The sequence below is a fragment of the Paramormyrops kingsleyae genome, chromosome 19 (assembly GCF_048594095.1).
Source record: "Paramormyrops kingsleyae isolate MSU_618 chromosome 19, PKINGS_0.4, whole genome shotgun sequence".
Taxonomy (NCBI): Eukaryota; Metazoa; Chordata; class Actinopteri; order Osteoglossiformes; family Mormyridae; genus Paramormyrops; species Paramormyrops kingsleyae.
The window spans coordinates 12810368-12922306 of record NC_132815.1 but is presented as its reverse complement, the minus strand read 5'-3'; the positions used below and the strand labels follow the sequence as shown (position 1 = coordinate 12922306).

General features: G+C 44.3%; 5 protein-coding genes, 1 long non-coding RNA gene and 1 pseudogene across 11 annotated transcripts; 2 read left to right on the top strand and 5 right to left on the bottom strand.

Moving 5' to 3' along the window:
- Window positions 1-2272: 2272 nt before the first annotated feature.
- On the top strand, window positions 2273-4440 carry mrpl19 (mitochondrial ribosomal protein L19). The gene is made up of 6 exons (XM_023806971.2): window positions 2273-2406; window positions 2613-2736; window positions 2937-3055; window positions 3154-3288; window positions 3442-3623; window positions 3948-4440. Exons 1-6 carry the CDS (start codon window positions 2328-2330, stop codon window positions 4167-4169), a joined length of 861 nt encoding a protein of 286 aa, XP_023662739.1. The 5' UTR covers window positions 2273-2327; the 3' UTR covers window positions 4170-4440.
- Window positions 4441-6707: 2267 nt separating this feature from the next.
- Window positions 6708-52250, top strand: LOC111841283 (intersectin-2-like). Of its 2 annotated transcripts, none has more exons than XM_072702490.1 (39): window positions 6708-6971; window positions 18494-18574; window positions 21487-21579; window positions 23380-23443; window positions 24793-24956; window positions 25842-26087; window positions 26353-26449; window positions 26959-27101; window positions 28382-28445; window positions 29301-29438; window positions 30069-30160; window positions 30459-30721; window positions 31383-31532; window positions 31729-31869; window positions 32225-32312; window positions 33184-33338; window positions 35149-35288; window positions 35975-36819; window positions 37101-37225; window positions 37606-37775; window positions 37901-38021; window positions 38461-38645; window positions 39077-39132; window positions 39517-39683; window positions 39813-39858; window positions 40093-40214; window positions 40420-40516; window positions 40622-40813; window positions 45618-45739; window positions 45986-46092; window positions 46428-46611; window positions 47033-47131; window positions 47601-47768; window positions 48002-48214; window positions 48473-48594; window positions 48714-48796; window positions 49887-49970; window positions 50091-50264; window positions 50736-52250. In XM_072702490.1, exons 2-39 carry the CDS (start codon window positions 18568-18570, stop codon window positions 50891-50893), a joined length of 5685 nt encoding a protein of 1894 aa, XP_072558591.1. In that variant the 5' UTR covers window positions 6708-6971; window positions 18494-18567; the 3' UTR covers window positions 50894-52250. The 2 variants fall into 2 exon arrangements, with proteins under 2 accessions (XP_072558591.1, XP_023662682.2); XM_023806914.2 differs by having other exon boundaries at window positions 6709-6971; window positions 33199-33338.
- LOC140581192 (uncharacterized) lies at window positions 42414-45041 on the bottom strand (annotated as a pseudogene).
- Window positions 52251-52496: 246 nt separating the features above from the next.
- LOC140580852 (uncharacterized) lies at window positions 52497-55466 on the bottom strand. The gene is made up of 3 exons (XR_011984035.1): window positions 54217-55466; window positions 53330-53392; window positions 52497-53171 (listed from the first exon to the last, which is right to left on the bottom strand). It is a non-coding gene; the product is annotated as an uncharacterized lncRNA (long non-coding RNA).
- Window positions 55467-55808: 342 nt separating this feature from the next.
- On the bottom strand, window positions 55809-65937 carry gnpat2 (glyceronephosphate O-acyltransferase 2). Of its 2 annotated transcripts, XM_023806919.2 has the most exons (16): window positions 65786-65937; window positions 64762-64953; window positions 64449-64625; window positions 62325-62454; window positions 61949-62076; window positions 61493-61568; window positions 60922-61073; window positions 60422-60552; window positions 60044-60267; window positions 59125-59373; window positions 58950-59029; window positions 58177-58317; window positions 57926-58025; window positions 57745-57838; window positions 57283-57344; window positions 55809-56327 (listed from the first exon to the last, which is right to left on the bottom strand). In XM_023806919.2, exons 1-16 carry the CDS (start codon window positions 65795-65797, stop codon window positions 56284-56286), a joined length of 1992 nt encoding a protein of 663 aa, XP_023662687.2. In that variant the 5' UTR covers window positions 65798-65937; the 3' UTR covers window positions 55809-56283. The 2 variants fall into 2 exon arrangements, with proteins under 2 accessions (XP_023662687.2, XP_072558594.1); XM_072702493.1 differs by lacking the exon at window positions 65786-65937 and having other exon boundaries at window positions 64537-64625; window positions 64762-64776.
- A 1553-nt stretch (window positions 65938-67490) lies between these two features.
- On the bottom strand, window positions 67491-96571 carry LOC111841284 (phosphatidate phosphatase LPIN1). Of its 3 annotated transcripts, none has more exons than XM_072702491.1 (21): window positions 96243-96571; window positions 85528-85728; window positions 85313-85408; window positions 81979-82268; window positions 80094-80210; window positions 78818-78944; window positions 78238-78520; window positions 77727-77820; window positions 77420-77607; window positions 76990-77083; window positions 76558-76627; window positions 74058-74150; window positions 73534-73598; window positions 73289-73427; window positions 73055-73203; window positions 71907-71993; window positions 71416-71568; window positions 70923-71037; window positions 70191-70294; window positions 69649-69772; window positions 67491-68552 (listed from the first exon to the last, which is right to left on the bottom strand). In XM_072702491.1, exons 1-21 carry the CDS (start codon window positions 96309-96311, stop codon window positions 68466-68468), a joined length of 2745 nt encoding a protein of 914 aa, XP_072558592.1. In that variant the 5' UTR covers window positions 96312-96571; the 3' UTR covers window positions 67491-68465. The 3 variants fall into 3 exon arrangements, with proteins under 3 accessions (XP_072558592.1, XP_072558593.1, XP_023662683.2); XM_072702492.1 differs by lacking the exon at window positions 96243-96571 and adding an exon at window positions 88991-89332; XM_023806915.2 differs by having other exon boundaries at window positions 67491-69772.
- A 2354-nt stretch (window positions 96572-98925) lies between these two features.
- On the bottom strand, window positions 98926-111161 carry LOC111841261 (protein GREB1-like). 2 transcript variants are annotated; one of them, XM_023806873.2, is made up of 9 exons: window positions 110993-111161; window positions 107735-107864; window positions 106942-107098; window positions 105823-105930; window positions 105354-105530; window positions 100706-100900; window positions 100340-100429; window positions 99389-99488; window positions 98926-99305 (listed from the first exon to the last, which is right to left on the bottom strand). In XM_023806873.2, exons 3-8 carry the CDS (start codon window positions 107096-107098, stop codon window positions 99424-99426), a joined length of 792 nt encoding a protein of 263 aa, XP_023662641.1. In that variant the 5' UTR covers window positions 107735-107864; window positions 110993-111161; the 3' UTR covers window positions 98926-99305; window positions 99389-99423. The 2 variants fall into 2 exon arrangements, with proteins under 2 accessions (XP_023662641.1, XP_023662640.1); XM_023806872.2 differs by lacking the exon at window positions 107735-107864.
- Between the last annotated feature and the right edge of the window lie 778 nt (window positions 111162-111939).

The window sequence follows — 111939 nt, the reverse complement described above, 5'->3', positions numbered from 1 at the left end:
GATCTGACACCTTTCGATCTTGTCCAGCTTAATCTTTTTCAGCATTTTGTGCTACAGTAGCTCCCCTGTGGGACTGGAACAGTCAGGTTGGCCTTTGCTCCCCCTGTGCATCAATGAGCCTTGGGTGCCCATGACCCTATCGCTGATTCTCCTTCCATGGACCACTTTTTGTAGGTACTAACCACTGCAACACCCCACAAGACCTGCCACTTTGGGAATGATCTGACCCAGTCGTCTAGTCATCGCAATTTGGCTGCTCAGATCCTTACGTATACCTCTTCTTCCGACTTCTTAACATCAACTTCAAGACGTGACTGTTCACTTGCCTAATATATAACGGCACCTTCACAGGTGCCTCTGTAGCAAGATAATCAATGTTCACCTATCAGTGGTTTTAATGCTATGGCTGATCAGTGTTTAGCAGCTGATCCCTACCATTAATGGATCTATCCATCTCTAAATCACTTAGCCTGGACAGAATTGCAGGGGGGCTGGGAGCCAGCTCGCTTGTGGACTTGCACACTTTGCACACTTCATGGATAATTAAGAAATGACAACTAACCCTAGCAGAGAGAGGGAACTGTGCAATTAACATTTATACTATAGGAGGAACATTTAGGTTTTTCTTAGTGACATAGATGGATTTTTCACAACACTGCAGATGGAGTATGTGGATCAGCAGGCCGAGGGGTCCTGCTGTTTTAACGTGGAGGGAAGGATTTTTATACTGAGATCAGAATTTACCTATAAGGGCTCACAACTCTACCGATTCAATTACACACCATTGCGTTCTTTTGGCCACAACATTACTTAATCAAAGACCAGCCAATCTCTGAGGTTAACAAATCCTCATCTAATAGGATGAAATAACTGATTATTTTTATTCACATTACACCAGTTAAGATCCTAGATGTCTATGCTGGAGCAATATTAGTCAAACAGCTCACTTAAGGGACTTCCGCTGGCTCTGTCCTGTCACCATGCCACACTACCTACTGTTTCTTTTATGAAAACGTCATATTTAATTTATATTTGATTGACATTTAATCGACATTTAAATGCGAAAGGGTAATTTTCTCATTTTTATTTAGTTTTCTCAAACTTCCTGTTATGTGATCTTTTCCCGTATTCTTTTCCCTGCCTCTAGATTTATGTTGTGACTTGCTTAACAATTTGATTGTTTTTTTCCCTTTTATTTCCCCTCCATCACATTTTCTTTTTCATGCTACATTTTTATGAATGAGATTACATTTAGTGTGAGGTACATATACAAAGCGCCCTGCTTCTGTCACACTGACTTTGGTCTTTATGCCGCCTAATTAATATCTTATTCGACTTACTTATTGCTTTTTCAGCTGCAGTCCTGTTGACAGTAAAAATATTTTTTCTTCTTTTTTCCCCCCATTTTCAGTCATACAGACATTCTCTGTAGTTTTTGTTCCTTTCAGCGCTTACATTTGGGGGGGGGAATCTAATCCTTCTAAACCTGTCCTCCCACGCACAGCCCTCGCTCTACTTCAGGAAGAGACACCCTGCCAGACCTCCGGGAATCTGTAGGTTACTTTTGATACCAACCAGGTCAAAGCGTTGATCTGGCAAATTCACTTGTTACCTACTTGATTCAACTAGTCCAGAAGCTTCTCTTCTGATTCATCTGCTCAAAAGCCCTCTGCTTCTGCTTCTTTCTTCTCCACCTAATTTAGAACAACGCTGCTATTTGCATTTTTTTTATTCTGTTTTTGCCACCTTAGAAGCCACATTATATTTGCTTTTGAGGAAAATAGCGTATTTGTCTCCGGAAATAATGAAAAGTAAGATTTTCAAAATCTGAAATGTTTTGTTTGCTATACTTGGGGATCCATGACGTAGAGACCTTGTGCAATAGAGATGATGGCATAATCTTTTACAACAGTTGTCTTGACCTAAATTTACTTTTATATTATGGTGCTTTACCTGGTTTTGAAATAAAGCTTTCAATGAAGGCATCGTTTTATTATGTTTATATGTGCTTTAACACTGACACCTAGTGGTCTCATTTTTAATGGCATCGCAGAGGTTTAAATTCAAAAGATCAAAAGAGATTTCTATGGGGGGGATGGCAGGACTGATAGTTATAATAATTACAAAATACACGTTTTGTGGACAATTTGATAAAGCAAAACGTCAACAGTCAAACCTAACAAAACCTCATTATTTGGCGGTTGGTTGTGCTTTTCTTATTGAGATTGCAGAGAATCGCGTATATGTTGGTGTATATTGTCCCTCGCAGGCTTCCATGTGGCACGTGTTGACGGAGACGTCACTGTGTAAGGTCATACGCTGTAGACATGGCTGCGTGCTCGGGTAGAACAAGCCTGGCATTTTGTGCATTACGAGCCTTTCGGAACGCACAGCACTGGAATGAGCGTAAGTTTGGGGGATCTGTGCAATATAATTGCTGAAACTGGCGTGTTGTTCACGTTACGTCATTTCATTTATGTTAAACCATAACATGAATCATAATCGCTGCGTGATCGTTAAGGCTCATTGGCCAGAAATGATTGTCAACCCTTACGAGCAAAACAGTGTTGGAATGCATTTATAACATGGACTTATGGATTTGTGTTCCCTAGGTTTCTTCTCCACATCGTTGTTGCGGCATGCGTCTGGAGGAAACACATTTCAGACCCCCGAATTCATCCCTCCAACGAAACCGGTTGTTGTGGATAAAACTAAACCCCCAGAACCACCCCGAAAGTGAGACTTATACAGAATGTAATAGACATAGTTAGTTGTTCCACGTAACGCGATCTCGCACTAGAATTGTTTGTGAGGACCTTATCTATCGCCAAACAATGATGTTCAGCTGACTAGCGCTAGTTTTCGACCTTGTATTTAACTTGTGTTTAAGTCAGCTTGAATGATGACTAACTGTATTTTTTTTTTTTTCCATTTAGGTTTCTCAGTCCGGAATTCATTCCTCCACGGCAGAGAACGAATCCTCTCAAGTTTGCCATTGAGAGAAAAGATATGACTAAAAGACGCAAAATGTTGAACATCCCCGAATTCTATGTTGGTGAGAACTTGTATGTTCTTATAGTTCTGGGGATTCACTATGGTGGTAAGAATGATCTGATTGTTACAAACTATGATTGCTGTAATCTCAAATTACAGGTAGCGTCTTGGCAGTAACTATGCACGACCCATATGCCAGTGGAAAAAGCAACCGTTTTGTGGGTATCTGTATCCAAAGGTCTGGATCGGGACTGGGAGCCACTTTTATCCTAAGGAACATTATTGACGGTCAAGGTAGAGTTTTATTAATATGCATTGCTAAGTGAGAGTAGCTGGTGAGCTTTGTTGCCAACTATATATGTTTTAACATCTCCATGGAGAATTCCATGTGTTGTTTGGCTTCATTCTCGCTCATGTGGGGGGTGGGTCCCCTTTGCTGCCTATTAGGTGTGGAGATGTGCTACGAGCTGTACAGTCCCCGCATACAGCAGGTGGAGGTGCTGAAGTTGGAGAAGCGGCTGGACGACAATCTCATGTACCTCCGAGACGCCTTGCCTGCGTACAGCACAGTCGATGTCGACATGAAGCCTGTGCCGTATTCTTTCAGTGGCGAGGTGCCGGTCAATACGGTTAGTGGTCAGCACTCAAACTGAAGATCGTGGTCACAACAGACAAACACACAAAGGTTCCGCATTTGCTGCATTCGTTGGGTACATTTGCCTACCGAGCTGAAAAACCTGTGCCGAAAATTTTAGTTGCGTATATGTGTGCCCCTTACACTCCTATTCTCTATGATATGTCCCCCCAGCCCCCACTTTTAATGTCATGGGTTGCCCACTTTGCCCGTTGACTTGTTGACTTAAACTGAGCAGGTTTAGCCATGGCCTGGTCTAATATGAGCCGGCGTTGCAGAAAAGTGTTTTCGTTTGGTGTTCAAACGGTGTCTCCTTCAGGTGAAGGTGAGAATGAAGCCCAAGCCGTGGTCGAAGCGGTGGGAGCATCCAAAGTTCAACGTCCAAGGCATCCGCTTTGAGATGAGCCTCACCAGCGTGCAGCGTAAGGAGGCCAAGAGGCAGGGCCAGCCCTGGCACAAGTACGACATGCTGAAGGAGTACGACACGGCCGAGCTCCAGGAGAGCATCTGGAAGGAGGTCCAGAAGGAAATGAGCCAATGAGAGGAAAGAAATGCGAAGGGGGGCGGGGCTCCCTTCTGCAGCACATGGAAGTAAATGGGGGACCTGACCAATGGAAGATTGGATACGAAGGTTTAACTGTCCAGACCCGTATCTGGCCCTGAGAGTGGGATGGCACTTTCAGAAAGGGCAAATATAATACCAGTGTGGTACCAGTGGACCTGGTGGTATGTACAGGACCAGTCAGAACAAATGTGTGATTCTTTTGTTGGGTTTCATATTTAATAAAGTACAGCAGACATCATGGCCGTCATCCCTGGTCTAGTTGGTGTTTATTTCTACTATTCACTGCATAATAATTACTTGATATTCATTTATGTATTTTTCCTTTCCCTGGCTATTTGGTAAATGTGCGATGATGTGAGCTCCCACAGACCCCCTGTTCCACACACCCCCCCCCACCCATACACACACACAGTCATACCACAGATATTTATACAAGATAGGATACATTCCAATAGCAGCTAACTCAAATAATAGTGCTGTGAAAGGCGCTGCTGCGGCCGCATGACAACTTGCCAAATGCTGATCCACTTGAGCGGAGTTTGAATTTGAGGTATGATAACAGTAACTGGTTTGGAAGGTTCTGCTATTGTGTAAGAGGAATCATAGCTTATTTGGGAATGTCATGCTAGCATTTTATCTGCATCCGTGCTTCAGTAGTTGCCTAACACCGTACTCGATTACATGCTTTCAGCATTGCATGTGGCTACACCCCACCACTGTGGCCCTGGTCTGTACAAATGGCCCATGCTGTTTTCATTGCGTAAACTCCGACAATGCTTCCTCAGACCACTTAGGTAATCCGTCTCACCAGGAAAGCGTTCAGAGCTGAAAGGGCGTTGACCACAGTGATCTGAGACGCCTTTATGCTGTTCCAAAAGTGTCTCACTCCTATTTTGCTTGAGGAACACCGATATTAAATGTCATTATTTGCCACAATGGAAACTGTCCAGAAATAATCAGGGAGGAAGAGATCATTTGTGGGCTAGACTCTGATTCCTTTTTAAATAGCTGTTCTGTTTGGGGCCTTTTAAAAATGCATTCCCTTCAGCTAGTCTCGGATCTATCTCTAGAGATGACTTATTGTAAGACATGAGTGTAATATCTCACAAATTGTAAAATGTTACTTCATCACTGTAAATGTCAGTAAATATCAATGCTACCCAGGGCTACAGTGTGATTACAGTGATAAATATCCAAATAAAGGAGAGTCTGTCCTTTTTAGACACTACATTTAATTCTGACCTTGCAGACATAACTTTACATACCTATCCCTAGTAAACCAAGTTACTGCAGCCACACAACTAGTGAAGTTTCTCATTAATAAATTGAAATTCTTCTTAGTCTCATTAAAATGATTCTGTACATATCTCCTTTAAATTTTTCCTCATTACTTTTACTGGTAGAATAATATGACTGGTGAATATGACTGGTTATGTTGTGAAAAATAACCACTTAAGGGGTTCTTACTGCAGGACTCCTGTTCAGGGGCTCCATACACTTAAATGTAGGTGACAAGACACAGCAGTAGTTTTTATATCACTAGTAATTACTGATATCTTCATGTAATTATTTCGAGAAGGTCAGAATGGGCTTCAGCAGACTATCAAAGGGCTCCATGGTACATAAAACGTTAAGAACCACTAATCTAGATGAAAGTATGATAGAAAAGCCCAAATACTGAATCTGAATATAGTGATTTAGACATACTTGATACAGTCCATTCATAAGAACCAGTAGTTATGTCCTAAATTGCACACATTAATTTGTGATAGGGCCTGATCTATGGGTGGGCTTGGCAGATTAATGAAATTAAATATTTTTTATAATGCCATCTTATAACTTTCTGGTCTTGGTTTCTGAATCTTAAAATTGTTATTTATATACCGACAGGGTTTATCTCTAAAAAGGACAAACTACATGCTTAGTCAGGAGCAGTAGTTTATTCTGTGAAATCAATAACCATTAACAGGCAGTGTTTAACAAACTCGTTGTTTCTTGAATTTATCCAGTTGTACCAAGAATTTTCTCTGGCATTATCTGCTGTTCTGCTGTGTAATTCTGTGTATATCTGTGTATTTCAATCCATCCATCCTACAACGACTCGGGTGTACCTAGAAATTCTGCCCCCCCCCCCATTTTACGTACAGTTTTACGTATTCAGAGGCCTCTGTCAAGTGTTGCCCTGGATCCCGCCAGTCTATGTATGTTCTAACTTAAACATATACAACTGTTTCATTTACACAAGAAAAAAAACGTGTTTTTAATCGGATCATGTTCCTGAGACGGAGCTAAACCAGTGTGAAAAGTTAAGTGCACGAATTGAAACAAGAGCAACACTAATAGGGTTCGAGATTAAATGCTGTGTTTCTGCATCTCAGCCGACAGAGGGCGGTGCAGAGCGCAGTGCGGGAAGCGGGGCGCTAAAAGAGTTCGAGATTAACTGCAGTGATTCCGCAGCTCCGACGGCAGAGGGCAGTGCGGGGCGCAGCGCAGTGCGGGGAGCCGAGCACCGGAGCGCCGCTGTCTCCTCCCACCAGAGCCGCGGCTGAATGGCATCCAGCGCTGCGCCGTCGTCAGCCATGTTGTTGGTGTGATTCTACGGGCGGCTCTTTAGCAGCAACAGGTTCGGCAACATAATAAAGGCGTTTTCCGTGGTTTGTCAAGGTTACACGCTGTTAGGAAGAGGGGGAGCTTTCTTCGTGGTGGGAATGCCCATCATCTGCTGCCAGGATTAAAGGAGGGGAGCCCAAATGACTGCTTTTTCTCTTTCTACAAACAGTAAGTGTATTTCATATTTAGCGCTAATTCGCATTAAACGCCGGCGTATCGCTCGTATACGTCTTACCTGTTCGCTGTTTGTCAGACAAATACCGATTCCGCATGCACAACTACAGCTGGGGGCTACTCAGTTCAATAACTGGGAGGAAAAGGGGAAATGTAAACACTTTTGTCTCTCTTTTAAAACAAAACCGACACGAATCCATATATTTTATACTTCTGATAGTTTCATTAAAGGTTCTCGCGTGCAGTTAAAACCTAACTCGTCCGGCCGGTTGCAAAGTCATAGTTTGGAAAAGGTTAGGGATCGTGCTGCTGCTTTTTCGCATCCAGATCGGTGCATTTATTTTAATTGCTCTTAAATCGCGCTGTCCCTGCCACTTTGGAGGAGGATTGGTGACTTTTTAAACGCGAGCTGTAATAAGCTTATTATAATGGTTCGAGTGAGGTTACGCGCCGCGGCGCGTGATCAGCGCGTCCCGAAATTGATAGGGGTCATACTTTAGAAATACGCGTAAATCTTTTTTGGTGTCCTGAGTGGGATGATCTGTCGTACCCAACTTTGGCTTAACTTTCATTTTTATGGCAGCACTCCTCTCTCCACACAGGGCTAGTGACGATATAGCTTTGTTTATTTTAATGTTTTATTTTTTCGTTTACTTTTTATAATGGCATATTTATGGCATGTAGTGAAATCGTTTCGTGCCTCTGCGTCTTTTTTTTAACAGCCATCATAGGAAATTGTCGGATTTATTACTCACGTCTGACAGGATTGACAAAAGATTTTTTAATAAGGTGTTTACATGGTGTAATTAAGCGATTATCTTGGAAGGGCAAACACGTGAAGTTTCAATGTAGCCTCTTCACGTGCTTTTTCCATTTCTTATTATCTGAAAATGGCAACTGAGAGAGACAGCCCGTGGAAATGAATGAAGGGCCTTCAGATCTAAGCCAGACTGTCCGCTCTGCTTACCACTGACCCAGCTTTCCTTGCATGTTGACAGCAGGGATGTCAGTGTGTAATACTATGTGATCATTTTTCAAAGGCTGATGTCACCTCGTGTCTATTATAATAAGCATTCGTCTTTTACCAGGACAGTTTGGCTAGTTGGTCGGTGTTAGAGGTTGCTAGTGTTTATTAGTCATTGGACAGTTGTAATGTTTTTTTTATAAAAATGCTAATCCCAAGATCTTCCTTTGTGCGTCTCTCAGTAATGACCCATTAGTGTGCTTGCTATTAAATCTCACTCGTGTGAGGGTAGCCTTGAGTTCTGAATAGCCTCTGAACAAACAGCTTTGTGTCATCAGGGTGCCTGTATTTTGTAAGACAGCCCTGGCTTCGCTCCTGTCCTCCCTGCGCTGTGGCCTTGTGTCAGAATGACACCCTCGCTCAGTTTCACTGTAATTAGCCTCTCGGTAGCCTATAAAGCAAAATGTGAAGGCTAGTACTTGTATGACAGTTTCAATGATCAGTCGGCATCACTGCCTTCTCACAGCTCAGTGTGGTTCCTTTATAGGGTTCAGATCAGTTCACTTGGGTGCAAAATGTTTATTGTCAGACCCAAGTTTGAACAGTGGTGTTTTTTCTGTCATTTGTTTAGTTGACTCATATTTACATATTAGTTGCGTTAGAGTACCTCAGCCACTGTCCTGTTGTCTTTGTGCTACGTTATTGTGTGATTATTTAATAAGCAAAGTCACATCAACTGTAGTTCCGTCAAAGGTCAGATTGAGGTCACATTCTCATCTGACAGTACGGTGATGCTTCACTTAATGCTGTTGTGTCTCTCTTCCTACTAGGTTTAGTGTGTGTATAATTTCCAAACCCATCCAGCTCTTAACTTCTGAGAAAGACCCTCATGAAAACAAAACTAACACGTGTGGTGATTCCTTGCTACCCCAGGTGTTGTGTGCTGTCCTGTGGCCTTTAATCTTAGTTGGCTGCACGTGATGTCAGTATTACCAAAGGGGTGATTTGCTTATATGATGATGTCTAGACGGAACAGAACCTCATGTTCCCGATTCCCCGAGCTGGAGCTGTTTGCGACTCCGGCTGGGTTGTACTGTAGATGTTCTACTTCACTACTGGATTTTCTTTTTGTGTTACATTCCATATGGTGCACAGACATCCCACCCTTAACAAACCGGGATATTTACCCCGTTACCTGGATCCTGTGCCCTTGAATCCCAAAAGGATGCGTCTCCGATACAACTATGAGACTCGGGTGAGGAGGATCTGGGGACCGATGACTCTCCTTAAAGCAGAACGTGGCAGATGCCACTCTAGGGGGGTGGCCTCAAGGCAAACATAGAAGGAATGCTGGTAATGTCTCTAACAAAGACTGTCAAGTGCGCGTGATCACACCCGACGTAAGTGGCAGACGTAAGGCTTTCTGTATGGCCGGCATCAGAGCGTAGCAAGGAGGACGACCGACAAACCGACAGGCCGACTGGGTCACAGGTCACCGGTGCTCAGTGCGCAGTACAGGTGAGTGCTGTGGTGATCTGGATGGATGGACTCGCCCGTGGGGGCAGGGGGCAGACCTCCTGCTCCCTCATACTCCATTATGTTTGACTGGTAAAATGTTTTTTTATAACCTTCGAACCCATTTTCTGTAATAAGAATAATTGTATTATTAACAATATTATTTTGTTATTAATAACAACACCTCAGTAATAATAATAATAATATTGGAGAAGGCCGGTGTTCTGTCCCTCGTGCCTCGGCACTGTAGTTGGAATACAGGATTACCATGCAGGTCAGTGGGTAGCAGTGTCGCCTCATGTCTCCAAGCTTGGGGGGGTCGAATCCTGCCCCCTCTCTGTTTGCAGATTTAGCATGTTCCTGTCACGTTGTGTAGCGTCCTGCAGGCAGCATTCTGTCACTTTCCATATTTAGAGGAGTTTAAACATTTAATCACTGTGTCACCTTTCCTCTGGCTTCCGAGAACTAGATGATTTGTGGAATTTAAATTAGCTGTTGTGTGCGTGCGTGCGTGCGCGTGTGTGTGTGTGTGCGTGCGCGTGCGCGCGTGATGGATGAAATGCCGACACAGGGTGTCTCCGGTCCTGTAGCCCCCCCCAGGCTCACCACGGTCCTGTTCCTCATGAGCGACTGGAAGATAGATAGATGGATGGTGTCCTGTAGTTATGTAGAACTTGCTTTACGTGTTGGTCTGCGGACCTGGAATATACCTGTTAGTAGCCTCAGGTGGATGCTGCGGCATTTTTACTATCTAATAGTTCACCTTTGAGGGCAAAATATCTTAAATTCTTGTAAGTTAGTCCAGGCACATTTTTTTGCGGTAGACTGCTAAGCTTTAGGGAGACTTCTGAGTTTGAAAACCAAAATGAAGACGCTTCCGATCGATAGACCTCCCTGCTATGCATTTAGTGTGCTGGCCTTTATCTGGCGGTCACTTCTGGTCTCTTGTGTAATCTTGGCTGTCGCTTGGCTCATATAGAGCTTCCCTTTCTGGGGGCGCAGTGCATGCTGGGATAGCACAGTCTCCCACGCCGTGGAGCGGCACAGCTGGGGAGGTCTTGGGAACTGCAGTCTCTGAAGCCCTGCGCGAGGGTGTCTGAGTTTTCCAAAAGTATTGGTGGTAATTGGAATTGATTTTTTTTAATACGAAATGCCGCCAAGGTGCAGATGTTCGACATCCTGAACACCTGGCAACAGCCAGCTAGCCGTGCCTTAAAGGTTCAGGCAGGATTTGGACTGCTGACTGTGCTCAGCATTCCGGTTTGTTTGTGAAAGGGCGTGTTTCGCCACGCTGCAACCCAAGGCCCATTCCTCTCCAGAGAGGCGCACAAACAGGCCTGGTGTGGGCGGCTCGCTCGCGCTACCTTGCCAGGGTGTGTCTGAGCAGCTTTCACTGGCTCTGACCCCCGCCCTGCTGGGGAAGAAGGCTGCAGCAGCAGCATGGGCATGGAGGGCGTGGGAGGCCCGCAGTGGGCGGGTCAGGGTCCTGGAAGCCTGATGTTCACGGCCTGGAGCAAGCGCCTGTCACCTCCGAGGACCTCTTAGCTGTCCTCTTAGATGCCTGAACACAATGGTGATGACACTAGATGAGTGTTAATCTTGTGTCTCTAGGAGCAGCTTGGGCCCACAGTGTCAGCTGCTGGTGTTTTGCTGGGAATACGGAGGTGCGTTTGTGTCGTGATCATGACATGGCGAGCAGGCAAGTCTTAGTCAGCCTGCCTTGTCGCTCAGTTGCACAGCCCACGGGTACGCGCATGACCTCGTGCCGCTGCTGTCGCTGAGCCCAGGTGCGTCTCTCCCCACCTCCCTCCTTGGCCCTGCGCCTCCTGACCCCATGGGGCGTGGTCCCTCCCAGCCTGAAACCCGAACAGCGTGGATTCCTGAGTACTGACCTGCACAGGGCCTCCTATGTCACGCTGCTGAGGTGGAAAAAGCCACAGTGGAAAATCCAGAATTACGTTGTGCTCTTCCCGGCAAAAAAGGAGTAAACGTTTCTGAAATCCCTGCAGTAACTATAAGCATTAATGGTAAAAATATTTATTGAAGTATTAGCTGTTATTGTAAATCCAGCTCTTGGGTGTAATACTAGAACTGTTACACTATCCTGGTAAATGAGTTTCCTTATTAACTGTCCAAGTTGTGCTGTGTAGGCTGAGTGAGCTGTCCCCCTCAACTAGGGGGCGCCGGAGAGCATGGTGGTGATGGGTGGGTGGGGGTAAGTGGGGAAAGCTGCTCTAAGCTGCCTTCTGACCTTCATGGATGACATCACTTCCTGCCTGTAGGGGGCTCTCCGAAAACAAAACCATCACCTGTCACAGATAGCCGCTTGGAAACGTGCATCTTCCAGGTTTCGCCGCGGCTCCTGTGAAAAGTGATACGTCCGGCGTTTTCAGGACACCGGGAACTGCTTGAGAGCTGAGAAAGCAGAGCTAGCTAGACGATAACGAATAATCACAGCTGGTAAGCTAAGTGCAGTTTATGGTTAAATTCAGGCTGCAGCAGTAATGCTCCAGAAATAAAAAGAACATGCCTGGCTCCTCCACAGCGTGCACCTCTCGGAACCTTCCAGAAGCTGGAAGCAGGGATGGTCACCTCTTCTTCCGTGTCCATGGCGATCGCCGGGGGGACAGAGGCAGGCCCCAGATTGTTCCCCATGTCGTCGTCGTCGTCTTTTTGCACCTCATCCTTCTGTCAGCGCTGAACAACCTGGAAGAAATGCGCAGTGTTTCTCTTGACTTTTCCGCAGACGTCACCCAGCGCTAACGAACCGCTCCAGAGCAGAAGGTTTAGTTCAGTACGACGCTGCAGAAAGGGCAGCATCTTTTTCGACAATTTATGCAATTACATTCTTAAAATTCTGTTTTAGTTTTCATCCCCAGAAGTTACATGAATGTAACAGTTGTATTTTTGACTGCATAAAATGTAATTTGTCTATATATTTAAGAATATAATGCAGGAATAAGATAATATCTATGCATCAGTCATCCATCTGCTCTACCCTGGGTCAGGTTACTGGGGTCAGGCATTTCTCCCCGGGCAGCATACAGCACATGGCAAGGGGGCACCCCAGATGGGATGCCAGTCCGTCACAGGGTGCCTGTACACACGCGACAGGCAATGCATAGACACCTTTCTCGCCTCACTGCATGTCTCTGAACCGCGGGGGGAAGCCCAAGGTGAGCCCTGTTTACCATCACTCGGGTCTGGGCTACGAACAGTCACTGCACTAAATACGGTTCCTTATTTAGGAGATGCTGAAGCGCCATGTTCTGCTAACCAGCTAGCTACCCGTGGTCTTCTGACTCCGCTCATTAGCTATTTATTTAGTTTTTGAAATATCGAGGGGAGTCAGCTCTCTGAAATGACACCTGTAAGCCAACGTGCTGCTCTTTATGTGTTTCAGTAATAATGGTTTAGCAGTTGGACAGCTAATTAACATGTAATAACGGAGTGAGCGAGCGTCTGACCTCCGGCCAGTCGGAGCCCAGTGCATTGATGATGTGGTGCTCAGCTAGTTATCGTGCACTGGGAATAACAACTTATTCCAAACTGGTATATTGTGTAAAATCTGAGGTAAGAATCTTTGTTAAATATATTTAGCTAAAAAAACTGAAAGGCTACGAAACAGGCAAAATCAACATCTGGATCTGGTACCCAACTTGGTGTGTTTGAATTACCTGTGTGTTGGTCGTGTGTATAATGTATTGTGGGGACCCAATGTCCCCACAATGAGATAAAAATTTTGACATTTTGGGAACCATTTTTTTTTTTATTCCCACAAGGGGAAACGCAATCTTATAAAAATCTATGACTGCAAAGAAAAAACTAAAACTGCCAAAAGTCTTGTGTTTTTTTATGGTTAGGGCTGGGTAGTGGTTAAGGTTGTCATTGTTGGGATTAGGGATTTTCTCATAGAAATGAATTGAGTGTTTCCACAAAGGTATGAATAAATGTGTGAGTGAGTGAGTGAGTGAATGATTGAGCGAGCTCTCCAGAGTGTTCTTGTCTTGCCCCTAATGCTTCCTGTGACTGGCTTCAGGTCAGTCCAGCCATAAATAGACTTTTTATTTATGTTTTTGATGGAAGGATGATTGCATAGATAGATGTGATTCACCTCTGGCCCAGATTGTCACTTCAGCATTCACGTTCTTGGTCTTCCTTAATGTTCCAAGAAAGTTGGCTTAAGTGTCATTTATGTTGCAGCTGATATATTTGGGCGATTGTTCCAGAAGGATCTTTCATGCACACTTTCCTGTGGTCTGAGCTCTGGCTGTCCTGCTGCTCTCCTCGTCCCCTGCACGGTGGGACCACCAGATGAGTTTGTGCCCATTTATCTCCGTTCACCCATTACCAGCACTACTGGGTGCTGTCAAGCCACTACTGGCAGATATAAGCAGCACTTGCTGCCTGTTGATGCCTTATTTCTCACAGAATATAACTGTTGCAGTTAAGCGAGTTTCTTTAGAGGAATGAGAGTCTTCAGATTCATGTTTGCTTCTTCTTCCCAGTGTCTGCCTTACAGTTGGCCATCACTGCCTGTAGTTGTATGAAGCCCCAGAGTCGCCATGGCGATTTAGGCAGGCTTCCAGAAGTTTCTGGCCGAAGTGACAGATGATTCTGAGATTTTGACTAGACAATGGTGACTGTGTGAGGTGGGAACTGGGATTTGAACCCAAACCAGTCATTGGGATTCAAGGGAGGCAGGAAACTGATGCAGATCCAGAGTTCCAGCTAGTATGATGCGTGTCAGCATTGTGAATCCCGGGACCAGTAGCGGCTTCTACCCCAAGGCTGTCAGGGCACTGAATACTCTGCTGTCTGTCGTCTGTCTCACCCCCTACCCATGTGTAGCCCCATTGCTGAGAACCCCCCCCCCCCCCACAGCCACAGTTAGAATAACATTTTGTTATTGTGTTGAGAATCTACTTAAGAACTTAGGTTGTGCCCGTGTCAAGACATATTCATTCGTATCATTGTGCGCACCGAAGCGAAAATGATGTAACCGAACAGCTCATGATGAATACATGTACCGATACAGCTCTGATATAAACCCGTGTCCAGCCCCCCAGGTCCTCACTGTCCTGTGGTTTGCAGTGTAAACCCTGTGTCCAGCCCCCCAGGTCCTCATTATCCTGTGGTTTGCACTGTAAACCCCATGTCCAGACCCCCAGGTCCTCACTATCCTGTGGTTTGCACTGTAAACCCTGTGTCCAGCCCCCCAGGTCCTCATTATCCTGTGGTTTGCACTGTAAACCCCGTGTCCAGACCCCCAGGTCCTCACTATCCTGTGGTTTGCACTGTAAACCCCGTGTCCAGCCCCCCAGGTCCTCATTATCCTGTGGTTTGCACTGTAAACCCCGTGTCCAGACCCCCAGGTCCTCACTATCCTGTGGTTTGCACTGTAAACCCCGTGTCCAGCCCCCCATGCCCTCACTATCCTGTGGTTTGCACTGTAAACCCCGTGTCCAGCCCCCCAGGTCTTCACTGTCCCGTGGTTTGCACTGTAAAACCTTGTGAATCCCGCCCCCTGTCACACTCTGTCTGTACACTGCACAGTGGTCCTGGGGGAATGTTATTTCCTGCCACTGTATACTGTATATGGATGGTATGAAAATAAGGCCCAGTTGAGTTGACTTGACTTGACTCTTTCGTTTGTTTGTCTGTTTCGTGCTAGATGCTGCCCCTGCTGACTGGGAGCAGGTGTTTCACAGTTAGGTCTGTTTGGTGAGGTGAAGCCACCCCCCTCCCCCAGGTCACGGATGGCTGGTTAGCGACTGCCGTAGATGTGATGATGTTTGCGTCATGGCAGGGGGCGTGTTTTTCTATAACACACTTAGCTGTTCAGTGCAAACGATACTTTTCCACATGTGCTTGGTGGAGCGCAGTCAGTAAGCAGCCCTGCTTAACGTGGGAGTATAGTCCTCTGATGTGTCTAGGAAAATGGTTTCTAATGGAACGAGAGTGAAAGTTGTGTCATCTCTGTTCCTGTTTCGTTTCGCTGTTTGTCCACTGGTTTCCATCTCTGTTTCTCCGTTTTGCCGTAAGCAGCCCCTCCCATGTGGCTGGGGGGATAACCCAGAGGACTAAATCTGCAGAGATTTGGTTGTTGGTTTCAACTCGCTTGCATGACCACCTGTGAGGTGTTTGCGGCTTTCTTTGGGAAACCAAGATGGTTTGGTTATGAAATGATTTCAGGGTTAGCTGGGACTTAATCTTGCTCCTTTAATTCTTTAGCTCAAGTCGTAACTGTCCCAGCTCATTCATTCAAGGGAGTGTTTTCCGAACCTGTCTACCTGAGATGCATTACACAACTACAGTGCCACAGACAGTACCGCCCCATGCTCTGCTGATACTGCCAGAGAGCCTTTTCTGTTCAGGCTAAGCTGAAATATTTATTCAGGGACAGCAATGATTACTTCTCTGTTTTGTAAACACAGGAGTCCTTGAAAAGACATGGCCTGCTTGGGTTTAGCTATGGTGGACAGGTTTTACATGAGATTTGAATTGAGGTTGTCGCTTAGCCAGTCTCCCAGTATTCTTCTTGCGACAAATAACTTGCTTTATGTTCAATTTTTTTTGTTTGTGGGTCCGACTTAACACTCCGTGGGCTAAACTAAACACTTACTGATTCCCAGACAAATATTTGCTGTGGTCACGGGATGGTGCCATGAGGAACAAATACGCCGTTATAAGCCACGGTTTGAGGCTACCATACGTTCTGGTTAAAAGTAGACTTGCCAACTGTTGTCTGACTGATTCTGAGCATGGGTGTATGCTCCATTTTTTTCCTGGAGAGGAAATGATGTCATTGCTTCATGATGAGTTTCTATTCCCAGTGATGAGTTTTATTCCAGTCTACACTTTATATCAGAGGTGACCAGTCTTATCCGCAAAGGGTTGGTGTATATTCAAGTTTTTGGGATAAACTTTAGGTCAGCTGTTCTAACCCGGGTGTGAGGACTCTTCAGCCAAACAGTTCTTTAATTAGTAATCTAATTAGGAAGTTGCACCAAAAATCTGCATACACAACGGCACTTTCTGGATAGAATTGGCCACCCCTGCTTTATTTGATGAAGACTGAAGAATATCAGTCTGAAAAACAGTAGGACAGTGAGGTGCGAGGTGGGGTTAACAAAAGCAGCGGTGGGGGGGGGGGGGCTGATACATGAAAATGTAGGATTTAAGAAGTAGGGTCTGGCATCAGGGTCGGGTGATTTTACTGGGGGTCGGGTGATTTTATTTTTTATTTTTAAAAAAGAGAAAACGTAAGTACAGGTGTACTCCACTGCAGAGTTTAATGGCAAATAACAGCAATTCCCATAGATCAGCTATCTGCCAGCTTGTCTTGGTTTAAGAGCTCATGTTAAATGGGTGCAACCCTTGCATCCTTAAGTCAATTTAAGTGCCATAGAGCTGATGTATGGGTGTAGTTCTGGCTTTACGGCAGAAACTGTAACACTGCCCTAACATTCCCCTCCTTATCTCCTTGGCTCCATCCTCTTCTCAACTGAGACGCCCAAGGAATAGTGTAAGGAACCTGTAATTTTGTTTTTTTTTCCTGTTCCACAGAGGAGTGTTAAGAGCAGGATTACATTGAGTTGTTTTTAAGATGTTACCCTGAAGGATTCTGGGAAGGAACATGGAGGAGCACAATGGCTGGCTTTGAGCAAGCCGAGAGCAGTGCTGGGTGTGGCTGGGAGGCAGGTCTTGGGTAACCCTGTGTGGGCGGGACATAATGCCGCCCCTGTGTGCCTGGAGGAGCGTTGTCCTTGATCTGTGGGCCGAGAGTCCGGGCGAGTTGGCAGTGCGCTGAAAGGTCACCGCGTAGCGACATAGCATAGACCACTAACCCGGAGCTGATGAGTACCACTGAAATCTGCACGCTAAGGAAATAGCTAACACGATATTCCTGCAGCAAGGCGAGCTCTTTGACACTTTCTGCTGGCTGATGCCAGTTCATTACGTGTAAATGGCGCTGTGTGGCTGAACAGGTTAGGACTCTGTGACCACGATCAGAAGGTCACCGGTTCAAGTCCCCTCGTCGGCCGAGTGATGTCACCAGTAGGTCCTAGAGCAAGACCCTATTTACTCCAGGAACCCGCTTTTGCGAGTGTAAGTCACTTTGGAAAAATGCTTCTGCTAAATAATTGTGATTAACGTAACGGCAAAGCCGGCACTCGATGGCTTAATGGCAGAGCCTGGCTGAGTTTGCTGAGCTTTCAGGAGCTCGGGATGGCAGAGGCGGGCAGTGTCACATGACTGTAGCGGGCGTCGATGTTACCTGAGCCAGGCTCCGGTCGCGGAGGCTGCTGAGCTCGGCATTTAGCTGCTGCCGCCCCGCGTCTGTCCCGGATGTGGCGTGACCCGATCAGCATCTGGAGCAGCCTCTCATTGGGCCCCAGCCCACCCTCTCCCGAGCGGTGTGGTGGCAACGGCGGTTATATAATTTGCGATGATGTGCACTCAGCGTGGGGGGGGTCGCTGTCTCCCCCCACGCTCCTTAATGCCCTGACTTGTCCATGTTTGATGTTGGCAAAGCCTTAAATCTCAGCGCCTTACATTTCTAAAAACTGCGTAAGTGCCTTTTCCTGTTTTCTTAAAGCACAAAGAAACACCTTTTGATTCCTTTGATTTGCTCTTCCTTCAATTTTCACCTTATTCCCTTAAGTAAAATTAATGAACCGCTCTGTTTATTGTGCAGTGTCCCGGGTACTTGGGCGGGTTTTTAAGGAAAAGGCGTCATTATCGGCCCCGCTCTGAAGTGGGGGGGGTGGGTGCGGGACAAACAAAACATGCACCTTGGCATGAAGTCGCGCTTGAGCTTCTGTACGCCCCCCCCCCGGGCCCCTATTACGCCTGTAACATTCCCTTTAACTAAGACTGCTGATTCTGATTTTGGGGGAAGTTTATTAAAATGTGATAGACAGGGGGAGTGTGGGGGAGAGAGCACCATATCTGTGTGTGGTTCACTCTGCCTTTTCCCTCTAGATCACTAATGGGAAGATGTCTCCCCCCCCCCCTCCCATTTGTGTTGCAGATGACCACAAGTTAGCCAGCTGAGAAGATTGGGACAGCCCACCCAGGCCACCCCACCCCTCCCCACTTGTAACCATGAGTGGTAAGATCTCTGCTGCTTCAGCACATGAGCTTTGTCTGAATGAGCCACGTGTATTTGCTCAGCGATGGGCAGTATTTGTGATGTATGTATTTAAAATATGTATTTAAATACAAAATAGTATTTTGTAATTTGTATTTTATTTCATAAAGGTAATTGTGTAATTTGTATCAAAATACTTTGATGTTAAATATTTTGAACAACCGGACATAATTTCCCCATAATTTGTGTGTGGTGACACCATGTGTGCAGATCCTTTGTGCTACACAAGGAGGAAGTTTAGATTTTTCAGACATTTTATTTTATGGTCCTTAGAGCCAATCGCTGATCACTTGTGTTTAGCCAAAAGACTTAAAAGGTTTGTAAGATGTTGCAGAGTGAAGCGCTTAACTTGTTGGCCATTCTTCATTTTAAATTTTGCCGTTTCGAGTTATTTGGATCTGTGTTGCAAAAAAGGAAGCAGTTTTGTCAATTAAATTAGAAAAAAAAATCTTTGAATTTATTATTACTTTTTTGTTTGATTTGCCATTATCTGAGTTCATTTGATTTGATCTTATGTTCGGTTTCACATTTATATTGTGTCTCATTTAGCAGTGGAAAAATGTTACCCTTATGCTTGGCCATTTGAGTTGGCATGCTTGTGAAAGAACATGCTGAAATAGGACAGTATGTGAAATATTTTTTAGTACTTTTAAAATGCAAAATACTGTTTATATTGATATTTTGCTTGTTTGGGTGTATTTCGTAGCTTATTTTGACATACGAATTGGGTATTTTATATGAAAATACATTTTGATGCATTTTTGCCCATCTCTGCGTGCGCGTGCGGCGTGCGTTTGTGTTCCCGAGCTCCGTACACCCCTGGGCAGAGAGCTGAATGCAGTCGGAGCGGAGCACTAGCCGGAGCCATCCGTCTGATCCTGAAAAGACTTAGTCGCATCGATCGCTGGCAGGAATTCCTCCGTGTGTCTCTGCTGACGTATCGATCTGGCAGCGGGTGAAGGCTTATTACTGCATCAGGCGGCCAGAGGAGAGGGCGTCCGTTCTGCTCACAGCCAGCGTGAAGTTCATGGGCTGGCTAAAGAAGCAGAAATACAGCAGGACGTCACCTAATCTTTTGGATTCAAGATTGCTTCTGTCGTACACCTATATGACGATAAACATCGGTCATGATGTTTGTACAAGGTCACATTCGGGTTGGGGGGGGGGGGTGGTTTGGATGAATGTGCTTATGTTTGTTTGCATTTAAAAGCCTTGGGCCCTAATCTTGGGATCGATGTCTTTCAAAGCCCATTACAGAGAGACTCTGAAAAGGGCATCTTGCCTTCTGGGTTTCCAAATGTAATCCTTGTTTATTGGGTGTCAGAGTTCTGAGTCTCATTACTCTGTCGTTGGTAAATATAGGTGTTTAATGTTGGGTAGTGTAGTTTTACATAGTTTTACATATATAGCAATCTTCATATGCAATCTTGAATATATTACAGTCTGGAATCACATGTCAGCATTGTGTTCAGAACTGTAATTTTCTGGGGGAAAAGGACCGCACTCGCTGGGTCTGTGGGCCATGGCTGCAGGAAGCCAGCGGGCCGTCACTGTTGTGGTTGATGTCTTTGAGCGCCAGTGTCTGCCTGTGTTTCGATGCACTGCAGTTTTCGCTCACTGCATGCTGCATCATGACGGCCTGTCTCCGTCGGTTTTATACAGCCAGTTAGTCAGCATAACGTAACTACATTGACCGTTAAGGAGTGCTTTAAATTACCGATTATCTCCCAGTAGTGTAGCATATTAACGTGTGCGCGTGTGTTTAGAAACTCAGCAGTTGTTTCCTTGACCTAAAGTTTCATCCTTGATGTTTATCCTCTCAGTTGAGCGCCAAAAGTAGCCCTTTATGGCATCACTGGGGACATGACTGTCACCACCTAGGGGGGGCATCACTAGTCTGGTTTCATATGCATGTATGTGCTGCAGATCCTGACTTGTAAAATTCCAAATGAAACAATGACTTGAGACATAAGTCAGCTTTGTTTAAAAAGTAGCTCATTAGCATTGGTGCGTTATTCATAATACATGCATCACCGAAATGAATCTGCCCCTTTAAGCCGGCTGCGTGATTTTTGACGTGCTGTTTTCCATAGGAGTTGGTGGTGGGCGGCACTTCGGCGCGTTCCTGTTCTCGATTTGCTTTGTAAATAATGAATGTGGCTTTGGAACGACCCGGGTGTGGATGTGCATTAAGCGATAAGACTCGCCCTGAAAAGTCACGTGCTTCAGTCTACATGTGGTTAAACAAAAGCATGACTTTCCTCTCCTGTGTTGCAGTTAAAAAGTCAAAGTATTGAATCGGTCGACCTTTTTTTTTTGCAAATTTTTCCTTGAGTAAGAATTGCCAGTCATCCATAGTCATATGTTATCTGTACTCATTACTCAATAATCATCATTTATACTATGTATACCATCTATACCTGACAATTTGCTTAACACACTTATTTATTGTAGACTAGATAAACTGAACTTTTATTGGTCTGAGGGAAATTCTTGTTCCAGCTGGAGGAAGTGCATAGAGTACAGACGGCCGTACAGTGCGAGAGGAGCAGGGTGCAGAGACGGCACACATGGTGCAAACAAATGCACTTAGTGCAAACAAATGAGAAAGTACACAGTACACAAATAGAATTGTGATTAAAAAAAACAGAAATTAATGTATTTAAAAAAACAGAATGTTATAAAGTTTTAATGAAACGTCAGGTGGAAAAAAACGGCAAAACTCATACCGCTGTTTCTAGTATTTTTGCAGTAGATGCCAAACTGCATTTCATCGTCAGATTTCTTGTCCACTGTGCACTGACAGTGAAAAGAGTCTTTTTATATATGTCTTTTGTTTATATTCGCCCCCAAACCCTTGTCTCTTCCCACAGGTGGCCAGAGCATTTGGGCTATCACTAAGGAAGAGAGGGACAATCATGACAAGCAGTTTGACTCGCTCTCCCCCACCATGGGCTATGTATCAGGTAGGGCTCTGCCTCGCCGTGTCGATACTGTGCTCTCTGCGGGATGGGGGGGGTGGCCCTTTAGCGGCCTGGAGCTGGATCTGTGATGGGTGGGGGGGGGGGGACCTTTGTGAGCTGACGACGGCTGAGCGGGTCGCTTTTCAGACAGGAAGTTGGCCAGCTGACGGCACTGATGAAGATGGAGTGGATTGATCGCCCCCCCCATGGGCACTAACACATTTTGGGGGCGATTGGTGGCTCAGCAGGTTAGGAAACTGCCAACGCTGGGATTTGACCCAACAAACTGATCACAGGCACAGAGATTGCACCACTGGGCCCTAAAGAAAGGCCCTGAACCCCATTTGTTCCAGGGACGGCCCTCTGCCCTTATCACAAAAAAATGTACTTTGATAAAAGCATCTGGCAAATCAAACATAAATAGCTAAATGTAAATCCTGTCTAGTGCCACTCCGCTGTGTGTGTGCGCACCGCGGTCCTCATCAGTACGTGTTAGATTGTTCTCGTGCAAATGCCCCTCCCTCTTCCTCCTGAGGTGACTGCGTAGTGTTCCTCAGGGAGCCCTCCCAGTGTGAGCCGTTGGTGAGGGGGTGGGTTTGCTGAGCACCGGATCTGAGTCCCTCCCCTCCATTTCCTCCCTGAGTCGGAGGGCCGCCGTTGCTGTGGCAACCCTTCTCTGTACGTCAGGAGGTGTTTAAACATCCGGCACGCTCAGGCCGATTAATAACCGGCTGTGGCGCCGACACCCCCCACCCTCAGCCATACCTCGGTGCTGGCCTGTGTGGGGGTGTCAAGTCTGCAGTCCTGGCTTAAACCCACACACCACTGTCTCACACCTCCGCTGATCTTGGCATCATTTCTTCACGTTAATATATTGTTTCGTCAGTGTTTCTTGTGGTTTCCTGTTTCAGTCTCTGTCATGCCCCATCATAGGCACTGTGTGTATATAGACTTAAGCTGAATCCCCCCCCCCCCCATCTTGCACTATCACATGTTTTTCTTTAATTACTGTGAGCCCCTCTTTTCTTGTCTGCCTGTAGGTGGCACTGTGCTCCAAGGTGCATGTTCCCTTGTGTTCCCTTACGTTTTCATCCTGTCCCTTGTGGCTTGATCCCCTTGTGGCCTCCAGCATGCAGCATGGCAGTATATCTGCAATGTACTGCTGCTCTCCTGGCTGTGCAGTGTACGCGGCTTGACCGGAGAACTGCGAACATCTCCATGTACACATTCAGAGTGGATACTCAAGTGTGTCGTCTTCCTGACAGCAGAAATGTGCAGAGCCCATGCTGCGGGTGTGTGCTGCCCTTAATGGTGCGGGCCCTCCTGATCACCTTAGTGGGGTAAATGTCCTAAAGTGATGGAAGGCTGCTCCAGAGATGATCTGTGCAGTTTTTATCACTTCCTGTCCTGAGCAGAGCAGCTTCCATGCCACTGTGTGATCTGTAGGGGGCGTCTGCGGCCGTTTGAACCGGCAGGTGTGTGATGTGTAGGGATCTTTAGGGGGCGTCTGCGGCTGTTTGAGTCTGCGTAATGTGTGATGTGTAGGGATCTGTAGGGGGTGTCTGCGGCTTTTTGAGTCTGCGTAATGTGTGATGTGAAGGGATCTGTAGGGGGGCGTCTGCGGCTGTTTGAGTCTGCGTAATGTGTGATGTGTAGGGATCTGTAGGGGGTGTCTGCGGCTGTTTGAGTCTGCGTAATGTATGATGTGTAGGGATCTGTAGGGGGCATCTGTGGCTGTTTGAGTCTGCGTAATGTGTGATGTGTATCCCCCTGTAGGGCTCTGATATGTTTCTATCCCCACAGGAGACCAGGCACGCAAATTCTTCCTGCAGTCGGGCCTCCCGTCCTCCATCCTGGCCGAAATATGGTGAGGATGTTCAGCGATTTTCTGTTGTCTCTCTGCACAACCAGAAACACGATGTATTGCTGAGCACTGTGGTGTTCAGTTCAGATAACAGGTCGAAAGTTATGATGTTTACAGACACATCCTTCCCCATTCACACACTCAAATTTTAGTGTATAATCTTGTAAATGTATTTTTTTCAGCAACTCATATCATTTAATTTTTTTGCCATTTGTCACTTTGTATGCTTTCATCAGTATGAATTTTGTATAAATAATAATAAAAAAGCAGACACAGAAATTGGTTTGGAAATATTAAATAGAGTATTAACATATAAGCATGAATATATTGAATTAAAGTTTTTATTTCGCATTCTTGCTAGTAAATGTCTGTATTTGTTGGTTGGTTTTTCAGTCATAGCTTATACTTGCGTCCTTGTAATTTTGTTGAATGGTTGCTGATATCTCTTTTAATGTAAATTCAGCTGGGGAATAAAAGTGCCCCTCGCCCAATCACTTGCCCAGGACAGGGTCACATGGGTCATCCAGGGTCCTCATAAGCCAGTGCATCAAGTAATCAGTGTTATTCTGCAGCTGGATACCTGTGTGTATTCCTGCTCATTTTCATTTCCTGATTTGTGCCAACATGATTAAAGAGGCCAACACTGCCCCCTTTTTTTTAATGAGACCTGCAAGTTTTCCCTTACATCACTTCAAAGGTAATTTTGAAATTAAATGTAAACATTTAAAGAAGTAAAAGGCACGTGAATCAGTTATACTAGTGAAGGGTGTGGATGGGAACGCCAAAGCAGTAGGTATTACTGGCATGTGATAAAACGGAACCTTTATTAACTACCTGTGAGTTGAGAAGCAGTATCGCACTGAGCACCGCTGTTACTCATTTACTTGTAATGAGAGTATTGTGACCCTCAATTGCCTAACCCGCCTATCCTTTTGCTATGGATGATCAGGCCACCTTACTGAGATTGTTTTAAGTGCATTATGTGCATCTGAAGTCACAGGAAGGAGTCTTCCTCGTAAAGAAGCACGTCTGATCTTGGATGTGGATAGCAGAGTCATGCTTCCTGCCCCGGCCTCAACTTCCTGTTAGAAATCTCCGCCTTTCCTTTAGTAGTATAAAGTTTCAGTAGTGAGATCAGAGCGGGACAGGAAGTCCAGCCTGATTAAGTTAAGTCTGGAATCCCTGCCACCGACCCCCCCCTCCTCCCCAGAGACCATGTGGCTGAATTTTGTGGTGTTGACATATAGGCCTTGAAATAGCTACTCTCCGTGGATTTTTTTTGTTTTTCATTTTTTTGGCGGGAAAGCGACTCCGCAGCAGCTAACCCTCTCCCCTTTGCCGCCGTGCTGAAGGTCGCTGGCCGACTTCGGCAAGGATGGGAAGATGGACCGCCTGGAATTCTCCATCGCCATGAAGCTGATCAAGATGAAGCTGCAGGGGCAGTGCCTTCCCTCGGCGCTGCCCATTATCATGAAGACTTCAGTGCCCTCCCCTGCCATGCCCACCACGTGCTACGGTCTGCCCGCCCCCCACCCCCACATAACCACACACCCTCCACATAAGTGTACTTCAATCATGGTCACGCTGGCACATTGACTCCCATCCAGCTTTCTGTCCCTGAATCCTTTCAGACAACGTCTAGCCTAAATGGTACCATAATGAGGTCTTTATGTACGACGAAAAAACAGTCGCCAGCTAATTCTTTTTTTAAATTGGGTTCTTGCAAATAATAGGATTGGATAAGGGCCAGTTACCAGAAGTATCTGGCTCCCAAACACGGAAGGAACCAGAAAAGGGCTCGCAATGTGCCTTTGTGTCATGTTGGGTGTTAAAATGGTGCAAATGAGATGGCGCCCTCTGTTGGCTTGTTGCTGAATTAAAGTGGGAATATCTGGTAGCTGGTTAGAAAGAACCTCACAGATGTCACATTTCCCAGAACAGAAGTGTGTCCTCGTTCTGTCTCAGGGTAGACGATTTTAAACCACACTCTGGTTATTTAAATTGAACTAATAATTCTGTAAAAGAGAAATTTTGAATTTATTTTGTTAAGCTTATGCTACCATTGGGTCTTTGGTAGCGCCACATAAAATGGGGGGCTTTTGTTATTTTGTATGCCCTTCTCAGCTTATGCTAAAGTTATGCACGATAATTAATCATTAGCTACTTGATATGTTTTGTTTACTTTGAGTGTGAATGTGCTGGTGGTGTAATGTGGTGTTTCACAATCCGGGCCCCGGGGACCCACAGTCGGTCCATGTTTTTGCTCCCTCCGAGCTCCCGACCAGACGGACCACATTTTTGCTCCCTGCTGGGAGGGAGCAAAAACGTGGACTGTCTGTAGGTCCTTGAGGAACGGATTGGGAAGCACTGGTCTAATACATGTAATGTCTGTTTAATTCAGGAACAGGCTCCATGCCAAACCTGACCATCATGCCCGCCATGCCCATGATGACACCCATGCCCATGGCCTCCATGAGCCCGATGCCGCCGCTGATGCCCTTAGCCCTGACGTCTGGCTTCGCCCCCAGACCGCCCTCCATATTGTCCATGCCTCTGATTCCCACAGTTGGCACACCGACTCTGGCTAATGGCACCAGCGGCTTCCTTCAGCCCATCCCTGCCAACGGCCAGATTGCGCCGCTAGCGAGTAGGTGCCCTTCCATTTCCATTCCTTTTATAAACACTTGGGCACACGGGAACCTCCCAGCCATCCTTCAGAAACGAGGGCAGGATTAAAAACGCCTGTACCGGCCGCTTCACCTACAGACTACTAAAGCATTGAGGTCCTCTCTTCACCATGGTCCTTGTCTGCCTTACACTGACCATCTATTGAGCCTTGAAGGCCCTTCATCCTTCCCAGTGTGGCGCCACATCTCCGTCGAAGTCAAGCCAGAATGTCTTTGTCCCCGCAGCTCTTCCCCTTTCCAGCTCTTTCACGTCGAGCCCGTTGAGTTTTGCCAACCCCCCAGTGGCCAAGTCGAACTCCCTTCTGGAACTCGGGTCAAGCAGGTAGGCTCTCAAAGAAGCCGGCGGCCATCGAGGCACGGAATGAAGAGTGTCCATCTTATTCATACAATGAGAACCTCAGTACACAGTTGATGGTTTTCCTCCTGTGTTCTCCTCTGTATGTTTATAGAAATGATCATTAATAGCCAAAAAATACAGCCAAAATACAGTCTTGATACTAGACTCACTGTTAGATGGTTCTGAATTAATTCATTTTAATTAGTCTCATTGTTAACGGATACTTTCATCGGCCAGTTGAAAATGCCAAGATAAATGTTACCATCTATCAGAACTCATTCTTCTGTGGTTTGATGCACAATGAGCTTTAGCTGTTTCTCCAAGCCAGAAGATGACTTGTTATTTTAAATATGCTCTTATGACTCACCAAGTCCCACGCAGCAGCTGCTGAGTGCTACGTAAAATGGACTGCTACCATTCTGACGTTCTGAAGCAGGCAGCTCGACATGGATTTATCTGAAGGGCTTGACCTTTTGCCCGGTCTCTTCGTCTAGCTCCAACTCCTCCTCCACCACCTCCCTAGTAAGCAACTCCCCCAAGACAGGTGCCTCTGACTGGGCGGTACCACAGGCCTCGCGGCTGAAATACCGGCAGCAGTTCAACAGCTTGGACAAGCAGATGACTAACTACCTCTCGGGTGGGTGATCCTTGCGCTGCCTGCCACGTATCTGGCCGCTTGCTGGGGGCCCCCAAATTTGCACAAACTGAGTTCTACACATTCATGTGTCGGAGCTACATCTTAAAAGATAATGTTAACCCTAACCCCACACAAGACACAATCACATCTAGTATAACCGAAAGCTGTACTTTATTTCGTGATGATGAGAAAATTATACTAAGAGCCAGATTTAATTGAATTCCTTGAGTATTTGTTGAATTATCATTTGAAATAAGACAATACAAAAAGCTTTTTTTTTTTTTTTTTTTTTTTTTTGAAAATTGAGATAATCAGGCTTTATCACTGAATTGGGCCTCTCCTTCATAGATACTCTGACTTATCAGGCACTACACAGTGAATAGCATGTACAGAATGTTATTCAATTGATTAGACGCTGGACAAGAACAACACAGATCAATGTCTTTTGCTTGAGTATTGGCTATGGTACTCTTTGTATTTGTGCTAGTACTGGATATTCAGTAATTTCTTAGTGTTCCTCATTTTAGTCTGATACTGTAAAAGTAAACTAAAATCTAAGTAAATGAGAGAAATATAATGAACCATTTTTTTCCTGGAATGTGGTTAATGGTCTGCAGTTGGGACTATTGCCTTCTTTCTTTGGACCTTTGAACAGATGTAAAAAGATTTTTGTAAGATAATGATCATGTAGATATTAGTGTTTTTAACATGTCGGTAATAGGTGCTGAACAGAAATGACCTTTGGAAGGAATTCTTCCATTGCAATGTAAGACTACTGACTAGCCATAAACGCACAAATGAGTCAGACTAATCACTGTGCTTTTCCTTTAACAATCTGAATGGTGCTGCGGTCATAACATTTGAATGGTAAGTAATTTATAGAGTTGTGTAGGGAGAAGATTACTCTGCACCTGACAGGTTCCCCAGCGAACCCAGTTAGCACCTTCTAATGACAATTAACACAGCATGTTGTTTGAAATAAGCTTGCTCAGGGATTCGTCAGGCATGTTCGTAATAATAGGAAAGCAGTTCACGTTAATTACAGATGGCAGAATTTAGCATCACGGGTAAAAGGCTCTGAGCTCTGGCTGTTGATTTAATTGCTCCAGTAATTAAATGAGTCACAGCTCGCGAGTAACATTGCAGGCTGTGTTCGACGGGATTATGAAACATTTTGTACGTTAATGGTGGTTTCTTGGTGGGGAACCCCCCCCCCCCCCCAATTTTCTGGTCGTTCAGCTTGAAGCTCATGTTCCACTCGCCGTTTTTCTGCCTTGCAGGTGTGCAGGTCCGGAATGTTCTGGCCTCATCTCAGCTCACTCAGACTCAGCTGGCTGCCGTTTGGTGAGTGTCCACTGAGTGCGTCACGGCTGCAGTGGTGCGCTTTGGTTTGTTTGTCCCTCTTAAATTTCATAGCTCTATCCTTTCACCGTCCATTCTATGTGTGGCTCTACTGGTTAGGGCGTTATGTCTGTAACCGCAAGGTCGACGGTTCAAATCCCTGGATTGGCAGAGTGATTTCTCTGCTGGGCCCCTGAACAGCAACCCTTAGCCTCTAACTGCTCCAGTTGACCCTGTGCCCACAGTTGTACGTCACTTTGGGTAACAGCATCTGCAGAATGTATAAAATGACAGTTTATGATTGGCTGAGTTCCAGGGCCAGACCGATCAGGCAGGTTGAATGGAGAACAGAAAAGCTCCCCGCTAACGTGGTTTCTGAAGCCGTCATGATATTTCTGGTGCTGTTTTCTTTTCTTAAATGGTCTGTTCCCGTTAGCATGTGTCAGGCGGCTGCTGCGACGGGTCGAGGCGGGTGGTCTGTACTTCTGAGTTATGACTCATGGGACCCTACTGATAATCAACCAATAAGAAGCGTGTCGCAGGTCTTTAATGTGCCGCAATAATCACTGCATTTTTTTTTTATAGAAAAAAAGGCATTTTATTTTTTATACATCTGTCTATCAAAATACTATTTTCACAATGTTTAAAGAAAGATACTGAGCTAAAACTTACCAAAACCAAGCACAGCCTCTCCCTGGGTGAAAATACATTTTATTACACCTAACCTAACAAACATCATAGCCTAGCCTAGCCTACCTTAAACATGCTTGGACCCCTCATGATCTGGGTGAGGTTATGCTGGTTGTCACCATCTGTGGACCTGGATCAGTTGCTGACCTTCCCACATGTTCTCCCAAGGAACCTGGCAGATGTGGACAAGGACGGTCAGCTGACGGCGGAGGAGTTCATCCTGGCCATGCACCTGGTGGACATGGCGAAGGCCGGACAGCCGCTGCCCCTCGTGCTTCCCGGGGACCTGGTGCCCCCCTCCGTCAGGTAGACGGCCGTCGCCGGGGGCCAATCGGTGAACCTGACAGAGCAGTAAATAGAGCTCTGGAAAAAATAGAGACCACTCTATATGGAAAAAAAATCAGCATTTTTAAACGCTGGTTCTGCTGGCAGAAGGTTACGCTGAGCGGCACGTTCCTTCCAGGTTCTAAATTCCTAAGACCGCAAATACATAAGAATAAGGTGAAACAGGAGACGCTGGGAAAGACCAGAGACCAGCCAGGTAAAGGGCGGAAGCGACTTCCTAATGCTCGAGATGACCGTTCATTTATCCTCATGAATCGTAGGATGACATCAATGACCTGCAAAAGAAATGGAAACATTAAGTGCAGGCGTGAAATACAGTGCTAGGACAGTTCATAACAGGCTGTTAGAAGCAGGACTGAAGTCCCATAGAGCAAGGAAGAAGCCCTTCATCATTGAGAAGCAGGGAAGAGCCAGGCTGCATTTTGCAAAAAAAAAAACCCCCGTACGCTGAGATACTTCGATGGAGCCCAGCCATGGGACTCCTGATGAGTAAGCACGGCAAGCTGTATGGCGGTTGTTCCTGTGTAGCCTAACTCCGAGTCCCAGGTTCTAGCATGTTCTACCTACACGGAGGCATGTTGTATTTTGCAGAACGGGGAAGCAGGGGGAATTGCTTCCTTTGAGTCGCACCATCGTCCCTGAGGAAATTCAAGTTGACCCACCTCAGAAGACAAAGAGTAATGGTAACACTAGTAGGACGGGCGCGTGCATACATGCACGCACACACACACACATGCACACACACACATGCACATGCACACACACACACATGCACACACACACACACACACAGGCACTTTCAGCTAGTGAATGTTTTTGGTGACACAAGTGTGTATTAGTGATATGCCGTTCTTGGTATCTTCACAAAGAATCACCTAATTCACATTCAATTGCTGGAGGTCAAAGGACACTGGCCGTATCGCCATGGTTACCACAAGTGTGTGTGTGTGTGTGTGTGTGTGTGTATGACCCTCCTTGCAGTTTCATTCGAGGACAAGCTAAAGGAGAACTTCCAGCGGGGAAACGCTGAGCTGGAGAGGCGGCGGCAGGTCCTGCAGGAGCAGGACCGGCGTGAGCAAGAGAGGCGGGCCCAGAAGGCCCGGGAGGAGCAGGAGCGGCGTGAGCAGGAGGCGCGGGAGCTGGAGAGGAAGCGGCAACAGGAACAGGAGCGGAGACTGGAGAGGCAACGTGAACTGGAACGGCAGAAGGAGGAGGAGCGCTTAAAGGAGCTAGAGCGCAAGGAGGTCAGTCTTTCTGCTGTGGAATGCTACCATTGTACTTGGGGTTAGGCAGCCGCTCTTTGGTCATTGGTCCAGTCCCAGCCAATCACGTTTGGGTTACCAAATATATATTGTTGGTGATTCGCTGGCACTGTTGCCTCATACCTTTCAGAGCTGGGGGTTGGAATCCCACCTCCACTCTTTGAGGGGAATTTCCATGTTCTCTCCATGTTCTGTGGCCTTCCTCCAAAAACATGCAGTTAGCTGGACTGGTGCCTCCAAATTCCCCGCAGTGTGAGGTTCTTGTGTAAGTGTGTGCGTGTTTTGTGCCCTGTGATGGGCTGGCATCCCGTCCAGGGTGTCCCCCCCCCAGCCTGGTGCCCTGTGATGGGCTGGCATCCCTTCCAGGGTGTACCCCCCCAGCCTGGTGTCCTGTGCTGCCCTGGATAGACTTCCGGCTGGAAGATGATAAAACTTCATTATTGCAACCCTGTGTTGGGCAAGCAAATATGGAATTAGTGTTACTTTATTCAAACTAGTTTACTTTACCGGTGAAACTTTGTTTATGTATGTCTCTGAATGGCTGGGAAGCTTGTATTTGGTTATTGGTTTAGCTTGTGTATGAAAGTGTGCAGCCTATGATTAGCGTGTGTGTGTTTGGTCGTGATCGTGTGTGTCCCTGCAGGCTGCTAAGCAGGAGTTGGAGCGTCAGAGGAAGATGGAGTGGGAGCGGAGGAGGCGGCAGGAGCTGCTGAATCAGAGGAACCAGGAACAAGAGGACATCGTCAAGCTTAAAGCCAAGAAGAGGAGCTTGGAGCTGGAGCTGGAGGCTGTGGTGAGGACCGGGCCGTCCTGCACCTGTCTGGCCCGACCGACTACATTCCCCTTCAGGAATAAGGATCGGCCAGCTGTTGAATACGGACCATCGGAGACACACGTTTTCCTTTCAGATGTTAATGGTACACATGCTTGGGTCCACAGTGACAATATTCCATGCCCTCGGGACTCTTAAGACCTTTGTTTAATTTCAGAGAGACAAGCACAAGCAGATCTCTGACCGACTCAGGGACGTGCAGAGCAAGAGAAGCATCCAGAAGGGAGAGCTGGAACTGATCAACCAGAAGCAGGACAGCTGCCTGCTGGAGGTCAACGCCCTGCAGCGGCAGCTTGAGGTCTGTGGCCTTCCTCCGCTGCCGTCCAAGATCCCAGCAGCTATGGGACGAGCACCAGCTGCAACACTGATAAATAGATTCAACACTGTTTTTTTCCCATGTGATCCGGCACCATGTCTGCTGTGCGTTATACAACAGCTGTGCCGCTTCTGTCTGATTAGCGGTCTTCAGGTCTTGGCAGCCAAGGGGAGAGACTGATCTTCGCACTTTTCCCGGAGAATGTGCCAATGATTGTTTTTTGGGGGTATTTACTATAAAAGCGATAACTTCTAGATAGGGTGAAGTTTCCAGAGGGGGTTTATTTCAGCATTCTCCCGTTTTCTGAGGAAGTTTAACGCATGGCCTGTTTGTGCAGGAGGGGCAGAGGAAACATTCTCAGCTGATTGTGGAGCAGCAGAGGTTGAAGGAGATCCTATGCAACATGGGGCTGAACAGCACATCTGGTGAGTCTGATCTCCCTGCTACCCTCCATGTTAACTGGCGCCCCCTGCAGTCATTCTTGAAGTACTTAAATGTCAGTGTGACACGTGGGTGGTCCATGCTTCTTATGCTCCTAAAATGTAGGTGTACACAACCAGACAAAAGTCTGGATACACCTGCTTGTAATACATTGGTCTGCATTTTAGCTACATTATTCACAGAGTAAAAGGCTTAGAGGCAGTCAACAGCTTTGCTTCGATGACAGCAATGCAGTCTCTTGGCATTCTTTCAGCCAGCTTCCAGATGTAACCCCCTGGAAAGCTTTTCCAGCAGTACAGGAGTTTCCACAAGTTCTGGGCATAAGTTAGCTACCTTAGTTTTACTCTTTGATCCAACTCATCCCAAACCAGCTCTATTGGATTTGGGTGGAGGGGGGATTGTGGGTGCCAGGTCATCTGTCACAGTACTCCATCTCACAAGAAAATACTTACCATATAACCCCGAGGTGCGCTTAGGGTTGTTAACGTAATGAGCGCATGCTAATACAGCGCCTTGCCGCACCCACCACACAAACCACCTCAGGGATGAGAACCTGACTGTAGTCGTCCAGCGGGTGATGCCTCAGCACCACACTAGTTCTAATGGAATGGAACAGTGTACATCTTTTTCCGGTGGCTGGAGTGCCAATCCTGGCATTCACAGGATTCGAACCAGCGACCTTCCAATTGCCGACACATCCCTAGCCTCAGAGCCACCACTGCACCCTCCTAGGTTTGTTAGCTTGTTGGGGGAAAAAATGATTTTCAGTAGGTGTGCCTACACTTTTAACTGGTACAGGACATAACTCTAGGTGTGGGTAAAGAAATAGATATTGTTTGGTGATATTAGAGGTAGTGTTTCTGTATACAGGTCCGACACACTCCTCCGTAAAGAGGGGTGTGACTGAGAAGGACATTGTCTGTCGGAAACTCAAGGAGCAGCTGGACACACTGGAGAAGGAGACCTCGGCAAAACTGTCGGAGATGGACCAGTACAACGTGGACATCAAGGTGAGGAGGCATTACTGGTGGTAGAAAGGCATCCATGTTGTGGCTTACCTCTAGATAGCCCAGTGTGCTATACAGGGGGCATTAGCATGCGTAAATAGAATAAAGTGAAGCCTCAAAATTGGCAGGAGATGGGACTTATCAATTGACCAGTTTACCAAACTACTAGTGATGGACAAAAATGATGCCCCATGAACCATTTGCTGTATTTTTTTGACTGCACTCTGTTCATAAATGGGCTCAAAGCATGCCCCAAAGCAAACCAAGAGCACCATCTGGTGGGGTAAAAAATTACAGCAAATGGTTCATGAGGCGTCATTTTGTCCATCAATGCCAACTACTCATTATTATTATTTTTTTTGTCTTTGATTTCTTTTGGGTTAAAGGCAGAGATTGACAGTCCACCGTGATTTCACACACTTTGATTTGTGAAGCCTTTTAGTGCCCATCCCTGCAGTGCCGTAACCAATGACCTTTTGCAGACATTAGTATAGATGACATTCCAAAGTTTGTCAGCAAATGACAACACAGGCTTCATCCTCTAATAGGAAACCCAAACATAATTAAAATATATTCTTGTGATGTTGGACAATGCATAGCTCAGTGAGGTATGCATCTGTATTTTACCCCCCTCTGGAAGGTTGTGGGTTCAAATCCCAAGGCAGGTAGAGTAAACAGGGCCCTTAACCACAGTTGTCCCAGAGACACAAGCTGCCTCTGCTCTCTGATCCTCGCTTGTACGTCACTTTGGACAAAAGCATCTGCTAAATAAATAAATGCAAATATCCATCATGCCGTAGCCCCTCACGTGCTGTTTAGTGTTTACTCTAACAAGGCCGTAGCGATGCATCGGCATGACAACGCGTCCTGTCGGCATCTGTTTGGGGCCGGGAGCGATGTCACCCAACCTGTAATTCTGCTTTTGGCTGTGGAGATGCCACTGGCTTTTGTGACTGACGACATCTCAGGGGAGGGGGGCGGATCTGACACACAGTGGGCCTAAACGGCACAGTAAGAGCTGCTCTCCACGCCATTCTCCCTTCGATACCAGTACTTAGCAGGCCAGCCTCCTCCCATTAATTTTCCCCGTTAACTCTTTCATTTTTCACTCTATCTTTCTCTCTCCCCTCCATTTCTCTCCTCTTCGCGTCCTGCCGAGTTTGAGGATATGGACGACTGTCTTCTTCAGGGTCTCCTTTCTTTGCTGGGCTGTCTTAGCAGTCTCTTCCTTCTGATTAAGGTTGTTTCACTGCTTTCTTCCCCCCCCCCCTCTGTCTCCCTACATTCGTGCCCATCTCCCTCATCCTCCATCCCGTCTTCCCAGCCCCGTGGGTTATGGATCCCGTGAAAGGCCATGCCACTTTCATGACCGTCACTTGTGACGTGGTTCTGGCCACCTGTCGCTGTTAGAGCATGCTGCCCGCCGCTACATCCAAAGCTCTTGTTGTGTTTAACTTATTTTTTCCTTTACTTTGACGTCTTTGCCGATATTTCTATTCACTCCATATTCATTTCCTGTTCTGTGAGTTGCTGTCACCTTAATTCAACCACATTTAGAAAATACGTGGTGTTATATGTTCCCTGTAGTGCGTATAACAATCCTTGGTTGAAATATTTAAGTGCATTAATAGCAGGGATCTTTGAGTATTATTTTAATTCTTATTGTTATTTTTGCCATCCATAAGCTATGGCCCAGAATCCCGTGTGTCCTGAATTGGGTCTGGTGTCTGTACCTTGTGTGGCGAGCGGTGGTGTGCGGTGTGGCTTTGGTGCTCTGCGCTAATGGCGGTGTGGGTACGGTCCCTTCCCACAGGAGCTCCGGGAGATCCAGACCAAGCAACAGCAGGTCCTGGACAGGCTGCGGCAGGCCAAGGCCGACAAGCTATGCGACCTGCAGCGGAGGCGAGAACTGGAGCTGGAGAGGAGGAAGAGAGAGGAGGAGGAGGCCGTCAGGTGAGCCCGGCCTCCTGCACGGCATGATCTCCTGCACGCTCTGTTGTCGTTTCACATTTCTGTTGGCCGTCCTGGCGCCAGGTTTGGTTTCCCTGCAGTGATGATTGACCTGTCCTGAATCGCTTCTTAATATCACTTTAGCACTGTGCTTCCCAATCCGGTCCTCGGGGATCCACAGGCAGCCCATGTTTTTCTCCCTCCGAGCTCCACATGGACCGTCCTGGGGTACCTGAGGACTGGATTGAGGAACACTGCTTTAGCAGGATAATGTAGGAAGAAGAGGTGGGATTTACACTCAGTCAAAAAAAAAAGATGTGCATAAATTATCAAGCAATAAAAGTGTTTTTTTTCTTTCTGAGTGAGCAGTTCCCACTGACAGGTTATAAAAGAGGGTTGCTGTTGATCATTGCATAATGGTATTTTAGTGAATGTGTGTTGGGCAATTTTTATTCCTTTTCCATTTTAAAGTGGGTCAACACATCACCTACATAATGTCAGAACATGTCAGATGGCTAAGAACAATTTTAACCTCAATTACATACCTAGTGTGGCAAACTTCAGTTAAAGCATCCAATTGACCTTGTTTGTTTGTTTAAAGAAAATATAGCTGCATCACGTGATTGAAGGGCTGCGTTGTGGTGCTGGGTCAAATTCAGCTTCCATGTGATGCATGATGTCATTCACAGGCAAGCCAAGCTGGAAAAAGAGCGGCAGTGGCGTGAGAAGCTAGAGCGGGAGGAGGAGGAGCGGCGGAGGAGGACCCTGGAGGAGCGGGAGGCCAAGCTGAAGGAGGAGGAAGAGCGTGAGCGTGAACTCCAGGCCAAACTACGCGCCGCTCAGGAGCAGGCCGAGCGGAACCGCCGGGCCGCTGAGGAGGAGGAGAGGAGGAGGCAGGAGGAAGCCCAGAAGAGGGAGGAGGAGAGAAGGCTAGAGGAGGAGCGGCGGCGAGAGGAATACAAAAAGGCGGAGGAGGAGAGGAGGCAGAAGGAAGAGGAGAGGAGGCGGCAAGAGGAGGAGCGGAGGAAGGTGGAGGCGGAGAGAAGGAAGCTAGAGCTGGAGAGGAAAAGACTGGAAGAAGAGAAAAAGAGATTTGAGGAGGAGAGGAGGAGGCAGGAGGAGGAGAGGAGGTGGCAGGAGGAGGAGATCAGGAGGAAGAAGGAGGAGGAGCAGGAGCTGGAGAGGAAGAGAGAGAGGGAGGAGGAAGAGAGAAGACGTCAGCGGGCTCAGATAGCTGCTGTCAGGGATGCAGAAGAGCGGAGGAGACAGGAAGAGGAGCGGAGGAGACAGGAGGAGGAGCAGAAGAGACGGGAGGAAGAGCGGAGGAGACAGGAAGAGGAGAAGAAGAAACAGGAAGAGGAGAGACGGCGAGAGGAGGACAGGAGGAGAAAACAACAGGAGGAGGAGGCTGCGGCCAGACAGCGGGAGGAAGTGGCCCGGCAGCAAAAGCAGCAGCAGCAGCAGCAAAATTTTGGCAAGACAGACATTCATGAGAAGCTGTCAGCCCTGATCAGGGGCCTAGAGGAGCGAAAGGGTAAGGATTATGGCCTCGATGCAGCTCCCTTTGGGAGGTGTGGAAATGCCATGAGAAATCACAGTCTCAGAGCTGTAAGGCTACTATTAGCGGCGGCGTTTGTACAATATCTTCATCAGCCTCCAAATGCCAGTGTCCCGTCAGCAGACCCAAGATGTCGTGTGCTGGTTCAATAGCTGCGCTGCGTCATTAGTGACACAGCGTTAAGAAGGACAGTCACACACTGAGGCGGCTGACTCACTGACAGTGTGGAACACCATGGCTCTACCCTGTCGTTGCAGGGAGTTTGAGACCCGTCAAGTCAGCACACAGGAAATCGGCCTCCCTGACAACCTACAGAGCCCTGTACCCCTTCACAGCACGGAACGCGGACGAGCTCACCTTCGACGCGGACAGCTTAATTGAGGTATACAGTGTGTTAATCTGTTTGTACCATAAGTGAAATGTTATGGTGACAATCATTGCTCTGGTGTCATATTAGCTCTTTTCTTCTGAATCCTTTTTGGGTGTTTTATAATTAGATCCCAGTGTCCTTTTGTTCACCACAAAGTGCAACAAGGGGCAGTTTTGGGGGAGGGAGGACAGAGGGGTGCCAGTGCCCCTGTGACGAAATAAATAAACATGTAGACGTTCTTGTTCATTTATTAATGGTACATTTCTCCTTTCATATATTAGATGTTTTAGGGTGTTTTCTGGCCAGTCGTGACCTGGTTTTGGGTCGTACTCCCATGTGCGTTGTGTGGCGCGTCCTGTGGTAGCCCTTGGCTAATTGCCTTGAGCCCGCAGGTGGACGAGAAGACGGAGGGCGAGCAGGGCTGGCTGTATGGCAGCTACAAGGGCAAGATGGGCTGGTTCCCCGAGAGCTACGTCGAGAAACACAGTCAACCGGAATCTGCGGCCAGCAGCAAGCAGGCACTGATGCCCCCGACCGCATCATCTACCTCAGTCTCTGCGAGGTGATGTTGCCCCTCGGTGTCCAGTAATCTCCCCTGCTACCAGTATCTTATGTCCTGTGTTACGTCTGAATATTTATGAGGGTCTCACTGACCGTTTGAATTTCCTGGGTCTGTCCCCACTTCAGCAAGGCGGAGCCTAATTCCAGTACCTTCCCGGCAGCGCAGAGCGCTCCTGGGGGGGCAGGACAGAACTCCGCCTTCACTCCCACCCACCCTCCAGGCTCTGCCTCTATGGAGTACGGACAGGTAGGTGTGCCGGGAGCGCCCCCTACCTGAAGAATACCATAACTGCATCTGAATAAGTCTTGAGTGCGAATTCAGAACTGGCCCCACCAGACCAGTCATGTTCTGTTTCTGTGTTTCTACTGCATGCCGCAGCATCACCGATGTGTATTTATGTGTCAGTCAGTCTGTGGCCTGTTTGCATGGCTGCATCTGAAAAGTCTGTTCAGAAGCCTTCCCTGCTTCTGCGATTCTCTTGCACGCCACTGCAGTATTTTGTTCTGTACTATGCTTTTTTTTTATTTATGTACAACAATCAGGAGCAGGTTTGCTGTTTCTGGGGACCCATTTAAAAAGTCACTTTTTTTTCTAGATTTATTCGTAAGTGGGTAAACTTTCATGTTAACAGATCTTGTTTCCTGAGTGGTGTCCCGGCTGACAGAGATGTTTTCTGCATGGTCAGGTGGCGAATGGCCTCCAGGTGCAAGCGCTGTGCTCCTGGACGGCCAAGACGGACAACCATCTGAACTTCTCCAAGGATGACATCATCACGGTGCTGGAGCAGCAGGAAAACTGGTGGCTGGGGCAGCTGAATGGAGTGCAGGGCTGGTTCCCCAAGACCTACGTCACGCCAGTGAGCCGGAATGAGTAAGTGACACTCTTGGTGGGTCCTCGGGAGATTCCAGAAGGGGTCGTCGCGCTGTTCTGCTCAGACCAAAGCCTATCAGCCACCTGGGGACTGGTGGTCATCTACTGAACCTTTTCCTTATTCTAAGTTCCATATTTCTAGGTATTTATTACCGAAGTGGTATTTGATTTGTTTTTGGGGGCAGGGATCTAGGAGTAATTTAAATAATCCCCGCCTTTGTGACATGTTTGAGAAAATGTGCTAGATTTAGTATAGAAAATTTGGTTTGACTGATTGACCCAATACTTATGAATCCTATTGTGATGTATTTGTGCTTGTAGTATTGAGAGAGATATATGAGATCAATTTGTAAGGGATTTTTTTTCTTTATGTATTGAAAAATACTTATGAGCAGTATCACCTATTCATTTTTTTTTACTTTATTTTCCAGACCCCTATATTCTTCTGTGGATGAGTTCGATAGCCCTGACAATACTCTACAAGAGGGTAAGTTTGTGTTCCAGGCAAGAATTTGAATGAAAAGATAAGATGAATTAAGCAGAAGCGCATTTGGATACAGTGTGTCTGGCTTTGGTACCCAACATTCCGTTTTAGCGAGCCTCTCGTCCCCCTGGGCTGTCACTACTCTTCACTTTGTCCATCTGAAATCTAGCATATTATCTTCTCTCGCGTACCTTTTAATCATCTTGATATTACTGGAATCCCTGCTAGCATGTCAGAAGTAACCTTGAAACAGGGTCTGACTGAATCTGGTGTGGAAGGCCACCGTTTCACTGGCTGGTGACCGTTGATTTTCTATCCAATCGTAAGGCAGGTTTTGTGGCAGTTTAAAAATCATGTGGCCAATTCTGTCTTGTCTCATCCAATCAGAGTATGTGGCCTTATACACCTATGAAAGCCCAGAGCAGGGAGACCTCACCTTCAACGAAGGAGACACCATCGTTGTGACGGAAAGAGAAGGGGACTGGTGGAATGGATACATCGGAGACAAGAGTGGAGTCTTCCCCTCCAACTACGTAAAGCCAAAGGAATCTGAAGTAAATTGTCATGTGTGAATGACTTTTCTCAGATATGCTTAAACTGCAAAGTTGATTGTCTATAAGTAATAAATCATGACAGCTTAGCTTTTGCTACTCTGACGTCTACCAACGTGCGTCTGTCTACAGACACATAGTACCGCGGGAAAGTCAGGTGGAGCCAGCAGAAAGCCAGGTAAGCATGCTGGGTCCCGAAGTGTCACCATGAAATTCACCGGCCGCCTCCACACACCTTGACCTTTGCCTTTCCGTCGACGCCAGAGCATGTCCAGCTAGCCTGTGTCCTGTATACAGATGAAACACAGCTGTGTTAGATAGTCTGTGCCGGTGCTGAACGCTGCTGAGCTCTATCAGCCTTGAACACATGTGCGTGTTCGCATCTGCTTTCATGTTTGAATGTGTATGACAGAGGTTGCCCAAGTGACGACTGCGTACACTGCCACCGGAGCGGAGCAGCTGAGCCTGGCCCCAGGACAGCTTATCCTCATCCAGGGCAAGAACCCCTCTGGGTGGTGGCAAGGGGTTCTGCAGGTCTGTGGACCCGTGTTGTCATGATGGTGATGTTAGTAAATGTGGAGGACGCCCTGTGTACCCATGATGAGGTTTAATCCTGGGCTGTGTTTGGGAGGAGGCATTGAAGTTGAGTTGCAGGTCTCTCATAGGTCAGAGGCATTTGTCCTGAATTAAGTTGGCATATATGTCCTGATGAGGAACCTCTTGTCTTGTATCTGTCCAGGCTAGGGGTAAAAAACGCCAGAGCGGGTGGTTCCCCGCCTCCCACGTCAAGCTCCTGGGCCCCACCAGTGGGAAGTCCACACCAGCTCCTGTCCCAAGTAAGATCAGCAGCAACATGTGCCAAGATCTGTGCTGATCTCCTTTTGTATCTCCCATAACGCCCTTTCACACACATTGGCTGTTCCCTCTATCTCCGCTCTCAGTTTGCCAGGTCATCACCATGTACGACTACAAGGCAGGCAACGAGGATGAGATGAGCTTCTCAAAAGGTCAGCTGATCAATGTGCTGAACAAGGATGATGCTGATTGGTGGAAGGGGGAACTGAATGGCGTCGTCGGCTTGTTCCCCACCAATTACGTCAAGATGACCACGGAGTCCGATCCCAGTCAACAATGTAAGTCAAGACTCCCTTTCTCATTTTTTTTTCCCAAATAATATTTTTTGTCTTGTTGATAGTTGCAAATGTCTTAAGCTGCTGACTTTGTAGCCTAGTGTTTCACGCTGTTAGCAATAAAGGAGAGAGCGGTAGTTCCAAAATTTAAGGTGGAAAGTGATTTTCGGGTAAAAGTTGACCCACGTTACAGGGTTGCCGGCATTGTCTGGGTCTCTCAAAGGTCTGCTGTCCTGCTGACTGTAGCTCTACCAAGGCTGACTTTGGGTTCCTGCCTGGGTCTGACTCTCTGATCGGAAATGGTTTGTGTCCAAAGATGAATCAGAGTTTGCAGTAGTTTTGTGCTGCAAGAGAAACCTAAACACAGCTAAGAAATGATTCATTGGTGACCTCATGGGAACCTGGTGATGTGAAGTAGGGCAGTTTGAAAAATACTACCTGATATTGGCAAATGTCTTCATAAAAAAAAGATACACATGAAAGATACACATAGCGTTCATAGTCTCTCTTCTGCCATCGCCCTATTAGGACTAGCTTTCTTCTCAGAGTTGTGCTTCAGAGTTTCAAGACATCATGTTTGAAGAGGTGCTTGATTAACGTCTGTCTCTCTCCTTCCATCCATCTGTCCACACTCCTTACACTCTTCTCCTGCCATCTTTCCCTTCTCTCCCTCCCACCTTTCCCTCCATCTTTCCCTCTATCTGTGTTCTTGTAGGACGGTATCGTTGCCTCTTCCTCCCCAGCTTCTCAGAGCTGCTCAGAGACTCTTTAGATGCTAATGCTTCCTCGCTGGATAGGGCCTGCCTTCTCATCAAATTCACTTTCTTTTACTTCTGCTTTCATTTTATTATTATTATTATTATTTCCTCGTGTGTTGAAGCAGGTCCCACACACCTAGCAGTCCAACAGCAAGTGCCCCCCTCTGTAATTTTATATTCATGTTTTTAGTCTTTGAAATTGTTCTCGCTTATGATGCAAAGCAATTACAATGCCAGTGGGTGATGCTGACATCATATTTAAAGTATAAAGCTTATTTAAACCGCTATTTGGGAGAGTGTGAAGGTGGGTGACGTGTATGTAGGGTCATAGTCATTCATGATGTTTTATCTTACAAACTAATACTGTACTTTTAAAACATATTTTTCTTTCAAAAGTGGCTTCTTACCCATAAGTGCGATTGAGTATCCTGCCTCTTGTTTGTTTGTTATAACGTCTCTCACTGACAGTTGCATCTGAATTTTACTGTGCCGATGGAAAGTCTGGGATAAATTGTGCAGGCAAAGGTGTTTTAAAGCTCAGGGTTGCTTTTACTCGTAGCTTATTCAACTATGGGCTGCGTACCATTGGGTAATTGCATAAATGTTTTTGTGTGTGTGTGTGTGTGTGTGTGTTCACAGTATGAATCCATATGTACACAAACACATGCTTTCCACTGGTAGATTTTCTTTTTTGGCCACCCCACGAGTAAACCCTCTCCCTCCACAGAATCCCATGGCTTTAGCTGTAGTACTGTGCTCAGTGCTGGTATCTTTTGGTGGGGCGCTGCCTTAGCCAGCCAGTATCACTTTGTGGCAGACAAGGGGGCCCTGGTGGTGAGGCTTGTCTATAGCGACACATGGGCTTCACCCGGCACTGGCTGTTTAAGTACTTTAAGTACTGTGTTATGCCTATAGGTATATTGTATAGAGTGGGTATATATGGTTGTAGTGTATAGAGTGGGTATATATGGGTATAGTGTAAAGAGTGGGTATATATGGTTGTAGTGTATAGAGTGGGTATATATGGTTGTAGTGTATAGAGTGGGTATATATGGTTGTAGTGTATAGAGTGGGTATATATGGGTATAGTGTATAGAGTGGGTATACATCTGTGTAGTGTAAATAGTGGGTATATATGGGTATAGTGTAAAGAGTGTAAAGAGTGGGTATATATGGTTATAGTGTATAGAGTGGGTATATATGGGTATAGTGTATAGAGTGGGTATATATGGGTATAGTGTATAGAGTGGGTATATATGGGTATAGTGTATAGAGTGGGTATACATCTGTATAGTGTAAAGAGTGGGTATATATGGTTATAGTGTAAAGAGTGGGTATATATGGTTATAGTGTATAGAGTGGGGGTATATATGGTTATAGTGTATAGAGTGGGAATACATCTGTATAGTGTATAGAGTGGGTATATATGGGTATAGTGTATAGAGTAGTTATCATACAGCAGTATTATACCTAGACTGAGGGGGAAACTTTTGTTGCTTAACACGTAGTTATGTATTTTGAGTGTTATTTTGTTATAGTATATGGAATGGAAGGGTATCCAAACAGGCAGTCATACCCCGGTTGCGGTCTTTTCCTCATGAGGGGGTCGGTGAGCCGTTCTACGGCCAAAGCACTGGGTCCTCGAGTCGCTGTTTGCTCACGGCGGACTTTGGTGGACTTCGGTTTGCCCTGTCAGTGCCCTGGTGCAGTGGCTGCCGTTTTCCCACCTGACGGTTTTGGGCCGGGATGCTGTGAATTTTCAGCGGAATTTCAGCTGATCTGTCATACTACTGGAAATGTTTATAATCATTTTTTTGCTTCAAGTGACCTTAGGGAGGTAACATCAATGTAAATGCCCCCCCCACCAAGATGAGTGGTTAATTCAGGTAATTATATGCAAAACCATCAATGAAACGGGGCCTGCTGGTGTTTAACAGTACATGTTCTGCAGTTTCCAGGTTCTAACAAGTTTAAAAGCTAGTGATAACAAAGATACATTTCTTTTTATAATAATAATTGATACTTTATTGAGCCCCATGGGGAAATTCTCTTTACGTCTCCCCCAGTTTGCTCTCTGTAGATGACGGCAAGCTGGCCGCAAAGGGCAGCTGCCCATAACAGCATCCAGGGAGCTGGGGGTTTGTTGAGGGCCTTGCTCCAGGACCCGCAGATGTACTGAGGCTGGGCTAGAACCGGCAACTTTCTGTTCACAGGCACGAGGCGTAGCCCACTTGTCTTTTCATGAAAATCTGCCTTGCAGTTATATACCGATGATTATTTGATTATTAATAAAATTCAGATGTTAGATGGGCTAAGTTAAATGGCTAGTTCTTTTTTTGGTCACTAGGGATTAGACTCTGAAATTTAATTGTGATTTATGAATCCTGTGAGTCCATTTCTGAAAGTCGTCTTTTGGGCAAGTTCTCCGTGCTTGATGGAATGTCCTGGATGTGGTGCTAGAAGATTAATTTTTTTTTGACCCTGGGCCACAAAACTCCCTAGATGTATCCTGCTGCATGGTGCCTGCTGACTACTTGGTCGATGCCAAAGTAACATATTAGCCAGAGGTAAATTCACGTGTTGACAATGTTCCTGGAACACATGCTAGAGAATCACTACTCTGTTAAGGATAAAAATGGCAGATTTGGTGGTTTATAAAGTGTGGCCTTTTACTCTCCGTGCCTCACTGTTTAAGAAATCATCACTTTTGCGTCACTTTGTAGTCAAACTACAAGCATTTTGAATGTAACCTGGTTTGCCCAGATTTAACTTATAGTTGTATTGACTTATTTTATTTTACATGAAAGTACAGTTTAATGAAAAAAAAATGGATGACTGTGTGATATTATGTGTGTTCAGTATGTGTGATCACTTGCAGTAAGGCATAGAAATGCCTGAATAAGGAATTTAACAGCTGAAAAATATCCTCTACTTGGGAAAACATTTTGCAAGCAATTAAAGGTTTGCTCTGTTTATGCAAATATGCAATCTGTTTATGCTGCTGGCAAGAGAGATGCATTTTAAATGAATCCCTTGCATTAATTCTTAAACAGTCTATGCAGTCTGAGGTTTCATTTGACCCCACTGAGAAGAGGAATTTGTCCACAGTGCGTTGGCAGTAGTCAAGTTTAGTTTTTCTATGTTAATGTTCCCAAGCTGTGTTAGTTTGAAATTGTGCCTCAAATTATAAATATGTACATATATCTTGAAAATAAAGTATTTGTTTTAAAAGCACCTGTTTTTGTTTTGCAAGTCATTGTGAGGTTTTGGTTATTAGTATTTGTGTGTGTGTGTGTGTGTGTGTGTGTGTGTGTGTGTGTGTGTGTGTGTGTGTATTGAATAGTACTCTGAAATTTTCTGTAAGAGTAAAATTTTTTATTTTTTTTGGAAATTAAGGTGCTAGGACTTCTAGGTTTGACTAACAGCTGCTGTGATCCAGTTACAAACCAAACGAAAATGTATGTAATGAGCATATCAGGCCTCTAATTAATATGTGAATAATGTATCATGACACAGCTCTCCATAATGGCAGGGATAACGTTTAGTCTCCATGCTGGCTGTGTCTAGCGGCGTTGAGTCATCGCTTACTCAGCCATGGGAGCGTGATTCTGGTTTTGTTCATGCAGATTCATATGTCTGTTTTGGCAACAGTGGATTTTACAACATACCTAAATATTGTCTATGTATGCCGTAAGGACCAGGTTGTTCAAGAAGTTAAGCACTAGGATGCTTACAGTCCCGGGCAAAATGGGTTCGAGAAAGGAAAACGGGATGCGGTTTTTAAGGCTTGGGGATGAGGCTCATGCAAAAAGGCGTATTGAATATTATCCAATGGAGTTTCAGCGTCGACGTGGATCTGAATTTTCAGCGAAAGGTAAGACGGATGAGAGGGTTGTTCACGCGCAGTGACTTAGCGACAGTTCCAGGTAGCGGCTTCTCCGGCTAGTGCTTTAGCCACATGTTTGGGGCCACGCAAGACAGCTGCTGACCGCGGCTGCCCCCCCCCCCCCCCACCCCCACCCCCACCCCTGCCATCCCCGACCCTGCAGGGTGTGCCGACCTGACCAGCCTGGACACCATGAGTCCTCAGGAGAGGAAGCGACAGGGCTACATCCACGAGCTCATTGAGACGGAGGAGCGATACATGGCTGACCTTCAGCTGGTCCTGGAGGTATGACTCGCAGTGGGTCCCTGTGGGGTCTTTGCAACAGCTTCCTGTGTGATGGACAGTCTGCTTTAAGCATTTGCAGTTTTGAGTTTTTATTTTCTCATCATAGATCTCATGTATAGGTCTTTGACTGTAGGTTTATGTGCCGGAACGTGTGTTTAACTTTTTTTCCCCAACATTTTGTTCTTCCTTATTAACTTTTATTAACCCTTTCCAAATATGCCTTCCTCTCATTTTTTTTCCCCCCAGGTGTTTCACAAGCCCATGTCTGAGTCGGGACGCCTGACAGATGTTGAAATGGCCATGATCTTTGTCAACTGGAAGGACCTGATTATGTCCAACACCAAGCTTCACAAGTGTGTCTTTCCACAAGCTTGTTTCTTCTTGGTAGCTGAAATTCTTGGGAATGAAATGTGATCTGATGCTGCCACCTTGCGCTAGGAATATGAACTGCAGTATCGTATCCCACAACAGCTAATGTCAGAGGCATAGTGAAGTCCCAGGAAAAGGAATTATCAACGCAGTCGATGGATAATAACAAAACAGGCTGTACGGTTGTTGCAATTAAAGAACTGACTGGCCAGCATTCTGTGCATTGTTTTTGAAATTCATCAGAGCTTTTAGGAAGACATTAGTTGGTACTGGGCTTGACGGCCTTTGCGGTTTCGATCATTGTGTTTGTGCATGGCAGGGCACTGAGGGTGAGGAAGAAAACGGGTGGCGAGAAGATGCCGGTGCAGATGATCGGGGACATCCTGGCCTCGGAGCTCTCGCACATGCAGGCCTACATCCGCTTCTGCAGCTGCCAGCTTAACGGTGCCGCCCTGCTGCAGCAGAAGACCGACAAGGAACCTGAGTTCAAGGACTTCCTCAAGGTGAGGAATGGTGGACGGCAGCTCTGGAGCGGATGGGAGGGGTAGATACTTTATAGTTTATGGCTGTTCCGGGGTAATCGATAGGCGGGAGAATTGTAAGGGGCTCCGAGCAGCGGCCAAAATGTCCTCAGTGAAAAGGAGGTGGCATGTTAAATGGATGAAATGCATAATGGAAAATATGAATACATAATTCTAGGAATGGGCTTTCAAGAATAAAAGCTAATGAGAGCAAAAAGGTTAGTCTCTGGGCCAGATATGAAAATCAGTTAAGATATCTTGTGGGCCACTACTATGTACTATGAGACCTCTGTACTCCACTCATTCGAAGCACCCAGACTGAAATTTGGAGTGGCGCTTTGGATGAGGACATAGACTGGGGTTTCTGACTCCTAAGTCTTCTCTCTCTCTCTCGCGCTCTCAGAAAATCGCTACAGATCACCGGTGTAAAGGCATGCCACTGTCCAGCTTCCTGCTGAAGCCCATGCAGAGAATCACCCGCTATCCACTCATCATCAAGAACGTAAGTCCTGCGCAGTGTCACCCTCTGTCCCTCCTTCAGCATGCAATGTGGGAGACACGACGAATTAGCCTCATCCAATTTGCCTTGAATTCGGGCTGCAGCTAGCTATGACTTTGCCCAGCCAAAGCTGCCGTTCGTGTGAGAATTCCTTTGGGGACCAAATGGTAATGGTTGTGTCCATCACGGTCAGCAAATACAAGACGGAATGTGCCTTTTTGCTGGAGTAAAATACCAATGAAATGCAAAAACTTCAGGCAGAAGAGTGAGTATGAGTATTGTGAAATGTTGGATGTCAACTGGAACAAAACATGCTGCACCAGTTATAATCTTTTTGGGATGGGTGGATGTACCTGAATAACATCAAACTGCCAGTAACGTTACTCTGCCCTGTCCTCCACAGTCCTTGACCAAAGACAGAGTTCATTCTTAGGCAGGCCCCAGACTTATCTCCAAATCTCCTGCTCCGCAGATCCTCGAGAACACTCCAGAGAATCACTTGGACCACGGACACTTGCGGGAGGCTCTGGACAGGGCCGAGGAGCTCTGTCTGCAGGTCAACGAGGGGGTCCGGGAGAAGGAGAACTCTGACAGGTTAGAGTGGATTCAGAGCCATGTCCAGTGTGAAGGCATCACTGAGGTGAGGACGTCTACTGGAACTATATCACAAAGATTATATAAAACCCAGGCTATAGACAATATTCCCACCTGAAGTTCTTAACAAATGTTTCTGTATACATGCACAGCCTCTAACAAAGTTGTCTACGGAGTAAATCCTACTATGTGTTGGGGTCTGGATTTTTCCTGCTCTCCTACAGTTTACTGGACACCGTCACACTTCTGTCCTCTTCCAATTGTTCCATTTCCCTACAGAACTTGATATTCAACTCCTTGACCAACTGCCTGGGTCCCCGAAAGCTGCTGCACAGCGGCAAGGTCTATAAAACGAAGAGCAACAAGGAGTTATACGCCTTCCTCTTCAACGACTTCCTGCTGCTCACCCAAGCAGTGAAGCAGTTCACCTCGTCAGGGACAGATAAGCTCTTCAGTCCCAAGTGCAACATGCAGTTCAAGATGTACAAGAACGTGAGACACTTTTTTTTTTTTATGCTGGGGAGTGATGGAGGGGGCCTGGCAATACCAGACAGTTACATCTACGGCACAGAATCATACATTGCGTATTAAATGAACTTCCATATACATACAATTTGGAGTAAAACTTTCTAGAAAGAGGTGCCACTTCCTTAGTTATATGTTTAGCTCATTTTTACAGGCTTTCTCTCCTGCGTGTACGTCCACTTTAATGAGTGTATATGGCCCGATTTTGGTCTTCTTTCCAACCAGCCCGTGTTTCTAAATGAAGTTCTAGTGAAGATGCCCTCCGACCCATCTAGCGATGAGCCAATCTTCCACATCTCCCACATCGACCGTGTTTATACTCTCAGGACGGAGAACATCAATGAGAGGTTAGTGGGAAAGGAAGGGAGTCGGAGAAGAGACTAAGGAGAACTGAGCAAGGAAGCAGACTCCCTTGGTGTCCTGTGCTGGTAACAGATCAGGTGTTTCTTCATGCTTAATCAATCAGAACGGCCTGGGCACAGAAAATCAAAGCTGCTTCCGAACATTTCATAGAGACTGAGAAGAAGAAGCGAGAGAAGGCTTACCAAGGTGAACTCTTTTATTTGCATTTAATTCTCTGCAGTTTACCTTTTAGTATAACCCTTCAGTCCAGTTTGATTATGTAACGTTTTTATTCATCTGTCTACAAAATTGCCTTCCCTTTCCTGTTTAATTTTATATACACACACACACACACACACACACACACACATACATACATACATACATACATACATACATACATACATACATACATACATACATACACACACACACACACACACACACACATACACACACACACACACACACACACACACACATACATACATACATACATACATACATACATACATACATATACACACACACACACGCACACACACATTATATATATATATATATATATATATATATATATATATATATATATATATATATATATATATATATATATATATATATATAAATAAAAATTAAAAAAAAAAATCCTCTACGGGACCAATTTATATTCATTACCCTATTCAGTGTTTCAGAACCTTAACCAAAACCCATGCTTCAGACAGTGTTTCACGTCCAGAAGCTACAAACCCCCAGAGCAAGATTGTGTTTCTTCCAACCAGTTGAGCATAAGGCAGGGGTGCCCAACTCCAGTCCTAGGGGGGCCGGAGCCCTGTGTAGCTTAGTTCTTTCCCTGTTCCACCATAAATGATTCAGCTCAAGAGCTGTGTGGTAATTAGCACAAGGAGTTGAATCAGGTGTGTTAAATGAGGGGAAACCCAAAAATGTGCAGGGCTCTGGCCCCCCAGGACTGGAGTTGGACACCCCTGGCATAAAGAGTCAGTCAGACTACTGAACTGGTTAGTAAAAACTAAATCTTGGTCTGAGTTTGTAGCTTCTCAACCCATGGCCTGTACTACGAAGCTAGAGTTATTGGCTTATCGGGGATAACTTGTCGGATTTTGATAACCCTATCATAGACTGTTTTATTATTGTGGAATGCAGTGCCCCATTAAGTATAGTTTTTTTCAGTTGCTGCATCTTATTTCTGCCAGTTCCTTGGAAGTTCCTTGCATCTCTCTTATTTATTGGTCCCTGGTCTTTTGACTCATGCATCACCTGCTGTCTGCATTTCCAGCTCGTTCCCTGAAAACCAGTGGCATCGGCCGCCTGCTGGTCACTGTTTTGGAGGCCACAGAGCTCAAGCCCTGCAAACCCAATGGTGAGGGTCAAATGTATCTCAGCTCCCCGGAACTCCAACAGCCAACCCCCTAATGCCTTGTACCTCACGTATGGCTCGATGGTTGGGTTTAATGGGTTTTTGATGGCCTTCTCCCTCCAGGAAAGAGTAATCCATATTGCGAAGTTACCATGGGGGCACAGTGTTTCACCTCCCGGACAATAAATGACACAATCAACCCCAAGTGGAACTTCAACTGTCAGTTCTTCATTAAGGACCTGTACCAGGATGTTCTGTGCGTCACCATCTTCGAGAGGGACCAGTTCTCCCCTGATGGTTAGTCCTTTCTTCAGATGTTTGTTTATTTTACATGTCGACTCATCTTGGGAACAGTTCTGATGTTTAATGTGCTGAATTAATTAGAGTCTGCGTCTATTACACGTGTATTATTTTTGCCATTTTGAGTTTCCCCATGGGGTAGCACTGTGGCTTCATGCTTCAGGGTTTTGGTCTCATATCCTCCCCCTGGCTCTGTGTGTGTGGAGTTTGCGCATTCTCTCCGTATTTGTGTGGGTTACTCCTGCAGCCCAAGAACACGCCCAGGTGAACTGCGTTCTCTACTTTATGCCCAGGGATATACTTCAGGTTCACTGCAGCCCCTCTACTAGATAATTTCTTTTGTGTTTGACTGTTTATTTCTTTTCCCCCTCATTGCTTAAATTCTTTCATTGTGCCACAATGGTCTGTGTTGTATTACTGACATTTGGTGGTGACCGCTGTCATTGTGATCGCCCGTATCATTATCAGACTTCCTGGGCCGCACCGAAGTTCCTGTGGCCACCATCAAGAAAGAGCTGGAAAACAAGGGAGCAGCGACACGGCGTCTGTTGCTGCACGAGGTACCGACAGGGGAGGTATGGGTGCGCCTGGACCTGCAGCTGTTCGACCAAAAATCTCTCAAATGAGGCGACGTGGATCGGTGCCATGCTATATGCCCCCCACCCCCACCCCCACCCCGCTTCCCAAGACAAAGGGACAGAGCTGGGGCTTCCTGACGAGATGCTCAATCCGATATACCGGAACCAGCGGCAAGTATCAGCAGAGCAGGTTCTAGGCTGATGCCATGGGCAGTCCGGCTCCAGCACGGACGTGGTTCCGACACGGTCACTCGCCAGGTTGCGTTTGTGAGCTGAGACCTTTATGCCAGCGCTGTAGATGGAGACCGTCTGGACTACTAAGTACTTCTGAAAATGTGGACGTTTGACACACATGCAAAATATAGGAAAGCCGTTTTGGGACTGTGATAATTGTTTACCACTGGATATGGTAATATCTCAGGATTTTGTTTTTCCCGTCAGTTGTTTATAAAACAGAAAAAAAAATTATTATGTCAATGTCTTATTTTAATTTTACAAATTGGGTACCTGTGAGACAAACCAACTTTACCAAGGAACAAATAATATTAAAAAATGTTTTAAGAAAAATCTTCCCTCACTGGAAGCAAGATGGATGTATGCAGTGCATGTTGTGCTGAATACTAAACAGGACTTTGGTAAAACTAAGTTTATTTCAAGAATCACACTACCTTGTAATTGTCAATAGGTTTTTTGTTTTGTTTCCTCTAACATTATTTGGTTAAAGTGTCAGCAAACCACAGCACATACAAATATTCCGAAACATATTGTCACTCCGAAGTTCATTACATTTTACTATTAAAGACATTATGTTGCTTCATGTGGATTTAACTAACAGTTCCTTAATTGCTTATGGATGCATTCCACTGTTAAAATATTATGACTTTAACATTTCCACTCAGAAAATCTTAATTCATAAAGGTATGAATGGAAACTAAAACAGATAATTCTGAACCTTATATGAAAGAGACAGACATTTGAATTCAATCTACAGCTAGACACATCAATAACAAAAACCAAAATATAGACATTGCATTTTTTCTTTTTGCTTTTGAACAAATACTTAATGTTTTGGTGGTCATGAAAATGGAACTGGAAACTTTGAGTAGACATTGATGCTTTATTGGTGTTTGAATCGAATGTCATGGTGAATGCTTTGTTATTTAAAAGGGATGGGGAAATGGAAGGTTATTTAATTTTTCTCAGCAACAGGGCTCCTACATGCTTTCATTTCTTCCCAAATTAACATATTTTGTTTCTCACAGCCTCACATACATCATCATTTTTAATGTTAGCTGCACTGAATTAAATCTGAATTGTAAATAATGTAAGTTATAGTTTGTGTGTGGAAGCTGTATTATAACACTTTCCATGTTTAGAATGACATAAACAGGCCAACTTTAAACGATGTCTGTGTTTTTAACGGAGGCTTTTTTTACCTACACATGGAATCTCCTGTTTGCCATAAAGGGCTGTCTTGAGAGGAAATGTCCAAGTACAGTTTGGAAGATAATTGTAGAACATGAATGAAAGCGATTGGGGAAAAATGTTTAAATATGTTTGTGGGTTTATTTCTGCACCTCCCGTTCAATGAATCATTTGAAGGGGACAGTGTTGAATCATTTAGTATTGACGTTATTCTGGTTCAAAGCATTGCCATTCTACTTTTATTGTGTTTCTACTGCTCAGAGGTTTGGTAATCCTTCTTTATCCCCATGAAAAGCAGCCAGTAAGTATTTTTGGTTACACTTAACCCGATCGTTATAATGCATTATAGATACCTTCATAATGCATTCATATAAAGTATTATAAATATGGCTATAACTATCTATAAAAAGGCATAACACATTATAGCCATGTTTATTATGCATTATGAATGCTCTATGAAGCCCTCATCTATAATATATTATAGATAATGAATTATAATGGTCAAAATAACAATCAGGGATGCTTTGCACTACATTAAGAGAGGTAAGGGGTGCGCGCTGATTACAGCGTGTTGTTGCACCCGCCACACAATAAACTACCTCAGGGATGAGAACCTAAGTGCAGCGGTGCAGCGGGTGATACCTCAGCACCTGCCAGGTATCTATAATATATATTTTTTTTGTATTTATTTTATTCATAGCTGCAGCTAAGCAGGACATGGGTGTCTGGTGGTTCTCAGTGTCCATGAAGATGCCTGAGACGCACCAGCTTCCCTCAGTGTGGGAGGGAGGTCGTGCCCTTTGGCAGGCAGTGCCCACTGGCTTCTGGGTGTCCCTCTCCATTCCTCACCTCACATGCCTTTCACAGGGGAACTCAAGGATCCATTTCCCTGGGATGCCACCTGTCAAATAAAAGTGTGAGAACCAAGTTATTGTCCATCACTTTCATTCTGCTCCACATTCATGCAATGATGCTTGGCGTTATCGTCATCACTATTTATATATTTACTGTCGGTAGATTTTAATGGGACATTGAACGGTCCAACAGTAGTTAACGAACCTTTGTAGTTCTGTCGTCTTTCTGAGGTGAGGAACTGAGGTCACCCAGGGGTGGAATGGATACCTGTGCAAACAAGAATCAATAGAGAAATTTTGGTAATGCTTTACGTTAACTGCACCTTCATATTGGCTTTATAATGCATTCATAGAACAGTGTACATTCATGTATTTATAGAACATTCATGAGCATCATGTAAGTATACCTTAACATTAACATACCGTAACAGCTTTTATATACATTAATAACAAACGTGATTGTCAATATTCATTACAGCTATGATGTCTTGTTCTTGGAAAGTATTATGAACGCACTGCTTTAAGACGTTAAGGTATACTTATATGCTGCTTATGAATGCATTATGAAGGTGCACTGAGTGTCCTATGAATGCATTATGAAGGTGCACTGAGTGTCCTATGAATGCATTATGAAGGTGCACTGAGTGTCCTATGAATGCATTATGAAGGTGCACTGAATGTCCTATGAATGCATTATGAAGGTGCACTGAATGTTCTATGAATGCATTATGAAGGTGCACTGAGTGTCCCATGAATGCATTATGAAGGTGCACTGAATGATCTATGAAGGCGTAGCAAATGCATTATGAAAGTGCAGCTAATGTAAAGTGTTACTGAAATGTGGACATCTATTAAAGTATCACCAAGTCAGTCAACAGTTTTTAAGTACCTTAAATTAAAATGGTCCTTTAGTTTTCAGTTTAATGGGGTCGTATTCTTGTGGATTGTAATGGCCCAGGAAGAAATGATCATAGAGAAGTAGCCAGTATATTCTGCATAAACATTGGTTTTCACATGACGGTATTTTGAAAATCTGTACCGTCTACTCAGGAAATGGTAAGAAATACTACAGAAGAACCATAATCCAAGCACCTAGAATACTGAAGGGTGTTTCAGGAGAATATGACAGCTGGCTACTGGTGGACATGCTCTGCTGTCACACTTCTCCTCAAGCAGCAGCCGTTTGCGTGACACTCCTTGATCTGAATCTGCTGTGGCGTCCAGACGTTTCTTGTCTAGTGCTCATGCAGCATCTCCTGCAGCTTCTGTCTCTTGCTCTTGTTAAAAATACTCGTCCAGCTTCTGTTAGATGGATACATGCATGGGGGAAAGAAACTAGTTACACCCTGAATCCAAGCATCATTAAGGAAAATATCAGAACCATTCACACCATTGTCATGCCAACAGAAGCATGTGCATATTTAACCAAAATGATGAGTGGTTTGTTCTCTCATGGGATGATTACCTCCATAATGTTTTTCTCAGTTACAGGTTCTGGTGCATCAAGTCTGTCTCTGCTTGAGCAAACTTAAGATTTTGGACTTGTAGGTGTCTTACCAGGCCATCTTCTCCTGGGGAATACCAGGGCGTCCCCTGTGACCTGGCCCCAGATAAGCGGTGGAGAATGGATGAATGAAAGACCAGGCTATCTTTTAGTGAGTGATAAATGATAACCTGAATTGCTTTCATGTGTTACGAATTCCTTCATTATTTGTAGCATGATACTTAAAATAACCCATGATCTGCCAGTGTCTTGGGATTCCACTTTGGATGAAACTGTAAAACTGTACTACAGTCTAAAGCTTAAGAAATGTTCTCATCAACAGGCATTTGTGCAGCTCACACACTGCAGTTTTTGCATGCATGCAGTTGCATGCTGTTGTGCTCGCTGGGATATCATTTCTTGGTGGTTTTTTGAATGAATGTTACATTTCTATGGCCCTTTTTCAAGACACCCAAAGCTTATTTTAAATCTCATCTGAAGGACGGCACCATTTTCTGTTTTTTTTTTTTTTTTACAGTACAGTACTGGCCAGGCCCAAACCTGCTTGACTCCAGACAGATAACCTAGCATGAACTGCAGGTGATATGACTGCTGTCTATTAACAACTGTGTCGTTTCCTTGCCTGAAAGTGTTCTGGCTCAAATTATATATCTGCCATTAATTGTGACGTAGGGGAATCCCAGGGCTGTGCTGGCGAAATAAGTAGCTCCCACATGTATTTATTTTTTAGTCACGTGACTGCTCAAGGGAAAAGTCAGGATCCCCATTGAGGGAACCCGGAACTTGCCATGTCACATTGGCACCTAGATCAGTATTGGCCCCTTCTCAGTAATCTGCAGCCAGCACTGAACTGTGTACACAGATAATGTCTTGCCCATTTGGCCTGATGCCCTGTACCTGGGGCAGAGGTTAACTGAGTTCATGCAAAGGCTGTAAGGCAAACTGACCTACAGGTAGTACAATGACCCACAAATGGCCTGGGGGGGAGGGGCAGCCAGTTGCCCTTGGACACCCAGATTTTCCCCATCTATATCAAATCATGGAGTTTTGTTTCCTCTGACTTCTATCTCTTTTCATGTAAACGATTGTTAGTCTAAACTATAGAATGTCAGTAAATGAGTGTGTCATTTGTTAAGTGCTTTGGGGAAACTATGTTGGGAGAGGCATTATACAAAAGGAATAATTATGAAAGGGAATTCATTTTATTCTGAATGCAGCCCCACATACATATGTGGGATATTACAGCAGTGTAGACAAATCCTAGCAGCAATACCAAACACAAATGCCATTTCGGCTAGTTATTTAATTTAAAAATACTAAAGTGGTCTAAATAACAGTTCAGGATATAAGTAATCATTTTAAGTCTGTTGTCACATTGACAAATAAAAGCATATCACTAAACTAACTCATGTTAAAAGGAAAAATGGTTCTACTATCCATTTCATAATCACAGTAATTCACAAAGCTGCCGCAATAAGTGCATGGATGGACAGAAATGACTACGTGTGTGAGGGTGTCAAAAATGCTGGTCTGATCTGTCAGCATGTAATACGTTCAAAGTCCCATTCTTCCTGTTTCAGAGCCTCAGGAATGGGCTCATTCGCGGTCTTCACAGTACAATTCCTGTCCAATCCTGATTCTCAAGTTACTTGGGGCTAAAGTCTGGAGTAGGTCCTCGCTTGAGGTGCAATCTTCCCAGCTGAGGGGGGGGGGGGGGGGGATCAAGTTTAAAATCAAGGTCACTTCAGAAAAATAAACAGTAAAAACACAATGTAAATCAGTCGTCTTTTTCGCATGGGAGCTGATCTTCTGAATTCAGAGTATGATTTTGGGAAGTTCTTTCTAAAAGGGATTTTATTTGCAATCTGTATTACAGCGAACCATGGCTTTAACCATGAGATTATTTATAATTTACATATACTTTATTTGATGTGTATTTCTTTAATTCTTAGCTATTTAAAACTAATACTGATTCACGCATGATATAACAAAATCCAAAGAACTGTCCTACTGCATAAACACATCAGTGACTAGATGGAAATAAATATTTTGACTATGAACTTAGCTGACCAACTATTGATTAATTTGAATTTCTTTGAGGCTAAAAATAAATAAATTGATAAATGAAGTTAGACAATAACTGCCATCGGTCATAAATAACAGCCCAAAGTTTATTTTGAAAAAACAATTACATATTCTGTTAAGTACGAATTACCACATTTTTCAAAGGACATATTGTTCTTGATCATTAATCAATGTGACCTCTGTGCTGAGTGTTAATCTGAACCTTTGACCCAGTGGGTTGGGTTCCATCTTAAACCCTGCAGTAAAGATGAAGCAGTTGTTTCTCTGCAGATGATGACCTTGACCTTAGTGAAGTGGTTTATAAATATGTTTTATTATGAACCATAATTAGTCTAATTCACAAGTCCATGGCCCTGGTCTGCATAATATATATGCAGGTCAATGTTCTGCCAAAGATCATACACACTCAGCTGAAATGCTGATTTCCTCCAATGAAAAAGATCTGGGGAATCAGGATATAAATGTGATTGGGGCAGGGGAATCCTGCTCTACAGGCATCACAGGGGCCTCAGTTACACAACAAGATGAGTTTCTGCCAAGTCTGCACATTATCTTAGAATTTTTTTTACCTAGTATATCTGCAGTTCTCCCGATGGCTGCCTTATTTGGGCTGAAGTAGGTCTGCTCTTCTCTAAAATCATAAATGAAAACAATGTTTATTCAAAAATGTTTCCAATAATAACCACTTAAAAGCCTGAGTTGGTCTAGAGAGAACCATTAGAAAGTGTTGATATGCTAACCTTGCCCCAACCATGCACAGGGTAGACCCAAGGGAAAACCAGACGATTCTACCCGAATTTAATACAGTGTTGAGAATTCCATCCATCCATCCATCCATCCATAATCCTCATCCATTTTCTCCCGCTTATCTTCGTCAGTGTGAGAATTATTATAGATTATTATAGAAAACACTGAGCATGATGGTGTTGAGCATTGTCAGATTGACAGTACTCTACCCCAGTGGTGCTTGGGGGGGGGGCACCGGTGCCACCCTTTTAGACACGTCCCTGGCCCCAAATATCCTCTCTCACCTTTTTTTCTTTGTCAGAGCATTTAACCTCACCAAGGAGGCGAGAGCGTTTTTTTGCGTTTCCGATGAAAGGACGTCGTAAGATTTGACTTCCCCTGTTGAGAACACAAACATCCTCACTGACTGCAGAGTCCAAAGTTAAGCTGTTGTATATTAATAAATAGTATGTTAGAGAGGGATACCTGTTAGGATAAGGTTGAGAGTGAAGGTACGAATGCCAGATATAAACTGCTTTTCAGTAAATTCTTGAACACTCCTGCTACAAATGTATCTGAAGATCACCTAGACAAATGAAGAATGAGGCACATTGTCCAGAAACAAGCAAATCTTTGTAAAATTTTCATATGCAGAAGTTCACAAATTCCCAAGGCCTGGGACAGAGTGCTTAGCTAGTAAGTCCCAAATGAAAATAAAATATCCCACAGACATTTACCTGATATGCATCTATGAAGGGCTCTACTGCAGCAGTGAGGAATGACGTGACACTGAGGCCCTTGTCTGTCACCATGATGTTCTGGTTTATGATCTGGACAGTGCCGCACTTCTGTAACAAGCTACAAGCTTCCTCAAAGTCCTGATGGAAAAATCACAGAGGGAGATCTGAAACATGCATCCATTTTCTGGAACTGCTTGTCCTATTCAGGGTTGCAGAGGGTCCAGAGTCTATGGGTGCAAGGCAGGGAACAACCCAGGATGGGGCACCAACCCACTACAGGGCACATTTACACACCATCCACACACATGCATACCTCTGGGCAATTTGACAACTCCAATTAACCTCAGCATGTTTTTGGAACTGGAGGAAACCCAACAATGACAGAGAACATACAAACTCTACACACATGGAGCCCTGGTGGAGACTCGAACCCAGGTCCCAGAGATGTGAGGTGACAGTACTAACCACTGTTACCACCATGCTGCCCCCATCCAAAACAATGCATTTAATTTATCGTACAGCAGTGTTTTCCAATCCGGTCCTCCGAGACCCACAGCCGGTCCATGTTTTTGCTCCCTCCCAGCTCCCAGTAGGAGGTGGAGTATCTGTAAGCGAGCTCAGTGGGAACAAAACATGGACCAATTGTGGGTCCCCAAGGACCGGATTGGGAAACACTGTCATAAAGAATTAGCTACTGAATGGATAACTTGTATTGTGGTAGGACTGCTGCAGGATTGTGGTAGGCCAAAGTTCATTCCTGGAAAGCCCACCTGACCTGTCCTGTCCGGAATGAAGATGAACTCATTGTAAAACATTTCCCGGAGAAATGCATACAGGTTGTATATATCCGCTGCATTGAAAGGAAGAGACAGAAAATTAGACGGTCTGTACTGACGTGATCAGGCTGAGCAGATCGTCACACCAGCCGGTGAGGAGCTGCCTCACCTCTACTGGAAGCTGCTGCCAGACTCAGGGCCACAGACAGCATGGCTGGAGACGCCAAAACATGCAGCGCTTGGTTCCGATACGAGGCACACATGAGCACCGCGACAGCCCGTCTGAACACGGCCTCCTCCGGAGCAGCTCCCCTCTGCGGCTTCTGCTCCGCCAGGAGCACCTGGTCCCCCTCACAGCGCACCACAGAATGGTGAAGAGACAGGCCGGATGACATCACTTCGCTGTCGGCCACCTGGACTGCGGTGCGGGGCGCGGAAGTAACGCTATCACACAGTGACATGCTCAGATATCCTGTCACAAATCTGCAAGACGACCACACTTTCAATGCTGATTGACGAAGACAGGCCAAGAACCTCTTATCTTTGCATGTGAGAACTTCTATGTGAATTTAATATACAGTACTGTGCAATAGTCTTAGGCAGCCTCTAGGTGCCTTTCTAACTCAACCACTAATCAATAATCAAATACAGCTAATCAATATCTCTGACTTTATCCTACTAAGTTGGTGGTAACATTTAATAAATAGATGGAAAGGCTGAGGTGCCCCTGAGGAGAGGTTTGGGAACTGAAGCTGGTGTTCATCTAGCCATCCAACTAGATATCAGTAACTTTTCAGAGAAGAGAAGACATTATTACTAGATTTTATTGTGTTACTCTGCATGAATTTGCATATGTTCTAATGTTAAATTGTGTTTGTTCTGAGGAAATGTGCACTTACTACCCAGATAAACAGCTTTAAACATTTCTTTCAACTGCCTAAGACTTTTGCACGGTACGGTACAATTTATTGTACTTCACATCAAATTAAGAACTAAAGTACTACCAGATAACTAAATTCATTTTTGGAATGTATCTGTTAGAGTAGCTTTGGCCAGTGTTACCAGTTTCACAATGAGGGACAACAAACCTGGCCAGTCTACGAGAGCCCCGAAGTCCAGTACCAGCCACTTCAGCCACACCGTCTGCTTGGTGAGGAGCTTCAGGTTGATGCCGCCTAAGTTCTGCATCAGGATGGTGGCCATCAGACTCCAGGGGCTTAGCACCATGTTGTCCTGCTGCAGTCGCAGCACCAGATGTGCTGTGGTATTGGCAAAGGCGTGGATGCTCTCGCTCGGCTTCATGGGAAGGTCCCTGCGTGTCGGAAAGGGCAAAGCAGTTAAGGTTAGCTCCACAGACTGTTGGACAGACAGGATTTTCACAGAAAGAAACACAGAACAATTTGCCAGAATTCATAATGTTCTCCGCAAACTCCTACCACCAGGTCTTACCCACTCACAAACATTACCTTGGGATTAAGTTGTACTGCTTGCGGTTAACCTTCCCTTTGGCCAAGTCCCTCACCGACAGAGGATGGCCAAAGCAGACGTGCATGTTGCCATAATCCTCATCCATAACTTTTCGGGCTTTCAGCAAACCCTGAAGATGGTACAAGAGCATCTTACTATTGTATACGTTCGATATAGGAAAACAGGAAGGAACACAAAAAGTTATAAATTTATCTGTACTTAACACCAAATTAAGAGCTAACATACTGGAATCTTCTGTTTTACTTTTAGTTGAAAATAATTATACACACCATTGTGTGTTCTGGAATGCTTAAAGCAGCTGATTGGTGCCACCATTAATTTGTTAGCTATGGGCACTGTGGCACCAATCAGATCATATTTATACAACTCTTCATGTGGTTTGCAATAAAAGGACAGTGTTTCCCTACTTTTGATTTAAACAACTGACTTCTCAATTCAGAATCCCAGCCACTGAGAGATTGACTAGAAAGAGGCTTACCATGGTGGTCTCCTTTGGTTTGGGGACTCCCAGTATCTCATAGGCCAGCAGGGATTCCTCCACCACACGGTCATAGCTGATGCTGATGGGTACCAGGCTGATATCGTAAACTTCGCCTTTAAAGAAGGGCTCCAGTACCATGTGCATCATCCCTTTAAATTCAGGAAATGGCAACATTGTAAACACATCTATCAGGCCACACCTACAATCTGCAGCCTGGGGCCTGTACCACAAAGCTGGATTTTTAGGCTCGCAAGGTAACTTGTCAAATTTAAGATAATTTGGACTAAATGTGAGTGAACAAAGATAAAGTTCTTTTAAACTGGGGTACCTTAAATCCGACAAGTTAGCTAACCAACAAATCTCATTTTGTGATACAGGCCCCTGATCCCAAAATGAAATTCTTAGCCGTGAGAAGCAGTTAAACCACAAAGCTGGTCAACAACATTTCACTGTAAGGTGGTTTGCACCAGTGCAGAGAATAAAGTCAATCCCTAAATTGATTAGCAAAAACTGCAGAATTTTCCAGAATCTTCTGTAACACGGGAAAAAGAGGGAGCTGATCACTCACCCAACTTGGGTGGCAAAGACTTCAATGTACGACTCCGAAGTCCCTCGACGTAGAATTCAACTGGAGCGAAATCTTTCTGCGCGACCACAGCAAATCAGCATAAACACGCGTGAATCTTTATTCCACTGGTAGATTTTTTATAATTATTTGTTCTCTTGCATCGGTGCACGCTATAGAAAAAAAGGAACTGCGTATGCTGGGTATAAGATTTTAAAATAATTAAGTTAGTATAACATTTAATGATAATTAATATTAACAAGAATAGCATCAGCAAATGCCTACACCTAAGCAAAAGACTATGATGTGGTTATAAATTTCTCTCTGAGATACAATTTATTGCTATGAGACAAACCCATTAGACAGACAACCAGCTAAGCAGTCCAGGATTAAATGTAACTTCAGAATGTCCACTGTCATGCATAGCTATTCGTGTGCTGGAATCCAGTAGGGACATACCCTCAAGATGGTTTTCACGTACTCAGAGAGCACGGCCCAGTACAGCTTGTCGGTCCCAATGGAACGTCGGATGAAGAAAGCACCGGATCTTCTCAGTATCTCACCGATAAGCTGCATTCCCATCAGTGCTGGAAGACAGCGAGCACAATGAGGGAGACAGTTAACTATAAATGGCCTCCTCTACAACCCAAGTGCGCTTCTCCTGGAGGAAGATCTGTTTAAAGTTCCACAGAAAAGGGATTTGCTGGATGCACAGCCGATACTCCATAGAACACATGACAGCTGATAATGAAAAGGGTCTTTTGGAAACCCGGCACGCTGTAGCTGAAATAAGAAGCTGCCCCAATGACACAGCATGTGTGCAGTAGATACTTGCGGATTCCAGCAGCAATGACAGGGATGGAGAGGTCGTAGGTGAAGAGGAGGTAGGAGAGCACCAGGAAGTCCACGTAACTTCTGTGATTGGGCATCAGCACCACTGGAGATTCCTGCATGGCTTGCTGAAGCTAAGGTGGGATGTACACACACATATTATAATTATATTACATTATATTATATATACACACACTGTCTGCAGATTTATTAGGCAAGTACTATTCCTGTAGATCATTTTTTAGCCCAGATCATCACTCCTCCATTACACTGTAGGTGCTAGAACGTGTCGATCCATGGGTCCATCCATCTACTCCATCATGAATCACTCCATAGACATCATTAAGTCTGATCACTCGGGGTTACAGCCTATAGTCTAGCCCAGAGGCCAATCTCCTTTCAAAAGATTTTTTAAAAAGTCAAGCCCCAGGTAAACTCCACTTATTCCCTAATCTTTTCAATAGCTAGAAACTCCCCTGAGTCACTCTAATTTCATATTTGTAAAATCAGTCTTGAGACGTATCTTAGCTTGTGTGCCTTATTAGGTGCTTTCACACCGAAATTTCAGAGCCTGGTCTTGGTTTACAAGTTCCCTTCGCTGTCTTCAGTGGGGACTTTTGTAGGTCCTTTTGTGCACCACTTTCACATTGCAGAACAGGAACAGGAACCTGTGTGCTAAATAAGCATAGGAGCTTGTATTTTCGACTTCACACATAATTTGATATGAAACTACAAACTCTACTCCAAAACAATGGAGGCTAAAAAAAGTCGTTTTGTTAGTTATTGGGGGGGTCAATCCCAATCAAAACGGGACCTTCTATTCATGACAACTTCATGATTCTTATTAAATCTGACCAACAGATCGACCTTCATTTTCCACAGAATAAAAAACGATGCAACGTTATCCACACTAATAACTTTTTGTAAGGTTAACTGCCGGCGCTGGCAATATTAGACAAAAGTACATTAGGTTAGCGATCGAATTTTCTGAAGCAGAAATATGGAGAAGCACGCAAAAAATGTATGCTTTGGTGGATTAAAAGTAAATAGGGCACAAAACAATTCTGCTCAATTTCTGCTCTACTGCATCTCTTTTTCTGCACTTCTGCGTAACTTTCAAGTTAGCGCCGCTGCTTGTGGTCCACCAATCAAAAAGCTGTCTGTAAGCGCATGCCCAGTAGTTCATGTTTGTCAAGGCTTCTGTAACTGCCTCCACGGGACTGCAATCCTGCGGTGGGAACGTGACAAAAGTCCCTTGTTGCAGAAAAAGGTTCTGGTTCCAGGAAACAGTTCCAGCAGCGTGAAAGCACCTATTCAGTTGAGGTTGCGTTTCAGCTATTGTGACCATAGCAGTGTCACGTAACACACTGCACCCAGAACTTGCAGAGGTTACGTTCAGATGGCAGTTTTATAAAATGGTGCCATTTCATTCTAAAGACATTCTGGACGATTCCCCTTTAATTTGACACATTTTAGTAGTTAATGTATGTTTTCTCTCTACATCCTTTTTCCATCTTCTTTGGCTGTTGGCCACAAAACACTCGACAGTACAATGATCACGTGTTAAAAGTTCAGCAGTTTTGATTGTTTTCCATCCCTCTGATTGGCACTTTACTATTTTGTCTTTTTCTTCTCTCTGTAATAACCCTTTTGACCCATTTTAATAATAATTTCCTTAATAATTCTGCACAGGGATCCAGAGCATCTACAGTTTCCTGTTTTGCTCGAAACACAAAGTACCCAAAGCAAATACTGAGCATTGCTCTATTTTTGTACAGAACATTTTGAATTGTAGATGAATCTGGATGGAAGATAACATACATGCAAAAAATAAACACACTTGCCTAATAATTCTGCATGCACGCACACACACACACACTCACAAACCTATAACAGCTTTTGCACAGTACACACCATATCCAAATTCAGGTGAAATATTTCTCATGTGTGGCTAAAGATGCAGGCAACTATTACCAGATAACCGTCGGTCACTAAATGCGTGCTTTCTGGTGAAGGCCGCGATTTTTAAAACTAATAGTTTAAAATGATTTATCCAATAATTAACCAAAAGCCTGTTACATCAGGTTGAATCTTAAGCAACGTCCTCCTACGTGAAACCGTGCATTACCCTCTGCAGCCCCTCCTCGTTGACGTTGATCTTGCGGAACAGCCGTTTGAACACTTTACTTAGGATGAAGCCCAAGAATCGGATGTACCCCAACTGCAGGTTCTGGGACATTTCCTCCAATATCCCCGCAGCCTCCTCTCTGATCGCCTCCAGTGGCTCACCAGTGTCCTTAGAAACCTCAGCACCCAGAGAGAAGTGAGCATCAGACAGGATGCCAGAAACACAGAGACACAAACTCGGTATGATCGTGTGGACAGGTGCTCCTCCGCCTGACATTATCGTGACAATCGCTACCATCTGGTGGATGAATTACCTCCTGCATAATGTAATGCAGGTGCTGGGACTCCAGCACAGTCTTGTTAAGGGTGCTCACAGAGCAGGGCGGGGAGGCCCTGCTGGACATGCGGGTGAAGCTTTTCAAGGCATGACTCAGGTCACTCGACGTCCTCCTCTCCTCCAGGATGTCACGGAAGTCTTCCCTTCTCGACAACATCAAGTACTGAGCCTGAATACAGCACAAGCCTTGTGATGATTACATGGATCTACTCCACAGTTTTCCTACTGTGTTCCCTTAAATGCTCTAACTACTGTAATTAATGTTAACAGTATAAAAATATAGTTTGTATGGATTACTTTAGATTTTGAGGTTAGTAGACTCCACTAACAAAGTTAAACCCCACTGTAAATGTCAATGCAGTATTTGCACAGGTAAGCAAAAACCCAGGTCAACGTGATAACACCTCCATAAAATTTTTATACAACCCGCTCGTCCAGACAGACTCACACTCATATACATAAACATTACTGTACATCGGTTAACTACAAAGTAGATGCAATTAAATAATACTTATTATGCCGACGTAAAGACCGGGGAGAATCGTCAGGCAATGTCCAAGAATACATTTCCATGATTTGCATAACACCAGGCATTTCGGAACTGAAAACTTTCGATATAACCACATCTGATCGCCTGAATAAATCTTTACTCTTTTCTCATTTAACTGGAGATTTTGAAGACTGTCGGGATGGTTTAAATTAATCTTGGATTGCCAAACCGATCCATTATCGGGACAAATAATACTTAGACGCCATAAGGTTTCAAAATAAGGAACACAAATGACACTACAAGAACGTACAGGCCATTAACTGCAATAACAAAGACTCCGTTGTTTGAATTACGTGATTACATAACATTACAGTACTGTGTCGTTACATGCAACAAGTGGAAAGCGAAACAACATGTATAACTAATTACGAAAAGTGCGATCTGCCTGAAATGACGCAAAAACACATTCTGTAAAGTAAGGAAACTCAGTCCCGGCTGCAGTAACTCATACCGAGCTGTCCATCGTCCCTGTGGGCAGCCGCTCCCCCGCTCACATTGCGCTCCCAGCTCGCACCCCGCACCTTTTCTTTCCGCATGAAAAGCCGGAGACGGTCACAGCGCACAGCTAAGCGCAAGCAGCCAATGGGCGGTCGGTCTCGGGTAACTCCTCCCGGAACTGTCACGCCGCTGCCCGCATATCAAAAGTCCCAAGTGGCCCGGTTTTTAAATACAAGTTTACTTTTCCCTGAAGAATCGATCTCAGCCGGCGGTGCGTTTTTTCGCTGACGCTATTATCAGATGAAAATATTCGCGCCGGAGGTTATGTTTAGAACAAAAAAGCGCAGTGAACTTAAAAAACACATAAACTTAACCATTTACAGATGAGAATAACAATAAACATAGAAAATAATAATAAATAAGTTTATATAAAAGCCTAATTTACATTTGCAAAGTCTATCTTAGACAATACTGACGTTACGCAAAGGTTTCAGATTCTAATTAAAGCGATTTAGAATCTGACACAGGGTCTACGTCGTTAGGTCCGATCGCTCAGGGCTATCTATGGACCCGAGTAGTTTAGCTCAAACTACCGTGAAAAAAAAGTCAAGCCCCAGGTAAAGATTGACTTAGCTCCTGATCTTTTCAATAGCTAGAAACTCCGGTTTGAATAGCGATATCTTAACATTTATATAATATAAATTCAGTATGATCAGGAGAAGATTACAAAAAATAAGAATTAATTTAGAAATTAAGTACCAATTCCTCTTAGTGGTGCACGTGAACTGTCCTACAGAGGGTGCCAGACTAACGTGCACAGAGGTGATTACATCTCATATAGCACTCATTCAAATATTTGAACAAAAGTGCCCTCCCCACTCAACACATTAAAGGGGATCCCCATGAAATCATATCATACTGGGTCCCCAACCGAAACCAATCATATTATGTTCCAAATTTTTTAGGAACCCCTGAGCCTGCAGGGGCCCTTGGAATCATCCTAGCTTACACCACCACTACCCCCCCTCCCCTTTGGCTAGGAACAGATCATTCAACAAGTGACCATTTTAAAACTATGACAATTGTATATGTTTATTTATTCTTTCACCCCACCCCCTCCCCCAACAAAATCAAGAGAAACCGATGACCCTATATAAAATGATTTATCTGTGGTTCTTGGACATTATTTGTAATCGCTAAGGAAGTTGCTGAGGCATGCTTGGACAAGACATTAGAACCTTAACAGCTTTAGTATGATATACATTATAATTTCATATGTAGGTGGAACATGAAAACGCCCTAAACTGGTGTCTTTAAATTACTCTTAGAGTGCGGGAGTCTGTGCTCTGTGTGGGAGTCTGTGCTCTGTGCGGGAGTCTGTGCTCTGTGCGGGACTGACATACCCTAGGTGTCTCCCTGTGTCCTGAGTTTCCAACATTGTATGAAGTAATTGAATCTGGAAAATGGATGTATCACCTTAAGGGAGAAAAACCTTAACCGTGTGTTTAAATTTATCTGGAAAACATAGCATGTGGGGCCTGTATCACAAACCAGGATTTCTTGCTTATCCGGATAACTTGTCTGATTTAAGGTACCCCAGCTTAAATGGACTTCGCTCGCGTACATTTAGCACAGGCTACCTTAAATCCATTCCCCTGGAGTGCATGTCATTGTTAGCGGCACAGGTCCAATACGCAAATAAACTTCCTGTAAACCACTTCTCTCCTGAAGTACTTTATTGAAGTTAATATAAGAGCAGATATAAACAAACCCAAAGTTGGCACATCAATCTATAGTCATTTTGTACATCTGAAAGTCATAATAAATTCAATCGTATCAGTGACAGATGAGGCAATACAAAACTTATTGCAATACAGATCTTTCACAGAAAGAGTAACACAATTTCAACAAGATCCTCGCCCCAGGATTTGTGTGGTGAACAGTTAGCAGTTTGTGTGTTATTTCAGAGACTGAAATATATAAATGACCCAGGGAGTTTTAGTGCTTACGCTGGCTTAATATTGCATCTTACAATGACAATGTATTTGTGATTCTTGTGTACATTGCCAGGAGGCCAGGTACCATACCTATTTAAAATGTATCTGTTGTGATATAGTAAAAAAAAAAAATCAATGATACCATATAACACATGAAAGAAGAATCTGTTAATATGAAATGCTGTACACATTCAACCCTTATTTAATACATTAGATTGTTAATATTCAGTCTTTATACAATTGTATTAATACACAATATTTTTAAAAGCTGTACTCTCTTGCAGCAAAGCTCGAAAAATGTCATTAAATTATTTGTGTTTAGAAAGACATACATTACATTATGCATGTTTATGTTATTCTATGTGGGTGTAACCTTTGCAAAGTGAGGTTCATGAATGTTACATTTTCAGAATCTGTAATATTAAAGTAGCAGTTTTCGAAAAGTAGAATGGTCTTCTTGAATATATACAATATGAACTGTATAAATAAACTGTGTTTTTGTTTCATACATTTGAATTCGCATGTACACACTTTCCACTGCAGGAACGGAGACACCATGAATGCACATGTTGTCTTTGCTACATTAAAAAGTAACGCTTAAAAGTTTTATTTATCCATCCAGATCACATTTCACTCTTTCTGAGAATTTTTATGAATCCTATGCTTATGTGTCTTTTCTGCCAAACTTCAGCCTTATTACTTCCCTTCCAAGCTGAGCAAAGGCATTGCAGCAATCGACGCAGTCAAGGAGGTCCTTTTTGTCCATTTCACAACTTTTCCACCCTTTATATCACAAGTAAAAAAATAGAGTTAAAGCAGCTTCAAGTTAAACTATCATGTTTTACCATTTTGAAAGTCAAGAAATGAGTTTAAACACCTTCACAGTTGTAGCATCCTGACTCAGTTAAAATGACACAGGGTGATACTTAATTAAACAGGGTAAGGATACAGTGTTTACATCTATCTGAATCCACAGGGAGACAGAGACTCAGTGTGACATTTGCTGCTTAGGTGAGGCAGTCAGATGCGTACTGACCCCACAGGAAATGGGTGGCTTTCGCAAGTATAGATGCTCTCGGCTTTCGCTTGATTGTCAGAACCCAGTCACAATAGAGTCAACTACTATTACAGGTCATTTTGATTTACAAATTTAACCAAAACTTACTTGATTTTGTGGAATAATGAATGTCTGAAAACCATGTGAAACAGAGAAGCAAAATATCAGGCTGGTTTAAATACATCCCGAGGTTTCCTTGAATTACATTAATTAAGGGGCATTTTGTGTGCAAACTTTAATTGCTGAAAAACAATCATAGTAATCAGCAGCATGCACAAGAATACTGACCTCTGAACTGGATATTCATAATTCCCCTTGTTTTTTTTCCAAGACCAACTAATTAAATCTATGAATAGATATTTAAATATGAAAGATAATTGAACAAATGATGTATTTCACTGAAATGTTTGACACCAGTCTAGCCGCACGCTGACCTCACATGTAGTTGAAAGGCAATGTTTTTCCTGGTTTAAGCATTACATTTATAATGGTAAAATTGTACAGTTGTATTATTTAGCCTATGAAAAAACACCAACTATATACTGCTGTTTTTAGCTGAAATTCACAAGACCATTTGAGGTGAGGGAAAACATCACCATTAAAGGATAACGTGTAGGACAACAACTGAATTTTAACAACTGAAAAGTGCTTCTTTGTCTGTGTGAAAAGGTACATGTCCTTAGCTACAGTGCACAGCTGCTGTCTCTGAAAATCTGTGCATATCTGCGCTCTCTGCGCAGGACTGCATGAGTCTGTCTGCACGGATGGGGAGGGGTGTGGAGCAATTCAGCCGAGATCCAGGTGCTCGTCGTCGCTTTTCACCTCAGGGAGCTGCTCCCTCCAGTATGTGAACTGGCTGAAGGTGTCGGAGCATGGGAAGTCAGAGGAATCACCGCGCCTCATGGGGGGAAAGACGTGATCCACCACCTCGCCGAGCCGCACGTACCTGCGGCGAGGACGGGGGCACGGTGAATGGTTACCAGGGAGACCAGCCGCTGCCCACTAACATTCAGCTAGCAGGCACTTTCATATTCATAAACATACATAACTGCATATTCAGGTTAACTTTATAGTTCAAGGGTACAACAGCAGAGCCCCTCCTGGGCAATGAATCAGAAACGATCTGGTTACAAATATTTAACCACTATGCTAAAATTACTTAATTATAAAAACATTTACACATTTATCAATGTACATTTATCAGAGCGACTGGAGTACAACAGAGATGCCCCTTCTGGATATGAGCTAGCATGGCTGCCATTACAGCGCTGGGGCCACTGGACTGTTCCTATTCATGTTTTTGAATACTCCAGTAATACTCCAGTAATACTCCAGTAACACACACTTTGCAAGGTAACACTTACGAGGAAATATTGGTCTTGGCATGCTCTTGAACCAGCTCCCCTTTCGGATTCACAGTAAATATTCTGTTCAGGGGAACACCAACTTCTTTGTAGGAGTACACATCCTGTGAGAAAAAATAAATCCCTTTTGGCAACACTTTACTTGAGGAGACACAAATACCTAGTAGTAACACAGTTACTACTGGAGTACAAATCATGAACAAATATAGTTGCTACTTAAAATGAAAGATATGACACTAATGTGTGTTTGTTCATTAATGGTGAACAAATATGAGATCAGTATTTCGCTTATGTTATTTATTTGTTCCTTCAGTGGTTCACTAAAATGTACACAATTAACAGATATAATAAGTACTTGGGATAAATGATGCATCACAAATCATTAACAATGAACAAACACAAGATTTTATATGATTCATTATCCCTTCCTACAGTATTTCCTTCAGTGGTTCATAAAGATTTACAGAATAAACATATATAGTACCGGATATAGTACTTGCTTCAGAAAAGACGTGACAATTCATTAATGCTGAACAAACATGAGATCAGTTTGTAACTAACACTTAATTTGTGGTTAATTAATATATAAGTAATGGCATAAAACTACATTATCAGTGTCCCCTCAAGTAAAGTGTTGCCTCACTCTTTACCCATATAATCCAAATCCAAATAATTTTATCCATAATGTAAAATATCGGGTGGTTCAAAATAGCTGAGGCAGGTAAGACTTACTGTAGGTCTGTTTCCGAAAGCTGCATAAAATGGCTCCGTGTTTGGATGGAACAACTGTTTTATATCTGTCAAACATTCGATTTTAAACTTCTCCGGCTTCTTTTCAATCACTTCCCTGAAACGATGGAACCAAAGAAAAAACAGGCATTTAAGGTGAGACACACCTTTATATTGGCAACAGAGACAGCCAGTCAGCCAGCCAGCGAGACACACAGAGATGGACAGAAAAACAAAGACAGGCAGTGAGACACACAGAGAGATGGACAGAAAAACAAAGACAGCAAGACAGACAGATAGAGAGGAAGGCAGAAATACAAAGACAGACACAGACAAAGACAGAGACACCGACAGACAGATTTTGATCCCAAGTGGGAAGCTCGAAAAAAAAGAAATACGAATTCTCAAGAGCAGGTGGGTGGGGTGGGGGGTGTTCTCTGAATAAACTGATATAAATCTGTGTGGGAGGGTGATGGCGGTCAGCTGCCCGTCTCACCTGTGCAGGGCAGAGAAAAGGCTGCTGGGACTGAGCAGGACTGGGCCCATGGGCAGCATGGTGCCCCTCTCATTGACCCAGTGCAGGTATCCCCGGGTCATGCCGGCCATGCCGATGGCACGAGCCGAGCAGTACAGAAACTTGTAGCCATTCCTGTATGACAGGGAAGAGACTAGTCAGTCAGTCAGACAGTCAGTCAGACAATCAGTCAGACAGTCAGGCAGACAGTCAGTCAGTCAGACAGTCAGTCAGTCAGACAGACAGACAGTCAGTCAGTCAGACAGACAGTTTCAATTACTGCACTGGTGTAGAAGTCTGGGAATTTCAGCTACCAGGACTTCATAATTCCCTGCATGGCAGTAGCCGTCCCATTGAAAACAGAGCATGGTAACAGGTATATTGAACTTTCAGCTTTATGGAAAGAACATGAGCCACCAACAAAATGCAGAGTGATTAAAGGCTGGCGATCCCATGTGTCACAGAGGACTTACTGGCTGACTTTATGGTACAGGTGCGCGATGCCCTGGTGGGTCCAGTCTTTGCCCAGCGTCGGCAGAATATGGCCCAGGGTGTCGGACCTGCAGGGGCATGGAGAGGGCATGCATCAGATGGCGTTCTCTAGAGGACAACTGTTTCATGTCACCCTGGCATTAGCAGCAATTGAAATCTGAATATGTCAAACTTGGATAAAAAGTATTTTATAGAATGGTTTTTATACATGCATATGAAGTACTGTGCAAAGGTCGAAGATGTTTATAAGATCTTCATGTTGGAATTAGACCAGGGGTGTTTCTAGCTATTGAAAAGATCAGGGGCTAAGTCAAGTTTACCTTGGGCATGACTTTTTTTTGAAGGAAGATTGGCATTTGGGGCTAAAATACTCAGGTCTAGGCTTAAAATACTCGGGTCTAAGCCTCGACTGATGGGACCTAACGACACCCATGAGTTAAATTATGATATTGTCTGTGAAAGTGTGTCAGCAGAGCCATTTCAAAACCTCTCCTAAGGTCATCCCTGTATTTGCAGCCAATATGCCAGTGTTTCCCAATCTGGTCCTCAGGGACCCAAAGACAGTCCATGTTTTTGCTCCCTCTCAGTTCCCTGCTAGACAATCCATGTTTTTGCTCCCTCTCAGTTCCCTGCTAGACAGTCCATGTTTTTGCTCCCTCTCAGTTCCCTGCTAGACAGTCAATTTTTTTAGCTCCCTCTCAGTTCCCTGCTAGACAGTCCATGTTTTTGCTCCCTCTCAGTTCCCTGCTAGACAGTCCATGTTTTTGCTCCCTCTCAGTTCCCTGCTAGACAGTCCATGTTTTTGCTCCCTCTCAGTTCCCTGCTAGACAGTCAATTTTTTTAGCTCCCTCTCAGTTCCCTGCTAGACAGTCCATGTTTTTGCTCCCTCTCAGTTCCCTGCTAGACAGTCCATGTTTTTGCTCCCTCTCAGTTCCCTGCTACAGTCCATGTTTTTGCTCCCTCTCAGTTCCCTGCTAGACAGTCCACATTTTTGCTTGAAAAACTGGACTGTCTGCGAGTCCCTGATGACCAGACGTTGCAACACAATGTATTTGTTGATTCGACTGACAGCATACTAAGAATAAGCACATTTAAGTAACCGCTGTCTGAGGTGAGCATCCCTGCACACCTGGTAATGGTGCCATCGATGTCAGAGATGATGATTTTGTCATCCCAGCTCCACAGGTAGATGGTGCCCTCACAGCGGCAGGTGCCCTGGTACTGAGTGGTGACACTGAACACCACGTCGTTTGGTCCGTCCTTCAGCTGCAGGCTGACCTGCGGGACGAAGCGGGCAGGGTCATCCTGTGCCATCACAGAATTCCTGCCCTACAGCAATGGCCAATGAGGCGATCACACTCACCAGCTGCTCAGATGTGAGGCGGAGGGTCTTCTTATAGGACACGCCCCCTGGGGTTAGCAGAGGCTCTGGCTGGATGGAGACAGGGGTGTGCTTGGGTGTTCTCTGTTCTTCATCACTGGATGACGACTCATCCTTCAGCCTGTGACAGCAGCACAAAGACCCAATCAAAGACAGCCACCAAGTACAAGCCCAATCAGAGGCCAGTTGTGAGATCCATTTGATCTTTATATGCTTGAATAAATCACCTGTTTACAGAGGAAATATTTCCTGGGTTAATTTCACTGCTGCCTCCCTCTTCTGCGGCAGAATCCTGTCCAAAAAGATCCCAATTTTGACCAGTCAGATGTTTTGCTAGGACAAACAACATTTACCATAATCCTCACATCAGAATATTCAAATAACTTTGGGTATGTTGCCATGGATACACATAGGCCTATACATAATTATGGCACAAGATCAGAATGCTGACAACCAGATTCAAGAACAGTTTCTTCCCCAAACTTTCCGCATCACCAACAGTCTGGAACCTTGAGTACCACTTAACTCTTGCTTAATGTGAATTGCAGTGTTAGCTATTTCACATCTAATGTCAGGTAATTATTTATTTGCATACTATTAGCTGTTCTGTGTGTTGGATCTGGCTGAACTAGTAAGCCTTCCAATAGACTTTTTGTACACAGTCAACAAAATATCTTGAATGCTGATTCTCGGGTTGAGCTCTCTGGAGTCAGATCCCTTTAAAAGTTAAAGACATTGCTTTAGTACCTACCGGCTTAATGCTGCTGTTCCTCCCGCGCCACGAGAACCACCAGCGACTTCCCTTCCTGGGCATCTTCTCCTTCATGATGTTCTCCACCATGGCCTGAAGCAAACGCACAGGCTGAACGACTCGACGACTCGAATAAATAAATAAATAAATAAATAAACAAATAAATAAACAAATGACTTGATGGGGGAGGGGGGGACCAAGTCGAGATGGAAATGATGGTGGCCGAAGCCCGACAGGAATGTGGACACAAGAGGGATCATCACGTACAGGGTTGGACCAAAGCACGGTGCGCATACAGTAGAAGCAGAACTCGAGGGTTGAGTACACAAAACTGAGACAAGAATGCTTGACACATGAGATTAAAAATAAACAACACAAAGGAAATAGGAGACATTTGGAGGAGAAAACAGGGAAAGAAACGGGATTAATCAAATTCTCAAACTTACTCCAGCTCTAAGAAGATAGCGAAAAGGAGTATGATAAAACATGCAACTTTTTGTAATAAAAAAAAATACAAACGATAACTGGAAGTAGACTAATTTAACGAAGAAAGTCATTAACATGCCTCTAATGCCTCTAATACTTGACTTAAGATGACTTTGCACAGATCAGAAGACCAGGACGGACTTTGGCATGTGATGAGATGCCTTTATCCAAAGAACCTTGCATAGTGTTCCCCTGCCTCCTGTCCTATGCTGGCTTGGAGAGGCTCCAGGTCCCGTGACCTGGTACTACATAAGGGGTCGGGTGGATTAAGGACTGGAAAAAGGACTGTAGTGTGGTTACTCAATGGTGTAATGAGCTACTTGTTCACAACCAGTCAACAGGGTCTCTCTCAACCTCCAAGAAACAACTCAAGAAGTGTTTTTTTCTAGGAACATATCAACTAGCTCAGCCAACTACAAAGCTGCACTGTATCCATCAGCCATGTTATGGTCTCTTGGAAACACTGGGTACTTGTCTAGCAGGAATTGAGTTGAGTCCTTGTGGTGTTTTTGATTTGAATAGCTCTTGTGATGTTAGGTTCTTACAATATTTTAATGTATTTTCTGGCTCTTGCTCCAATGCTAACTAACAATTGTTACTGGTGTCCCTGGAAGCTCAGATATTTAGACATTAACATGGGGAATGGAGGCATGATTTTTTGAGGGTTTGTAGTGTTTTGCTGTGATGTGTATGGGTATGTGTATGAGTATGGGTATGTGTATGAGTATGGGTATGTGTATGAGTATGCCTATTGGTGCCTCTAATGCTGTGATGTGTATGGGTATGTGTATGAGTATGGGTATGTGTATGTGTATGAGTATGGGTATGTGTATGAGTATGGGTATGTGTATGAGTATGGGTATGTGTATGAGTATGGGTATGTGTATGAGTATGCCTATTGGTGCCTCTAATGCTGTGATGTGTATGGGTATGTGTATGAGTATGGGTATGTGTATGTGTATGAGTATGGGTATGTGTATGAGTATGGGTATGTGTATGAGTATGGGTATGTGTATGAGTATGCCTATTGGTGCCTCTAATGCTGTGATGTGTATGGGTATATATCGATCTAACGAGGACAATTAGGAAATGTTTATATGGTCTATGTGACAGTTCACAGTCAGCATGGGTTCCACAAACATGCCAAGAACATTGATGAAGGCAATGCTAATGCAGGTCAATGGTCAGAATGTGCTGGGTTATTGTGAATCTGACAAAAAATGATATTTTCCTTCTTATAAAATTTCAAATCCTTTAGATACAAACAGTAATATTAAGTAGTGAAACCAAGCAGTGGAATAAAACTATGCAAATACCTGGTCAGACATACCATGACCACAGCAAGTGGCTGGTTTTAACCAGATGAAAACACAAATGACAAAAGCAGGTTTTGTTAATGAGTCACATGGCAGAGCTTGTTCTGTAGTGTCATAACAACTGAGGAGAGAATAGCGGCTACCAATGGTATGAAGCACGCAATGCCTCAGCTATGATGTGTCTCAGAAAAGTAAAAAAAATGAGACTAAAAAAATTGTAGGCAATCATTAGACAGTCGAGGCTTATGGAGAAAAAAACAAAAAGAAAATCAATGCCAGTGATCTGCTGTCTAGAGAGGCTCTGGCTGCTGCTTCTTCTGTGACGTCATTTCCAGATCATCCAATCACTGTGCGTATTTTGCTCCACACCCCCACCCCCTGGACTCAACATACTGTACACATTGTCCCCTGTGGAATTTCCTAGTAACAGCCGCTTTCCAAGAAAGACAAACTTCTGAACTTTATTGCAAATGCCCATCAGCCTTATGTCAAGTTATGAAAAATTTGCTTAACACAATGTGGAACGTTTCCTTAATCAGCTACCAGTGGTTACCTAAAAGTAATCTGGTGTAAAGTGAGGCATTGCAGTATCTGTGGAGTGGTAGGATGTAATATTTGTGGTATGAGGCACCACGAGGGGAGCACACAGAGCGATGCAGTGGATTTGGGCCAGTTTCTACATGTTCGCACTGCTGTACCTTAGGCAGAGGCTTCTGGAATGCCTGCATCGCTAACATCAGAGGTGCAGCAGTAGTCCAGTTGTAGTACCTGCAGGGTTCCAGAAAGGCTGTTAGCAAGTTTCATTCTGTGAGTTGTAACCATATGCTCAGAGGGCTGAATGATGAATGGCTGCATTGGGGAACAGGGCGCTTGAATGCAACCCAAGTCACCACCATTAATCCAAACAAATGCTCTTTGTACTTAACCTCAGATCCAAATTAGCATGAATGTAACAGAATCAATGAGATTTTATGTAAAACAAACAAGAAAAACAAACTTGCCCTAAGAACTTAACAAGCCGCTGACAGCTTGTTCTCCAGCCTGCATTTGTGACTCGATAAGCACAGGCAAACCCCATTGTGCAAGTGTAACATTTACACAATCAGGCATTAATAATCTTCAAATCTTACTTGGTTCCGATCTTCACCACCAAGTTTGGGTCATCGATGATGGATGGATTTTCGGCAAACTGCTGGTATGTTATTGCTTTTTCCTGAAATTGTTCTAGAAGCACCAAAAAACAAAAGCCTTCCTTCAACGACTGCTACAAATGACTTTACACCATTGTTAAAAAAATCTTTTAAATGGCAGCAATCCTCAGTCCACTGCTAAGTCCCACACACCCACCCAGTGCCCATTTAGTTCACCTGTATGCCTGAGCCAGGAGTTACAGCTATTTATAACTGGCTAATAAGTAAAATCGGGTGTGTCAGCAGTGGAAGAGAACACAGACCTACATGTGCTGAGAACAGTAATTTTGTACACATCATTAGCTGTATATTACGCTAACATTTTTAAGACCTGAAACTGACAAGAGTATGAACGCAAAGGCAAACCTACCTTTTGTGATTTCTTTGTTGTCAGTGAGACCCCCACACAGGGAGATGGCGATAGTAGGCAGGTCGCCTATTTGATCAGAGTAGCTGTCGACGCCACTGTCCATTCCAGAGCTGCTGACGGACTGCGGGGACATGCTGGCACCGTGCACCAGGCTTTCCGCGGTTCCCATCGCAGCGCCAGCTCCTTCACTGTAAACCGAAGCAGGCCTTATCGTCCTTTGTGCCAAACGTAGCTAAGCCTGTGATTTTCCTCATGGTTCTTTGGCGTAATCTACTGCTGCAGAGTAAGCAGAACACTGACACATTACCTTTTAGGGAAGTAAAGGGCAGCCACCTCAGGGTCCATCTCTGTAAGGTCATCCAGATAAACACCATCGGATCCAAGATGACGACTCCTCTTATCTGTGGATGAGGGGGGTAAAAAAATCATTAAAATTGCTTTGAACTTAAATTTTAGAAAATAAATAAATAAATAAATAAAAGATAAACAATGCAGTAACACTTTGTGTTAATTTAGCCATAAGAAATATTAAATGATCAGCAGCGCCTTCTAGTGGAGCGCCAGGGCAGTGCACCTTATGCTGAGGGCTCAGGTTTAAACAGGCAAACTGACTCATGTTCTGTTGGGTGGGTTGATATCTAAACTGTTGGGTGGGTGGATACTGAATAAGTAGCTCTCCCCCAGAAGTGAAGCCCATATAGGATGAAGGAGTACACACACTGGATATTGAGGGGAAAACCTAAGAGATCCAGGCTGGATAAAACAATACAGGAAAAAGAACTCCGAGCCCTGCGTATACATGTGACCTGCACTGTTACCTTTTTTCTTGGATGGGGAGTCTGTCTTGCCGAGCAGACGGGACCCTGGGCTGTGTCTCTCCTCCTCCACCTCTAACAGATGAGCGCCAGGCTCCATCCTCACCGGCATCGCCGCCTCGGCGTCCATGGGCTCCGGGATAAACAAGCCCAGCGGTGGGGGGCAGTCCTCCTGCTGCTGGGGGGGGCAGTCCCCTGATATCACCCTGAAGTGGGTGCTCTCTGACACGGGGACCGACACGGGAGTCTTCAGAGGTGACTCTGGTTTTTCTGAGAAGCGGCTTGGCTGGCAGATGGGAGGCGGGAAATGAGTCCCTGTTTTCTTTTACTATCTATTATTTTACTAGCTTCTAATGAACTTCTCTGCTTCAAGTGTGAGTAAAAATCATCCATCCATCCACCCTGCACACAATGCTAGTACCAGTAGTAACAATAAGTAACAATAAGAATTCTACTAATAAAGTTGGCAATTAAAATAGAGTCTTCAGCTCATTCTGCTAGCCAGCTGTATTTCATGCCTGTGCTGCACACAATGGATGCATTCCCTGGAAGGTCTGGTCTTACACGATCATACTGCTGCTACCTTGGCAGCCTGTGGAAGTTCTCCCCAAGCCCACAGCATCTCGGGCTTGGCCTGCTTCTCCTTGTCCGACGGTTTGGTGACCAGCTCCGAGTCGCTCTTCGGCGTGGAAGGCCGGGAGGAGTCGGGGCTATGGGAGAGAGGCGGGCGGCCACATCAGGGGGTTCCCTGTATGTTTCAGTTTCCCAGAATGCACTTTAAAATCCAGCATCTCTATTTGTCTAAAGCCCGCTGACTGGTTTAGAGGAGCTGGGTGAATAATATCTGAAGCTCTCCATGGCGTGTGAGAGGTATGTCTGTGTGGTTATGCTCGGGGCACGGAAAACAGAGGTGGTGCAAAAACAAATCAGCTGCCTTCAAGAAAGTTCTGTCTTTCTCAATGGATAACCAGTACTAGCTGGTCTGGTATCTTTAAATCAAGGTTTCACAGATGGCCGGCTGAGCGACGGTGGGGCAGCTGTTTTGAAGCCGCTAGTGTCAGATGGTGGGGGTTAGTACTGCTAGTGACCAAGGGGGTGGAGGTGGTGGTGCAGGTGAGGCTACAGATGGTGAGAACGTGCATAATAGTCAATCCCATATCTGTGTGTAGCTGGGAAGTAAGAGATCTGTGTGTGTGTGTGTGTGTGGGGGGGGGGGGGGGGCGGACGACAAATCTCCAACCACAGTGGCCACATCAGAGAACAGAAGTCACTTCTGCTTCACAGGGTCATTTCTCAGACATTATTACATGTTGCCTGTGTTGAAACCAACTGATATATGCAACGAGGTTCAATCTAGAGGACATAAATGCAATAAGACCCTCCCAAGGTCAAAAGTTTGTAATGCTAGACAGACAATCAAGATTTAATTGAAATGCGTTTCTGTATGATACTGTCGGTAAAGAAGGTGGCCGTTTTCTTTGCTGATTTCACAATCGCAAACTGGCTCTGTCAAAAAAGGCTCAGTGCAATGCATTGTGGGAAACACATAATACTCTTAGTCTTCCATTAGTCTTCCATTTAAAAAGAGAATTGCCCAAGTCAGTTAATCTATAAAAACTAAAACTAAATAATAATAAAAACTAAAACAAAAAAATAATAAGAAATATCAAATATGCGGCATTTGTAGAAAAAGAAACACAAAAACAGTTTTGAAAACCTACATAGGAAAATGAATCTGTCTTACAATCAAAGACTGAAACTAAAACATAAATAAAATTGTGTCTGTCATTATATCACTTTATCCGACACTTCATTGGGGGGCAGGGGGTGCGAATACAGGCCCCTTCCATGTGGATTACCTGTGCAGCGGTGACCACTCCCCATCAGAACGTGCATAAATGGCATCCTGCTTGAACAAACTGCTGGAGGGGCTTCCACTGGCTCCCTCCTCTGTGAAGGCTTCGCGTGAAGAATTCCTGGGATAATACACAAAACAAAACAAAACAAAACAAAACAAAACTTAACAAGACAATGTTAGCAACTCCCACAGCACTGGTGCTCAAGGACAGCAAGGAACAAAAGAACATGCAGCCTACTTCAGTCTCTGAGAAGATGTGTCACTGAGCAGACGAAAGATGGCACCGGGCAAGACAAAACCGTTCCCTCCTCTTCGAGAGCATGGCATTTTAAAGGGACACGATTCAATTACAGGCCTTTCATTTTTAAAGGGTATCTCAGCTTATGGCCTCGTTCTGGAAGAGCTTTGCGATGGCTTCTTCTGTTATCGAATGTATCCTTATTCGAAATTCTGTGGCTGGTTAACTTGGCCAAGTTCTAAAAAACACATCGTTTGGGTTCCACTTCTGTAGCTCTTTCAGCAGGCCTTGTTCAATCAAAACATGCTGCTGTGTTACGCAACAGCGAGAGGCGAGGGAAGGAAAACAGTGATGAGGCTGTGGGTTTGCACAGCAGAGCAGGCTGCTCTCGTTCCGTCCTTTTTCTAAGAAAGCTATCGCCGAATCTCCATGCCAGAAGCCTCCCTCTCCCTGAAGACTGCGCTGGATGCTCTTTCCAATGGGGCTGGCAGGGGGCCAGACACGACCCCCCCTTCCTCAGCACAAAGGACCTCCCGTGTCTGTACTTCACTATTCCAAGCCATGTTTGCAGGACTTTGGGGGAAAATAGCAGTAAAGCACTCTGCCAATCAGGAGATCGGATAACTGGCAGGAAGCCAATGCTGAACTAATGACATCAAGCCTTTTTTTTGGCCATCAGGGGGTGATGTGACCCGTGTGCCTTAATATGAACTTAGGACGGATGGGAGACACGTGTGGGACAAGCAATATATCATTACCTATCAATATTCTTAGCCACTTTGGAGTGTTCCAGCGAAATTCCCGTGCGTCAAACTCAGTAAAAACCTCTACATTAAAAGGGAAGTGGACAGTTTTGAAAACATGAGATGAATGTGCTTCTGAATTATAATAATCATAAAAAAAATCTAATGCAGCCATTTCGTCAGCATGCGCTCAAAGTGAAGACTAATAGCACATGATCAGCCCAGGAACACAGCTGCCCAGGTACGGTTGGTAATGACACGATCTCGGTGCTCATTGCACCCCCACGGCGAGGTTGACTCATGAACCCATGTGCCCCCCACGGCCCGCCCCTCATGCGCTCCACTTCCCGGCTTTGCATAGCTCCCCCCCCCACAAAGGACATGCAGGAATTTTCCCTGCAATAGGTCTGTTAATCCATTTATCTGCTCTTGCCACTTGAAGACACAGAGGGCGAATCTCAGTATGCATACTTGACTGTTCTCAGTATGCATACTTGACTGCAGTTGTGTTCTCATGTACCCATTTTACATCATCTTCCACTGTCGAATACTATTATTAGTCGAAGACAAGTAACACAACAACACCAATACTAATAACACAAGTACAGAGGATGGTAAAAATCCCTGGATGTTGGTCTTGCTCTGGCCCAAATATCAATGATACATCAGTTGCATCCTTGCCGACTGAGACCAATCCCATGATTGATTGTGACCCAAGTTCATTCTTGGAAGGCAAGTTAGCAAGACCGGTCCTGCTAAGACCACAAGTATGATCTTTGTGTTTTTGGTATTGAGAACCACACAGAGTCTCCTATAGGTGCAGAATGTGTCCAGACAGACGCGTCACCCTGTCGCCCCGTGGATCCCGCTGTGTCCTCCCAGCCCCGAGGCCCTCGCCTGCCCACCTGCTGCCGTCCATCTCCTTTTCCTCGTCGGAGCTCATTTCGATGGAGAACATGTCTTCATCCTCCGAGGACTTGGCGCTGTCTTCCCGCTTTAGGCTGCCCACCTTTGACTTCCTCCGCCGCTTCCTCCTCTTCTTCTCGCCGGCAGACTGCAGGGGCCCCAGGGCCTGGATTGGGGGCCCGGCCGCTGGGTCGGAATGACGGGCCAGGCCCTTGCCCAGCTGCGCGCCCATCAGCGCTGCACCATCTGACAGGATGGGGGAGGTGGCCAGGTATGCAGGCACGATTTCCTGTGGCGACAGCACAGGAATATCATCAGCAAATGTAAACCATTTATCAGACAACCTTCCAAAAAAGCCCCAGAAGCAGCAGCTAGCCTAGCTTCCCAATTAAAGTCCATATTGCTATATTTAGCTCATCCCTCCACCTGAATTCTGCAGTTTTATATTTAGCTTAGCTTTCCTACTGAAATCCATATCATGCTTAGCATAGCTTTCCAGCTCGAGTTTGCATTATTATACCTACAATCGCTTCCCAAGTGACACCTGAATCATTATAGTTAGCATGGCTTTGCAAAACCGCATAACTGCAACAGCAACCCCAAACAGGGATGCAATGCTGCAGCAGGACATGCACCAAATGGGACAGGTAACTGAACCACAGAGGAAGGAAGAGGGTTAGGGTTAGGGTTAGGGTTAGGGTTAGGAGATCGAGGCTCTGGGGAGGAACGGCAGCAGGGGGAAACAAACAAGGAGGAAAAGTAACAAAAATCATAGATCAGAAACGGCTTCACTTGGGGTCAGATATCAGGATTTCCTGGGCTGAGAGAAAACAAAGTGGGAATAAGGCATTGGTGAGTGCGTGACTGAGTGAGTAAGTGCGTGAGTACATGAGTAAGTGATAAATTAACTGAGCAAGCGAGTAACCAAATGAGTAAGTGTGTGAGTGAGTGAGTAAGTAGACTCTTCACGTGACAGTTCATTCACAACTTCTTAAAAGAAGTGGTTAAAACATGACCCCATATGATGTATGCTTATACGCCAAAACACAATATTTGGGAAAAAAACAGTAAAATTCATTTACTGTAATGCACTGTTATTGTACTGATTTGTTACTGGGTTGTTCATATTCACACAATTTTTTTAAACCTTTCTCTGACATGCTGCTCTCAGTTGGCATTCTCTGTGCCTGGATTTCATTACTCAGATACCCGATAAGAGGATCAATATATAATGTTTGTTTAGGTGGGAACTCAAATACAGAGTCTGGTTGTATACAAACAGCAAAGTATTCAGGCAAATTGAGAAGATCTCAGACTAATCAAATAAAACCAATCACTTAAAATCAAACCATCCCGCTTCTTCTCTTTACCACAGAGACTTTTTAGTTCTGTTCAATGGACAGAAAAGGTGAAACAGACTTTACAGAATCAGAAATTCACAGACCAGAGAAAATGAGCTTTTCTTTCCCAATGAGAGCGCTTTTTCCTGCACAGAAAGAAAACAGAATCTCCCTTTGGACCGTGGTCTCACAGGGATGGAAGAGGAACACAAAAAAATCCGAAAAATGCTTTCAAAAGCCTGACTGTCTGACAGCCGTAAGTAAATCGTGCCTATTATTATAGTGGTTAATACAACTCATTCTGACACCTAAAACAAAACAGGCAGAATAGCATAATATCCATTAAACCTGATCTGTAGCTCATTAAACTGAAGGGATAGGGAACACTGCCTTTCACTGCATCTTTATAGGCTTTCCTTATGATGCAATATTCACAGTTCTCCATTTCAGTACAGACTTCTGCCCTACTTGTGCCTGCAGGCAAGTCACATGGAAAGTAATACGGGCCCCTTGCTCAACGTGTATATGTGTGTGTGTGTGGTGTGTGTGGGAGGGGGGGGGCATTAGTGTCATCACACACTCATCACCGGGCCCTAGAATGTGCCGGGCTCCCCCTCCCCATATGAAATCTCCCTGTGGAGCATGCCCTTCTTTTAAAGGCGTGTTTTCCCCTTCGACGCAGCAAAGCTCTCTCTGCTTTCACTGCCAATAGGACTGCTGCGCGTTCTGGCAGTTTCAGGTTCACACAGCTCAGCAAAAGAGGTTAAATTAATCTCGCTCTCCATACCACCTCTTAATCACAATCAGACCGCTCGCGAAATGTAAGTTCTGTTCTGTTGGGCTGACATATTCAACATTATTTCCCATACAGCCACATTTTGACAGTGTTTTCCTCAAAAGAAAGCCAAACAGGGCAGGGTAGGGTCAGAGGTCACCGTAATGCCCAAGAGGCCACTTGATCCAAGCCCAGCTTGTGATCCACCTCCCACTAAACTTGTTCTGTGATCCCTTAGTTGGACTCGTGTACATATTGTGCATTTACTTATATCTGCTTTATAGCAGATGATTTAATTCAAAGCCAATTATAATTGAGAGCAGGGTCTGCCAGTCCCTGGAGCAACAGGGGTTATGGGCCTTGCTCAAGGGCCCAATGGTGAAATAACCATGTCCATCACAGGATTTGAACCAATGCCCTGCTGTTCACAGGCACAGAATTTTTTAACCAATTCCCTGATGGTCACAGGCACAGAATTCTAACCCACAATGCCAATCACCTGTCATCCTGTATCCTGAATGCTCATATTTTTCTTTACCTGAATAGCTCTCATTAGGTTCTTTCTGTTTGTAATGCACTGTACTGTTCCTGCTTTACTGCTGTCTTGAATTGTTGCTGGTCAATCACTGAAAGCTCAGCCAAGCTGCACTTATGCCTAGGTGACCCCTTGACTGCTGTATACTTGCGATTTATTGTCAGCCTCACTTATATGTCGCTTTGAGCAAAAGTATCTGCTGCATGAATAAATGTAATGTAATGAGTGTATGTGACGCTGTCCTGATGCCACAATGTTAACATCTGCTCTACATGTCAGTATAACATAGGAGGAGGCTTCAGGATGCCTATGGGGGAAGGGATACCCTAGAAGGAATTGGTGCCCTCGTCTCTTAAGCGAGTTTCACACTCGAGAAAGTTAAACCCTAGCAACAGAAGACGCTGACTCTCTCCAGTCTCCACCTCCCCTTTAAGCGTGACCGTTTCCATGGTGCACCAAAAAGAGCGCTGGATTGCCATCCCTGTCTCTGTCCCTGACACAGAGGCTGGAATCGGAGTCAGGACATGTTACCAGTAAACAGGACTCGTGTTTCTGGACACCTGCTGCCTCTGGTATGACTTATGTCCCATTGCCAAAGGGCAAGAACGCAGCGACCATGCAGGGATCATCCAGGAATTGTGCAGGGGCCAAACAGGGGTGACAAGCCATTCATACAGCACTACCTGATCATTCTCCGTCTCCTTCACAAAGAAGGCCTCCCCATTTTCCCCCAGTTTCATGTGCAAGTCCACTGGCTCCCCGTTGATCTCTATATCCACCTGTTCAGGAGACAAAACCAAAGGTGATGATTAACCTTCTGCATACGAAACTATTTTAAGACCAAGCAGGACGTGTCAGTCAACGGCAAACTGCTGCCACTTGCTGTCAGGCGACTCACCAATTTCTCACGCGACCGGAGTACGCCCATCTTCCCGAAGCGAACGTGGAACGGGGAGCACTGGAGCGTCCCGTCCGGCTGGCGCACCACGATGACGTCGATGCAGCCCGACAGGGTTGCAGGGTTCAGGCCTCGGTACAGCTCCTTCACCTGCACGAAGACCTGCCCCGCCAGCTGGCCCACATAATTCATGGTCTGGCTCTGGAAGAGAGGCCAGCAGACAGCTCAGTGGCAGTCTTCACCACACTTAATGTCAAAAGTCAACAAATCTTTCCTGTCATCTCAGCTCCATAACGCATGCATCATACATTGAGATGAAATGCCATTCCTCATTGGTCAAAAAGCTGAATAAATAGAAATATAACATAAATATGACTTATTAAGACATAAAATCTATGCATGGATATTAGACAAAAAAAAATACAGTTAACCCCCTTGGCAAATGGCCAATGGAACAGAATCAGATGGGAGGAATGGGCTTTCTTATCCAGGAATGGACAAACTTAAAATATATTTACTTTAGATACGCAGACAGATCAAAGTTAGACTTTCATTATTTATCAGAAAACAGTTAATTGTTTATAAGAGGTTTATGACGCAGATGATGGTAGCATTTAGCTACAGGGATGCATAATCTTCTTAGTCTACTTCAAATTTGTCATCCGTAATAAACACTGACTTTGCATCCGATTACCATTACAAGGGATTAAACATTTCACACGATTAACTGCTAGTATAACCTATGTTATCTGGCATTCAGTGTCAAAAATAGTGGTTGTAAATATTTAAGAACTACTGTCCACATTAATAGGCTTATAAACATTACCTACTGCACATGAATTCCTTTATGCGGGCCAATAGGTGAAATGCATATCTGTTGTTCAAGCCAAGAGTTCTGTTCTGGTACTCTAAAGGCACTTTTCCACTGGCACCAAAGCCGCAAACGGGAGGTTTTCCATTGTAAAGCATGCCAGCTGTACCTGAGCTGTATCCGCACTGACATGGGTCTAGCAGGACCAAAAGCGTGACCAAGTCGAGCTGATTGTCACCAACATCTGATTAGTTGAAATGCACTGAGATATCGGAGTTCTGCACATGGAGTTTCTGAAGGTTCCTGTATGCTAATGGAAAAGTACCACAATACTTAATTTGTTCACCTCTATTAGCTGTTTCAAGCGAGATGTTGTATGGTGTTGACGGTCTCAGCCGCCCCTTTATTCTCCACACTCCTTGATCACTTTCTTTCACAGAACCATAATCATATTTTTATTTCAGTATCAGCATTTCAGGTTTTATGATAAAATACATAATACTACATAAAATTTGATTTGCGGATCAATTTCACTTGCATCAATGTGACACCTGTCGGCTTCCTACTGGATGTTGGTGGAAATAAAGATTAAACAATACAACAGGTTCCTGAAAACAGGTTGTAAGGAACGAGGTATCCGTAACTACAATATTCGACCCCTGACCTCTGCCCTACTAGTGGTATGCCTTCGGAGAATAGTCATCCTGCGGCTTCCATGGCCCAGACCTTTCTGGAAACTGAGATAGTTGATCCTCTGGTAAAAGCTAACCGGTAACCAGACACCTTCGGGGCAAATGAGACATTAGCCCAGTCAAATTACACAACTGAGTGATATCGGCCCTCTTTTTCAATTCAGTCTAGAGTTGGTTAAAGAAAAAGCACCAATCCTGAACTAGTCCTATCAAGAGATATGTACATAACATGCTCAAACAGTTTATAACCAAAACATGCAATTTTACATAATATAAATAATATATCCACTAAAGTGGATATTAGAACTTTTTGAAAAAGGACTATTTGAAAAAGCGTGTCTCTGGTCACAGGGAGGTGGATTAGGGAGGACACCCCACCCCCAGGGCCAATTGGGGGGGGGTCACTGTAGCAGTGAAATACAGATTTTCAGAACATTGCAAGCACATCATTGCCTGAGGCTCACAGAACTTTGTGGAAAGGTGGGATGCTTGTGGTCATATTTAAAAAGGTCTAGAGTTCCAATTATGTTGTTTAATAGTCCCAAAAAATAGAACCAAGTAAAACATCCCTACAACTCAAATTAAGAGAGATCAGGGATTTTAAAAGATTAAGGTTTTAGTGTGTCATGCTACGCTGGCTGAAATTATGTGTGAACCTAATACTCTGCTACTAATAATAATCTATAATATACCTCTCATTGCTGGCCAACACCTATATATTCGTTAAAAAGAATAATTTAAGTAATGTTCAAGCAAAAACTACTTTTGGTTTTATTAAAGGCGACAGGTAATCCGCAGTGTGGGTCTATTCAAATCTGGGCCGTGACGTGTTTTGAAATATTTGCATGAATATGAGGACAGGCATTTTCTCAACAAATACCTTCAAGCCAAAGGTAAAGCACAAATACGCTGGTAAATAACCTAAAAATACAAAGTTACATGCATTTTACTACAAGCTGTTTAAAGCAAAATCATTGTCGTTTAAATAAACTTAGATAAGGCGCAGTGTGTTGCCTATTTTTTGCACTTTAATCTCAAACATCTCTTCAGAATATCTTGTTTTCTGTGTGTTTTCTATGAATGCGGAATCATTGCCTGATCGTGGACTAACTGAACAAGGTCGGGTCTGACGCGCTACCGATTACCAGGACACTTACAGACTTCTTAATAATAATAATAATAATCATCGAGACAAGAGACGATATCAGTTTCTTCACGGTTATGCGCATTTTAGCGGTAAACCATAACAAGCAAAATTAATTTATGAATGTTCAACTCCGCGCGATGAAAACATATCTCAAAATCTTTGCATCGCTTTTGGGAAAAAAACTGTAATTTCTCAAAACTTCACGGCCACTTCCTTTTCCGTGAAATGATATCTATATGGGCCGCTGCTTTATTCCTCTTGACGTCACATAAACACTAACCATGTAGAAATGTAGACACTTCTCTGCTCTGTCATCAGCATGGCGAGATACCCAAACCACTTCACTGAAAATATTTTGGTAGCCATGTCATCTGAGTACGCAACTCCACCTCTACCTCAATATGGAAATTATGCTTAATATGAGAAACATCTATATAGACCACAATAAAACTTATTTAAACTGACACCGTGTAATTTCCGTATTTTATTCTAAAGAAGGGTTAAATGCCCATCATTTAAATAACAGCCCTGCATATAAACTAACAAATACTACAGGACCGCAGATGACAATATATGCTGTTCCCGTTATAGACCATAAGCTGTTGAGTTAAGGTGGCAGCATTTCCTATTTCATATTCACAACCAAGCCTAGCACAATAATACCCACAGTATTTTGAACATTCGTGATCAATGTATCAAGAGATACGGTTATAATAATGCAACCTAAGCTTTAATAATCAATATCATGTTTAAAATTTAAAGCCGCCTAAATGTCATCGCACAGAAAAACACACAGCTGTCATCAGCATTTACCTTTCCGGAGGACTGCAGCCACCCGTACAAGCGAGACGAGAATGCGGCACGATCGTCATTCAATCAGGCGTCCGGAAAACATTGCAAATGCAACAAATTGGCCCCGCGCCTCCAAATAAAGTACACGGCGTACAGTGTGCGGATACTGTATTTAAAGCGCTGTTTATCCTGCCTGCGCTACTCCTCGAAATATCTCAGCCCTTCCAGCATTTCGGAAGTCATCGCTACCGACAGCTCCCGACGCGCCGCCCAATCAGAGCGCAGGATGCAAATTCCGTTTCAGCGCCCGCCCCCTTTCGCGGAAGGCCGCTCACACGTTATAATGCACATTAAAGAGAAATGCGCTGACCGTCCGAGCACGAGCTTCCCGCACCCGGTTATTCTAGGTCTGCCGGGGCGAGCTGGCTACCGCTCCAGCCCCCACCCCACCTTATTCGGGCCCGAAGGCACAAGGAGGTGCGTAACACGACCCCAGCGAAGTGAGTATTATGCAACTAGGGAGCCCGGAGGAAACTGCGGTTGAGTAAATGCCGTGAGGTGAGACCGTGTCGTCCAATGGCGTTGCTTCTACCTTGACGTCCGATGTCTACTGCTGTGGATTTGTTTTCTTCTGAAAATGACAAACTTTACAATTCACAAACGTTAGCATTAAGAAAACGAAGACTTACACCACACGCGCGCACACGCACGCACGCACACACACAGGTTTGTAATTATATCTTTGTGGGGACTTTATATGGAGAAAACTCTAATCAGAACAACCTTAACCTCTACCTAGCAATAATATTAACCATAAGTAACCAAAGAAAATACGAGGCTTTTGGCATTTTTACATTTTTGATTGCATTCACTGATCTTTGTGGGGACCTGAAAAATGGAACATTTGGTCCCCACAATGTAATATAAACATAATACACAAACACAATTATGAAATTATACCATGACAGCTTTTAGCAACTTTCCATACCGTTACTCTATACCCTCACCCTCAACAATAGGGCAAACAGGTTATATTTCCACTATGAATTATTTACTATCAAAACGAGTGATTATCATGTCAGGAAGCGAAATCACTTTATCCGAATAAGATAAAAATAAGATAATAATAAACATTATTTATTATAATTAGATCGATGTGGCAGTAATTATTGCTATTTTTGCCGGAAACAAGGGTTTACAGAAGGTTTACAGAATCATTATAAGCATAATAAAAACAAAAATTCTTTAATCCTTGAAAAAGCCATAGTCCCGCATCAGGATAGACTTTAGTCAGGTTAGTCAATATAGCTTTTTTTCCCCCCCTAAAAGTAGGCTTTATTGCACCAGCCATAAGCAATAAACAATGTAGATTATAAACGTGAATAAAACAGCATTTAAAAGCGAAATATGCATGAATTGTCCCCGCAGTATTCTCTATTAATAATTTATTAATGAATTCTGAATTACTTTTTAGTTAGACACAATCAGATAAAATTCATTAAAAGCTCTTGCTAAATATAAATCCTCTGAATATTTCGTCATCACTTTCTGCAGTTTCAGAACCAGCATGCAAGCAACGTGTTTTCGAGAGTAAATAATTATTTGTCAGGTGTATTTTGTATACATATGTACACAGCGTTCACCCCGAAAGAACCTCCTGTAGACTGTAACTTATAATTAATGGATATGTTTCTGCCTAAATTTATTTCTTAGTCTTGAATTCTTTCTACATTGCACAAAGTCCTAAAAATGTTGCAATTAGACAAATGGGAATTGGACAATGAAGAACTGGGTTTCGGGAAACAGAATCTGACTAAAGCTTTCTGATTAGGCAAATGATCTTCTGTCTTGGGGTATCCACTCCACTTTAGTGTCACATCTACAAGTCTGTGTGTGTGTGTGTGTGTGTGTGTGTGTGTGTTCCAGGTATATATAACATTGTGAGACCCAAATGTCCCCACAGTGTGATAAAAACCTGTTATTTTAACCTTGTGAGGACATTTTATTGGTCAAGGGGAAGTTTAATTTAATAAAAATCAATGACTGCAACCAATCTTGTATTTTGTTTGGTTATTTATAGTTAAGTTTAGGGATGGGTAGGAGTTAAGGTCGTCATTGGTAGGATTAGCGTTTTGCCCATAGAAATGAATTGAGAAAGATATAATTACAAACCTGCATGTGTGTCTGTGTGCCTGCGTGTGCGTGCATGTGTCTGTGTGTATGTGTGTGTGCGTGCGTGCGCCTCACGTGTGGTGTAAGTGTGCACCTCCCTCCTTCGTTTTCTTAATGCTAACGTTTGTGAATTGTGAAGGTCATTTTCAGAAGAAAAAAAATCCCCAGCAGTGGACATCGGACGTCGAGGTAGGAGCAGCGCCATTGGACGACACGGTCTCACCTCACGGCATTTACTCAACCGCAGTTTCCTCCGGGCTTCCTAGTTGCATAATACTCACTTTGCGGGGATTGCGTTATGCACATCTTTGTGCCTTCGGGTGTGTGTGTGTGTGTGTGTGTGTGTGTGTGTGTTTTCGTGAGCATCAATAGGCACTTTCCCACCAACATAAACCAGACATAAAGCTCTCCTGGGGTAGAGGCCCCCCCATCACTCAAATCACACAATCTTTTGTTGAATGCCTGTTGCTTGTATGACATGTGCAATACTACTATATTATCATTCCTCGGTCAAAATAAGGTCACCGATATTATTTGGAAACTTTAGTACCAGGGGAATAGTTAGAGATGAATGGATAGGATGGCCTTTACTGAGGGGGCGGACTTAAGTCAATAAATACACATTTATTTGGGGGGCTAAAGCCTCCCTAAAATAGGCCTAATGATTCCCCTGTTTAGTACTGTTGTGTTGTCATTCCTCAGCTTGTATTTTGCTAAATTAGAAAAATATCCATTCATTTCCCGTTATTATCGATGTAAATGAATCCACTGCCAAATAAGCCCATTGGAGCTCATTAAAACTCAAGCATGATATTTTATTGAGGCACAGTAGATAAATACCGCTGCATGTTCCCTAGTCAAAGTGGTCTAGCAACGCCCAAGCTGCCGAAGCTCAGGAACCTATTTCCTGGTTCCAAGTTCCTGGTCCATCTTGACCGGGAACTTCGATACATCCTGGCCACTTTCGTGTGTTGCTTTCCCACCGCACAACAAAAACCGTGACCTTTATGCTAAATAAGCATGGGAGACTCTAAAATCTCATAGGTTAAATTTCACAGGCAATTTTAAACGAAACTACACCACCACCCCAAAACATTGGAGGATGAACAAGTCGTTTTATTAGTTACTAGGGAGATCGATTGAGCAGTGTGAAAACACGGGACATACTGCATTTTAATTATATGGCCCATGACATGTTTTTAATTCATTATTACATCTGGCTAGCAGATCGATCTTTATGTGGTGGGAACATGACAGAAATTCCTGGTTCCTGAAAAAGATTCTGGTTCCTGAAGAATGTTCTTGCGGTGGGAAAGCACCTAAGAAACCTAGTCTCAGGTAAAGTCATTTGAGTGGAATGAATGCAACATCCTGTCAGTCAGAAGGCATCTGCATTTATGGATTTAGCATGTAGACACACTGCTGCTTACATAACATATGCTTAATATACCTATTATTATCTTTGACATGCAACTGGCTTTGAGAAAAAAAAAACATTGAATAGACAATTGGAAAATAATGGAAATCCATTTATGTTGTTTATGGTTGTGTTCTAAACTTCTCTTGAACATCCTTGGCCATTAAGTATATTTGTAAATTTCACCTACAGCACGTTCAGTTCCACTAACCATGGACTTGAAGATGAGCTGATTACTTCTGTTACATGGGTTACATAGGTGGAACAGACCACTTCAGCACTGGTGTAGACTGTAAATCAGTCATATATTGCCAGTCACATTAGCATTTTAATGACAGGAAATTGCAAAAAATGGATGGCTGACTGCGCCATTGACATTCATGTTGACTAATGAGCCTGAGTGTGGGTCCCAGAGGGCAGCCAACCGTGATAACGGCGAATGTACTCTTATGGTTGTCCAAACACCAGCGGAGGCTCAGAGTGGTGTCTGCGTGAAAGGGGACTGACAGCGTCACATTGACGTGTGTGGTTTAGTGTGTCCTCACCTGCCCCCTTTGCGTCTGCCAATGTAACAAAGTGGCTCTGGTTAGCGGCACTGTTGTTGTGGTTGATGGTGAACGCCTTGCAGTTTTATAATTTATAATGACCCGCATGGGTCTCTGGGCATCAAACTCAACGCGGGTGTCAGGTTTGGCTGGCCAGCATTTTGAAGCTAGCAGTGTTCCTGGTTGCCACACTTGAAGTGTTCTCCATCTGCATCATATCTCCTTCATGATATGCAGGATGTAGCCACTTTACCTCATAATCCAATAAATCTTGGAAGGAACTCCCTATACCTGATTTTGATAAGGCTCTTTAAAATATATAACATTAAGGAAGGTTTCACTCTCTACCAACTTGAGAAAAACAAGGAACCAAAGGTGGATGGGGTTACTGTGACCAGTCAATCACCTGGTTTTACCCAAAGTAAAATTGTAACATAGCCAATGGACAGTTGAATGAACAGAAACAGCTTTAGGGATTAAACCTCATTTTATGTATGTGTTTTCATTTGTGCCGCAGACCCTACAATAAGTACGGTCTTCATTTCCCCAAATGCGCAGACTACGAAGAATACCCTTTCCAGTAAACTAATCTCATCGTTATCTTGAGACAGGGTTACCACACAAAACCTTTTCCCTCTCACCTGTCCCTTTGACCATCTGGTCCATTTTCAGTAAACAAGCTTTGGGAGGTCAGACCTCAGCAAGTACATACTGTATGTGCTGATGATGATTCATTTCCTGCGACATCATGACATCAAAGTATGTCTCTTCTGTGACCTCGGCTGCCGCAGTGAGTTTGTTGGACCAGACAAGCCACATTCTATGCTCTCTGACCTCACTGCTTTCTGATCCATTTGACAGACATGGTTTTCTCAGTCATTTTCTGGGCTTGCATTTAAGAAGACACTCAGACCCTAGCAGTATCAAGTAGTTTACATAAAGGTATTAATATGTTGCTTTATAATTTGCTGTACCTTGCTCTACTTTCCTCCCGTTAGACTCCTAGACTGTCTGTGCAAAAGAGAATTGGTGAAAGGCCTCAGTTCACTGCATGGCCTCCTTCGGGAATCACATTTCTACAAATGCAATGCAAGAAAGTCTGAAATCAGCTTGGAAAGGATAGCAGCTTGTCACCAGCTGACAGAGTTTCTGCCTCTGAATGTGATTTCCACATGTCTGTCTGGCACAACCTCTGGTGAGAATGGCAGTGTAACTGATATTGGGAGTCAGATCTTGGTGTTAATTTAGTGGCAGACTGCACTTTGTCTTAGCAGATGTTGCTCTTCTGGAGGGTAACCAGCCAAAACCTTGCAAGCTTTTGCTGATTAGCTGGTCATAGTAAGATCTAAGGATCTGTAGAGTATGACATTTAGACCTAGCAATTATCATGGAACACCACAAATAATCTACGAAGTATGACATGAGCAGAGCCCAGTTTTAAGGTGGAAATTTTTGGATATATACATTTTTATCAATTATATTTACTGATGTATTATTTTAAAATGTAAGAATAATCTTACTCTGAAATTTTCCTTTTGCTGTGTATATTGCTGTTTCTTTTGAATGGTAGGTGTTGTCTGGGTTGGGCTTATATAGCCAATCACAGTCTGAGGGCAAAAAATTAGTGTCATGTGATGAAATGACACAGCACTTCTGCACATTGTATCCTAGGGAAACATTTACAATGGTGACCAGCTTGGAAGTGCTGGATTTGGCTGCTTTTGTCTTGGTAGCTTTTGTTTTTGACTATTAACACATGACCCGGAGATTAAACACTGAGTTACACCCATACTTACACACTAGCTAATGGTATTGTTTGGGATTCTGGCAAAGCTAGTGTCCTGCTCACATTGGAATGTACGGACATGTGTAGTGACGTAGACAGTTCCTCTGTGTTTTATTTCATTGGCGTGTTTGGTGGCCAGAGAGAGTCACATGATGGGCGTGGGTGAAAAGTGACATCACTCACAGTCTCGTGAGTGCTGAGTAAACCTACAGGTTCCACTCAATTCCATCGCATGATTCAACTACTGATGTAGCTGTCGGGAACCCCGCCAATATCGCTCCTTAGCGTGACTTTCTCAGGAGGCCAGAATGTTTGTTTACCTGTCTGTGGCCTGCATGTTGTTATTGAGATACAGGTCAGAGGGTTCACATTGAACCTATGGCGTTATATGTTCTGGAGAACTGAACTTACTCCTATAGGGACCACAGAAATATAGGTGCCCAAAATAGTGTAGAATGGACTCCTAATCATATTGAAGTATCAGAGCAGGTGTAAAAACTGGCAACTAAAGCAGACAGAATGTAGAGACCTTAGCCTAAATTTAATCTTGCCTCTGTTTAGGCAAACATTCTCAGAACTGCAATGGCATGTATATAAATTAAACTTACAATCAACAGGACTGTACATATAAGCATAAATGAATCCACACCGTGTTCCATGCCCTTCCACATTTGTACACTTCAAGCATGTTATATCGCTGTGGTTAATTTTAGCATCCTGTATGCCCGACGTTCCATAAATACACGAGGATCTTGAAGAGCCACGTTCCTCCAGAAAGTACATCTGATCCCCCTCCCCACGTCACAGCCCTGTTGCCCCCCCCGGATCATTCTGCAGGGACTGCACACAGAATGGCCGGCCCTCTTACTCAGCTTCTGCCTGTTTGTTTTTGCCCCGAAGGGTTTTACTAGGGTGAGTCTGTGCACAGAAAAACTGGAACTTACAGCCCAACCACTGACGGTGGTCAAGCAATCATCTAGAGCTTGATTGCACCTTGAGCTTGATTACCCCTTGAGCTCAGTTTGAAGGAAGCCACCTCAGCCACTTGTTGTGTGGCCTCATGACTGAACAACCAATGGAGTAAAAGAAGCCATAAGCCTTACACAGTGATTACCAGCAGAACAACTCATGCCCAGTCCATCATCACTAGATCAAGGCTGCAGCAAAACCGAGAAGTATACATGTATACTTTTCCTGCTCTTTCTGGTCTCCCTCCTCCCACCAAGGGCTGCCATCCATGCTGTTGTCATGCAATATTTCCCATAAGCCCCCTTCCACTGTTGTCTCCCACCCAGCCGACTCATGCAAGACTGCCCTCCCTGGAAGAAGACCAAATCAATGCATGAACGTTACCCAGGACCAGGTGGACTCAATGGTGGTCCCACCATCACAGAACTCTTCTGAGTGCTCAGCTGATATCATGATTCCATCGCGTGTTTGGACCGGAGGTCTCTCGGTCTCCCACTGTTCCTACAAACGGGATGAGACTGGGCGTACAGGCTTTTCCCCCTAGTAATTCGATGGGCTCTGTTCTTTGAGAGATGTTCCACGCAGAAACTGGAGAGCATCTGCAGCACGGGCTCCATCTGTGGAGCTGCTGACTCCTCAGACATCCGAATGAGGTCACGCCTTGTGATACGTCGAAGCAGGCACAGCGATACAAGTACACATGCGAACACATGTCAGAGCCGAGGATCACGAAGAATAACATCCAGTTCTGGTTGTTTACGTGACCAAAATACCAGTTATTTCGAGTCAGCCCAATGGACGAGATATCGGATTGCTCGTTTGGCTCTCCAAACTAAGTGTGGCATTTCACAGAACAGGAGCCGTGGCCTCAGAGTCCCCAGCTGTGTCGGCTTGGTGCCTGTCTCTCCTTCTCACATTATCATGGGTTTCTCCTGAGTGCAGCAGTCATCTCTTGGTCTCCAAAGCAATGTTATTAAGTTAAAGGTGTCTCTAGTATTACCTCTAGCCTGTCAATATGTGATTATGTGTGTTTGTGTGCCAGGGCCTGCAATGTAACATTCTAGTCCCAGTTGCATCAGTGATCTGAATCATGACCATAAGTGGTGACTGATAACGGATGGAGGGGAAAATTTCTTCATAATACAGAATAAATCCAGTGATTCACTGGTAACTGAAAATCACTTCAGTTTATGTTTGCATAACTGCTGAAATGATTCTTTGGTGAAATCTAATTACTTATTTTCTACAATTCTGAGTTTCTCTGGTATGGGCTCTGTTATGAATTAATCAAATTGGTAGCATCAATAGCTCTTTGTATTAATATTCCATTTTTGATGAAGCCCCTTGTTTTACTAAACAGCTTCATTGAGTTTCATGCATCCCTCTTTTCTTCAGAGATAAGAGATTTTTAATTTCAGTGTTTCATGGTTCACTATTGCTAATATTGGATTTCTTGATTGAAAAGCCTGTGAAAGTTTGGCTGAGTTTGTTTGCAACTCAGTAGATGTTTGGCGCCCTCTAATGGTTAAAAGAATTGGAGGTAGAATCCAAAATCGTAAGTAGAAACGCTTTCATCGCCAGGTACATTTTACGTATGGAAACGTATATACGTATAGTTAAACTTCAACGCACCTTTCTTAGTTTACTTACAACCTGTTTAATAAAAGCGTAAAACAACACTGTTAACTGATAACTAACCACTAAAAGCACATTTAAAAAGTACAAATTTTGTGTTTATTTGTGCTACTGTGGAGCAGTCAGAAAAACTGAATTTATACAAAGGATATGAATTTTTAAAAAGCAAAACATATTGCCATCAAAACAGATGTGATTATCATCAGGACTGATACGCTAAAAAGGTATACATGCAACTTATCTTTAATTCCTCATATAGGCAAATAAATCGTTTTATATTTTTGTCTTTCGTGTAACTTTGGTGTTACACCAGTACTCGCAGACAATTTCATGAGTCTATTGTAATAAATAGAAAAAGTTATTCTTCTTGAACCTACAGGACATACTGTACGCATTTCAGTTTACATTTCAGTGTCGCACATGGAAGCCTTCTGTCATGCATGCAGGGTTGCCAACTCTCACGCATCTGACGTCACTTTTACACTTTCAGACTCTCACGATTAAGAAATCTTCATTGTCTGTTTTTTGTATTTACAGTTCTTGTAAAAAAAAAAAAAAAAGATTAAAAAATCTTACAGAAAATCCATAATATTCCAGTATAAACCTAAAATTAGCTACATCAAAAGCGTTGGGGTAGTTTGCAAACCTTATAGACTATTTCCAGGGTATCAAAACTCTTACCTACGTGTGCAGACCTGTCTCGAATTGAAAATCCCACACCAGCCCGCTGACCAAATCTGGCAACCCTATGCAGAACATCTCACGAACGAACTGATTCGTGAGAATTTCAGCACAAGGAATGCCTTCGTGCCAAGGCTAACCTCGAGTAAAGCCACGCTTTAATACTGTTGGTAAATGGTTATTGCGCAGCGTCATCATGCTGGATATGCGAAAGTAAGTATCCGCACATGGACACATTTCCGTTAGAGTCTTCGCTTAGTGCTGGATTAAAGCATTCAATGACTAAATCATGTATCAAAACTGGAGAAATTCACGTCTTTGTTGACGGACTACATTAAGAATCCCTGTTCATCCTCCTATCGGTCCATCCTTGTCCCTACAGTGCAGCCTTTAACAGTCTGGATGTAATTACAACCACAGTTTGAAGACCAAAGAAAGCAGTCACATCTATTATACTGGTAACATCTTGTAAACAGGATATTTAACTCATTTAACTATGTAATATCAAGTGTAAATAATTCAATATTTGTACACATTCAGATGTCCTGAATTCACAATGCCATTATTCTGGCAGATACTGGAAATAGACTCAAACGGAATTCAATATACTCTTTACTAGACTTGTTGGACACAAGTGCTTGTACAGGCATATTGTATACTAATATAATACAAATATAATATATTATTATTATTATTATTATTATTATAATAAAATAAATCTACTTTAAAATTAAGAGGAATTTCACACTGGTTCAGTTCAACAGCTGACCCTGAGCAGCAGACAAATGTTTGATGACATAAAACGTGAGCCAGCCCCTCTGTCAGTGAAGTATTTATTGTTGCAGGTCTAAGTAACACCAATCAAAGGCTAACAAACATACTGAATATGGCGTGTCCACCTTAAACTGAACTGAACAACAGCTATGCTTTATGTGTGTGTTTTTTCTTTACTTGAAATAATGATCCTGGACTGATTTTGAACCATCACACCGACACGTATGGGGTGTCAGGGAGCTTTTCCTCCTGTGAAATGAGATTCATCTAGATCTTGGCGTGCAGGAGCTTTTGCGCGGTGATGCTCTTTCTTGTCTGTCCAGGGAGCTCGAGTTTCAGCTGAGAGCTCAGCGTGACCTAAGAGCCAAAGGATACGCGAAGTAAGAGACGGCATCAGCTGTGCCGCTGCACTGCCAGCACCGGTGGCCGGGGCTTCGTACCTCGTCATCGCTGGGAGGGGCTCTGGAGACGGTCGTCATGGGGAGGGGGCGGGCGTGGCTCTCTCTGCCAGCCAGCCTTTGTGCCTCTTTTTAGGGGGCCCTGTATTCATTTGGATGCCATCAAAGAATTAACTGCAATGTCAACGGCACTATGAGGCTGTTATGTAATAGTGTATGCAATGGGGGGGCACTGTGGATGCTGGGATGGTCAGGTGACCTCGCCTCACAAAAGTCCCCTGATTAATCTGAGAGAAGGTTAGTCAGATCGTCCCGGTCGTCTGTATGATTTTTGTTCTGCTTCCCTATTCTCTGCTGAAGCATATTGCTTGTTTTGCCATCCCATCATCATAATTATAATTATAATAAAATAAATTATAATGCTGATAATTTCAGCTGCTTCCAGAATGCCCCTCTTATTAAAACTGCACACACTTGATATTGTACAAGACGCAGTTTTCATAATTTAATAAATTCACACAACTCAAGACAATGAGCAGGTAGCTTTGGACTGGGAGAGCTCCAAACAGGTAAATATTTGGAGCATAACCCCATGGGTTCGGTATCTGTTCCTGCATCTGGAGGTTGTGGGTTCATAACATTTTACTGGTCATCATATCACTGCTGGGCCCTTGACCAAGGACCTTAACCCCAACTGCTCCAGGGGTGCATTAGGACACTGTCCTCTCACCTCAAAAGTGTGAGTGTCTCTCACAGATTGCAAGATGGGATGTGCAAAAATTCACTAATATTTATGTGGGGCTGCCAAAGTACTATTCTATTCATATTATTATAAATATATTTTAATTTAATAATTCTACTGGCTTTAGTTACACATTAGATAAAACCTTACCTGTGTAATTACACATTTATTTGAGTGATACAGGAGGCGTGTTTATATTATAAGGGTGGGTGGGTGGGGGGCGATTAGGCGGGCTGGAACGGAAGGCTTACTCAGGTCAGGATCCCTTAGGCTGGGACTGAACTGTGAACTTTGTTGCAGGGCCGTAGGGTCTCTCCTATGGCCCACAACAGGGCAACACCCTTCAGGAAAGGTCAGGCAGAAAATAGTGGGTTGTCTGCAGTTCAACACGTCAGGCATTTTGCTAACAATGCAGAGGTGCCAGGGAGCACACACACTGTAACCCGTCCCTCTGCTGTGACTTGCTTTGTCCCTATCCAGCTACCTTATAGTCTTGCTGTAGTACCAAGGGGTCTCTCTTGGGTCTCAAGGGGCCTGCACCTTAGGTCTTCTGATTAGCAGGCCTGCGTCTGCTTTATGCCCCCCCCACTTGGTTCACCCACACACGGCAGCCGTACCCATCATCCGACCCGCAGTCCTCCAGCAGATGGGCGGGCCCGTGACCAGCCTCCCACACGCGTCCCTGTGGAGGTGACACTGCAGGTACTTCTGCTTCATGGGCTGGCCGCTGGGCTTCAGGTTGATGTGGATGGAGAACTCGGTGAAGTAGCGGAAGCCCCCCCGTCCGCAGCCCACGCAGTTACCAAGGAAACCTGGAGAACGGAGGCAGACAGAGAAGCTGCTGGAAATGGGAAGCTAAATGGGGATGATACACAGGTCACCATATATTAGGGTGCTAGGAGTGTTATGTTAGTCGCTACAATTACATTACATAAAAACCTGAAACAAAAAAATCCATCCATCCATAAATACTTATCCAGTACAAGGTCACAGTGAAGACTTGAGCCTACCCCAGGTAGCACTGAGCACACGGCAGGACTTCTTGGATGGGATGATTGTCCATCATGGTGCATCAATAAAAAAATTTAATTGATTTATTTTAGATTCAGAATTTTCAGGGGAAAAAAGCAGGATATGCTGTTAAGTAACTATGATATTCATTTGAAAGTATAACAGTATTTAATAGGGGTCTGAAGAAGCATAGAAGAATCATGTTGAACAAAATATTAAGGTGCCAATTCAACTGTATCAGTCTGTAATATCAGAATCGGGTATAATCGATTTTAGGTAACAAAGTTCTCCTTAAACATACTTTTGGGATGTGCGCTCTCACATACTTCTAACTTAAAAATGTGTAACCAACTTCTAATCTGGGTTGGAAGATAATTGTCTAAACTCAGATTCAGTGCTTCCTGGTTAAAAGCTGTTATTAGCTTTCATAAACAAGGTCTGTGATAAAACACTTCAACCTGGACCATCCATCCATCACATCCCCAGGCCCTGAAACCAACAGGCCCAACACTGCTGGAAACAGGGAAGCAGGGGGACTCGGGCCACTGACTGGATGGATGGCTCCAGGATGAGGTGACCAGAAAGCAGATTTAAACGCAGAGGACTGGAGAACCCAGACCAGGAACCGGGGAGCCTAAAAGTGGCAAAAACACAAACCCAGGACACACATGTAGAAACCCCTAAATACAGGACACCAGCAGTACAGCGTCCCAGCTGTGGGATGCTAAGATCATGAGTCTCAAAGTGCAAAACTGGCTAACCAGATGCCCAAAACAAAATCCTTGACTACTGACAAGCACATAGACCTACTCCATCTAACCCCATAAAACTAACCTCTGACTGAGAGCCGACTGAGCCCTATACTTTAAGAGCGATGACAATGACTGAGAACTGACTGAACCCTATGCTGTAAGAGTGATGGTGATGACTGCAAGCTGACAGAACCCTATGGTCTAAGAGCGATGGCGATGACTGAGCCCTATACTCTAAGAACGATGGCGATGACTGAGAATCGACTATGGCGATGACTGACAGCTGACTGAGCCCTATGCTCTAAGAGCGATGGCGATGACTGAGAGCCGACTGAGCCCTATGCACTGAGTGATAGCGATGACTGAGAGCTGACTGAGCCTTATGGTCTAAGAGCGATGGCGATGACTGAGCCCTATGCTCTAAGAACGATGGCGATGACTGAGAGCCGACTATGGCGATGACTGACAGCTGACTGAGCCCTATGCTCTAAGAGCGATGGCGATGACTGAGAGCCGACTGAGCCCTATGCACTGAGTGATAGCGATGACTGAGAGTCGACTGAGCCCTATGCACTGAGTGATAGCGATGACTGAGAGTCGACTGAGCCCTATGCACTGAGTGATAGCGATGACTGAGAGTCGACTGAGCCCTATGCACTGAGTGATAGCGATGACTGAGAGCTGACTGAGCCTTATGGTATAAGAGTGACAGCAATGAATTAAATAAAGATGGGGTCTAACTGCCACCAGCCCAGAACAGGCTGAGTTACCTGATTAGTGAAACAGGGGGCAGGTGTGACAATAGTTATGTTATCTTCTATCTCTTCTATTTACAATTTGGGGGTGTTTTGTGTAGCAAACATAAATATTCAATATTCTCTCCTTATTAAGAGCACGACAAGGCTCCCCCTTCAAAAACCAAAGCAACAGAATAACTGTTTGGTGATGAATTCTGGCAGTCAGCTTCAGAGACCTGAGTCTTCCAAGGACATGGCCAGGAAAGAAGTGTGGAAAATACAGAGAGAGAGACACTCTATTGTTGGATGGTGCCTGTTTGGTTTGGTAGAAAATGTATGAGTTTGAGCTCCCCTTGCTCTCCACTTTTGCAAAACATTATTTGTGCATCCCAGGTGCAGATCAAGTGTTGGGTCCTGCTGGAGGCCATGTTAAGAAGAGGCTGGAGGCCATGTTAATGCACAAAGAAGCACTCACTGCAGAGCATGTGAATCAGTTACTTTTGTTGAAAGCAAACCTTGAAAAAAGGCTAAAAGAACAGAAAACTATGCTGGTCTTGAAAATAAGTGTTGGCAATGTTCAGATAAACGCAAAGAGGAATCAAAACTAATGACAGGGCAATTTACAAAACTGTAAAGAGTGTTAAACATTCATTCACACATTCACACATCCCTGTACATTTTACTAGTTGGCTATTTTGACAACGTATACAGGCTGGTGTGTTTTCCCTGTTTAATAATAAAAATTTATATTCTACTTTCTTTTTATTCCATTAACAATGTGCATTTAAATTCCCATAGTCATGTTTGTATTTTTGTAAAGTTCCAAAAATTTTTAATTTAGGTTATCAAAATATTAAACTTGAATAGAATTGTGGTAGAAATAATACATTGCTGATGCATCGAATCGCACTTTAAATAATCACAATCCAAAGATTTACAACCCTAATACAGAAATAAAACAGCCTCCTTTTTATGTTTCATACCGCATGGATTTACTTTTGGCTTGCCGTACACTTCAAACGACATCCGGACAAAACGAAATCGAACACGTCAGCAAGAACAATCTGTCGCGTACTTAAAATGATGCAGCAGCCTTGTTTGTTCTATCACGGCACAACCTTCGAGGGTGCAGGACGTCTTGGATGCAGCAAACCCACACGGAGAGCGAAAGAAAACGTATTGAGAACGAACGCTTGAGTAATTTTAATAATGGAGATGCAGGATTGCCAACTTTGGTCAGCTGGCTGCCACATACAAGTCTGCACACACATGCACACGGATGTACATGTATGTAACAGTTTTATTACCTTGTAAATAATCTGTAGCCGTGACAGTTGGCAACCCTGGGAGATGACAGCTCTTTTAAAACTTAAGTTTCTTTATTAACAATCACCGTTGGTTTAATACTAGCAGTGACACAAACAGGGAAACCAACAATACAAACGTTAACGAAACACACGCATACCACAGCAAACATTACACAGACGACATTTACTATCAACAAAATACGCTCGGTGCGGTACAAAGCATTCCGATTACTACGTAGTACTACTTCCGTGGCGTCACATTTATGTCAGCCAATCAAGGCCAGCGGGTGGGATCAGAACAATTTCACGGTGAACAGGAGATGCGACGAAACGGTGATCGCGGCGTTGATGACGCATCATACGACATTATTGGTGCGTTCGTTTTTCTCTCGGAACTCGGAAATTCCGAGTTGAGTGACATCACGTCCGACAATCTCCCGTTCGAGCTACCCACATCTCGGAACAAACATGGCTGCCTCCATGAACACGTTGCTGTGTGTTGTTGCTTTATATTTTAGCAGATTTGGAGTTTTACAAATGAAGAAAATGGAGAAATTTAGATTTTTCCGAGAGACAAACAAGAAACACGAACTAGTCAAACCACATTAAAAGCTTTATAAAATATTTTAGTACATTCATAGCGATATTCTTTTTTCGAACAGTAAATAAACTACAAACAAACCAAGTCGCCATGTTGAAATTACGTCACAAGGGCAACTCGGGCAACAAAATCTTATCCGACTTCAACGTCATAAAAGGGGCGTGTTTCCGACGGGAAGTGATGTTTTTCGTGACGTATCGTGACGTTTTCATCCGAGTTCCGACTTGGAGAGAAATAATCGAACGCACCATTATCCGACTTCAACGTCATAAAAGGGGCGTGTTTCCGACGGGAAGTGATGTTTTTCGTGACGTTTCGTGACGTTTTCATCCGAGTTCCGACTTGGAGAGAAATAATCGAACGCACCATATATTATCAAAATGACGTCAATTCCGACGATTTTATCTATAGCACCTGCCTTAGAGATGACCCATGAGCATATCCTGAGTCCCTCGGTGAAAAACCAAGGCGATCCAGTAACCCCAGGGGGCAGGCCTAGCTGATTAAAACAATTTAAATGTACACTTCCACCTGTTCTTGTATTTTTAGACTAACTTATCCAGGCAAAGACCATGGCTAATCACCGCCTTTGTTCTGACACCTTCGTGTGGGCTTCCTTCAGGTATGAACCACAACCCAAAAACATGCAGTTAGACTAACTGGCATCTCCAGATTGCCCACAGTGTGTGAGGGCACCCTGGTGTGCCCCTGCCTGTGCTGTCTAGGACAAATTGAAAGCCCACTTATAATCAATACTGTCAAATGATAAGTGGTTGGAAGATAGACGTACATCTAAGAAAACACAGCTGAAACTTTCCGAGTTATTTTACTGCACAAGAAGTGGCCGCAAAACAGACCTAGGAGTGCGTTCTGTCCGGTTTCATCTGGAATAAACCTGCGGTCCACAGCGCAGACCAGAGTGTCGTCCAGTAGAACAGGGGACTTGACTCCCACTAGGAGAAACCCGGCCGGAGTGTCCAAGGAGCTGGTGCTGATGGAAGCCAGTCGCAGGTCCTTTCCTGACTGGCAGAAACCTGCAGAAATACCCGCAGTTTAACCACATCGCCACTGGGCCCTTACACGATGCCCGACCCTGTGCTCTGACCCACATTTTGCTCTCACCTGTATGTGTGTGTGTGTCTCATAGGAGCACAAAATGGGATGTGCAAAGATTGGAATTTCCTTTTATTTGCTACCTGTACGATGACAATAAAGGCATTCTTTGCACACGGCCGCTTTCTGTACTCTTTATATAAAGGGATATAGATGTGAAAACTGTGTTTTCCCGGTTCCACGTGGGAAGAATGTCTAATAAAGCCGTCTCACCATCTGTGGTGCAGTGACCTTCTGGCGAGGGCTTCAGGTGCCGCGGGATGGAGGGCGTTTTGAGCGTGAAACATTCGTCTTCCTCTCCTTCTTTATCCTCAGATTCAGCTGACAGTAGAAATGAACATCGGTTACTTTCTTCCCAACACATGCTGCATCCAGTGTGGGCAATACTGCAATCCTACGATCTAAATCAGGGACATCGCTAGACACAAAGCTCTACTGGAGTACAGACCCCCCATTACTGAAATCACCCTGTGGGGGTTTAGCGATCACTTTGGCTCCCACAGACATTGCCTGCTGCATGTATGAAATGTGATATACTATCGTGTTATCACTTCTCAATCAAAGAAGATAATCAGTATTATTTAAAAACTTACTTTAGTCCTGTGGTGTTATCTTTCCTTGATTCTGATTCATGTTTCATGCACTGATACACAGATTGCTGCTTGTGTGTGCTGCAGTGCACCGGCTACAATATGCACACTAGCGTGCACGGACAGTAATGTGTGCACCATAGTGCACCGGCTACGACACGCACACTGGCGTGCACGGACAGTAATGTGTGCACCATAGTGCACCGGCTACGACATGCACACTGGCGTGCACGGACAGTAATGTGTGCACCATAGTGCACTGGCTATGACATGCACACTGGTGTGCATGGACAGTAACGTGTGTGTTGCGGTGTACAGACCTGGACCGCAAGGTGCACGCCTCAGCTTGTTTTCTGGGTTAAACTGCATTGCTTTGACATTGTGGATTTGAAGAAAAGCATCCATTCTTTTCCCATTATCGTCAATTTAAATTAATCCATTGTCAGAGCTTGGAGCTTGTTAAGACTCAAGCAAGAGACTTTACTGGAGCACAGCAGATCAATATTGGGGTACGTGTGCCAGTAAAAGAGGTCCAGCAGTACCCATGATCTAAATCATCTGGGTGCTCGTCCCTCACAGTCTAAAAACATGCAATTAAGTGATATGATGTTTCTGAACTGTCCATAGTTTGCGATTGTGTGTGTGTCCTGCAAAACCCCTAACTTCAGCTCCAAGCCCTGCACTTAACATGCAAAGAAGACTTTATGAAAAAGGCCAGACATTATGAATCAGTGAGTGAGACCTTCCTGTTGATGATGCAGCCCTCCAGCCTCCAGGTAGAGCTGAGTGAAGACCGGTCTGGATGCTGGGCCATCAGAGAGGAGCAGCTCCATGATGGAGCTGTGCAGAGCTTCGTCAAACCGCGTCCCCTTCAGCTGCCCCACATTTGAGTTTCCCATCTTCCTCCAAGAATTCAACATTTTAATATGAGTTAATAAGTAATAATTCCAAAAAAAGTAGGTTTAGTGGCTCAGTGGTGCGGTAGGTAGTGCTGTGGCCTCACTGTGGACCCTGAACTGGCTTGTCTATGTGGGGTCTGCATGTTCCACTGCATTTCCACTGCCAGTCCAAATACATACCCCCACCCTAAATTGTTCTGTGTAATTTCACTCACGTGCAGGTAACATTATGAAGGGCTCTCAGCAGGGAGAATCTGGTCCACACCAGACTGAAACACAGTTTAATTCGTACTGCACGATTGTCTCCCCAGCCTTGCAGATATTTCACCCCCACTATCACCCTTGAAATGTTTTTACAATTCAACCACTGGGTGTATCTAAAACATGCCTGCAGTGTTTTGGACTGTGATGACCCTGCCTCTTGCTCTGTGCTTCTGCGGGCTCGCCACGATTGTTTAAGCGGTTACAGAAAAAGGATGTAAAGAGAATGTAGCACCAAGAAAGACATGTCCTACACGTAAATGTGATCCATGAAGTTTACGAGGCATTTTATGACGTTTATGAAGACAGTTTACGATTTCATCACTGTGGTAAAGCTGCAAATTATTCAAAGTTCACCAAGCATGAGAGCCATACATCATATTCTGAACATCCTTGGAGTTCTGCTTTCAAAAATCCAGCACAGGCCGGTCCGTTCAGTCTGCAGGAACATCACAGGATGAACGCCCTCTCGTTCAGTCTCCAGAAAACATTGTGTGTTTCTGGGCTGCGGCAGAAGGACACAACACAGTCAAGGGACCTAATTATTCATTTCCCCGACATGCCACGTCCCCCTTGCACTGAGTGAGACCATTACTGCTTCCATTTTTCCTGGAATCTGCTGTGTTTCTGCAAGGTATCCAGTCTGAAGACTCAAGAAACAATATTGAATGTCAGGGCAGTTCGACCTGGAGAAATACAATCGCTCCTGGATTCTGTCATTTCTATATAAATGGAAATGAATCACACTTCAGTACCACTGCAGGCGATCGAGTCACTCCCTGTAGCTATTAAAATATTATTTGTGTTTTCCACTTCAGTGGTGAAAAAAAAATCCTGGTTTGTCTTTGTGCACCACTGTGTAGCTAAAATAAAGAAAATTCATGTACGAAGAATATTATTCTCCATTTTTAAAAACATAAAATATGACATGATGAGAGAAATTTGAGTTTGTTTTTTTTTTGTAATGAGTAGCTTGTCTACCCAGCTAGTAAACTTCCTCAGAAATGCCATCCGCCTGTCACTGAAAGACAGCTTGTGTGATCAGGATTTTACGGACTAGACCTACAAAGCCACTGCTTGTCAGTACAGAGTCACGGTGGGCTTGGAGCCTATGCCAGATACTATGGGGCACACAGTGGGTGAACAACCTGGATGGGATGCCAGTCCACTGCAGGGGACTCACATTGGGAAACTCAGAGACACCATGTTAAATCTAACCACTGCAGGGGGAAAGTCCATGAACACTGGGAGAATGTCCAAACTCTGCCCACACGGCACTGGGGGCAGGATTCAGACCCCCAGCCACAGAGGTGTGAAGCAGCAGCACTAAACACTGAGCCACCGTGCCGTTCCATGAGGTGCAAGTCATAATACCGACATACAAGGGGCAATTACAGCAGTAACCAGCAGTGCTGAGCTTCAGTCTTATTGGGCGCCAAGTTCTGGATCAGATCTTATAACTATGGTTCTTCACTCTCTCCACCATATCCACTGACTTGGTCCTGTGCATTTCTGTTTTTTCACCTTTCTGTTTTCTGCTCAGGCCACCTTGCCCCAAGCTAACAGAGCATCCACTGGATCCGACGCAGTGACACAGTACTTGGTCCTCTCTCAGTCCCCTCCTTTGAACAGCGGGACCACTGGACCTTAGTGTCTCCCTCCCTCCCTGCTGTCACCCATCATCACTGTGTTTGTTACTTTCTTAAGACATGATTTTCCCAGAGTATTAATCAATTATTTTCCTGGAGTACTACTCCATTGTTTTGCCTTAACCGTACTCGATTACAGCTGGCTGGAGTATGGAGTATAGAGGCTTCTTGGGACTACTGCTGCCTCATACCTCCAGGGATGAGGGTCCGATTCTTGCCCCCACCGTGTGTGTGGAGTTTGCAGGGTCTCCCCATGGGACCTGGGTTTTCTCCTGTGGGCCACAGAAACTTGTACCTCCAAATTACCCACAGTGTGTGTATACATGTGCCCTGTGACAGACTCCAGGATAACCATTTCAAAGATGGATGGACTATTCTTCATAAGGTAATAGTTCTTTTTCTGTGTTTCTTTCTGGGAAAGAAAAACTCCCTCTCCAGCGTGGCTGGAAAAAAACACTGAATTATACTTGATTGATCAACTGACTGGAATCCAGTGTGTGCGTCCATGAAAACTGTCAGTGGCAGACAGAACGAAGAGCACAGACACCACAGCTAAGGGAAGAGTAAACACTGCTCTTCTCGGTGCCTGATGTGCTGGGAGATGAGGCCGTTTCATGGTGTCCCCTCCTGAGTGACACTTAATGACAGGGAGGTGCCAGGCTGTACAATGTAATGAACCAGGGCGAGGACCCCAGGATTTCTGCTCAGGCATGGTCGTCCCAGGTTGCAACATTGGAACTCATAGTGATAGTGACTGAGGTGAAGATGAGCTAGATATATATATACACACAACACACACACAACTTCAACACACACACAAAATGTTTTAGGTTAATTTATCAGGAACAAAGCTGAATGTCATATGTAATAAATTGATGGTTAGGGGCCAGGCTGTACCAGGCGGCAAGGACAGAGGGCAGGCAATCACACACACACACACACACACACACGCGCACACCCTTAAAGGGACGGCACATTACACACAATTCAGAGACATCAATTAGCCGTTGTGCTTGTCTTTGGACTGCAAATGGAAACCCAGGTAACACAGGGAGAATATGCAAGATTCAGACATCAACAGCAGGGATGGGATTCAAAACCCAAACTCCGGTAACATGAGGTAACAGCACTACTCAGTATCCCACCTAAAAATACCCCTTTTCCTTTCTGAGGTAAATATATTTTTAAAACGTCGGTATAACGCGCACGGTTTATTTCAATAATAATATATCATAATCAAAAATCCGCTGTCAAAACACAAGCAGTACTTCGAAGGACAGGTAAGGTTAGCAGGGAGAAAATAAAAACAGCGAATCACACAAAGATCGCAAAGTGATCATTTAGAACACAGAACAAAGGAATCACAAAATAACAATAGCACAGTACGATCTGGACACGCATTACGTCACAAAAGGAGAACAAAGTCCCCATGATCTACCCAAGCAGGTAAAGGTGGCCGCACTGGGCGTGACTATACAGGTAAATGAATATTATTCATGTTTGATTATTCGAGGCGTTTATATTATTAGTGAAATTCTAACAAAAAAGTACTTTTAAAAACCAAGAAACATCTAACAAGACAGCGACACTTTAATATTGTAATGACGGGCTTCGGCATCGTTAGGTCCGATCTCTCAGGCTATAGCCCCGAGTATTTCAGCCCCGATGCCAATCCTACTTAAAAAAAAAGTCAAGCCCCAGGTAAACTTGACTTACCCCCTGATCTTTTCTATAGCTAGATACTCCCCTACCGACGGGTAAAATCAGCGCAGGAGTATTTCAGCTTAATTATGAAATTTATAAAAAAAAAAGAAAACCTGATTGCATCGCATTACGAATGAGCAACAGACCCCTGCATACCTATGATGTTAACTTGTTGACTGTTTCTGTTTATTTGTGCAATGGTATTAACTGACGATACACTTTTGAAAGGAATAAAAGCCGTGAGAGAATAAAGGTTGATTGAGAAGCGCTGACGCCTTACCCCTGCTTCAGTAAAGCGGACTCCTGTTACCCTCCGGCAGCTGCGACTGAATTCAGCTTTCAGAAGCCGGACAGATATATCGCCCTGTACCTCCTCGTCTCCGTGATCTCACCGAGACAGGACGTGCTGTAAACTTGCACTTACATTAACCTGAATATGACGGCCGCGTTTTTTTTTTTCTTTACTCATATTTACAACTGTGAACCCCCCCACGCTGGAAAATTGTTGGACTGGGAGTATCGCTTCGTTTTTTTCTGTCCTATTTTGGCTAAGGGCTGAAAGAGACACGCTGCGAGTGGGCCGATGAGTCAGATTGCGGGCCTATTATCTGGAAAAATAAACTGGACAGCGTGTGGATAATGGGCTCTCAGGTGACGCGACTTCTTACCCACTGGCTGTAGGATAAATGCAATTTTTGCCTCATCAAAAATACGAACAATAAAACCTTATAATAAACTACACAAAATCGGACCCAAGGGGGCTGCTTCTGGTTTGTTTTTCACTGTTCAATTCTACTACCTGCCACCTGTCGTTCTCGTAACGAAATTTGAGATATGGGCAGTTGTTCAAGTAAAACATGCGGTAATATATCTGGTGATACATAATCGTAAATAGGGCTAATTATCTAAATCCCGCGCCCTGGATGGTTGGAAGATGGATTGACGGATGATTTTCAAAAACTTGATTTTCAAAAACTTGTGAAGATAAAACCCATTTCCATCACCAACTAATGTGAATTAGTGCAATTGTTTATAATATTTATTTAATACATTTATCTGTATAGCCTGAAAAGAGAACCCTAATTCTTAGTTTGGTGCAAAAATGTAAAGTTTTATTTAGTAATTTCAATTAGCCTAATTCGTACGATCTGGATTATAGACAACTGAAGTGAGTTGTTATTAAATCTGTATCTCTAATTATTGCAAACAAAATGTAAGTTGCATTAA

What these genes read in the sequence shown, in the direction of transcription:
- LOC111841283 (XM_072702490.1), top strand. An exon ending in CATGCCCACCACGTGCTACG is followed by an intron (nt 24,957 to 25,841) that starts GTCTGCCCGCCC and finishes TGTTTAATTCAG; the next exon opens with GAACAGGCTCCATGCCAAAC. An exon ending in CCCTGCAGCGGCAGCTTGAG is followed by an intron (nt 31,870 to 32,224) that starts GTCTGTGGCCTT and finishes CTGTTTGTGCAG; the next exon opens with GAGGGGCAGAGGAAACATTC.
- LOC111841284 (XM_072702491.1), bottom strand. Translation starts at nt 96,311, where the DNA reads ATGATATCAGCTGAGCACTCAGAAGAGTTCTGTGATGGTGGGACCACC. An exon ending in AAGGAGATGGACGGCAGCAG is followed by an intron (nt 80,211 to 81,978) that starts GTGGGCAGGCGA and finishes GTATTATCCCAG; the next exon opens with GAATTCTTCACGCGAAGCCT. An exon ending in TCCAGAAGCCTCTGCCTAAG is followed by an intron (nt 74,151 to 76,557) that starts GTACAGCAGTGC and finishes CGTTTGCTTCAG; the next exon opens with GCCATGGTGGAGAACATCAT.
- gnpat2 (XM_023806919.2), bottom strand. An exon ending in CAGTACAACTTAATCCCAAG is followed by an intron (nt 60,268 to 60,421) that starts GTAATGTTTGTG and finishes TCCGACACGCAG; the next exon opens with GGACCTTCCCATGAAGCCGA. An exon ending in GGCTCTCGTAGACTGGCCAG is followed by an intron (nt 59,374 to 60,043) that starts GTTTGTTGTCCC and finishes CCCGCACCGCAG; the next exon opens with TCCAGGTGGCCGACAGCGAA.
- mrpl19 (XM_023806971.2), top strand. Translation starts at nt 2,328, where the DNA reads ATGGCTGCGTGCTCGGGTAGAACAAGCCTGGCATTTTGTGCATTACGA. An exon ending in GAACATTATTGACGGTCAAG is followed by an intron (nt 3,289 to 3,441) that starts GTAGAGTTTTAT and finishes GCTGCCTATTAG; the next exon opens with GTGTGGAGATGTGCTACGAG. An exon ending in GCGAGGTGCCGGTCAATACG is followed by an intron (nt 3,624 to 3,947) that starts GTTAGTGGTCAG and finishes TGTCTCCTTCAG; the next exon opens with GTGAAGGTGAGAATGAAGCC.
- LOC111841261 (XM_023806873.2), bottom strand. Translation starts at nt 107,098, where the DNA reads ATGGGAAACTCAAATGTGGGGCAGCTGAAGGGGACGCGGTTTGACGAA. An exon ending in CGGACAGAACGCACTCCTAG is followed by an intron (nt 100,901 to 105,353) that starts GTCTGTTTTGCG and finishes TCCGTTCTCCAG; the next exon opens with GTTTCCTTGGTAACTGCGTG. An exon ending in CCTAAGGGATCCTGACCTGA is followed by an intron (nt 99,489 to 100,339) that starts GTAAGCCTTCCG and finishes AAATGAATACAG; the next exon opens with GGCCCCCTAAAAAGAGGCAC.